We start from the raw sequence: 144,179 nt of genomic DNA, 5'->3' as shown, positions 1-144,179 counted from the left end.
AACTTGAAGTTTTTATAACCTTATCGTGAATACACATTTATTAGCTTTAATGTCAAGCGATATTCAAAATCTGACAGCAGGACTCGGTAAGATATTTAATGTTTAGAAATTAAGTCGCAGTATTGTTTGGAACCAAGATGGCGACGCCCATAACAAATGTTTTAACAGATGGAAATTATGTAAAAAATATTTCTATATATTACATATCCGGTTATGAAATTGCCGACAAGCGTACGGCTATAATTTGAATTTAAGGTGCTACTTAGAGGCAATCTCTGTAGATAAGATCCTTGTACAGGCGCGTGTGCAGGGGGTTGGGTTTCAGTTGGGATGGGGGGACGTTAACCCCATTTTTTTTTCAGTATGTTTTTCGGGAGAGCATGTCACGACCCCCCCCCCCCCATATATTTCTTTCACCAGACTATCCCCACCAACACCTTCCACTAATTTGTTTGCATATTTATGCATTCATTGAATCGGCTAACATAACAAATGTACTCATGATGGTATGCAGTCAAAACGGCCCCATGATGAAACGGCCCTGAACATGTAAGTCAAAAGGGGACCAGACAACTCGGACCCATGGACAACTCGGCCTCGGGGCCGAGCTGTCCGAGACAACTCGGCCCCGAGTTATTGATACGGGTTCATTGATACTTGTGGAAAGCGGCTATATGTCGAAATCAGATTTTCAAGTAGCAGAATTGAACAGTTTATCCTAGTATTTCTCAATCAATACAGTATTCATATGCCAAAGCAGTAAAATTACGACAGAATTACAGGTGCGGTGTTGCCATCGTGAACAAACGTCGCAGCGTAATGCATGTTGTCTGGGTCGAACTTCATTGGAACAAAAGGAACACGGATATGTCGGCATTTTGTTGGAAAGTGATATTAGAAAGTGATAAGTCCAATAATTCGGACGGTTATATACATTATTTGAAAATGGCATCATGCTCACCAATTGGAATTACTTCTTAAAAGCAGGAAGTCAGGAGGCTATATCCGCGAGTGTTGTTACAACGATAAATGACGTTTGCATGTTTTTTCTGGGATCATCTCCAATGTTTAGGTCACTGATTGTAGAACAAAAACAAATTATTCGAACAGCGGAAACTATCTTCAAAGATAAATGGATCAGCAATTTATCAATCCGACATGACACTTCGTTTCGGGACGTTTAGACCTTGCCTTTTAAGATGTGCTACTCTTTTTGATTAGGATCAAGGATTCTTTTATATGTACCATCCAGGCATCCTACAGACAGGATAGTACACACCACAGCCTTTGTTACACCAGTTGTGGAGCACTGGCTGTAATCTATTAAAGTGGTACCCAGGTAAAAATGTCAACTTTAACATTATACTTATAAATACAAGTGTAAAAAAAAAACCTCCAAAAAATCCTAACTATTCTACGACTTTTTTCATTTCACCAATTAAACCACTGTTTGCACACCTTTGACAGCACTAAATGTGTGTATAATTGTTTCAATAACACAGCATGGGTGATGTAATTTTGTTTTTTAATGCCACTAACTTATTTAAAAAAAATCAAAGACAGGCTAATAAGCCATACAACCAACAATGAAGCATTCTCTAATTATTCCAAATTTTGTAATTATGAAGAAACTCAATTTCCCAAAACCTAACAAATACATCTGTTATCTCTCCTGCTCTGTCCTTCTTTCCCCCCCCCCCCCCCCCCCCCCCCCACCGTCTCACTTCTCTCTTATCTCATAAAACACACACACACACACACACAACACAAGTTGACATTTTGACAGATACAACATTAATGGTACACATTTTGTCCTCTTACATATTGACCATTGACCTGTATATCACTTTCCATGGCCGACTGATGCTCTTTACTCTGTATAATTGAGCATGCTGTGATAATGTGGGTAACGATTGAGGAGTTGGCTGATTACTACATGTAGCACATGACCATAATGCACAAATGAGTTTTACTACATTCCACATGTTGTATGATATATGCTTATGCGACAAAAATGGCCATTTTCTTATGTTGAACCCTTTTTAGGGGTGGATGGGTATTATGACCAATTAATCAATTATACTGATTATATTATGGTATTCAGGGGACAATATTTCTAAATCTGAGGTAACCGTAAGTCGGTTCACGTGGTTTTTACCTAGGTAACCAATTGTTCGGTTACGTGAATTATATTTGCGTAACCTGTGGATTACCTGATTGGTTACCTCAAAGTTACGTTGAAATTATATTCAAATACATAATTTTTAGCTCAAACAAAGTTAAAACAAAATACAAAAGAAAACTTTTTATAGAAGTTTCTTTAATGCTTGCAAATCGAAAGAAGTGACTTGTAGATGTTTCTTTTGTTTTCGTACGATCGTAGCGTTGTAGATTTACTTTTATTATTATTCTTCACCATTTGCCATCGGGATCGCAAAAAGTAATTTTTAGTTGCCCGAATCTAAAAACCACTGTCCTCGGACATCGGGCCACCGTATTCTATAATCTCTGTGCAGCTTGCGGAAGTTAACGCTATTGTAAAATGACTAAATATCAGCCCAGTACTGAAACAAAATAGATACATTTGGAGGAAAAATGCCCATTCCCTGGTGTATGATTAGACTAATAATTTTCTTTTATAAATAACAAATAAAGGCTACCATTTGTCACTGATATGTAAAATTTAGTATACAGGAGACTGAAAAAAAAAAAAAAACACTCTCCAAAAACCCAAGCAACAAATGTCCAGTTCCTCTGAACTATAAAACAGGCTACTCGATGGTGCATGATTAGATTAATAAACATAAATCTTATAATAACATAAAAAGAAAGACCACAATTTGACACCGATATTTTGCGGTGGTGATGCTACTTTCACTTTATCGCTGGTACTTCTATACTACAGTGATGTTCCAAATGTTTGTTATTTAAAGCTCATTATGCGATGTTAGTATTTTTCAGCTTTTGTGACATTTTTGCATTTTTGTTTACGTTAAAACCGTTTTCAACCTTTCTAAAATTATAGGCAATCCAATATTATGTCTACATATATTCCTTTAGAGATAGAATAACAGCAGATAATTTAGGCGCCTTAGCGATCCGTGCACATTTCTTTACAACTTTTGGCTCGACTCTATACTGAGTCTTCGGTCACAAGTTACAACCGTTGCAATATACCGTTGGCTACTGGTTTGCTGCACATCAAGTATCTAAAAATCAGTCTAAAACATTTGTCGGAATACTAGTAGTATGTCTGCATGAATAAACTTACTGTAATCGTGAAGTCTGCAAGTTTTAATTTCTGAACGTCTACAGGTCATGACGTAACTGATTTGTGGTTCGCGTAAATTTAATTTTGCGTAACCGACATGCGAACAGAACGGCGGTTCGCATGAAATATTGTGCCCTGGTATTGAAGGTATTTTATTTTAAAATAATGAATATATTCCTAAAATTTTGAGTGTGCCAAACTTTTGGGGGTTTTATTTTTTGCAAAACAAGAGTTACTACTAGAGGCACTGATTTTTCGCGAACGCGGAATCGCGGAAATACCTATCTGAAACGGAATTCCCGATTTTTTTTCCAAAACATTTAATTTTAGCGCATTTGATTAATTAAAATTTATTTTTCGAACTAAAAACTATGGACACTGACATCTGCCTGTGCTACGCTACGACACTAGTACCTTTGTATGTTACGCCAAATGTTTAATGTAGAGTATCTAGACATTTTACCAGTTGTGTTTTCTTCGCTTATTCCCGGCGATTTAACGGGAAAAAACGAACGTGAGCTAAAATTGTCCGATATTTACTCAAGTGAAAGATATATTATGTTATGTTTGCTTATTAATTTTTAACATTTGCGGCATTGCCATATTACGATCTCACAAAGGAATGCAGTAATTGCATATTGTATGCCAGGCTTTGTTCAAAATAAATTATACAAGGGCATTTTCCCGATCATATCGTAAAGAAAACCGAAAATGTCTGTCTCGTGGCGTATTCGTGGTTAAATTTAAGCCAAAAATAAATACAAACTACTGACATGTTTTGCCTTATTGCATATTTATTTATTTTATACCAGCAATTAATTGTGGTGTGTGTGTGTGTGTGAGTGAAACAAAAACAGAATTTGTTTAATACTGAAACGGAAAAAAACGGAATTTGTAATATTATGAAACGGGAAAAGTGAAAAATCTAAAATGGAAAATCAGTGCCTCTAAGTTACCTACCCCGATTACAAAATGTTTATTTTGGGGTCAGGGCCAATTGATTTTTCTTTATTTTTCTTTTTTTATTATTCTTTTGAAGGTATTTCTTCAGTATAACAAACAATCAATATCATTCTTGTCATATTTAAAAAGTGTCCACAGTCCCTATTAACAAACGACGCACATAAAATAATTGTGCATATTGATTGCCACTATTTACCTTATGTAGCTGATAGAAAGATCCGTTTAATACCAGAAAATAAACATGAGAATGGTAGCATCCACGCAAGATTTTCATATATGACTGGTACTTATCTTTGCTATACAAATTGGAAAACACATGTTTAATAGACATCTTTGAAGACGTACCAATCCAATCAAAAGTTCTTTATTATTAATTAGAAACGGTCCACTTTTATAAGGTAATAGATCACAATGTCTGATAAGGATAACTCATTTATACTGTTCATATAGTTATGACAGAGAAAAGGGATTGAATTAAATACTGGATTCTGTAGCCTACACAAATGAACTTGTTACAGAAATGAGCGAAGTCAGTAAACTTAGTTCATAACTGTTAGCCTACAAAGATTAACACGAGGTCCCAAAAATGGCAATCATGTAATTTTATACTTTATTTAAAAAAAATGGAATTTAGACTGAGGGTCATTCCATGTCAAATCAACAAATGGCCCATGCATTTCGGTCTCAGATTCAGATTGAAATTTGTACCAAACATGCCTCAGTTATCCACATGAACAAATCTCAAGTTTGAGCTCTGTATTTCAAATAGTTTTGAAGTAATGGACATTTTCCTAACTACGGTAAGAGTTAAATTTAGCTGAAAAATGGCTGCCATAATTTTCCTGCTATATTTCAAGACCTATTATCTTAGGACATAATGGACTTAAGAGCCTGAAATTTTGCATGGGCACTAAGGAGGTAATAAAGGACTGATTTATAGCAGACTGGTGCTTTTCAGTCGTCATATTAAATGACTGGATACAAATAAAAATGTCGAAAATGCAAGTTTATTTCACGAGCACCCATTTTCCAGACTCTAAAACAATGTCTTACATTCACTGCACACACATAATCTTTTTTGTCTATGAAGTCCACCCCAGTCACTACATAATTGTAAAGTTTTACATCTATGTGCTGTTTAGTTATGGAATAACGCCCTTCTGAAATAAGAAAAATGTCAGATTGGGAACATTTTCAATGACAAAAAAACCAATGTGGGTTAACTTCAAAAATCCTGAAACTGAGCTCATTTTATAGCTAGTGTGATGTAGTTTGTGTGTGCCAAATTTCATTATCCATATAGAAGCCCTGCTTGGGAAATTTATCTTTCAATTATGCATGACTTCAGCATATATGCAAAGCATTTCGGAGGATATAAACAGTTACATGGTTAATGTATTTTCTCATTATAAAACACCCACATTTCAGTTATTTTGCTACTTATATAGATTTAAGATTAGTAATTGTTTACAGGATGAAATATTTTCTTCAGTAACACTAAAAACATAAGCTCATTTAACCCCTTGGAATTGGAATCGTTGAAATATTTTTACTGTTGCTTGTATAGTATGACCACGAGTACAAAAAAATTGTTTAGAAACCTCACAAATTTTCATGTGGATAACTGAGGCATGTTTGGTACAAATTTCAAGTGAATCTGAGACCGAAGTGCGTGGGCGACCTCAAATATTTGTTGATTTGACATGGATTAACCCCTGAATAAGCCTAGGTATGGTTTTTTATGTCTATTATTTTTCTTTTTTATCTTTAAAAAAATATCAAATAAAACTTCATTTAAATATTTGTATTTCAGCCAGAGGTTAATGAATGTGCATATGTTATTTATATATGTACATACTATAGTAACAGTAATCCAGGGCTTCTAGAATTTAAAAAAAATTCACTAGCCATGGGATCAGTGATTAAACGTACTAGCCATGATTAAAAATTCACTAGCCCTACTTTAAATAAATCCAATTTTACTAATAGTAATAATCAGATATGTCACCTAAAGAGGGAGATTGAGCTTACAAATTCTTAGATTAGGGGTGGAAAGAGGGGTCAGGATATTCACATTTACGAAATATGTAAATGCAACATTTGACAAGGTTTTGTTTCCATTAGCCGTCGGGCTAGTTATAATAATTATTTACTAGCCCAACACTGAATATTACTAGCCATGGGAGTGGGGCTACCATAATCTAGAGGCCCTGAGTAATCAAAATAATCAGTGTTGTCTATTTAATTTTTGTTTCGTTTGTTAGAAAGTCACAGTCCATGTGACTGGAACATGATTTGATGCGCAGTACTTTATGGCATATTGACTAATCAGAGCTATTGGGGTCGGATAATTTTTACTCTTGGAATTCTGCACGCACACGCTGGTCTACTTGACAACTTACTACGCATTGATGATGGTGTCTAAAATTATGGGGTTTATTATTATCTTTATTATGGCATCCCATGTTTTGAATAAAATCCTTTGTAATGACAGATTTTGTCAGAGTTTGTATATATTTTTTATCAACATTGGGGCCGTTCTAGATCAATGACGTAACGCTGTCAGCCGTTCATAACTTGTAGTGGTAGGTCAAATGACGTGTTACAAAATGTTGAGGGAGGGAGACTGGTTGAATTAAAAATGCCACGTGAATGTCAATGTCCCAACCAACACTATCAATTTGCCTAAATGGGCAACAGAAAATAATGCCCTCTACCGTAAAAATAAGTGGTTTAGGGATCAGCCAACAGACAATAGATGGTTGGGTTAAAACAGTTATCAGTGTGTCTGCCAGAGGGTAAAATGGGTATGGCACCATACCCAAATATTTTGGCCAAATTTTGTTTTTAAGTAAAACAAATTGTCAAAATTAATTACTCTTATCATTGCTGTACATATGATTTTCTTAACCCTAATCCTAAACTTGACCCATTTTCTTTCTGGAGGAGGCCACCCATATCCCCTACTGACTGGTTACATTCAATTCCATAGTGCCATACCCAAAAATGTCTTTCTGGCAGAAACACTGGTTTTTCTTGTAAAGTTCATAACATTGTGTTTGTGTTATTTTGGCAGCTGCTCGAAATCAAGTTACCGACCCATTTGCTGATTCTGAGGACAGCGATGTTACGAGTGGATCCAGTATTCAAGATCCCGTCCATATCCGTATTCAGCAACGGAATGGTCGCAAAATGTTGACCACTGTCCAGGGCATCAACCCGAAATACGACTTCAGGAAGATCGTAAAACATGCCAAGAAGGTACAATATAGTTTTACATTGAAGTGAATTATCATGGGGCTAAAACTAGCCGGTATTTTTAGTCCCCTACTGGTCCAACCGGAGGGGACTGTAGGTTTTGTTTCTGTCTGTCTCTATCCGCCCGTTTGTCCCACATATAGTTTTGGGGACTTTTTTCACTGTTTTGCCGATCACAAAGCATTTTGGAAACAAAACTAAAATTTCTATTTCAAAGTTATGTTCACTGATAGTAAAACTATCAAAATTAGCTGTGACATCCTCAAAAGGTCCACACTTGTTGTCAAGTGATACCTCTTGCCAAAAAACCACTTTCCTGGCAAAGACTAACACTGATACTCCATATGTACCCTTGGTACACATAAGTTCTAAAACAATGTGTGTTTCCAGTTTCCCGACGAACAAAAACAAAAACAAAATCCATCATGATCCCTGATGTTTTGCAATTAGCAAACTAGATTTAGAACACTGGCCGATTACTGTTTCTCGGTTTGATTATATATATATATATATACAGTCAAACCCGCTTATTTGCATACCCTCGGTGCTGCTCGATTTTGTGCAATTAACCGGGTTAGTCGATTAACCGATAGAGTACCGACTTTCACTTTGTAACAGCCATCCAACTACAAAGTGGCATGGGAGACAGTCTAGCATAATGCGGTACTTCATACCGGAACTATTACAGTTAACACATGTCACATGCAGTTGGATATATATAAATGTAAAAAAATATATCTATCGATATATATATATATAATTAGCATGACGTTTTTGTTTTAATCTTCCAGACCAGAAATCATTTTTTAAAAAACCAACAACGGCCGTCACTGGGCGTCGTTTTCTAAAAACACAAACTTTGTGCATTAAAAAAAAAAAAACACTGATCATCCACTAGTGTAAACAAAGTGTATTAGCCATGTAGTTAATGAGATAAACTTGAAACAACAGAACCATCAAAAAGTTCACGTTTCATCGGTGCACGTGTTTACAAAATGACGTCAGTTTCCGGAATTACCGGGCTGTTGATTGACCGAAGAGAATTACGTGAACTTCTATGCATTTGCTGGTATGGTGTTCTTTCCATCCCAAAAGATATGGCAAGCTTTGGTATTATTTGTGATCCCCAAATAATGACTTTGCTATTGTTAAGCAATTAAAGTTAAGCTCGGCTAGTGAGTCGTTATCAGTTCCAGCAGTCTGCATTGCATGCATGACCGGTCTAACTGACCTTCATGGTGCGGTCCGACTGATTGGTGTCTAACAATATAGCAGAAACTTAGGGACGATCCATAAATAACGGTCTTTGTTATGTTTTTTTTTTTTGACGACCTCCCCCACCAGTCTTTTTTTTTCCCGCTACATTTTCCGGGAAGCAAGTGATAAATCGTTTCTTTTGCGTTTAACAGATATAGCGTACACTGCATCTAATGAATAAGTGAACAACAACCCTTTCTCGATCACATTTATTAAAAACATAACCGCCTAGGACGATTGATCTGTAATCTTTTAATTATTAACAAGGCTTCTCAACATAACGTAATAATTGATACAGAACAATGATTGCCCTGAACACGTCAATCGAATAGGGCCTCAATAGTTGAGTGCGCATGCGTACAAGCGCACAGGCGGTACTTCTAAAAATAATAGTCGGAGAGTTACCAGTTATTGAGATTGCCTCTGATTAACAGCAATATATTGCAAACAAAACATTATGTCTTAGGTTTATTCAACTTAATTATGTCATTCTTAAATCTTGTAGTCGGGTATTGTGATTCACCAGTAGTAACGTGCACACCATCTCATTTGCATGTCACACGTAGACTAAACAGTGATTACAGTCGGCTTACCACACAGTGAGCTCAAACAAAACAGATTAATCGTGATTTATTTGAGGTTTTTTTGCCAAAGTTTGATAGACATTCTCAGTCATTTGTGACATTAATTTAGCACAAAAAAAAAAAAAAATCGTTATTTATATGTGCAAATAACCGATATATAGCCTGTAGTCTGTGCAATTAACCAGATGTTTTGTAGTGTTATAAGGGCAAATGGTTCCGTGTTGGGTGAAAATAGTCGATTAACCGAATTATGCTATAAACCGATGTGCAAATAAGTGGAGATGACTGTATATATATATATATATACTTTTTTTTTAAAAGGAAGAAGAAAAAAGGTTCCTACCTACTTACCCTATTTTGTTTCCCAAGACTGAAACCTGAAATACATACGTATTTTTAGGCTTAAACTAGGTTTCTCAGTTTGGTGGAAGTAGGTCAGATTCATTGTATATAGTGATGTAGGAGTTCGTACTGTATTTACATATTGTTACAAGGCTTCAAATAGGAAGCAAAATATGGGCTGCTGTTATTTTCTTTAAAATAGCAGGTCAAAAGAGAGATGTCCTACTGTTTATGTAAAAAGAAAAAAAAAGAGAGAACCTGCTGGAAAAAAGATAGGATAGGGTGAGCTGATCATTTGGTGGTTGGGGGGGGAATTATGACCTCTTCGATGGATTTTAGAGCATTATGGAATTAAAATATAACAATTACGAGCTAAATAGCAGATGAGATAATCTAACAACCATATCTCTAAAAAAAATTACCTGCAATTTTTGTGGTGGTTTTAGCAGGTGAATTTCTATTTCTCCTTCTAGATCTAAAAAGTAGACAGCTTTTTACAGGTCGCTATTTTGAGCCGTGTTGAAAGTTTGTACTATATCTGTATGTATTGTAGGAGTTTGTTCTATATTTTTGTGCATTGTTGTAGGAGTTTGTACTCAGGGCTTCTAGATTATGGTAGCCCCACTCCCATGGCTAGTGATATTCAGTGTTGGGCTAGTAAATAATTACTATAACTAGCCCGACGGCTAGTGGAAAACCCCTTGTCAAATGCTGCATTTACATATTTTTTTTAAAATATGAATATCCTGCCCCCTATTCCCACCCCAATCTAAAGATTTTTAAGGTCAATCTTCCTATTTATGTGACATATCTGATTATTACTATTAGTAAAATTGCATTTATTTAAAGTAGGGCTAGTGAATATTTAATCGTGGCTAGTACATTTTTAAAATCACTGATCCCAAGGCTAGTGGATTTTATAAACATTCTAGAAGCCCTGGTACTGTACCTGTGTGTATTGTTGTAGAGTACCTGTGTGTATTGTTGTAGAGTACCTGTGTGTATTGTTGTAGAGTACCTGTGTGTATTGTTGTAGAGTACCTGTGTGTATTGTTGTAGAGTACCTGTGTGTATTGTTGTAGAGTACCTGTGTGTATTGTTGTAGGAGTTTGTACAGTACCTGTGTGTATTGTTGTAGGAGTTTGTACAGTACCTGTGTGTATTGTTGTAGGAGTTTGTACAGTACCTGTGTGTATTGTTGTAGGAGTTTGTAGAGTACCTGTGTGTATTGTTGTAGAGTACCTGTGTGTATTGTTGTAGAGTACCTGTGTGTATTGTTGTAGAGTACCTGTGTGTATTGTTGTAGAGTACCTGTGTGTATTGTTGTAGAGTACCTGTGTGTATTGTTGTAGGAGTTTGTACAGTACCTGTGTGTATTGTTGTAGGAGTTTGTACAGTACCTGTGTGTATTGTTGTACAGTACCTGTGTGTATTGTTGTAGGAGTTTGTACAGTACCTGTGTGTATTGTTGTAGGAGTTTGTACAGTACCTGTGTGTATTGTTGTACAGTACCTGTGTGTATTGTTGTAGGAGTTTGTACAGTACCTGTGTGTATTGTTGTAGGAGTTTGTACAGTACCTGTGTGTATTGTTGTAGGAGTTTGTACTGTACCTGTGTGTATTGTTGTAGAGTACCTGTGTGTATTGTTGTAGAGTACCTGTGTGTATTGTTGTAGGAGTTTGTACAGTACCTGTGTGTATTGTTGTAGAGTACCTGTGTGTATTGTTGTAGAGTACCTGTGTGTATTGTTGTAGGAGTTTGTACTGTACCTGTGTGTATTGTTGTAGAGTACCTGTGTGTATTGTTGTAGAGTACCTGTGTGTATTGTTGTAGGAGTTTGTACTGTACCTGTGTGTATTGTTGTAGAGTACCTGTGTGTATTGTTGTAGAGTACCTGTGTGTATTGTTGTAGGAGTTTGTACTGTACCTGTGTGTATTGTTGTAGAGTACCTGTGTGTATTGTTGTAGAGTACCTGTGTGTATTGTTGTAGGAGTTTGTACAGTACCTGTGTGTATTGTTGTAGAGTACCTGTGTGTATTGTTGTAGAGTACCTGTGTGTATTGTTGTAGGAGTTTGTACAGTACCTGTGTGTATTGTTGTAGGAGTTTGTACAGTACCTGTGTATTGTAGGAGTTTGTACTGTACCTGTGTGTATTGTAGTTTGTACTGTACCTGTGTGTATTGTTGTAGGAGTTTGTACAGTACCTGTGTGTATTGTTGTAGGAGTTTGTACAGTACCTGTGTATTGTAGGAGTTTGTACTGTACCTGTGTGTATTGTTGTAGGAGTTTGTACTGTACCTGTGTGTATTGTTGTAGGAGTTTGTACTGTACCTGTGTGTATTGTTGTAGGAGTTTGTACTGTACCTGTGTGTCTGTGTGTATTGTTGTAGGAGTTTGTACTGTACCTGTGTGTATTGTTGTAGAGTACCTGTGTGTATTGTTGTAGGAGTTTGTACAGTACCTGTGTGTATTGTTGTAGGAGTTTGTACAGTACCTGTGTATTGTAGGAGTTTGTACTGTACCTGTGTGTATTGTAGTTTGTACTGTACCTGTGTGTATTGTTGTAGGAGTTTGTACAGTACCTGTGTGTATTGTTGTAGGAGTTTGTACAGTACCTGTGTATTGTAGGAGTTTGTACTGTACCTGTGTGTATTGTTGTAGGAGTTTGTACTGTACCTGTGTGTATTGTTGTAGGAGTTTGTACTGTACCTGTGTGTATTGTTGTAGGAGTTTGTACTGTACCTGTGTGTCTGTGTGTATTGTTGTAGGAGTTTGTACTGTACCTGTGTGTATTGTTGTAGAGTACCTGTGTGTATTGTTGTAGGAGTTTGTACAGTACCTGTGTGTATTGTTGTAGAGTACCTGTGTGTATTGTTGTAGGAGTTTGTAAAGTGCCTGTGTGTATTGTTGTAGAGTACCTGTGTGTATTGTTGTAGGAGTTTGTAAAGTGCCTGTGTGTATTGTTGTAGAGTACCTGTGTGTATTGTTGTAGGAGTTTGTAAAGTGCCTGTGTGTATTGTTGTAGAGTACCTGTGTGTATTGTTGTAGGAGTTTGTAAAGTGCCTGTGTGTATTGTTGTAGAGTACCTGTGTGTATTGTTGTAGGAGTTTGTACAGTACCTGTGTGTATTGTTGTAGAGTACCTGTGTGTATTGTTGTAGGAGTTTGTAAAGTGCCTGTGTGTATTGTTGTAGAGTACCTGTGTGTATTGTTGTAGGAGTTTGTAAAGTACCTGTGTGTATTGTTGTAGGAGTTTGTACTGTACCTGTGTGTATTGTTGTAGGAGTTTGTAAAGTACCTGTGTGTATTGTTGTAGAGTACCTGTGTGTATTGTTGTAGGAGTTTGTAAAGTGCCTGTGTTTATTGTTGTAGGAGTTTGTAAAGTGCCTGTGTTTATTGTTGTAGGAGTTTGTACTTTTCCTGTGTGTATTGTTGTAAGAGTTTGTACAGTACCTGTGTATTGTTGTAGGAGTTTGTACTGTACCTGTGTGTATTGTTGTAGGAGTTTGTAAAGTACCTGTGTGTATTGTTGTAGAGTACCTGTGTGTATTGTTGTAGGAGTTTGTAAAGTGCCTGTGTTTATTGTTGTAGGAGTTTGTACTTTTCCTGTGTGTATTGTTGTAGGAGTTTGTACAGTACCTGTGTATTGTTGTAGGAGTTTGTACTGTACCTGTGTGTATTGTTGTAGGAGTTTGTAAAGTACCTGTGTGTATTGTTGTAGAGTACCTGTGTGTATTGTTGTAGGAGTTTGTACTGTACCTGTGTGTATTGTAGTTTGTACAGTACCTGTGTATTGTAGGAGTTTGTACAGTACCTGTGTATTGTTGTAGGAGTTTGTACAGTACCTGTGTATTGTAGGAGTTTGTACTGTACCTGTGTGTATTGCTGTAGGAGTTTGTACAGTACCTGTGTATTGTAGGAGTTTGTACTGTACCTGTGTGTATTGCTGTAGGAGTTTGTACAGTACCTGTGTGTATTATTGTAGGAGTTTGCGTGTAACGGCACGGTAGTGGAGCACCCAGAGTATGGTGAGGTGATCCAGCTGCAGGGAGACCAGCGACAACTGATCAGCAACTTCCTCATCACCACTGGCATCGTCAACAAGGAGCAGGTCAAAGTAAGTGTAGTGTCTGACACAGTGGCAGAATTGGAGGGGGTGGGGAGGGGTGGAACTGGGTTAATCTGTGTACATTCAGATACAATCATCAACAAGGAGCAGATCAACAGTAAGTGTAGTGTCAGACACAGTGGCAGAATTGGAGGGGTTGGGGAGGGGTGGAACTGGGTTAATCTGTGTACATTTAGATACAATCATCAACAAGGAACAGATCAACAGTAAGTGTAGTGTCAGACACAGTGGCAGAATTGGAGGGGTGACGGGGGGGGTGGAACTGGGTAAATCTGTGTACATTTAGATACAATCGTCAACGAGGAGCAGATCAACAGTAAGTGTAGTGTCAGACACAGTGGCGGCCTTGGAGGGGAGGGGGGTGGTGGAACCGGGTTAATCTGTGTACATCTAGATACAATCGTCAACAAGGAGCAGGTCAAAGTAAATGTAGTGTCTGACACAGTGGCGGCCTTGGAGGGGTGGGGGGTGGTGGAACCGGGTTAATCTGTGTACATCTAGATACAGTCGTCAACAAGGAGTAGGTCAAAGTAAGTATAGTGTAACACAGTGGCAGAATTGGAGGGTGTTGGGGGTGGTATTGTGTTAATCTGTGTACATCTAGATACAATCGTCAACAAGGAGTAGGTCAAAGTAAGTATAGTGTAACACAGTGGCAGAATTGGAGGGGGTGGGGGGGGGGGGCCGGATTAATCTGTGTACATTTAGATACAGTCGTCAACAATGAGCAGTTCAAAGTAAGTGTACTGTCTGACAGTGTGGTAGAATTGGAGGGGTGGGGTGTGTAATTGTGTTAATCCATGTACATCTAGATACCATTGTCAACAAGAAGTAGGTCAAAGTAAGTGTACTTTCTGACACAGTGGCAGAATTGGACGGGTGGAACCGGGTTAATTTGCGTACATTTAGATACAATCGTCAACAAGGAGTAGGTCAAAGTCAGTGTACTCTCTGACACAGTGGCAGAATTGGAGGGGTGGAACCGGGTTAATCTGCGTACATTTAGATAAAATCTACAACAAGGAATAGTTATATTTCCAAACAAAACCTACCAGTTTAAGAAAAGAAACAATAGCTTCACTTATTTGGAATCAATCTTGATTGACTGGTGTATCATTTTATTAAATTAGTGCCTTTATAAATTATAATAATTGAGAAATGGTCTTTGCAATATATCCTGGTACCTATCACAGTTCAGTTACCTGTATCGCTATATATCATATATGAACATTTTGGCAAACAGTGTATGCTCTGCAGGGCTTCTAGATTATGGTAGCCCCACTCCCATGGCTAGTGATATTCAATGTAGGGCTAGTAAATAACTACTATTGCCATGCCAGACAGCTAGTGAAAAAAACAGAAGTCAAATGTTGCAATTAAATCTATTTTGTAAATATGAATATACAAATCACACTCCAACCCATCAATGTTAGTGTTTGTAAGCTATATCTCCCTCTTTAGGTGACATATCTGATTATTACTATTATTTAGTAAAATTGTATTAACTTAAAGTAAAGTAGGGCTAGTGAATTTTTAATCGTGGCTAGTAAAAAAAATTAAATTACTGATCCCCATGGCTAGTGGATTTAAAAACAATTCTAGAAGCCCTGCTGTGTTATTTTATGGGCCAGTATACCAGCAAGTATTATTTGTGGTTATTTTATGGGCCAGTATACCAGCAAGTATTATTTGTGGTTATTTTATGGGCCAGTATACCAGCAAGTATTATTTGTGGTTATTTTATGGGCCAGTATACCAGCAAGTATTATTTGTGGTTATTTTATGGGCCAGTATACCAGCAAGTATTATTTGTGGTTATTTTATGGGCCAGTATACCAACAAGTATTATTTGTGGTTATTTGGAATATACAACTAAATATGAACAATAAAACACATTTTTTGATTTGATGTGAGTTAATTAAGATACATACCAGAAATACATTTTATTTAATAAAAATGTATTTGTATTCAAAACTATGTAAAAAATATATGAGCCCTGTAAATATATATATTTATTTGTTGCCCATTAATGGATGGATAGAACTTTTTTTTTCTTTCACCCTAAATTTGTTTGCCAAATTGTTAAATTTTAATTGGTCTACTTTTTGTGTTCTAGTAAAACATTTTACTATATTTTTCGTTTCAGGTTCATGGTTTCTAACTTTATAACACTGATGGGAAGAAAAGGAGTTTCAAAACTTGCTGATAAATTCTGTGTAGACTTCATGTTAGATGTTAACTTGTCACGAGTCCTGGTGCCGTTTTTATTGTACATTCTGTCTTTCAAAAGTCTATCCTGATCTGTCACATGGTTTGAATGTATAAATACATTGTGTACATATTTATTTTGTCATTTTGCATATTTTAACTTAAGTAAATCAATGCAGTAATGATTTTCACTTTTAATGGAAATTTGATTTTGGTGTACATTTCAAAAGATTAAATGTGAAGGTCGTAGATTTTTTGAAAAGTAGCAATTTATTTCGTCATCCTTTTATTTATGTATTAATTCAGTAATAAATGACTATATTCACATCTAAATACAACTGTCTTCTTTATATTCATATACTTCATTTGTTTGACACCCAATAGCCAATCTGGGGCGAGACGTAGCCCAGTGGTACAGCGCTCGCTCGGAGCGCAGTTGGTGTGGGATATGCCCCTGTTGGTGGGCCCCTTGGGCTATTTCTCATTCCAGCCAGTACACCACGACTTGTATATCAAAGGCCGTGGTATGTACTACCCTGTCTGTGGGATGGTACATATAAAAGATCCCTTGCTGCTAATCGAAAAGAGTAGCCTATGAAGTGGTGACAGTGGGTTTCCTCTCTCAATATCTGTGTGGTCCGTAACCATATGTCTGATGCCATATAACCGTAAATACAATGTGTTGAATGCATTGTTAAATAAAACATTTCTTTCTTCTTTCAATAGCCAATCTGATAGAAAAGGTTTTTTGACATAATCCACCACCTCTTGTGGTTTGTGCACTTCCCAAATAGCGATATCACATAACCGACTTCACCCATTGAGAAATGCATTCAACAAGTTCACTCTTATGTTTGACCCTTTTTCTTCTTTTTTTTCCCCACATTGTCTTTGACAATCATATACAGATATTTGGCAAGGTGTTAAGCGTCTGTTGTTTTATGACTATTCAAAGTTTGGGGCACTTGAACCTGGTGAGTAGCTGTTTGGTATAACACTACCAAATGATTCTGGTAGCAAAGGTTTTCATTTATTTGACAAACTTGCATATATGTTGCATTTTAGCTCGGTTGAGCACTCACGTGAGGCTTTTATCTCAGGATTAAACCACCATGTGTTTTTTCTTGTTCCAACCAGTGCACCACAACTGAACAACAAAAAAAGTTTGTTTTGTTTAATGACACCACTAGAGCACATTAATTAATCATAGGCTATTGGATATCGAACATTTGGTAATTATGACTCGTAGTCGTCAGAGGAAAGCCGCTACATTTTTCTTAATGCAGCAAGCTATCTTTTATATGCACTTTCCTACAGACAGGAAAGCACATACCACGGCCTTTGTCCAGTTGACCGGCGTTGTGGTTAGCCATCGATCTACAGGCTGGTAGGTACTGGGTTCGGATCCCAGTCGAGGCATGGGGTTTTTAATCCAGATATCGACTCCAAACCCTGAATGAGTGCTCCGCAAGGCTCAATGGGTAGGTGTAAACCACTTGCACCAACCAGTGATCCATAACTGGTTCAACAAAGACCATGGTTTGTGCTATCCTGCGCAAATAAAAGATCCCTTGCTGCCTGTCGTAAAAAGAGTAGCCCATGTAGTGGCGACAGCGGGTGTCCTCTCAAAATGTGTGTGGTCCATAACCATATGTCTGACGCCATATAACCGTAAATAAAATGTGTTGAGTGCGTCGTTAAATAAAACACTTCTTTCTTTATTTGAAGCACAATGGCACCCGGTACGCTGATTTGTGTAAATTACATACAGTATAACTGGTAAGCTGCAATATAAATTTTAAACAATTTTATTATTTTTCTAGCGTACCGGTAATATTGTTCTTATATATTTTGTACGTGTGTTAGTCACACACATTATATTTAAAAAAAAACCCTATCAGTTTAAGAAAAGAAACGATAGCTTCACTTATTTGGAATCGGTGTAGATTGGTGTATCATTTTATTAAATTACACAAAATTGGAGCACTTTATAAATTCTAGTAATTAAGAATAGGTCATAGCAATACATCGTGGTACGTACCACAATTCAGATTCCTGTATCACAATTGATCACAATACGAAAATTTAGGCAATACCCATCCTTAATTAGAACAGTCCGTCCCTAGTATTAATGCATTATATGAAATAATCTACTGGCGGTGGGTATGCTTTCTTGACAAATATTGAAATGGCCATTGTTTTAAATGTGCAGAGTAAAAATAATTCTTTCTTTTTAAGATCAGGCATTCATTACTAACGACAGATCTCGCCAATAACAAATGTAGCAATATTAGATGGTCTAATGTGGGGAACAGCACAAAAATTCATATCAGGTCAGATGTTTGGTGTAATTCTACATTAGGGCCTTCATGAATATTTGACTCGAGGGTCGAGTTCGACCCGGACTCGAGTACCCGACACTTGCACTAGATGATGCCGAGATTAAGGAATACGGTAAAATTGCATTACACATCTTTATTCCAGCGCTGAACATGGATGCCAAATCATGCCATTGTAATGGATTTAAAAACAGGTTGATACGTGCAGTCTTCTGATGGACGAACGGCCAGTTTAAAAAGAAACTAGCACGTGATCATATAATTATTGTGTAACTTGTATTGTTGATTATCTACTGCTGAAATTATTGGCCTACATTGTCCATTGTATTATAGTTGATCATTGTATTCCACCTTGTCCTGTGAACGGACTCGGGTCTTGCTAGACTAGACCCATGCCCAAGTACTCGTGGAGACCCTATTCTACATCCAAGTTAAATTTACTGTATAATACATGATCCCATCCAAGTTAAATTTACTGTATAATATATCCAAGTTAAGTACAAGGTATGCATGGTTACTGCACACTTTCGATATCATGACCGACAGCCTGAGTACAACAGCACGAGGAATTATCTACAGTTGTCAAAGCATTGAAAGTCTGCAATAACCATGCGTAGCACAGAAACGTTTGTGATAACTGATATACCATCAGCTGATAAGAAAGTTTGGTTCAGTGAGTGATGCTGTTTAAAAACCTACCTACCGTAAGCATGCTTCAAGTTTGCATAGAACTGAAAGGAAGGAAGGAAGGAAGGAAATTTTTATTTAACGACGCACTCGACACATTTTATTTACGGTTATATGGTTACGGACCACACAGATTCAGAGAGGAAACCTGCTGTCGCCACTTCATGGGCTACTCTTTTTGATTAGCAGCCAGGGATCTTTTATATGCACCATCCCACAGAGAGGGTAGTACATACCACAGCCTTTGATATACCAGTCGTGGTGTGCTGGCTGGCATGAGAAATAGCCCAATGGGCCCACCAACGGGGATCGATCCCAGACCGACCGTGCATCGAGTGGGCGTTTTACCACTGGGCTACATCCCGCCACGAACTGAAGGAAGGTTAAAGTTAAAGTGGGGGGGGGGGGGGTGGGGGGATTTAGTTCAGTCGGCTGAATGCTCGCGTCGCAGGATCAAACCACCTCGGTGGATTGATTCAACTGATTGGGTTTCTTCTTGTTCCAACAAGTGCACCACAAATGGACGAAGAAGTTTGTTTTATTTAACAACGCCACTAGAGCACATTGATTTTTTTACCTTATCATCAGCTATTGGACGTCAAACATATGGTCATTCTGACACTGTTTTTTTTTAGAGGAAACCCACTGTCGCCACATAGGCTACTCTTTTTTTACGACAGGCAGCAAGGGATCTTTTATTTGCGCTTCCCACAGGCAGGATAGCACAAACCATGGCGGAGTTTGGAGTCGGTATCTGGATTAAAAATACCATGCCTCGACTGCGATCCGAACCCCGTACCTGCCAGCCTGTAGACCGATGGCCTAACCATGACGCCATCGAGGCCGGTCACAAATGGACAAAAACCGTGGTATGTGATTTCCTGTCTGTGGGAAAGTACATATAAAAGATCCCTTGCTACATTAGGAAAAATGCAGCGTGTTTCCTCTGATGACTACAAGTCAGAATTACCAAATGTTTGACATCCAAGAGACGATGACTAATAAATCAATGTGGTGGTGGTAAACAAAACAGACTTAAAAGTGAAAAAGTTTGTTTTATTTCACCACATCACTAGAGCACATTAATGAAATCATCGGCTATTGAATGTCAATCATGGTTATTTTAAGTTTTCGACATCCAATAGCTGATGATTAATCTCTAGTGGTGTCATTAAACAAAACAAACTGAACTTTTCTGCACATCTTAATGTTTTTGTACCCTATTGCCTAAAATAATTTAGTACGTACATTTTAAAAATATCTTCCAAGGGGGTTGAGACACGGCCTAGTGGTAAAGAACTCGCCTGATGCGTGGTCAGTCTAGGATCGATTCCCGTTAGTGGGCCTATTTTTTGTTCCAGCCAGCGCTCCATGACAAAAGCCATGGTATGTACCATCATGTCTGTGGGATAGTGCATATAAAAAATCCCTTGCTCTTAATTAATAAAGATTAGGCCATGGAGTGGCAGCTGCAGGTTTCCTCTCTTGATCCTTCATCACGTCTGAGCCATATAACCATCAAAATGTGACGAGTGTCATTAAATAAAGACTTCCAAAAGCAACAAAAAAAACACACCTGAAATTGGGGGACGGTCATTCCGAATGTATTTATCCCTATATATGTGTGTGTGTGCATATGGGGGAAGAATGTTTGTCTGTTTTGTTGTAAGAAAAAAAAGCAGCATTCCATACATTTAGTTCCTTTAAAACGTACAGCAGTCTAGATTATTATACACATTATCTCTGATCAAATGATAAATCATTGTGCTCTAGTGCAGTCGTTAAACAAAACAAACTTTTAACTAGTCATCCAGTGAATTACAAGCCATTTTTGTTTGTAGGCAAGTGATTTGATCAAAATTAGCACTAGCCATCATATTGGTTATGTGCAAATGGATTGTTCATATAATGGAAAAAATGCTCATAATGAAAGAGTTCTTGCTACTGTTGTGGTGGCAGGTTGGTGGAAGTCAGAAATGTGTTTTTTAACTTCTACATCCCAGTCATGCCGGTAGGTTAAAAAAGTGCTGGGGCATTGTTAAAACAAAGGTTTTTGTTTCCATCTATAGACATTGATGCTAAAATAGCCAGAACCAACTTTGGGAACCACTTTAATATTTATTGCAGGGCTTCTAGATTATAGTAGCCCCACTCCCATGGCTAGTGATTTTCAATGTTGGGCTAGTAAAAAACTACTATTGCCATGCCCGACAGCTAGTGAATTGTTTTGGTCAAATGTTGCAGTTAAGTATTTTGTAAACATGAATATCCTGCCCCCACCCCAACCCCCCATTATTAGTGTTTTTAAGCTCTATTTCCCTCTTTAGGTGACATATTTTATTATTACTATTTTATTTAGTAAAATTGTATTAACTTAAGTAAAGAAGGGCTAGTGAATTTGTAATTAGGACTAGTAAATGTTTTAAATCACTGATCCCATGGCTAGTGTATAAACATTTTAGAAACCCTGTATTGTTCTGCTAGGAAAGAAGGAAGGAAATGTTTTATTTAATGACGCACTCAACACATTTTATTTACAGTTATATATGGCATCAGACATATGGGTAAGGACCACAGATATTGAGGGAGGAAACCCGCTGTCACCACTTCATGGGCTACTCTTTCTGATTAGCAGCAAGGGATCTTTTATATGCACCATCACATAGACAGGATAGCACATACCACAGCCTTTGATGTACCAGTCGTTGTGCACTGGCTGGAGTGAGAAATAGCCCAATGGGCCCATCGACAGGGATCGATCTCAAACCGACCGCTATGTCTTGTCTTTTGTTCTGCTAGGCAACTGAACTGGTTTTAAACAGATTAGCCAAGATATTATATTCAAGTGTGTACCAGTATCCATTTCACATGTAGTTGTGGATTATTTTTCATCTGGTTGCAATCATGTTAACACAATATAAAAGAACAAAATGTTATGACAAAAGGTTTTTTTTATTTTATTAATTTTCTCTTATATTCCATTCACAAAAATATTAAGCAATAAGAACAAAGGGGGAAAGCTCACAGAAAGATGATCCCTTGTACATCATGACCAATAACCTTTTTGATCACGAGTACTTATTGTTTCATCTTTTCATAAACATGTTACATTTTATTTTGAACGGGACTTGTTTCACTGATTTTTTTAAGTTTTACAGTGTGAACAACAATGTCCATAAATCGAAGTGTCTGGATTCTAAGTGGTCACTGCTCAGAGGAGGATGTAGGTAACTTTTCATAGTGTAACGGAGATTCTCTGGTAAATCCCTCAAAATATGTAGTGGGAGGGGAAGGGGGGGGGGGGGGAGTGCAGGAGTGTTACCTACAGGACCACGGTTTTAGGAAAACTATCACCAAACTCCATTAACCCTTTTCTGGTTCAGTGGCTTATGAGATTAAAAGGGTTAATACCCATCCTTGGTTCTGTTTCGCAGTCACATTGACATATTTAAATCCATTAAGATGGAAGATGAAGCAATAGCTAGATTATGGTGTATGTGTAACTCACATTTCATGTCGACTATCCTGATAGAATCCCAATGGCTAGATTATGGTGTATGTGTAACTCACGTATCAAGTCGACTATCTCGATAGAATCCCAATGGCTAGATTATGGTGTATGTGTAACTCACGTATCAAGTAGTCTGTGCTCATAGAATCCCAATAGATAATGATGTGTGTGTAACTAGCATTTCAAGTAGACCATCCCGATAGAATCCCAATGGCTGGATTATGGTGTACATGTAACTCACGTATCAAGTCGACTATCTCGATAGAATCCCAATGGCTAGATTATGGTGTATGTGTAACTCGCGTATCAAGTAGTCTGTGCTCATAGAATCCCAATAGATAATGATGTGTGTGTAACTAGCATTTCAAGTAGACCATCCCGATAGAATCCCAATGGCTGGATTATGGTGTACATGTAACTCACGTTTCAAGTCCACTATCTCGATAGAATCCCAATGGCTAGATTATGGTGTATGTGTAACTCACGTTTCAAGTAGACTATCTCGATAGAATCCCAATGGCTAGATTATGGTGTATGTGTAACTCACGTTTCAAGTCGACTATCTCGATAGAATCCCAATGGCTAGATTATGGTGCATGTGTAACTCACGTTTCAAGTCGACTATCTCGATAGAATCCCGACTATGGTGTCGATAGACTCACGTTTCAAGTCCAATCTCGATAGATCCCAATGGCTAGATTATGGTGTATGTGTAACTCGCGTATCAAGTAGTCTGTGCTCATAGAATCCCAATAGATAATGATGTGTGTGTAACTAGCATTTCAAGTAGACCATCCCGATAGAATCCCAATGGCTGGATTATGGTGTACATGTAACTCACGTTTCAAGTCCACTATCTCGATAGAATCCCAATGGCTAGATTATGGTGTATGTGTAACTCACGTATCAAGTAGTCTGTGCTCATAGAATCCCAATAGATAATGATGTGTGTGTAACTAGCGTTTCAAGTAGACCATCCCGATAGAATCCCAATGGCTGGATTATGGTGTACATGTAACTCACGTTTCAAGTCGACCATCTCGATAGAATCCCAATGGCTAGATTATGGTGCATGTGTAACTCACGTTTCAAGTCGACCATCTCGATAGAATCCCAATGGCTAGATTATGGTGCATGTGTAACTCACGTTTCAAGTCGACTATCTCGATAGAATCCCAATGGCTAGATTATGGTGCATGTGTAACTCACGTTTCAAGTCGACTATCTCGATAGAATCCCAATGGCTAGATTATGGTGCATGTGTAACTCACGTATCAAGTCGACTATCTCGATAGAATCCCAATGGCTAGATTATGGTGCATGTGTAACTCACGTATCAAGTCGACTATCCTGATAGAATCCCAATGGCTAGATTATGGTGTATGTGTAACTCACGTATCAAGTAGTCTGTGCTCATAGAATCCCAATAGATAATGATGTGTGTGTAACTAGCGTTTCAAGTAGACCATCCCGATAGAATCCCAATGGCTGGATTATGGTGTACATGTAACTCACGTTTCAAGTAGACCATCTCGATAGAATCCCAATGGCTGGATTATGGTGTACATGTAACTCACGTTTCAAGTAGACTATCTCGATAGAATCCCAATGGCTAGATTATGGTGTGTGTAACTCACGTATCAAGTAGTCTGTGCTCATAGAATCCCAATAGATAATGATGTGTGTGTAACTCACATTTCAAATACACTATCCTGATAGAATCCCAATGGCTAGATTATGGTGTATGTGTAACTCACGTTTCAAATACACTATCCTGATAGAATCCCAATGGCTAGATTATGGTGTATGTGTGTTACTCACGTTTCAAGTAGTCTGTGCTGATAGAATCCCAAATCCTATTTAAATGCAATCCAGTATTGTGCAACCTCTGGAAGACCATTAAGAAATTTGCTCATTTTCAAACCCAGTATTAAAGGATCTCAAATGATGAACATTCAACAGGAGCATGTATACGGGTCCATTAGTGTGTTAGAGAGATTCATAATGGTCAATAGATTATAAAAAAGAAAGAAAGAAGAAACCACTTGTGACAGAATTATCACATTGTGGGGGCGACACTAATTATTTTATTCCTGGTAGGTCTCCACATTTTCCCTCTGTGTATACTTGATTTAAATATCATTTTATTTTAGTTTATGGGTGATGGGTATTAAAAAAAAAAAGTTCTCCACCCCCATAATCAATTCTTGAAAAATCCCAAGGTAAAAAAGTGGTTTTGGAATTTGTTTTATTGATACATGTATTTCATATATAATGTAAAAGGTATACATAGATACCAAACAATGGTAAATTACATTTTAGATAAGCCTGGCTCTTTAAATGTGTTCAGTTAATTAAATGACCAGCCTCAGTGGAACAGTGGTTGTGCCATTGGTTTTGGGCTGGGTTCGCATACAAGCACTGGTTTTAACCCAGAGCAAGTTTTAACTGTTCACTGGGAAGGTGCAAAGACACGACACATACGTAAGTCAAACTAAAATCACCTATAATACAGCACAGTGGTTACACCAGTAGGTTTAAGAGATGGGATCTGGCTTCACATCAAGAGTATAGAATACACCACTGTTTTCAAGTGCAAGATGACAACATCAATTTCTCACACTAAACCCTCCCTCGACAAAGCCCAGACACCTGGGGTATGTGTCCTGGTGTTGTTTTACAAGGCGATCTTGATGCTAAAATCACCTCAGTGAACAAGATAGTAAGGCACTCAGGTCATTTTAGCGCAAAGATCCTTCTGTAAAACGTGACCCAGGGACCATATTTTCTAAGCTATCCTACGCTACAATATTGTACAACCATCGTAGGCCATGACGTCACTGTGGCATGTATTGCAATGAAGTAATAGACTACGACAGTTTTATGACATCGTAGTGCAAATATAGCTTAAAAAATCTGTACCCAGGACCATAGGCTTCAACCTTAGCTGGACAAAAGGCATAAAAATTACATGATCTGGTTTTCATATTAGGCAAGTCGGACTATTATAAACTGCTATGGAATATTCAATAATGAATACATTTGCAGAAGCTTCCCTATTCCAGCCCTCAGACTGAATGCAGTGATGACATGAAATGAGGTGTCACTCAGCACTAACCATGGCAAGAAAGCTCAGAAGCATACAAAATATCAGTTGAAAATTGTATGAAATAAAAATAAATAAAACATCGTTCAAGTCCCATTAACATGAACATTTATTTCATAATTTTGTCAAATCATTACATATATTATATTTCTGCAATTAAAAATTAATAGTAGTCATAATTTTAGCAATATTCTGAATATTGTCCCCACCCAAGTTTCATTTATCATGATTTCTAAAGAACAGACATTGATATGCAAGTTTTACTTCAAACAGCATGTGGAAATCTCCAGAACAATGCTTTCTTGTCCCACTGTCAACATCTGAACAAAATAATGCATCAAGAACCTTTAAACAATGTTCCACCCTTTACTCTAATTTGAGGTTTCATAATTTGAGAATTTCAGCAGTAAAAGGGTTAATTACGAGATGACTGAAACCGAATGAAGCATACCAGTGACACTGTAGCATACCAGTGACACTGTAGAGATGAACAAATGTAACAGACTGATTCAGTGTTAACACTATGTACAGGATTTGCACTACAATAGTAGCTTCATGCTAGAGAGACTAGAATTTTACTACGGCAACAATGCTAGCGGTTAGTCATCTACTCTTGCAAAAGTACCTGCTAGGCCATTTGCACATTTCCCTTTAAATTTGCATATAATTATTGACAAAGTTGGTATACATGTATGTGTGTACACACACACACACAAACTAGAGTAATTTCTTTTTAATATTGTGGCAGGTGATTTGATTTGTCGACCAGTGAATAGGCAATAAAAGCCATCCTGAGATCAGGTCAATAATAAGATAAACTGATAAATAAGATACAATTTTAAGATTTTATAATTATGAGAAATGAAGCACATCTATCACGCAATGACAGAGTGACTTCCCTTGAAACGACCACAAAGTGTCTTCCCTTCAAATGACATGAGTAACGTTCCTTTTGTTGTTTCAAGTACTTTTATTTCAGACAACAAATTTGGATGCTTACATTTTATGTGATCCAGTGAAATGGGCTGGGGACTGGGGATGGGATTGGACTCGATAATAACTCCTAGAAACATGAAACAGCCAGACCAAGCAGACTGGTTTATGTGCTTCACGATAAATGTCTGTTAGGAACCAGTCAAATAGTTCGCAAACGTTACCTAGCAGAACTTGGGGTGCATCCCAATATAGTTAAGTGTCAAACTACCAATACAGTCGTAGACGTCACCCCCACTAGAGTAATACTTGACAATAATACACACAAGTTAAAGGGAAATCTGTGCAAATGGCTACCTGCACTGATGCTACGCTAGAACGTTAACTATACATTCTGTATTGTGCATTCTGGCAAAAATTTCTTCAACAGGATTTGTTCACACTTGGTACAAGTGATCCAGAATTATCAACATAATATTATTCCACAGTAACTGTTAGCAGTATTCAATAAAACAAATCCTGAAATCAATCAATAAACCAAACCGATACTCGGGACATACCCATATACACACACACTATTCATAACCAAACCACATGACCCCACAAAATGCGACACCCTGCCTAAAACAAACAAAAAAAGGAAAGAAAAGTACCATCTTTGTGTCAATAAAATGTTTTGGGTACTTTCATCTTCATTATTGTTGCTAACCAATTCTTTCTTGGTGTCTTTTCTTGGCCCCAACAAGGTTTGTTGGCTTTTGTCTTTCAACAAAGGGCTTTGAAACAAAAGTCATGGACATAGGTCTTCAACAGAACCATTCAATTTGAAACAAATATGACACTGTTTTAAGCTCGAGACTTGATTTTGGGCCTGTACTAGAATCACACTTAAAATCGGGACATAAATTGCATTCATTCTGTGCGACTCAATGGTACCCGACTCAATTTTAGCTCAAAGTCTAAACTCAAGTTACATGAACACAGATTTGTAGCCTATACTTCGAGTCTGGATTGAAACCACTGTCCAGCTTCAATACTAAATTAGAATCTAAATCCAGGCTGCCAAGAATTTATTCGTTTAAACAGTGTGTACTATCCTGTGGTGTCATATGGTCTGGGTGAAAAGAAAAAACACAGCATCAATTCCATACATTAACACTGTCCAATTTAACACTTTATACAGCACTGTACACAAATACAAATCTAGAATTATGGAGTGAAGGTTTTGGTTGTCAAGACATCTAAACTGGTGGAAGGTGCTCTCCCAGGCAACACATTTGTCAAAACATGCCATTTCCACATCAATCACATCTAAGATATTTTCACTAGTGTCATGAAATTATAACCAGTGCAATATTTTAATTACCTAGCCAAGAAAACAACTGCCAAATTGCATCATTTGAATCAAACTCCTACCAGCTTGTCATATTTGAACACTGTAAAGCACTGAAAGTAACAGAACCTGTTAATGACAAACAAGCAGGTTATAAAACTGTCACAACACCAGAAAAATTACACAACCTTTCTATAGTTACATCATTTCATACTTCAACAAAAAAATAAATTTCTTGAACTGTCAAGCTGTCAACTGTATTGCCTAGGAAACACCAACCAACAGCAAACATGTCCAGAATAATTTCATACACCTCATCTGTCAAAAAAAGTTATCACATTTTGCCAAGTAATTAATTTCACCCCATACACATTGCCTTGGCACTAGACCAGATTGATATGGCTGGCCAGTCCAATTTTAAAATTAGGGGTGACCGGACAGCATGAGACAGAAGAATGAGGAGCAGAATTGACTGGAATACATTTCAGTTTGCATGAGATTTCACGGAATTCACCATGAAACAACCAATAATTCAACTCAAAATTTAAATCGATAAACATCAGTGTAATATATATATTTATATTTATATATAATATAGTCTTATTTTATATAGTTATGTACACATGTATATCATCTGATTACAATACCCCTAACATGACAATCTGTCTAACATACCAAAACAAATTTTTTAAAAATGAAAAAAAAAAAAAAAAGTGAGAAAGAAGAAAAACACAATAGTCCTGGTATGTAATAATAATGATAAAGTTAACATAGCATAATGCAATTATAGACAACATGAATAAGTTAGCTGCTGATGAACATTTGAGCACATGCAATGTTTGAAATGGTAACACAAAATAAAACAAGCCATGATATCCAAGCACATCAACCAATTACCACAGAATAGGTATGGACTCTGGATGCAGACTTCCATGTTTGAATTCTGCATTTTAAGAGGAGAATGAAAACCTCGTGCCACCATTAGGATTGTGTTTCAAGTGTAAAGCATGTAGCAAGTGTATCGATTGATATCTCGTGTATGCTACTGTAACAACCGGAACAGCCCAACTGTTTTCACCAATGTTGCTCATCAGACTGAACTAGTCCTTCCAACAAAGAGACATCGTTTTCTTACTATTTTATGTACCACAAGTTATTTCTTTCTTTCTTACTGCTTCCTAAATTGAACACAAAAATAGTGTGGGTTTTTTTTTGTTATTTCCAAAACACTTTACGTTTTTCCGTAAGACAAATCAAATTGAAATTATTTACAGAAGACAATGTTCATGGAGACTGTGATGGACTATAGATAACATTATTTCACATACGTGCATTCTGTATGCAACTCAACTAATTGTATTCGTTTTGTATGATGCACATGTTAGGATGATGATGTAACATAATGTGATTGTTATATGCATGAACAAATGCTTCATCTAATTTCTGCAAATACAGCTTCTTTTTTTTTTTTTGTTTTTTTGTAGGGAAGGGGGCAGGGGTTATTGTTTTATGCTGTGATTGATAGGCAGTATTCTCATTCAATTTACATTTTAAAATGATTAATACCCCCCTCTCCCCCCCCCCCCCCACACACACACCAACCCCTAAGAGACCTTAATACCATTAGCAAATACCACAAATTGTCTTTGCAAATATGTAGTAAATTAAGATATTTCTTCATCAAACTGCAACAATAAAAAAGCTTACAGTAATACATTCATTTGTAATGTTTAAAATAAATAAAAAAATGGGACAAATTTATTATGAAATATATTTGCAAAATTCAGCATAAATTCCTGTTTGGTAACGGACAACTGGAATCTTGCCGATAAAGGATAGATGTAAGGAACTCTGAAGTCTGGGAAAACACCCCAGACAATAACTGTTAAAGTGGCAACAGTTGGGCTGTACCCATTTCTACTGACCACGTGACCGAAGTTGTACATACACTAACCAGACACCTTGCTGCAGAACAAACAAAGACACCTTGCTGCAGAACAAACAAAACATATCTTGTACATAAATTAAGACATTTTCAAGTTCAGTAATAATTTCTTAAATTGGAAGAAAACAAAAAAAACAAACAGGTAAAAATGGTTCAAAATTAGAAAACCGTAACCAGAAACATGACAATGTTATTTAGGATAAATTCTGCTGCATCAATTATGGACAAACCCAGCGAGTAACAAAACAATTGCGGAAGGTTATAATATATATGTATATATACACAAACATACAAACAATAACACTAGCTCAGCCCCTTCCAAGTAACGGTATATACAGTCAACACAATATGAAATGGCAAATGGTCGAGACCGTGTGTCCATACTGTAAACTGCAGTTGTTAGGAAACGGTCAGGGCAGTTACATTACAGTCCAATGTTTTACATTTCCTCTCTCAATTCCTGCTTTCAGATACTGGTTTAGGTTCCAAATTCTATTAGTACAACTTTTAAACAATTTGGCATGTTTTTGCTGTTTTCCAAATCCTGTAAACAAACAAAAACACAAAGACAGACAGACAGACAGGCAGGCACACACATTTCTGTTATTCCTTTTTTTTTCTTTTTTTTAAAGATTACCATCCAACATCCGTTTGCAATTCTCCATTTCTTGAATCCAATTATAAAACATTTGCATGGTTTCTTAACATCCCACTGTAATAGCTTCGCATAATAAAAAAAAAAAAAAAAAATATTTCTTGATTCCATTTAAAAATAATAAAAATTGCAGAATCAAATACCTTGCCTAACACATCCTTAGTACAAAAACATTTATAGTTTTTTTAAATCTTGTTTTAAAACTCATGATGTAAAATTTGAGATTAATGACTGTAGTAGTACCTATAAACCTGCCATAAAAACCCTTCAATGAACAGAGCTAAATAGACGTCGTCCTGCACCCTGCAGGTTAAGTAACCTTTCACACCTTGACTTTTCTGAGCCATGATTTTTCTAACCTTTGTTATAAGAGAATGCAAATATCCTGATTCCTCAATGTACAATAAAAACTGATTTTTTAACAAGTCTTCAAAAGCAATTTTTTTCACTGCACCGATATGTTTAAAATTACGGTAATTGGGTTGGGTTTTTTTTACTAGACATGGAATTTAATAGTCGTCCATTAAATTTGAATATGAAATCATCCTCATCCAACTGTAACATTATGAAACACACATCTGATCCTATCAGATGATTTAAATAATTAACATCCTGTCAATTAATCATTTTTTTCTTGTTTATGCATATGTTTTGCATCCAGTTCCGTATGTGGAATGTTTATATGCAATAAAGTTTTTATCTTTTTTATCTTTATATTAGAATAAAAATTTTAAATGTCCCAATCACGTCAAATTATTCTTTGCCTCATCTAGAGATAGGTAAACCCTTGATGAGTTTTTTTGTTAACAACCAAGTAACAATGCTTCAAAAGTTTTTAAAGGCTGCAGACTACATGAAACCAGAAGTGATGAGGATAAAAAACATTTTTTTTTAAAGATGCAACTGGCATACTTTTTGTTCTTTTTTTTTTTTTTTTCCATCACAACACTGATGACATTTCACAACTCATAATATCATACCAACTTCTTAATAGATATTTTGATATTCTTTACACAAATGCACAATAAATGAACCTTGTAAATGGTCAAGAATTCAAGTTAGCAAATCAGAAGTCTCGTAAACAGATCAGGAATCTTTCTTACATTCAGCAATGACGTCGGAAACCTATGGGAAATGCATAAGAAATTCAAATGTCTTGTATATGGGACTATTGAAAGGAAAAATTTGCACATTATGTAAGCAAAAAGCATATAATTAAAGATTGACAAGCTAGGAGTTGATTAACAAGGGACAGGTAATTTGTAAAGTCTGGAGTTGGTGATTCCATTCATTTCCAATTGTCAATTCACTTAACCTGATTAATTTTTAATAAAAATCACTCTGCTGTCTATAGCAATTCCATTAGCCATTATTTCACATATCCCTGTGCACATAGTTGCCATTGTAATACAAGCGATATAACTGGCCGAAATAAATCGTAACATCATAACAGAATGATATTCTTTTAGCAACAAAATGTCTACAATGACTTAATGCAATGAACTTGTTTCTATATATTGTAATAGTCATTACTTATGAAATGGTAGGCTTTTAATTTTCACGATTATAAAATACATCAGCCAAACATTTTTCATTAGTATCTGCAGATTGTCAATGTACAGCTTACGGTTACAGCTCTATAGTCTGAAGGTTCAGTGGTCCGAAGGTTCAACACTAACCCTAGCCCTAGGTTCAGTAGTCCAAAGGTTTATAGACCTAACCCTGGACTATTGAACCTTCGGACTATAGAGCGGTCCTCCTCCCAAATGGGAACATTAAGTGAATGAAAGTAAAATTACGGCCAAAACCAAATGTAAGTTAGCCAATCAGTGTACACTGTGTAATTGTTACCCCACATATTTGAGCCCACATGGGTAATAACAAGCGAGAAGCCATTTTGAAACTCCTCTGATATGAAGACTAATCATTCTGATTTCAGCTTTTCAAAATTGTTCATGAATTAAGACGACATCTTTAAAAAATTCAGTTCAGAGATTGTTAATGAATTAAGAAGACATCTTTAAAAAATTCAGTTCAGAATATATGCCGAGTGCTTTTAACAAGTATATATCTATTAAAAGATGAGAAACATATTGAAAATAATGCCCAAGTTCCTCGGCTAAAGAGATGTAAAAAAAATATGATATTACAAAACAATTGTGATACAGAATGCAAAATGATGGCTCACTTTTCATCAAATAAATTGTGATACAGAATGCAAAATGATGGCTCACTTTTCATCAAATAAATTGTGATACAGAATGCAAAATGATGGCTCACTTTTCATCAAATAAATTGGTACGTGAAAAAAGTAACTAATAAACGTTTCAATGGTCAATTAGCCAATAAAGGTATGAAACAAAACATGATCTTTATGTTACTAAATCAGTATTTTCATTGCTTCTATACTTCAGAAAATATTAATTTCACCACTAACAGGAATAAATGGCTCCGAGGATTTTGTAGGCAGGAGCAGAAAATATTACCTAGTGTTTTCCCTTGCTAGTTTTAGCACGACGCAGCATCATGCTTCAATAGTCTAGCACTATGCTGCCCGAAATTAAGAGACTTTTTCAATAATTAATTCTAAAATTGGCTTCATAAAACACTCAGAAAATTAATTATTAATTAATAAAATACGCCTGTTATATATCTTGCATTCATTTATTAAAGTAGGCACATTAATTATTCTTTCTTTCAATTTTTCAATTTAGTTTTTAGGTCTTTAAAAATTGAAAAAAAAACAAATGCCCCAAAAATGGTGAAAATGACTCAGAGGTGTTTAGTCTACCATACTTTGTCAAACTTCTTAGTAAAACACTATTAGCAATAACCAAAAAACAAAAGACAGATGCAGGTTTGCTGTTAATTTTTGAGCTATGTCACCGACTGTTAACAATTGACGGAATTTTAATTATTTCCACTCCACTTTAATAGGCTGCTTTGAGAAATCATGGGGACATGTGCCCGTCACAATATCCTGGTGTAATCGAACAAATCAAGAATGTCCACAGTGCTGGATTCGAAGTATGTTCTATAAACAACAACAGTTTGAATGGACAAGAAATAAACGACATTATGATGTCATTCAGGCATAAATATTAATACCTGAAGTAATGGAAAAGACAGATATAAAGTGAAACAAATGAGATAGAAGTAATGTATTATTATGGCTTTTGGTTTTTATCCCCCATAACTATGAAAAGAAATATGTTAAGATAAACAAAGAAACTCGTAACTTGAAAATTAATTTTCAATCAATGGCTTGTAACTTCCAAAAAGTGTGATACAGAGAACCAAAGCCAAATTATTATTTTTTAAACTTTTATCAAATAAAAAAAATTGTCCCACATTCAGATATATTTCTTAAAAAGTAGTAGTTGGTGACTTATATTACTAAACCATCTTTTGTAAATTAGTTGAGTTACGAGTCCATAAATGTCTATTTTAGCCCTCGCAATCAGCATCAGCTGTCTTTTGTGAAATCCACTAACACCATCTCTTGTTTTACTGACTCGATGACCCTAAAATGGTGGATATATCTCAAAGAAAAGCTGCCATTCATTAATGATCGATAACATTTTCAGGTCTCACCTACCCCCACCCACCTCGTCAAAATAGTCATACAGTTTGCTTTACAAATAAATAATTACCCTGTATTTATATCTACAAACCTCCTGGAAAAAATATTACCATGGCAAAATGTATTCATCTGAAGCAAAATTGACTAAGAATTTTTTGTAGAGGTAGCTTTCCGAATTGCGAGGGCTTATTTAGATAACAGCAGTTTGGCACCAATAGCAGAACAGATTCATAATGAAAAAAACTAAACACCTAAAAAAAAAACTAGCACAATAATACAAAAATATACAAAGCATAAACTAAAACATATACACAAAATATCAAAACCACATTACTGTATTGAAGAAGAAAAACAATTAATGAAATAAAATTTACAACACTGACATTTTTTTTTTTTTAACAAAATATTTCTACATAAAAATAATTATGTCACGTAGAGTCCCAACTTCCTCCTAAATCTGTTTATAACAGCCACCTAGTGGACAGACACACACTCAGCAAAAAAATAAAGGGCATCAACTCCCGACACTAAAGAGTTCCCGAACAATCCAAGAAAGACGAAACGGACGACATAAAATGCAGAAATACAGTACAGAAATTCCTTTCTCTTTTAATGTCTGCCTGCTCTCCTCGCAAGCGGCACTTATAGAAATGAAAACACAAAAAGTTCAAACTTCGTTAAAATCTGTACAAGTAAACTTTGGTTTGGCTTTCATCAACTTCTTGACCAATCAAAAAGCACGCAGACCACACTAACCAACCAACAGGATGATTTGCTGTAAACCACCCAATTGAACGGTTTGTTTCCAGTAACCAACCAATCAAACTGCAGTTAACTTGACAGTAACCAACCAATCAGATCGCTTCACATCCTCCCCATCTCGAATGGTTACTCTGACCCACTGAAAGAAGCAAACCAGGCACTCTAGTTCAAGCAACAATTTTAACAATCTTCTCTCCCTATCACAAAGGCCAGCCTACGTCACGGTAAGATTCTATTCTATTTCCTTCAGCCCAAAACATGCTGTTGTACTACAAACTATCGGCAATCCAACCACAGTTCCAGTGCGTCTCTTCTTTCCGAACCTGTTTCAGCTTTGCAAGTTATTTGGCGGCAGCCAATTTTTGTAAGAACCATCACATCATATATAAAACTTATCTGCTTTGCCATTTCGAAAACAAAAAATCCTTCCAATTAAAGTTTCTTTTTTAATAAACTGCACACCCAAGTTGTTTACCAAACCCATACCCCATTCAGTGTTTGTCATTTCTTTACTTTATACTGGTTTCAGTTGTTTCAATATATAACAGACTAGCTCATTTGGCGGACACTTTAACGTCCCGTTCAATACGATCTCTCCGAATTTTCTGTCTTTCGCGATTTTCTTTCGATCTTTGACCTCTGGGAGGTTGACGCAATTCTTTGGGGTCAGAGTCTTTGCCGATACTTTCTTTTACAGGTGGTCTAGCACTTGCCGACGCGGCTTTTACAGTTTGTGTCTGCTCTCGCAATGTGCTAGCTGATTTAACACAATTGGCTTGCTGTGATGTCGGGGAGGTTGGTGTTGACTCGGGCATGCCATCTTCGGCCTTGACCTTCTCTAGAAAGCCATCAGGGTCTCTCTTTCTCTGGACCATTTGGGCGTAACTCAATTTGACACCGGGAGGTACTGAGGGAGCAGAGGGTGGCACTTTTTCTTCCTGAAATAACAACAGGAGCATTAGTTGCAGTTTACAATGTTCAGAAATTTATCCAGGATTTTTTTGGCAGGGTCCCATGTCTGATGGAATGAAAAAATTAGCTCAATTTAATAAAAAGTTAATGGTGCAATGCACCTTTGTTAAATTAATCTATTGCAATATACAAAGACATTTATATATCAAATAGGGAATTTTCAAAGAATTTTATTTAATGACACACCTAACACATTTTATTTACGGTTATATGGCGTCAGACATACAGTTATGGACCACACAAATATTGAGAGAGGAAACCCACTGTCGCCACTTCATGGGCTACTCTTTTTGATTAGCAGCAAGGGATCTTTTATATGCACCATCCCACAGACTGGGCATACTATGGCCTTTGATATACCAGTCGTGGTGCACTGGCTGGAACGAGAAATAGCGCAATGGGTCCACACCGACAGCACATCGAGTGAACACTGTACCTCTGGGCTACCTCTGGCCCCTTAGGAAATTTCAGTGCCACTTGCTTTTGAGATAGCGCCCATGTTTGGTACGCCCAGGACACCTGGATAAATCCCTGATGCCACAGGGCTTCTAGATTTTTTTTTTACAAAATCCACTAGCCATGGGATCAGTGCTTTCAAAAATTTACTAGCCATGTTTAAAAATTCACTAGCCCAACTTCACTTTAAGTTAATACAATTTTACTAAATAATAGTAATAATCTGATATGTCACCTAAAGAGGCAGATAGAGATTAAAAACATTAACATTGGGAGGTGGGGTGGGGGCAGGACATTCATATTTATAAAATAGACTAAACTGCAATATTGGACCTAAAAAAAAATAATTCCAAGCTATCGGGCATGGGGCTACCATAATCTAGAAGCCCTGTGCCATATAATATCCTATGCCAAGAGATCTTTTTCAAAATCACCATTTACATGTGGCAAGCAATGAATAAAATGAGACAATCTGTAGAATGTCTAAATATTTCAAAGCATGTATGAAGTACCTGGTTAACACATGAGAATTTCAGTAATGTGTCGAAAATTACCCCAAAAAGTCCAGCTGTGAAGTAGACATTTCATACACTGCTTAAAATATTAAGGGGTTCTGTAAAATATACAGATAAAGAGTTTTGGGCTTGGTGTTTGTAAAGGAGTGACAAGCCATTTAAGCCAACTATTACTATGGTAATTTGGTGACAAAGAAAACTTGGTACATTTATCATCCAGAAGCAACTATTACTACTGTAATTTACTTACAAAGACTGACAATTATTTATAAACAAGAAAAGACAACTATTACGACTAACTAAGTGACAAAAAAAAGATAACTATGAACAAGAAGTTTTTTTATTTTATTTAATGACACCACTAGAGCACATTGATTTTTGTTTTTTCCACAAAAAGTGGAGAAAATCTAACGGCAATTAAAGGTTGGACCGCAGTTGTTAACGATTTGGTTGGGACTTTAAAAGTGACAAGGAAGTGTATTTACATGTACGGAAGTGACTGCTGGTTTTGACTGGCTGGTACACACAACCTCCACCCGTTTGGTTGCTGGAGGTTGTTCGGAAGATGGTTTTGAATCAGGAGCACTGGAGCTTGGACTCGTCGCCTTATTTGCATGTAATCTGAAATGAGAATTAAATCCTAATTCAGGACAGTAATCACACACCAGCAAGAGAAAGAAAGAAATGTTGTATTTAACGATGCCCTCAACACATTTTAATTACGGTTATATGGCGTCGAACATATGGTTAAGAACCACACAGATATCAAGAGAAAACTTGCTGTCGCCACTTCATGGGCTACTCTTTTCGATTAGCAGCAAGCGTTCTTTTATATGAACCATTCCAGACAGGGTAGTACATACCACGGCCTTTGATATACAGGCTGGAATGAGAAATAGCCCAATGGGCCCACCGACGGTGATTGATCCCAGACTGACTGCGCATCGAGCAAGTGCTTTACCACTAGGCTGCGTCCTGCCTACCACCCCCCAGCAGTTCAAGTCACAAACTAATAGGTGTCAGGTATTTGGCAACCCATCACAATTAGTCTATAGTGTTTCCCTCAATATATAAATAAGGTTTTTTTGTAAATAATTTCAGTTTGGTTTGACATAAGAAAAGTAAAAGTGTTTTGGAAAGAACTAAAAAAATACTATTTTTGTGTGCAATTTACAAATCAATAGCATGATAAACGACATTCCCTGTGGGACAGACTATAGAAGAAAGGAAAATTATGTTAATCTACCATCCCAACACAGCTTAAACTAAAAAAAAACGTGTTTTACTTAACGACACCACTAAAGCTCATTAGCCATTGGATGAAAACATTTAGTAATTTTGACATATGTCTTAGAGAGAAAACCTGCTATATTTTCCCATTACTAGCACGGGATCTTTTATATGCACCATCCCACAAACAGGATAGCTCATACCACCACCTTTGACATACCAGTCATGGTGCACTGGCTGGAATGAGAAATAGCCCAGCGAGTATTGATCCTAGACCCACAGCGCATCAGGCGAGTGCTTTACCACTAGGCTACGCTCCACCCCCGCACTAGCTTAAACTAAAGCCGCAGTCACACAACACAAGACCATTTTACAACAACTAACGACCAAAAACCCCCACAAATATCGACAACCTTCTTGCGACCAAAAGCAAAAAACTGGTAGGCGACTGATTGCTGATCAGTTGGGGATCAGTCGGCGATCAGTCGTACGACCAGTTGCCGATTTTTGTAAGACCAGAGAAGATTGGTTGGAGACTGGTTTGCAACTGGTAGACGAGTGATCGCCGTTCGATTGCAGATCAGTTGCCGATAGATCGTTAACATTTCTGAGATGGCTTTGGGTGGCATGGCTGTAGTATTTGTACTCTGGCTGGTTTGTTCTCTCGGTCTTGTGTCTTGGTCGGCGATCAGCAAATGAATGATTGCAGAACACTCAGCACAGTATTTATATGGTGCTATCACGTGGTCTGCGAATGGTCACAAGCAGGTTGCAAGCGGTAGGCGATCGGTCACAGACTGGTTGCCGATTTCGTTGCTGGTGTTTGTCACATTGTGCCACGGTCGCCGACCAGTAGGCAATCAGTCTTCGCAGGCTGGTCTGAAAATCACTTTGCGACTGATCTGGGACTGGTCTACTGATTGGCAACTAATCTCCAACCTATGAAAAAGCTTGGCGACATTTTGGTGACCAATTGGTCGCAAGGAGGTTTTTGGTGCAACACTTGCAACCTTCTTGCGACCAAAATGACGAAAACGTGATCAGCGATCAGTGAAGAGCAATTTAAGACTACTAAAGAATCTTTTTACAACCATCTGCAATCAACTTGCGACCACCTGATTTGTTTTGTGGTCGCAAGTGGTCGTAAGAGGTCGCAGGCCTAGTGTGACTGGGATTTACGGTAATTTAGTATTTTAACAATACAATGTTGATCTTAACACATGGTTTAAGAACAGAAATTAACACCCAGGAGAGCAGAAATCCGTGGGGAAGAATACCATTTAAATGACACCAGCCTCCATGGCCTGTTAAATATGTTGCAGTATGAATTTATGATACAGTTGGGACACACTGGTCTAGCAAACATTTACTTACTTTTGATGAACAGGTTTTGCTGTAACCACAGTTGTACTAGCAGTCGTCACGGCAACAGCCGTGGGTTCTGGACTATCAATGGCTGTGATCACAGGCGGAGAGGGTTGTCTGGTTACCACGGGGGCAGGGGAAGAGACTGGGGGTTGTGATACAGGAACGGCAGTCTTGACATCACGCACTTGTGGTCTTGCAGTTCCTTTCACTACGTCCGAATGTTTGCTTTCAAATGTCTCATTGCAAGTTGCATTGTTCTGAAAATAACAAAAACACTCACATTGGTAATATACATGTTAACCTTCTGACTACTGCAGGCGAGATATCTCGCCCGACGTCACGTCAGTCGATATACTGTACACTGTATACAGTGCATTCCCCAATTCATATTTCCCGCCGTTTTGCACACGACACTCACCGGAAACGGAAATATAATTAAAGAAAAAAGATTTTTTTTCAAAATGGTGGTTTTTGTTTTGATTTTTTCAATTGAAAATACCTTGAAATTTTGAGTTCAAAAAGTGGTTTTCGGCAAGTATTTTCGCTTGACAACAATGGCGGCACGTCGCGGTAATTTTCAGGGATCGATAGCTGATTGTAACAGCTAATTTGATAATAAATTTGATCGTTTTACCAACAACGAAAATTACCAAATATTGCAATATGAATCGTAGTTCGGGTTTAAAAAAAAAATTCTGGTCAGAAAACCACTGTTATCGGGAATAATGGACATAAATACTGGACAGCTGGCCACAAATGCCCGTAAGTAAACGCAACTTTTTCGATTTTTTGCCTAATTTTAATCACCATTAGCCGATCTAAAATAATAAAAAATACAAAAAAAGACACGAAAATAATACTTACCAATTCATATATGAACTTTATTTCATGTATTTATCAAACATTTAAGTGAATATATGTGAGTAAAAATTATAAACTTGTACCCACTCAACGTGGTTTTTGTTAAAAATTAATCCAGTAGTCTAAAGGTTAAATATAACAATAATGTTAAATAATACAAAGTAATTAACTGTACAATGTTCTTCCATTTCTCACGACAAATTTCAATGTTCATTAAAGATGAAAAAAATACAGCTCGCTTAACCTATTAATTTATCCAGGTGGGTTGTTTTCAGTTTACAATGTAATTTCAAAATAAAATAAAGGCACTTTCACAGACAGAACAGCACGTACCACAGCTTTTGATATAGCAACTGTGGACATCAAATGGACATAACAGCCACCAATCTAAAAACTCCTTATGGTTATCTAAACGAACAGCATGCATTTACTTACAAAAGATCCAGGCAAGGGAGGGAATGAATTGGACTCCAGCTCAAACTGTGGTTCGCGACCATCACGGCCTGAGTAGGAAGAAGAACCTAGTCGCTGTAAACAGAACACACAGCCACTTTATTGTATAATGCAACACACACTTCACTTTATATGTCACTCATTTGGGCACAACCAGCGTTCGAGATTAAAAATTTTGGGCAGTATCCCAGTTGGATACTAACAATTCAAAATCTGGTATCCCACCTGAAAATTTAGTATCCCACATAAATGAAATTCATAAATAACATCACAACAAACTTGGATGACACTGTTACTTAACTTCACCAGTAAATGACGACTTTCACGATTTCAGCGAAAAATAAAAACGCAGTATTATATGGTATTTCGGTGGGATATTGGGTTATTGAAGTCTAGTATCCAAAATTTAATTCTGGTATCCCCGGGATATCGGGACACTGTTAATCTCGAACACTGACAACAGGCTTTTTGTCTGTTCTGAGCACACCAAGATCGTTTTAGTGCAGTAATCAGGCTTGATACACCTTTTTCAAATTAATTTCCATACTTTTTCCAAAACACATTAAAAACACATTAAACCATTTTCCAAACTTACTTTTCACAGCAGAATTCGACCAATCCGTTAGCCTGATTGTGATACAATGATGCATCAGTGTATCGTGACATCCCTAATATCAAGTTATTTTGATCTTAACACATTGCATTAATTTTAAGATAAAAAGGTTTTAAGTTAAAGGTTGTTTTGGTTTTTTTTTGTGTAACGACACCACTAGAGCACATTAATTATTGGTTACTGGGTGTAACATTTGGTAATTGTGACAAGTAGTCTTGAGGAGATCAAGCTTTTTATTAGCAGCAACCAATCTTTTATATACTTCCTCCCCCCCACCCCCCAACAGGCAGCACACACCATGGCTTTTGATATACTAGTCATTGAGCACTGGTTGGGGCTGAAAAAGCCTAATTAGAAAGAATGAAGGTACAGAGCTCTTTACAGCCAAACAAGTTTTACATGTAATTTTCCCTCAAAAGAGGACAGCAAAAAATGTGAAAACACAACAAATTTTGTTTATAACATGTAATTTGGCAGGTAATAGAAAATCTTACAGAAATTTTAGCACCATCATCGGTCCTTCTTGCCCGTCTGTAGCTTTTTCTGAAAAACAAATACAAATTCTTAAATAAAGAAAGAAATGTTTTATTTAACAACGCACTCAACACATTTTATTTACGATTATATGACATCAGACATATGGTTTACAAATTCTTAATTACCATCACAAAGATTTGAAGAAAAGGAAAAGCTTAATAATATTCTAACACACTGAAAAATCTAGCATATGGCCATTGTGACATCTGTAACAATTTGTCTACCATCATGTTTGTATGTTTAACACCACCACTAGAGCACACTGATTTATTAATCAGCTACCAATGTCAAGCACTTGATACTTCTGACAGTTATTTTACCATCAGCAGCAAGGTATCTTTATATGCACTTTCCCAGACAGGGCATCACATACCATGGCTTTTCATATACCAGTTGTGGGTTACTGGTTGGAATGGGGGAAAACCCAACCAGAGAATGGTTCCACAGAGGGGGTTCGATCCTATGATCAAAGCACCTCAAACGAGCACTCTATTGACTGAGCCAGATCCCGCTCTGGTTGGCATAAGAAATAGCCCATGAGTCCCACTGACAAGGATCGAACCCATGACCAATCGCACATCAAGCGAGTGCTTTACCATTGGGCTATGTCTCGCCCCAATGACATGTGAGAGGTACAAATGACTGAACATAGCTTGCAGTTTAAGAATGTTAACCAAATTTATCGCTAGACCTACTTTTGAGTTTGAGAATCCATCGGCCTGCCGCTGTTCATGGTTATGTTTGCGTTGGTGTCGACCCCATGCGGTTGCGCTGATGACATGTGGCTATGGTTTGCGTTGTGCTCAGTGCGGTGCCGGTTCATCGACATCTGCGCGTTGTCAAGGCCACGGGGACTCATCCTCGGTGCCGTGTTCAACTGGTGTCGCTCCGGCAATGACCGGTTCTCTGAATTACTACGCTCCTGGTTCATTGGGCGGTGAGGTTTTGTGTTTCTGAAAACAACCACCAGTTCGTTAAAACAAAGCAAATGCATGTTGGTTTAACAACACCTCTCACATTTTAAACTTAACACAGTGCTCTACAAAGTGAGTAAAATACTCGCCATGGCAACTAAAAAAAATCCCTGGTGTCTAAAAAACAAAATCACATTTGCCAGTTGGCGACTGTCCAATACTTTTACTTTAATCTGTAAACAAAACTGGACATCGGAAAACACAGTGGACCAGTAGTAATTTATCTCCTATAAAACTTGTTTTCTATCGGTAATTTGAAAAATAAAAGTTTGAGACACGTTATATCAGACTATGAATAACGATTTTCTAGTATTCAATAGTAAACATATTAAGGGAGGTAATACTTTGTTATGATATTATCTCCCTTAACTTGATTTCAAGCGTTTCGAAATAATTCAACCCCAGTTCAGTTTTGGACCAAGTCAGTCCTGTCCCTGTCAGTTAAAGTGTGTCTTTACTTGTCTGTTTGAAACTCAAATGTTAATTATTTTAAATGTTGACTTATATACGTGTTATGCTGAGCTCCAATTGTGACAATGGGTCTCTCCACAATAACGACTTCTCAGTCGTGAATGTTGTTTTAATCACGTCAGAAGTCATGTTCACCAGTGCAGGATGAAAACATGTTTCTATTTTTATGACTCGACTTTAAGACGGCTTTAAAGACACAACTATTTACAAAACAGTATTTATGTATTTAAAAGGCAGTATGTGATGAAATTAAATATTAAACCAAAAGCAGGGCATAAAATTAGATTTTTTCAGACAAACGATATGTCATTCGTGTGGTTTTAGTGTTTGCACGAACGATTTTCTCCAGTGATTCAGATACAAATGAAAAGGTTAACTGGCAACGGTAATCAAATGAGAATCTAAGATGGCGATTTTCATAGCTTTTCTTATCATAAATACTAAATTATTGTTATTATTATTATTTGGTATGCTGGGACTAACTTGAAAGCTGCCATTTACATTTCAGCACACTACCCATCAGTTATGTTATAGGGGAGTAGTTGCCAAACAATAGTGTGAACGGAAAGACTCGAAGTTCTGCGAATCCTCGATCGATCCAATCGATGCTGCAGTGTTTCATCATGTTCTAATTTTCACTTCGTTATTTTAAAGTCCCTTATTAAACGTACTATTTTCTTTGCTGTGTATGTCATATTTTAATAAATCGATTTAGCAAGGGTTGTACTTGTTTTCATTAAAATACATGTTTCAGAATTCATGCATATATTTCAACGTAACAAAACAGGTGTCATTAAAGTAAATAAATATACAGAACTTCACATAGTTTATTGTGCGCAAGAATATTTACCACGAGACCGCGTAGTTATATTAGCCAAAACACGTCAGTTTACATTTTCTGATGAGCGATTATAGTTTTTGCACAAACGATCCGTTGTTCGTGTCGATAATGCTTTTGCCTAACTGGTAGACAAATGACAAAATCGTTCTTGCCAAATTTTATGCCCTGCAAAACTAAGGTAGCCAATTGGTAGCTACTAGTAACATGTTGAAAGCCTGGTAGATATTATCACAATGCTTTTATTTAACTGTTTAATTCGCTTAATTTCGTTTAATAAAATTATTGGGTACGGAGTTTGCTAATGATAGTTAATAGTCGTTCACTGTTTTAGTGGAACCGGACACAAACAGTAACTTGTAATTACTATAATTACTATTTAACAACTAGGAATTACCCCTTCACGAGTTCATTTGAATGCGGTCCTAATAACAATTACAACATTAGTAATGTACTGTAAAATGGCACTAAAAGCACAGTTTATATATTAGCTGGCTATTAAATATAAGTAGCTGGCGACTAAAATATTATACTTTACTTGCCAGGAAAGAGTAAATTTGAACATGCTTCGTAGAGCACTGTAACATATGATTAATTAGACACTTGGTCTACGGTGTTTAAGCAATGAAAGGAATTAAATATTTCTTTAACATCTAAGAACATTTTAAACTACCACTGATATCCGAGTGAGTGAGTTGAGTGAGTGAAGGAACGAAATGTTTTATTTAATGATGCACTCAACACATTTTATTTACAGTTATATGGCGTCATACATATGGTTAAGGACCACACAGATACTGAGAGAGGAAACCCGCTGTCGCCACATCATGAACTACTCTTTTCGATTAGCAGCAAGAAATCTTTTATATGCACCATCCCACAGACAGGATAGTACATATCACAGCCTTTGTTACATCAATTGTGGAATGAGAAATAGCCCAATGGGTCCACCAACGGGGATCGATCCCAGACCGACCGTACATGAAGCGAACGCTTTACCACTGGGCTATGCCCCGCCCCGAGTGTGAGCGAGAGAGAGAGAGAGAGAGAGAGAGAGAAAGAGAGAGCGCGCGAGAGAGAAAAAGAGAAAGAGAGAGAGAGAGAGAGAGAGAGAAAGAGTGAGAGAGCAAGAGAGAAAGAGTGAGAGAGAGAGAGAGAGAGAGAGAGAGAGAGAGAGAGAGAGAGAGAGAGAGAGAGAGAGAGAGAGAGAGAGAGAGAGAGAGAGAGAGAGAGAGAGAGCGAGAGAGAGAGAGAGCGAGCGAGAGCACTCCTGCCACATGATTTCCTACTACTAAATAGTAAAGGATTTTTTATATAAGCAAATGGAAGGGAGGAGAGGGGTTAGAAATTATAAATAAATTTGAGACATTCCTGTATACCAACCTGTGTCTTACTGTAGTCTGGTACATAGGTCTACTTGATGTTGTGTTTGGTTTTATGCTGGTTGCTTGGTAACCATTCATTTGAAAAATCTGCAAAAAATTATTGACAATATACTTTCAGACAACACATTTAATTTGACAAAACCATGCTAAAGGGTTATACGTTACAGTTTATTTTGTTCAATGATACCACTAGAGATGTAAGGGTAAACGTTTAATAACATTTCCTTGTATCTCCACTTAAAATGTACAGAAATAAATTGGAGAAAACTTGGGAGTGTTTTATCTTTTATAGAGATATTACCTGTCCTCAACAAGTGTACCCCCCCCCCCCCACCCACCCACCCACCCACCCACGCAAGTGGTCTGGTCCAAACAGCACAATAGCCAATGGGATGGCCTAAAATTCTTGCATGGCATGGAGGTGCACTTGTTGAGGACAGGTAATGTTGAAAAGAAATAATTTTTGTTACATAAAAGGACAATTATGTTAAAGGGACATTCCTGAGTTTGCTGCACTGTAAGATGTTTCCGACTGATCAAATAATTCTACAATTAAACTTACATATTAAATATATTTTCTTGTTTAGAATATCAGTGTCTGCATATTCAGTGTGTTTCTGGTCATCTTAATATTTGTAAGAAGCCGAAACTGGATTTTGTCTTCATATAATTTCATACGTATGACAAAACAACATATTTTAGGAATTAAAATGAAATTTAACCTAGTACAAATATTAGAACGATCAGAAACATGTTTAATATACAGCCACTTATATTTTATGCAGAAAAATATATTTGATATGTACCGTATTTGACCGGAAATAAGCCCATGTCTTTGAATAAGCCCCCCTCCGTTTTGATAGCATTTAAGAAATTAGGCCCTCATTCGTAAATAAGCCCACCCCCAACTTCGTCACCTTATAAATAACATGAAATTGCAAGTTTGCTCAAAGTTCATTTAAAAGGTCATACCTCCTGCAGATAATTAAACACAAATGTAACACAATATTTTACCACCAGTGAGATTTAGCAGTCTAACAATAACAGTGTGTAACATTGTTTTCAATTTCATGCCTGCAGTATCCAAGCCCAAGTATGAACTGAAAACCAATGTCTATTTTTACCACCACACTGGGTCCGCAGTTAATGCTAATTAAGCAAATACCTTATTCTGATTGGCTAAGAACAATGACCTTAGATTGATAATTCTTTGTAGTGTAAGCTGGCTGCCGGTGTCAGAAACGTGTGTATACGTTATTGAGTTTGTTGTTAATTGCTCTTGTTTTAAGTCTTCTCAGCACTAAATTTTGGATGTAAATAAACAGCACTGGTAAGTAATTGTAACATAGAAGGTGTGTTTCTGATAATTAGATACTAGTAAAAAAAACCCACAATTTAATTAATAAACAATTATTATTTATTAATAACAAATGGAACACTAATTAATAGATGAGCTACAGAACGTTTTTTGTTTTCTTCCTAGTTCATTTAAGTATTGTTATTTATTTTAATTATTATTATTAAATTTTTTTTCAACAAAACTGGCCCCTTGTCTGGGAATAAGCCCACCCCATGCTAAGCTCACAATGAGTTGTCTTGGCCCCCTGGGCTTATTTCCGGTCAAATACGGTAATTACAATCGTTAAAAAATCTCTGTTAGTTGATAACATCTTTAAAATTGCAGCAAACTCAGGAACGTCCCTTTAAAGCCGCACACCCTAGTTCCATCCAGCGAAAATAAATTATAATTTGGTTAATCTACAAACCTGTAACACACTTAGATCACGTTTTTATCAAATGGAGTGAAAAAGCAGGTTTTATATCGATAAATACCATGGGAATCCCCATGTCCCAATTGCTTGAAATAATTTTGAGAGTTAGTATTCTGATGTCACCGGTAGATGTCGCTCAAAGCACAACAATGCCTACGTCACGACAAATTTCACAGACTTGGGGTGCGTTCGTTTCACCTCTCCTGGACATGTTCCAACTGTCCTGGTTGTATCCCCTCTCCAGATATCGTAAGACTTAGCACAATTATTGGTTTTAAGGGTTTGTAACATTTTGTATTGAGACACTTACTTGTCTGAACTTTATTGTTACTGAAATTGTTCACGAACTGTGAAGAAAAATCTCAAATGAACAACAACAAATTGGATGTTGATTGCGCGAACCGTGCACGAGAAAACAAACCGAACCAAAATGATAACGGTCACGTTATATACCAACGTCTGTGACATTGAAATGGAAATATCCTCTCTAAAAATAGATTGGACCTCGCTTGCTTAACGTTTTTTCTCTCGACAGAACGTCTTTTGAAAAAATGCAAAAAATGCATTTCGTGGTTTTACAAACATCAGGATTACCAAAAAGCACTTCAGGTGAATGGAAATGTGTATTCTAAATAATAAAATGTAAGTAAAGTGCAATTTTATTTGTGAAAAATGGGGTTTAATAGCGAAAAACAACACCGTAATGGTTAACAAATAGCCGTAACTAGGGTGTGTCCCTTTAATGTATTTTTTTTTTAATTGTGATTTTTTTCTAGCAAACATTGATAGCGACATTTCGTGCTCTGGTCTGCAACGTTTTTAAATTGCAGACTATAAAATTTCGATCCACTTACTGTTCCAGGGTCCAAGAACGCTGGAGTCGCTGATGGTGCCCATGTGGTCATCACTTGTGGACTGGTTGGGAAATATGGAAATATCTGAAAAACAAATAATGTGGACTGGTTGGTAAATACGGAAATATCTGAAAAACACAAATATTGTGGACTGGTTGGGAAATACGGAAATATCTGAAAAACACAAATAGTGTGGACTGGTTGGTAAATACAGAAATATCTGAAAAACTCAAATAATGTGGACTGGTTGGGAAATACGGAAATATCTGAACAACACAAATAATGTGGGATGGTTGGGAAATACGGAAATATCTGAAAAACACTAATAATGTGGACTGGTTGGGAAATATGGAAATATCTGAAAAACACAAATAATGTGGACTGGTTGGAAAATACGGAAATATCTGAAAAACACAAATAATGTGGACCGGTTGGAAAATACGGAAATATCTGAACCACACAAATAATGTCATAAATATACTTCAAATTTAAGTACAACAGAAAAAAAAGATTTTTTTTTTATTTAACGATGCCCTCAGCACATTTTATTTATGATTATATGATGTCATACATATGGTTAAGGACCACACAAATATTTAGAGAGAAAACCCACTGTTGCCACTTCATAGGCTACTCTTTTCGATTAGCAGCAAGGGATCTTTTATATGCACCATCCCATAGACAGGATAGCACATACCATGGCCTTTGATATACCAGTCGTGGTGAACTGGCTGGAACGAGAAATAGCCCATGGGTCCACAGATGGGGATCAATCCTAGAGCGACCACGCATCAGGCAAGCTCTTTACCACTGGCTACAACTCGCCCTTCGAAGAATTGGGAAAACTAGTTGTCAAATTAGAAAAGTCTCTGCAGAAATGTATTGCATCAATACCTGTGCTCCATTAATATAAGGAACTCGCTGTGGCACTATGGGATACTGAGGTGGTTGTTGCTGCTGCTGCTGCTGCTGCTGCTGCTGCTGCTGCACGGTGAAGGAACTTTGCTGTTCAAATGGTTGTAGCTTGGTCATTCCATTCCGGGGCACGTACGACGATGACCGAATCAACGGCTTTGCCTTTATTCTAGCCTGAAATAAAACATTTAAAATAAACAAAATCTCAAACAACAGTCCACTTTGATATTTTCAGAATTAATTGCCTTCAGTTTTAGATCAGTCTAGCAGCAAATGAATCTCATTATCTCGCTGAAAGAAATGTTTTATTTAACGATGCACTCAACACATTTTATTGACGGTTATATGGCGCCGGACATATGGTTAAAGACTAGAAGATGCATTTACACTGCTATTTTCAAATAAGTTATCTTAAAGGTGAAACTGTATCTGTAAAGTTGATTGTTATTATTTCTCAGACATGTGCTTAGTCTCTTACTTTGAATTAACAGTTAGTCTTTTGCTTTGTCTAGAAAGCTAGATTGTGTTATAAAATGTATTTTGAAATATTTAATCTCTAAGATGAGATGCCACTTAAGAATACCCTCCATTTCTTTGCACTCACCATTATGGGTTTGCCGAGGAAGTTGCGCACCTCGTTACGCAGGAACTGGTATGCGCGCTGTGCGTCTTCGTCCGAGTCAAACGTCACATACCAGCTGTTATTATGAGCAAATTCACAACTCACAAACTGGGGGCACGCTTCTCCCTTAAACAAATTTTGGACGTCCTGCACAAACAAAAATAAACAGATGAAATTGATTTATAAAACTAAATGACATTTAAGGTGGAATAAGTTAATTAACCGTTGAAACTGAAGATCAATCACACGACCTACTGAACCTCAGGTGAGCAGTGTATATACGTCCCACTGTTGTTTTCCCCATTATGAGACTGTTCAGAAGCGTGATAGATATCTGTACAAGACTAGCAACAAAAGACGAAAGCAAAATGGTTGAAATTAGAATAGGCATAAACCTATGTTGTTTTCTGATTTGGGGACATAGATCGGTGTTTCTACTGAAGCATATTTCCTGTTTTACTGGCTCCTCTAACTTATGCCAATACAACTCAATTTGCAACAGAAAAACCACTGATCTACATTCACGAATTGGAAAACACATTAAAGTTTATTCCCCAATTTAAAGGGTAAATAAGACATACACAATAGTAAGAATATACTGAATTTAGCAGAAATATATATGAATAATAACGATAAAAAGGTCACCGATATTCATCATTTATCGGTGCATCTGTGAATGGGTTTTATAGTATTAGAAAAAGGCACCATGATTAGGTCATTACTTTGTGGTAACTAGTACATGGGTTAGTAGATCCTTTGTTCTGCTTTAGTCTCATTTATTTACATGGCGAGTTAAAGGGGGGGGGGGGGGGGGGGGAGGAGAGAGAAAGAGAGAGAATGTACTTCTGAGGTAGCATTTGTCTAAAGTGTGATGGGTCATAAGATTCATTTTCTTGACTAGTTTTTTCCCCATACCTAACCAGCGCAGCACAACTGGTACATCAAAGACTGGTATGTGCTGATATGTCTGTTGAAAAGTGTATGGGATATTCACTTACCTCAAGAGGTGTGGTATCAGGTATCTCTCTCAAAATCACTACACATCGACTGTGGTTAGGCCGCACCTTTTCTCCTTTATCATCAACTTGCACGTGAGGAGAACCTGAAGGAAAACAGTAAATATTAAATTATTAAGAACTAAATTCCTTTCTTCAAACAGTGCATTTAGCAAATACTTGAATGTAGTATTACCATTTTATAACTGGAATATTACTTTATACACATCTATTGTGCCTTTGTTATTCTGAAGCTTACAGTAACTAAACATAACCTTTAGAATACTGGATTAATTTCGACGAATATCACATTGGGGGCTATAAGTTTATAACTTTCACACATATATTTTTAAGTAAAAGGTCTGTATATAATGTGCGAAAGGTTAAGTATATTTGTGGGTTTTTCTAACAGTGATATTTGTTTGAAATAAAAATGTTTCATACCCCAGTATTCAATATCAATAACCTAGATATTCCCCATCTGCTGTCAAGCAACATTCACTAAAAAAAAGCTTTTTCAACACAAAATGCACAGTTACTTATAAAAAGAAAAAGAAAAAAAAAGAGGACAAAACTAACTTCCTTCTACTCATATGTCTGACCAGAGGGGTACGAAAATGGCATAAAATATGGACTAGGGAAATGTTGTTTATGTTGTATTCAGTAAGTCAACTTGCACAACTTGGACAAGGCTTAGTAAATTAGTAGAAAATGTTTAAGAATAATGCATATCTGGTTCATACAGGCAAGGACCCATACAATTCAAGGACTTTTCAAGGACCTACCTTATGTTTTCAAGGACCATAAATACAAACCTTAACTAGCCTTTTCGAACAATGTTTTTTAATAGAAAAGAATAAAAATCGTGCGATTTGAGTGTGCTCTCGCCCATGGCGCCAATGTTAATATCCTTGCGACAACAGGAACACACGGCCTTTGACACGTCCTTACTCTCTTTGATCCACGCATATTTTCGACACCACGTTACGTTAAAAACACACTTTCCACTAGGCATGTTTAAATTTGAACATGTGCTTGCAAAAACTTCAAAATCTAAGTGATTCCGTGTCGTCTCGCCTAACTATTGTTTGCAGTTCTCAAAACAAGGCTATTACGCTCGTCACTAATCGGTAAATCTCGGCTGAGGCATTCGGAACATAGCATTTTTCCCGGAATGGGCCGAGTACATTCGGGTCGCGGAACGTCGCGAGTGCTGGAATTAAAGTGCGAACACGGAAGTAAAAATGCTAAATTTCTTTCGAGATTGTTCCATAATTTCTGGATAAAATGACGCGCTAGTCACACTGACATAAAATTCAAGGACTTTTCAAGCACTTTTGCAGTTTTCAAGCAAATAAGCACTTTTCATTTCAAACTCCTAAATTTAAGCACTTTTCAAAACCGTGCGAACCATGGCATAGTACAGTGAAGAGGTTCAAATACATGTATTAAATATTAAAATGTCAAGGCAGAGTATATTTTAGCTTTTGTATCAAAATTGGCGATTGTTTTTGTTTTATAAGAAGAATAATGGACATTTTTTAAGGGACATGTTATTTTTGAGTTCCTTGAGAAGTTTCCTTGAATCTTGATCTTTTTCAGGTATTGGGTGTACGGCAATCATATTAAATACTAATTTATTAATATTACTTCCCCAATATTTTTACACATTCACTTTTATATATCTTTAAAAACAACAGCTGCTAATGATAACGTCGTTTGTTTTTTAAAAATACTTTTGACGAGAATCGGACCTTGTTAAAATGACCACATTCGTCCCTGGCTACTTTGTTGTTGTAGCGAATTACGTAACTTATTAGTTGATGGAAAACATATTTTATTGTACAAAGACCAGCCTTGGTGGTGTCGTGGTGAAGTCATTGGACCTAAGGCTGGTATGTACAGGGTTTGCAGCCTGGTACTGGCTCCCACCCAAAGCAAGTTTTAACGACTCAGTGGGTACGTGTAAGACCACTACAACCTCTTTTTTTTTTACTAACCAACTAACAACTAAAGCACTGTCTTGAACAGACAGCTCAGATAGCTGAGGTGTGTGCCCAGGATAGTGTGCTTGAACCTTAATTGGATGTAAGCACAAAAATAAGTTGAAATGAAATGATATGACTGTTAGCAAATTCTTACCATATTTGGAAGAGATTATCCAAACTGGCGGTCGACTGGCTATTTGTATTGCACCCGTATGATATGTTATGTCTAAAGTGAGACATTACAACACATACAGTGCTTCCCTTACAGTTATGTCTATAGAGAAGAGATTACAACAGATATAGCGCTTCCCTTACAGTTATGTCTATAGAGAAGACAGTACAACAGATACAGTTCATTCTTTACAGCTATGTCTATAAAGACGACATTACAACATACTGTATAATCGAAAATGTTTGGTGTCTAAAATGTCCATAGTTTGAGGACTAAAAACATTTCGATTAACTTAAGTGATTGTTTTGCTGAGGTTACCTCAAATAAAACTCAGTGATAATTGTTTACATAGTGAATTTTGCCACACCCCCCCCCCCCCCCCCCCCTTCCTGCCCCGGAATTGACCACTGGTCTGAACCTAAGTTGGATATGGGCACGTAAAAAAAGTTCTGTATTCTACACAATGAACTGATTTGTTTAAACATTCCAGATCATACTTTCTAATCTTAATGTTGATTTTTCATCCTGTCCATAAAAAGCATCTAAATATTAATGTGAATGGAATCAAATATATGTATTAAAAATTAAAAGTTTTATCTACTGAAGTACAAAAATTGGTGATTAGTTATTTTTAATAAAAACAATGGGAATTTTTTCTTGAAACAAATTATTTTTGTGTTCTTTGAAAAGTTTCCTTGAATCTAAATAATCTTTTTAGGTTTCAAAAGCAGTGTACAGCAATCATATCGAAAATACTAATTTATTAACATTATTTCCCCAATATTTTACCCATTTCACTTTTATATATCTTTAAAAACAACAGCTATGTTAGAAAGAAGATTGACTATCAGCAAATTCTTACCATATTTGGAAGAAATCATCCAAACTGGCGGTCGACTGGCTATTTGTATTGCACCAGTATGAAATGTTATGTCTATAGTGAAGACATTACAACAGATATGGTGCTTCCCTCACAATTATGTCTATAGAGAAATTAGATATGTTGTTCCGATCGCATGTGACAAGTCGGTACGACTAATCACAATGAGAACGCCACTTTACAGAGAACAGTCTTTAGTAAGACATTACAACAGACACACAGAGAAGACATTACAACATGTATGGTTGCTGTCTTACCGAGAAGTCTATAGTAAGACATTACAACAGACACATGGAGAAAACATTACAACATTTATGGTAAATATGCATGAAAGAAAGAAATGTTTTATTTAACGACACACTCAACACATTTTATTTACGGTTATATGGCGTCAGACATATGGTTAAGGACCACACAGATTTTGAGAGGACACCCGCTGTCGCCACTATATGGGCTACTCTTCCGATTAGCAGCAAGGGATATTTTATTTGCGCTTAGGATAGCACAAACCATGGCCTTTGTTGAACCAGTTATGGATCACTGGTCGCTGCAAGTGGTTTACACCTACCCACTGAGCCTTGCGGAGCACTCACTCAGGGTTTGGAGTCCGTATCTGGATTAAAAATCCCATGCCTCGACTGGGATCTGAACCCAGTACCTACCAGCATGTAGACCGATGGCCTACCACGACGCCACCGAGGCCGGTCTAGTTGTTTGAATGTACCGCATAAGACTTCAACTATGTTTTGAACGTACCACGTAAGACCTCAACTATGTTTGAACGTACCGCATAAGACTTTGAACGTACCACGTAAGACCTCAACTATGTTTGAATGTACCGCATAAGACTTCAACTATGTTTTGAACGTACCACGTAAGACTTCAACTATGTTTGAATGTACCGCATAAGACTTCAACTATGTTTTGAACGTACCATGTAAGACCTCAACTATGTTTGAATGTACCGCATAAGACTTCAACTATGTTTTGAACATACCACGTAAGACTTCAACGATGAGTTCGAGGTTGTTGGTGAGCTTCTGGACCTGGTTGAAGTTGGCCACCGTGGTGATGGCCACGTACTGGTCAGGGTCCATCTGCGACTGGAGGTACGAGTCGTGAACGAGGTTCTCCCGAGAGAAGTAGTACTCCAGCTGGTGACGCAGCATCTGGCGCAGCTGGTCGGCCGGGATCGTACCCTCCAGAGGTGCTGTGCCATCTTCTGTTGATGCTGAAACATCCCAATACAAAACATACTGACAAATCAGACAAACTTAACCTTCTGAGTACTGCAGGCGAGATATCTCACGAGAGTACATACTGTACACTGTATACAGTGCATTCCCCAATTCATACTTCCCGCCGTTTTGCACACGACACTCACTAGAAACGGAAATATAATAAAAGAAAAAAGATTTTTTTTTCAAAATAGTGGCTTTTATTTAGATTTTTTCAATTGAAAATACCTTGGAATTTTGAGTTCAAAAGTGGTTTTCAGCAAGTCTTTTCGCTTGACAACAATGGCGGCACGCAAAGGTAATTTTCAGGGATCGATAGCTGATTGTGACAGCTAATTTGTTAGTCTTTATGACGAAGTAGAACGACCACCACTCTTTCATACTACTTAAAATATATAAACGTTTTTATTTTCATTTTTAGTCTGTTGTCGCGTCCCTGGATCTGTCTGGTGTACAAGAGTTGGCATGTTCAAGTCGTGACGGAACGATGATGCCCGATTTCACTTGTGTTAATATAGCGTTTGGCTGTTGCAACCTTAATCTAAAACCAGGTTGTTATAATTTAATTATTTGGCCCACAAGACTCTTTCACTAACATCAAAATCTTGGTCTATTTGATGTAAATTGTGATATATTCCAATGTTCTTGTTCTGGCTGCTGTAGTGGCAGCCCTCTAGGATTGAAATGATATTGCAATGCTTTAATTAGCTGGGTGTAGACCAAAGTGAATTTCATGACCAGTACAATACTATCATAGACATTAACAATTTTGTCATTTCTCGTGAAATATCAGAGACTTGCCAGTTATGTGTTTTGGCAGAAATCTTGTTTTTATTTTATTTTCAGTCTGTGTTAGAAAGGCTGAATCTGTCTGGTGCACATCAGAGTCGGCGTGTTCTAGGCTTGGTGGCACAATGATGCCTGAATTCACTTGTCGTAGTAACAAGCTTGGGTGTTGCAAGAAAGAACAACGAAAATTCCAGTCAGAAAAAACACTTATCGGGAATAATGGACATAGCAACTTTTAAGATTTTTTGCTTAATTTAAATTACCATTAGCTGATCTAAAAATAATAAAAATTACAAAAAAACCCACGAAAATAATACTTACCGATTCATATATGAACTTTATTTCATGTATTTATAAAACATTTAAGTGAATATATGTGAGTAAAAATTATAAACTTGTACCCACTCAACGTGGTTTTTGTTAAAAATTAATCCAGAAGTGTAAAGGTTAAATGGCGAGGTCGGAAATGGGGCGGGCAGGAGGTGTGTGTTCACCGATGGTGATAGATCTTAGTGCTCTATTAACAAGCTACATCAAGCTCCTCAGCTAAATGACTCACATCTGTTTTGTTTAACGACACCACTAGAAAACATTGACTTATTAATCATTGGCTATTGGATGTCAAATATTTTTGTAATTACGACATATAGTCTTTGATATACCAGTCGTGGTGCACTGGCTGGAACGAAAAAAAGCCCAATGCGCCCACCAACGTGGATCGATCCCAGATCGACCACGCATCAAGCGAGTGCTTTACCACTGGGCCCATCAGAAGATAAGGATGGTTATTTAATGATTCAACAGCTATCTTTGGAAGAAGGTTGACTGTTAGCAAATTCTTACCATATTTGGAAGAGATTATCCAAACTGGCGGTCGACTGGCTATTTGTATTGCACCCGTATGAAACGTCAGGTTTATAGTGAAAACATTACGACAGACAGGGTGCTGCTTTTAGAGTGAGTTATATCTATGGTGAAGACTATACCGGACATGGTGCCTGTCTTACAGAGAACAGTTATATCTATGGTGAAGACTATACCGGACATGGTGCCCGTCTTACAGAGAACAGTTACATCTATGGTGAAGACTATACCGGACATGGTGCCTGTCTTACAGAGAACAGTTACATCTATGGTGAAGACTATACCGGACATGGTGCCCGTCTTACAGAGAACAGTTACATCTATGGTGAAGACTATACCGGACATGGTGCCTGTCTTACAGAGAACAGTTACATCTATGGTGAAGACTATACCGGACATGGTGCCCGTCTTACAGAGAACAGTTACATCTATGGTGAAGACTATACCGGACATGGTGCCTGTCTTACAGAGAACAGTTACATCTATGGTGAAGACTATACCGGACATGGTGCCCGTCTTACAGAGAACAGTTACATCTATGGTGAAGACTATACCGGACATGGTGCCTGTCTTACAGAGAACAGTTATATCTATGGTGAAGACTATACCGGACATGGTGCCCGTCTTACAGAGAACAGTTATATCTATGGTGAAGACTATACCGGACATGGTGCCCGTCTTACAGAGAACAGTTATATCTATGGTGAAGACTATACCGGACATGGTGCCCGTCTTACAGAGAACAGTTACATCTATGGTGAAGACTATACCGGACATGGTGCCCGTCTTACAGAGAACAGTTATATCTATGGTGAAGACTATACCGGACATGGTGCCCGTCTTACAGAGAACAGTTACATCTATGGTGAAGACTATACCGGACATGGTGCCTGTCTTACAGAGAACAGTTATATCTATGGTGAAGACTATACCGGACATGGTGCCCGTCTTACAGAGAACAGTTATATCTATGGTGAAGACTATACCGGACATGGTGCCCGTCTTACAGAGAACAGTTATATCTATGGTGAAGACTATACCGGACATGGTGCCCGTCTTACAGAGAACAGTTATATCTATGGTGAAGACTATACCGGACATGGTGCCTGTCTTACAGAGAACAGTTATATCTATGGTGAAGACTATACCGGACATGGTGCCCGTCTTACAGAGAACAGTTATATCTATGGTGAAGACTATACCGGACATGGTGCCTGTCTTACAGAGAACAGTTATATCTATGGTGAAGACTATATCGGAGATGGTGCCCGTCTTACAGAGAACAGTTACATCTATGGTGAAGACTATACCGGACATGGTGCCCGTCTTACAGAGAACAGTTATATCTATGGTGAAGACTATACCGGACATGGTGCCCGTCTTACAGAGAACAGTTATATCTATGGTGAAGACTATACCGGACATGGTGCCTGTCTTACAGAGAACAGTTATATCTATGGTGAGACTATACCGGACATGGTGCCCGTCTTACAGAGAACAGTTATATCTATGGTGAAGACTATACCGGACATGGTGCCTGTCTTACAGAGAACAGTTATATCTATGGTGAAGACTATACCGGACATGGTGCCCGTCTTACAGAGAACAGTTATATCTATGGTGAAGACTATACCGGACATGGTGCCTGTCTTACAGAGAACAGTTATATCTATGGTGAAGACTATACCGGACATGGTGCCCGTCTTACAGAGAACAGTTATATCTATGGTGAAGACTATACCGGACATGGTGCCTGTCTTACAGAGAACAGTTATATCTATGGTGAAGACTATACCGGACATGGTGCCTGTCTTACAGAGAACAGTTATATCTATGGTGAAGACTATACCGGACATGGTGCCTGTCTTACAGAGAACAGTTATATCTATGGTGAAGACTATACCGGACATGGTGCCTGTCTTACAGAGAACAGTTATATCTATGGTGAAGACTATATCGGAGATGGTGCCCGTCTTACAGAGAACAGTTATATCTATGGTGAAGACTATACCGGACATGGTGCCTGTCTTACAGAGAACAGTTATATCTATGGTGAAGACTATACCGGACATGGTGCCTGTCACAGAGAACAGTTATATCTATGGTGAAGACTATACCGGACATGGTGCCTGTCTTACAGAGAACAGTTATATCTATGGTGAAGACTATATCGGAGATGGTGCCCGTCTTACAGAGAACAGTTACATCTATGGTGAAGACTATACCGGACATGGTGCCTGTCTTACAGAGAACAGTTATATCTATGGTGAAGACTATACCGGACATGGTGCCTGTCTTACAGAGAACAGTTATATCTATGGTGAAGACTATATCGGAGATGGTGCCTGTCTTACAGAGAACAGTTATATCTATGGTGAAGACTATACCGGACATGGTGCCTGTCACAGAGAACAGTTACATCTATGGTGAAGACTATACCGGACATGGTGCCTGTCTTACAGAGAACAGTTATATCTATGGTGAAGACTATATCGGACATGGTGCCCGTCATACAGAGAACAGAATTTAGTATTTATTAATCATTGGTTGTTGGATGTCAAACGAAATATAACCCATTACAATTGTTCTATTAGTAGCTAATCAAGTGTGAAATGTGATGCTAATGCTAATCAGTGTGGAATTTGATTAGCAATTATAATTATTTTATTTTTTTAGAAAATCCAAATGAGCAAAATCTTTCTTTGAAAGGATTAGGTATGTTCAGTTGGACTACAGAAGGTATAGTAATTGCAACTCTTGGTCTAGATTTTAAAAGGAAGGAAGGAATGTTTTGTGACACCTAGCACATTGTTTAATGCAAGTGGCTAGGTGTCAAAGATAGCATATAGGAAAAGCAACAGTATGAAATGTTATCACTTTACATTGATACTTAGACAATGAGAAAAGAAATTGGTTGCTGCCAGATGGCTGCTGTTACTAGTGATTACTGGAAAGGATTTTGTAAATATCCTGCAGACTATCATAAACCAACACCAGAAGTGGAGCATGCATAGAAAATAAATGCAGATGTCGTCATGAAACAAATTGAGGGGAGTGATCAATTGCTTCCCCAACTTGAGTTTTGGGGAGCCATGTAAGATATTACCATATTGTGCATTGATTTGTAATCCTTTGTAGCACTTTTTATTTTTTACCAAATTCACATGCTAAGGGAAGGTAAAATCAAATCTTATAACATTATTTCACCAATATCTTGAGACAGTTCACTTTTATACATCTTTTATAACAACAGCTATGTTGGAAAGAAGATTTGACTGTTAGCAAATTCTTACCATATTTGGAAGAGATTATCCAAACTGGCAGTCGACTGGCTATTTGTATTGCACCAGTATGAAATGTTATGTCTATAGTGAGACATTACAACAGACAGGGTGCTGATTTTAGAGCGTTATATCTATGTTGAAGACTATACCGGACACCATAGAAACGTTATGTCTATATTGAAGATGTTACCATAAACAGAAAAAGGTCACTGGTCAGCGTCCTGCCATTCTAAATGACTAAATGACCGATGGACAACACTTACTTGTTGATGCGTTGTCATTTGGTGGTGCTGGCGATGAGGGCTGGTTGTCCACATACACGGGAAGGTCAGGAAGGTCGCTGTTGGACAGCGGGGAGTCCGAGGGTGGAGGGACGGCACTCGTCTCAACCTTCACATCTCCGTTGATCAGCTGACAGTCGGCTGAAAGGAGAACAAAACAAAACATTCTGTAACCAGGGCAATCATCTCTTATCTTATCCTCACATATCAATGGCCAGGGCTCTTGCTGCTAGCCAGCAACCGGTAACCGTTACCAGCCAGCCAGCAACCGGTAACCGTTACCAGCCAGCCAGCAACCGGTAACCGTTACCAGCCAGCCAGCAACCGGTAACCGTTACCAGCCAGCCAGCAACCGGTAACCGTTACCAGCCAGCCAGCAACCGGTAACCGTTACCAGCCAGCCAGCAACCGGTAACCGTTACCAGCCAGCCACCGGTAACCGTTACCAGCCAGCCAGTAACCGGTAACCGTTACCAGTAACCAGTAATCATTACCAGCCAGCCAGCAACTGGTAATAGTTACCAGCCAGCCAGTATCCAGGAATCGTTACCAGCCAGCCAGTAACCGGTAAAATGCCTGTTAATTTTCTGTATTTTAACATTCATGCATGCATTTATGTATTTATGTGTGGACAGTTCACTTGCTTTTAGTCTTCCTAGCAATAGCCAAGCCAATGTCAAGACCATCGTCTCCTGTGAAGGTTTTTAGGCTTTTAGTAAAACCTGTAAGAAATGACTGGAATGACTTAACATGTACTCATCTTTAGTGTACACATTTTAAATGAATCCATGATTTACACAACTAGTTAATCAAAAATAAACTGTAAATATAATATTCCAAGTCAGTAATAAAGGTTTGTTTGTTTTTGGTTAATGACACCACTTGAGCACATAGATTTATTAATCATCAGCTACTGGATGTTAAACAATTGGTAATTTTTAACATAGTCTTTGAGCAAACTTTATAATTTTCCATTAGCAGCAAGGGATCTTTTATATGCACTACACCACAGATAGAAAGCAAAGCATTTTGAAACACTAAATGTAGGGCCATGGTTGGGGCTGGAACCCCCCCCCCCCCCCCCCCAAATCCCCCCGGCCCCTTCTCCTAAGACAGTTATTAAAGTTAAAGTTTGTTTTGCTTAACACCACCATTAGAACACATTGATTTATTAATCATCGGCTATTGGATGTCAAACATTTTGGTAATTTGAACATCGACTGTTAGCAAATTCTTACCATATTTGAAAGAGATTATCCAAACTGGCGGTCGACTGGCTATTTGTATTGCACCAGTATGAAACGTCATGTTTATAGTGAAAACATTACGACAGACAGGGTGCTGATTTTAGAGTTATATCTATAGTGAAGACATTACGACAGACAGGGTGCTGATTTCTATGGTTAAAACAGAATTTGTTAAATTTTGTTTAACATGACTAGAGCACATTGATTTATTAATCATTGGCTACTGGATGTCAAACAACATAGTCTTAGAGAGGAAACCTGCTACATTTTTCCATTAGTAGTAGCATGGAATCTTTTATATTGCACCATCCCACGGGCAGGATAGCACATTCCACGGCCTTCGACATACCAGTCGTTGTGCACTGGCTGGAGTGAGAAATAGCCCAATGGGCTGACTGACAGGGATAGATCCCAGACCGATGGTGTATCAAACGAACGTTTTATCACTGGGCTGCATCCTGCCCCCCAAAAATGGAACGAGAAATAGCCCACGTGGATCAATTATAGACCAAATGCACATCAGACGAGCACTTCACCACTGGGCTAGACCCCACCCCAAGACAATTAGGAGGTCTGTAAGAAACAAGTATTATTAAATCTTGTGCCCTATTAAGAATATATGAGTGTAACAGTGTGTGCCTTTAACCTTCTGACTACTGTGGTCAAGATATCTCGCCTGTTGTCACGCCAGTCGACATACTGTACACTGTATACAGTGCATTCCACAATTCATATTTCCCACCCTTCTGACTACTGTGGTCAAGATATCTCGCCTGACGTCACGCCAGTCGACATACTGTACACTGTATACAGTGCATTCCCGCCCTTTTGACTACTGTGGTCAAGATATCTCGCCTGACGTCACGCCAGTCGACATACTGTACACTGTATACAGTGCATTCCCGCCCTTCTGACTACTATGGTCAAGATATCTCGCCCGACATCACGCCAGTCGACATACTGTACACTGTATACAGTGCATTCCACAATTCATATTTTGCCCTGTTTTGCACACGACACTCACCGGCATCGATTTATTAACAGGAAACGGAAGACAATTCAGCTTCCAGTGTCTTTAAATTTAGACTTTTCACTGTAAAATGCAATATTTATTACTGTCAAAATACTCGTTTAGTACGGTTTGTGATTGACCAACAGGCAAAACCTTTAATGCAAAGGCCCAATATGAACTATGAGTATAGTATCACTGTAAGAGCCCATCCCGGATTATTTTCAATTCCACATTTTAACATACTGTGATGTTTTTTAAACACGTATTGCTTTCATCTCCATCACTTACAAAAGAAAACCATACATAGCGTAGTAATATTTATTATCTTACAATATATTTTTCTGTATTTATATATATTGTTCTGGTGGGGTTTTTTTAATTTAAAGTTTTATGTGTTACATTGTTACTACTAGTCCCGTGAAAATGAAAACTAACAAGATCTCGGCCCAACTGGACTGACTGAACAAGACTACTTTTTATTTATTTGTTTAAAATGTCCAATTTTTATCAGCCTTTAATTTTGCATGGAATTTATTTTCACGAATTTTATTTAACCGTGAAAATAAATTCCATGCAAAAATAAAGCATTTTACAGGATCCAAGACGCCGACAATGTTGTGAGTACGACACAGGCAATCAATTGCAGTTCACCTGTTACATCAGCATGAACAGCTAATACACTCACCACTTTCAAAAACGCCCACATAAATCAATTACTGAATTAGCTCTTATTTCACAAATACTTTGAGGCAAATCTACTTACTGGCAATCTTGAAATGACATTAAAAAAGAGTAAATTCTAATTAAATGGTATTGTCAAACCTTGTGTAATCTCATAAAGCTTCTTCCAGATGCAACACTGGAGGAGGCTGGAGGGGGTATTGGGCATGGGGGGGGGGGGGGTGTGTGTATAAAGACCAGTGGATATTGAAAGGAATGTTTAATGACAACTCGGCTACTCCATCACCCATATGGCTAGAACTTGTACTTGAAAGCAAACATTTTGAGCAGTTTGTATCAATAATTTCACTTTGGCTCAAAAAATATATTAAAAATATATAATTAATGTTTTGGAAACGACAAAAATGTAAAATGTATGCTAGCACAAGCATTCCCAAAATACGTAATTCAGATCTTGCTTCCACTCTGGCCGTCAACAGACAATCTGACATGAGCCATTCCCAAAATACGTAATTCAGATCTTGCTTCCACTCTGGCCGTCAACAGACAATCTGACATGAGCCATTCCCAAAATACGTAATTCAGATCTTGCTTCCACTCTGGCCGTCAACAGACAATCTGACATGAGCCATTCCCAAAATACGTAATTCAGATCTTGCTTCCACTCTGGCCGTCAACAGACAATCTGACATGAGCCATTCCCAAAATACGTAATTCAGATCTTGCTTCCACTCTGGCCGTCAACAGACAATCTGACATGAGCCATTCCCAAAATACGTAATTCAGATCTTGCTTCCACTCTGGCCGTCAACAGACAATCTGACATGAGCCATTCCCAAAATACGTAATTCAGATCTTGCTTCCACTCTGGCCGTCAACAGACAATCTGACATGAGCCATTCCCAAAATACGTAATTCAGATCTTGCTTCCACTCTGGCCGTCAACAGACAATCTGACATGAGCCATTCCCAAAATACGTAATTCAGATCTTGCTTCCACTCTGGCCGTCAACAGACAATCTGACATGAGCCATTCCCAAAATACGTAATTCAGATCTTGCTTCCACTCTGGCCGTCAACAGACAATCTGACATGAGCCATTCCCAAAATACGTAATTCAGATCTTGCTTCCACTCTGGCCGTCAACAGACAATCTGACATGAGCCATTCCCAAAATACGTAATTCAGATCTTGCTTCCACTCTGGCCGTCAACAGACAATCTGACATGAGCCATTCCCAAAATACGTAATTCAGATCTTGCTTCCACTCTGGCCGTCAACAGACAATCTGACATGAGCCATTCCCAAAATACGTAATTCAGATCTTGCTTCCACTCTGGCCGTCAACAGACAATCTGACATGAGCCATTCCCAAAATACGTAATTCAGATCTTGCTTCCACTCTGGCCGTCAACAGACAATCTGACATGAGCCATTCCCAAAATACGTAATTCAGATCTTGCTTCCACTCTGGCCGTCAACAGACAATCTGACATGAGCCATTCCCAAAATACGTAATTCAGATCTTGCTTCCACTCTGGCCGTCAACAGACAATCTGACATGAGCCATTCCCAAAATACGTAATTCAGATCTTGCTTCCACTCTGGCCGTCAACAGACAATCTGACATGAGCCATTCCCAAAATACGTAATTCAGATCTTGCTTCCACTCTGGCCGTCAACAGACAATCTGACATGAGCCATTCCCAAAATACGTAATTCAGATCTTGCTTCCACTCTGGCCGTCAACAGACAATCTGACATGAGCCATTCCCAAAATACGTAATTCAGATCTTGCTTCCACTCTGGCCGTCAACAGACAATCTGACATGAGCCATTCCCAAAATACGTAATTCAGATCTTGCTTCCACTCTGGCCGTCAACAGACAATCTGACATGAGCCATTCCCAAAATACGTAATTCAGATCTTGCTTCCACTCTGGCCGTCAACAGACAATCTGACATGAGCCATTCCCAAAATACGTAATTCAGATCTTGCTTCCACTCTGGCCGTCAACAGACAATCTGACATGAGCCATTCCCAAAATACGTAATTCAGATCTTGCTTCCACTCTGGCCGTCAACAGACAATCTGACATGAGCCATTCCCAAAATACGTAATTCAGATCTTGCTTCCACTCTGGCCTTCAACAGACAATCTGACATGAGCCATTCCCAAAATACGTAATTCAGATCTTGCTTCCACTCTGGCCGTCAACAGACAATCTGACATGAGCCATTCCCAAAATACGTAATTCAGATCTTGCTTCCACTCTGGCCGTCAACAGACAATCTGACATGAGCCATTCCCAAAATACGTAATTCAGATCTTGCTTCCACTCTGGCCGTCAACAGACAATCTGACATGAGCCATTCCCAAAATACGTAATTCAGATCTTGCTTCCACTCTGGCCTTCAACAGACAATCTGACATGAGCCATTCCCAAAATACGTAATTCAGATCTTGCTTCCACTCTGGCCGTCAACAGACAATCTGACATGAGCCATTCCCAAAATACGTAATTCAGATCTTGCTTCCACTCTGGCCGTCAACAGACAATCTGACATGAGCCATTCCCAAAATACGTAATTCAGATCTTGCTTCCACTCTGGCCTTCAACAGACAATCTGACATGAGCCATTCCCAAAATACGTAATTCAGATCTTGCTTCCACTCTGGCCTTCAACAGACAATCTGACATGAGCCATTCCCAAAATACGTAATTCAGATCTTGCTTCCACTCTGGCCTTCAACAGACAATCTGACATGAGCCATTCCCAAAATACGTAATTCAGATCTTGCTTCCACTCTGGCCGTCAACAGACAATCTGACATGAGCCATTCCCAAAATACGTAATTCAGATCTTGCTTCCACTCTGGCCGTCAACAGACAATCTGACATGAGCCATTCCCAAAATACGTAATTCAGATCTTGCTTCCACTCTGGCCTTCAACAGACAATCTGACATGAGCCATTCCCAAAATACGTAATTCAGATCTTGCTTCCACTCTGGCCGTCAACAGACAATCTGACATGAGCCATTCCCAAAATACGTAATTCAGATCTTGCTTCCACTCTGGCCTTCAACAGACAATCTGACATGAGCCATTCCCAAAATACGTAATTCAGATCTTGCTTCCACTCTGGCCTTCAACAGACAATCTGACATGAGCCATTCCCAAAATACGTAATTCAGATCTTGCTTCCACTCTGGCCTTCAACAGACAATCTGACATGAGCCATTCCCAAAATACGTAATTCAGATCTTGCTTCCACTCTGGCCGTCAACAGACAATCTGACATGAGCCATTCCCAAAATACGTAATTCAGATCTTGCTTCCACTCTGGCCGTCAACAGACAATCTGACATGAGCCATTCCCAAAATACGTAATTCAGATCTTGCTTCCACTCTGGCCGTCAACAGACAATCTGACATGAGCCATTCCCAAAATACGTAATTCAGATCTTGCTTCCACTCTGGCCGTCAACAGACAATCTGACATGAGCCATTCCCAAAATACGTAATTCAGATCTTGCTTCCACTCTGGCCGTCAACAGACAATCTGACATGAGCCATTCCCAAAATACGTAATTCAGATCTTGCTTCCACTCTGGCCTTCAACAGACAATCTGACATGAGCCATTCCCAAAATACGTAATTCAGATCTTGCTTCCACTCTGGCCGTCAACAGACAATCTGACATGAGCCATTCCCAAAATACGTAATTCAGATCTTGCTTCCACTCTGGCCGTCAACAGACAATCTGACATGAGCCATTCCCAAAATACGTAATTCAGATCTTGCTTCCACTCTGGCCGTCAACAGACAATCTGACATGAGCCATTCCCAAAATACGTAATTCAGATCTTGCTTCCACTCTGGCCGTCAACAGACAATCTGACATGAGCCATTCCCAAAATACGTAATTCAGATCTTGCTTCCACTCTGGCCGTCAACAGACAATCTGACATGAGCCATTCCCAAAATACGTAATTCAGATCTTGCTTCCACTCTGGCCGTCAACAGACAATCTGACATGAGCCATTCCCAAAATACGTAATTCAGATCTTGCTTCCACTCTGGCCGTCAACAGACAATCTGACATGAGCCATTCCCAAAATACGTAATTCAGATCTTGCTTCCACTCTGGCCTTCAACAGACAATCTGACATGAGCCATTCCCAAAATACGTAATTCAGATCTTGCTTCCACTCTGGCCGTCAACAGACAATCTGACATGAGCCATTCCCAAAATACGTAATTCAGATCTTGCTTCCACTCTGGCCGTCAACAGACAATCTGACATGAGCCATTCCCAAAATACGTAATTCAGATCTTGCTTCCACTCTGGCCGTCAACAGACAATCTGACATGAGCCATTCCCAAAATACGTAATTCAGATCTTGCTTCCACTCTGGCCGTCAACAGACAATCTGACATGAGCCATTCCCAAAATACGTAATTCAGATCTTGCTTCCACTCTGGCCGTCAACAGACAATCTGACATGAGCCATTCCCAAAATACGTAATTCAGATCTTGCTTCCACTCTGGCCGTCAACAGACAATCTGACATGAGCCATTCCCAAAATACGTAATTCAGATCTTGCTTCCACTCTGGCCGTCAACAGACAATCTGACATGAGCCATTCCCAAAATACGTAATTCAGATCTTGCTTCCACTCTGGCCGTCAACAGACAATCTGACATGAGCCAATGCCAAAATACGTAATTCAGATCTTGCTTCCACTCTGGCCGTCAACAGACAATCTGACATGAGCCATTCCCAAAATACGTAATTCAGATCTTGCTTCCACTCTGGCCGTCAACAGACAATCTGACATGAGCCATTCCCAAAATACGTAATTCAGATCTTGCTTCCACTCTGGCCGTCAACAGACAATCTGACATGAGCCAATGCCATTCAGTAGTTTATGGTGTTCAGTGTTAGTAGTGTTTTCCCTAGCTTGTTTTAGCATGGTGCAGCACCATGCCTCAATAGTCTAGCACCATCTTCCCGTAACCAGCACCATGCTGCCCTGAGATTAAACAAGCCTTTTTCAATAATTCATTTTAAAACTGCTTTGATAAAACACAAAAAAAAATATATTATTAATTAATAAAAATATCTGTTATATATTTTGCCTTTATTTATTAAAGCAAAAAGATTAATTACATTTGTTTATTTCAACAACAAAAATTGGTCTTTAATGCAAAAAAAAAGTGCCCTGAACATGATTAAAATGCCCCCAAAGTGTTTTGTCTACCATGCCTTGCCAAATTTCTAGGGAAAACACTAGTGTTAGTAACATTTTTGAAGCTAACTGTATATACTGTATACTGCAGTGTATTAGCCGACTTTTGAAGTCTAGAAATACTTTCCAAAAGAAGAGTTGGCTTATACATAGAGGCAACAAATTGGTTCATAAAACTCTGATCGAAAACACTCACGACCCCGACTTACAAATTTTGATCAGACCCTTACAGCCGTTCACAGCTTATGTAACAATAATTTGTGCACAGTATAAATAAAACAACCTATCATGCAGTATTATGTAGTTTTTTGTTCTTGAATGCAATAATAGTTTGATGAAATAATAATAATTACTTGTTTTATTGTCATTTCAATGGTAAAAATGTATTCCGCCATCTTTGTTTGACACCTCCGTCTATATCATTTAGTAAGTTCTTATTTGATTGGATCACACGATATTGTGTAAACAACAGCCATGGACCACATAATCCTTTATTTCTGTGTGGAGGGGAAAACAGGGATTAAATGTGCCTTAATGAGTTTATTATTTGCTGTCCAGTGAATAATTAAATTACTTATGTGCAGTGTGTTGTTACAGCTTGAATTGTTTATTTTCTTGTTATGATTTATCAGTGCTAAATTATTCTTGCACGGCATGGAATATGTTAGCATTGCGGTAACGATCACAGTGTCTGTAATAACTAAAAGGGAAGAAAATATAATGAAAAAGAAAAGCACAAGTCTATTTGTTGACAGTATTATTGAAATCAATACAATGTACAACTAGACAAAAGATGACTTCGGCTTACACACGAGGTCGATGATTTTGTACTTGATATTTAGGGTCAAACTAAGAGGTCGGCTTATACAAAGAGTCAGCTTATACAAGGAGTCGGCTAATACACGGCAATATATGGTATTAAATACAGGTAAGTCTGATGGTTTACATTTATCTAAATCTTCTGTATCAATTGTTACATGTTTGAGTTAGAAAACTCATCAGCAGTAAAACTAGCCAGAACAATGCAGTGATCCCAACAACATATTTTCTTCTCCGTAACCAGGGTTTCTGCCAGAATTTTTTTTTACAATATGTGTTGTGAATGCAACCACAGGCAACAAGGGGTATAGGGCCTCTTCCAGAAAGAAAATGGGTTAGGTTTAGGGCTAGGGTTAAGAAAATGGGTTAGGTTTAGGGCTAGGGTTAAGAAAATGGGTTAGGTTTAAGGCTAGGGTTAAGAAAATCATACAATAATGATAAAGAGTAATTAATTCTGACAAAATCGGCACAAAAATTTGGGTATGGCGCCATACCCGTTTTACCCTCTGGCAGAAACCCTGTTAACTGCTAGGACTATTTGGTGATATTTTTTTTGCCATGAAATTTTAAAGTGATGTCTGAAAATAACTGTAACATGTCTGGTATAAGGAACCAGAAACCAGAATTGTTACCTTTCAAGTTAATGTTGCATTCAGCCCTTCTTTGTGGAACCCATGGTATTGGGACAACAGTACACAAGAATGCAGTCATTACATTTTGTATGTTTGTATGACATGTTTATGTAATTCAGATTGGTTGAAAAATTTCCAAATGTTTATGAAAGATATTCTGCATGTTAGAACTGTAGCATGCATAGGACTTTTAATAAAACACTATCTTAGCTCAACATGTTTTAAATATACAGGTACGTACAGCACAAATATAAACAGAGCTGGGAAGTATTAACATTTCAGGTTTGGTATCGGTATAAGTATGTTGGGGGTAATTTACCTCGGTATTGATGCAGTATTCAATATTGACATATAGCCAATACATATACCGATATCAAGTGGGGTTTTGGGGATGTGTATCAGACTGTAAACGCATGCTTACAATACTAAAAATAAATCTGATGACATTACTCTCCACACAAACTGAATGTTGAAGGAAATTTAACACCAAAATCCAGCATGTCAAATTTCCACATGAACAATGAATTACGAAATAATATGAACATTAGTTCATATTATTTTGAAATTTGTTTGGCATGGTTGATCAGTAATGACACAATACTAATACCGAACAGTATATACGGTATACTGCCCAGCTTTTCAACTCAACTCGCGATGAGAGTAGACGTGGTTAGCTGCGCTCTTGACTTACCCCCCCACCTGGGGGGACTGCTCGCCAGTTTTGGAAAGCTGAGTGAGTATCGCGTCACGCACACCGGGTCACGGGCTTCCGTGACCTTGGTGTACGGGGACGCGATCTCACCGACAAGGAATCGGAAGTGGAGGAAGAGGAAACCTGCGCCAAGAGCGGCACGGGGGGGGATCTAAGCTGGCGGCTCAACCGCCAGTGGCGGTCCCTTCTGCGACGCCGCCCCCAGTCCAACCTGAGACGAAGCGACCAGCCCCAAGGGAACCGTCGGCCACCGAACTGGACGAGCTCAACACTGCGGTGTGTGAGACGCCCAACGACCCTCCGTCACGTGGCCCAGGAAGAACTGGCCGGTATCTCCGGTACAGCCAGTCGCCTTGCCATCGGCCCGATCGACCAACGTTGGAGAAAAAAGGAAGGCAACATCACCGACCGACCGGCCAGCCAAGGCCGAGAGACCAGCCCCGGTAGTCGCTCCCCCTGAAGAGTCCGAATGGACCGTCGCGGTGAACGGACTGAATAAACAACTTCACCAGTACATGCAGGGGGACACGACTAACCCGACGCAGCTACGAGGCAGCCACCTCAACACAGACTGGAGATCCCTGGAGGACGGCAGCAAATACGAACTCCACAACAAGATGTTTGGAACTCATGACACCGTAGTCGTGACGCACCAGAGGGACAAGACCTACCGCCAAGTCATACTTCCGGCCAAGTTGGACAACAAGAACATCCACAAGATGATCCGGGCGGTCTGTGGCCCCGACTACGGTGCTGTAGTGCGTACTTTGCTACGACGCCAACATCTCCTGCCTCTACTCCGGGAATCTTCAGGCTCGCCAAAGTAGACGCCAACCTCCTTTTTCTTTTTTTGGGCTTAGTTGGACTTTAAAATTTTCGGCCGCGGCTCAAAATTCTTATGTTTATTTTTTTATAAATAGTCCAACGCACTTTACTTGGGTGCCCGATCAATTGCTCAAATCACCTTAAAACCTTTTAGGCCGAGCAGTCAAAAACGTTTGGTTTTAAATTCTTAGTCCGGACATGTGTAGAAGTGTAGAATGTCGTTAGGATTTTAGGACTTAGGTCTTTGACCGACCACTAAATGTTTTATTCCAAATTCCGCCCACCTCAAACGTACCCCTCCCCCCTCCTGGCCCGGACTTAGTCACTGGCGAAAGTCAGAGATTAAGCCCGTGACAGGCGTGCGTGAAACCTTCGTGGTATATACGCACGTGTAAAACTTTTACTCACTCACTCACTGCCCAGCTCTACACTTAATAGACCCATCAAATTTCATGACATTTCCAAGATATTTTGGAAGTTTTCTACAAGAGTCCTAATATAATAATAATTAAAAATGTGTGAAAACAACAAGACGATGTCTGGTATAAGAAATCAGAAACCAGAAATGTTATTTTTCAAGTTAATGTTGCATTCAGCCCTTCTTTGTGGAACCCATGGTATTGGGACAACAGTACACAAGAATGCAGTCATTACATTTTGTATGTTTGTATGACATGTTTACGTAATTCAGATTGGTTGAAAAATTTCCAAATGTTTATGAAAGATATTCTGCATGTTAGAACTGTAGCATGCATAGGACTTTTAATAAAACACTATCTTAGCTCAACATGTTTTAAATATACAGGTACGTACAGCACAAATATAAACAGAGTTGGGAAGTATTAACATTTCAGGTTTGGTATCGGTATCAGTATGTTGGGGGTAATTTACCTCAGTATCGGTGCAGTATTCAATATTGACATATAGCCAATACATATACCGATATCAAGTGGGGTTTTGGGGATGTGTATCAGACTCTAAACGCATGCTTACATAATGTTCATATTATTTCTTAATTCATTGTTCATGTGGAAATTTGACATGCTGGATTTTCGGTGTTAAATTTCCTTCAACATTCAGTTTGTGTTGAGAGTAATGTCATCAGATTTATTTTCAGTATTTTTCAATAACAAAATTTCATTATTTTGAGATTTGCTTGGTATAGTAGATCAGTAATGACACAATACTAATACCGAACAGTATATAAGGTATACTGCCCAGCTCTACACTTAACCTTCTGAGTACTGCAGGCGAGATATCTCGCCCGACGTCACGTCAGTCGATATACTGTACACTGTATACAGTGCATTCCCCAATTCATATTTCCCGTCGTTTTGCACACGACACTCACTGGAAACGGAAATATAATTAAAGAAAAAAGATTTTTTTTCAAAATGGTGGTTTTTGTTTTTATTTTTTCAATTGAAAATACCTTGAAATTTTGAGTTCAAAAAGTGGTTTTCAGTAAGTATTTTCGCTTGACAACAATGGCGGCACGTCGTGGTAATTTTCAGGGATCGATAGCTGATTGTGACAGCTAATTTGATAATAAATTTGATCGTTTTACCAACAACGAAAATTACCAAATATTGCAATATGAATCATAGTTCAGGTTTAAAAAAAAATTCTGGTCAGAAAACCAGTTATCGGGAATAATGGACATAAATACTGGACAGCTGGCCACAAATGCCCGTAAGTAAACGCAACTTTTTCGATTTTTTGCCTAATTTTAATCACCATTAGCCGATCTAAAATAATAAAAATTAATGAAAATAATATTTACCGATTCATATATGAACTTTATTTCATGTATTTATGAAACATTTAAGTGAATATATGTGAGTAAAACTTATAAACTTGTACCCACTCAACGTGGTTTTTGTTAAAAATTAATCCAGTAGTCTAAAGGTTAATAGACCCATCAAATTTCATGACATTTCCAAGATATTTTGGAATTTTCCTACAAGTCCTAATATAATAATAATTAAAAATGTGTGAAAACAAGACGATGTCTGGTATAAGAACCCAGAAATGTTATTTTTCAAGTTAATATTGCATTCAGCCCTTCTTTGTGGAACCCATGGTATTGGGACAACAGTACACAAGAATGCAATCATCACATTTTGTATGTGTATAGTATAGTATCGCATGTTTAAGTAATTCAGATTAGTAGAAAATTTCCAGATATTCCAAATGTTAGAACTGTAGCATGCTTGGGACTAGGAACACAAATAAATGTAATTTAATTAAAGGGACTAGATTGAGTTTTCAACTGTAGCAAGACTTCAGAGTGCCCCCACCTCACCCCACCAAGAAAATAAACATAAATCCTGATTTTTTTTTTTTCTTGTCTTCTAAAATGTATATTAGCATAAAAACATTTAAAAGGACATACCGTAGTTTCAACCCGTAAAAATTAACATTACGTTTAGTTAATCTACAAACCTGTAACACATTTGGATAAAGTTACAATTGACTGAAACATGAGTCTGTGACTTTGAAATGGTGAAATACCCTTTAAAAATAGACTAAAACTCGACTCCATACCTGTTACTTCTCAGACACACGTGTGTTTTTTAAAAATATGAGAAATGCATTTTGTGATATTAAAAACACCAGAATGACCAAAAACACTTCGAATGTATGGAAATTGATAATCTAAACAATAAAATCTAAGTAAAGTATGATTTAGGTTATCAAAGACGGTTATAATAGTCAAAAATATGTGTTAGTGTTTAAAAACTAGGGTATGTCCCTTTAAATATAAAGCATTATACCAATAAATACATTTGGAATGACCTTTGGCCTGTGCAGTTTCAAAATGTATTTAACAAGTAAAAGCGAGTTCCAAGGATACATTTTTAAACAAGTAGCAAGATATATGGTATATGTAAAGGGCATGATGTACATTTCCTAAAAAAACCAGGCTCAAAATAAATTTTAACATCTTTTTGCAACTAAAGCCCATTTTCGGCTCTTACACATGTAGCCAACATATGTCACAGAGTATTCAATTTCAGGTTAACTTAAACATCACAGAGCTATCAATTTTGATTGTGCTTATTTCATTAAATGGTATGGCTGTAGTGATTGGGCCATATTTTTGGATCAGTCAGTCATTTGTATTCAGATCTATATCATGTGTGTGTTATAAATAACTAATAGTGTTATCATCTACGGGTGTGTAACAAACATGGTCTTACTCTTAAAATTTTAAGACCCATCAAATTTCATGACATTTCCAGGATATTTTGGGATTTTCCGAGGACACAATACAGACATCCTAATATAATTTTTAAAATGTGTGTGAAAACAACAAGAAGATGTCTGGTGTAAGAAACCAGAAACCAGAATTGTTATTTTTCAAGTTAATGTTGCATTCAGCCCTTCTTTGTGGAACCCATGGTATTGGGACAACAGTACACAAGAATGCAATCATTACTTTCTGTACATGTACAGTAGCAGCTAGTGCCCGTTTCATTTCATTTCAACTTATTTTCGTGCTTATATCCAATTAAGGTTCAAGCACACTGTCCTGGGCACACACCTCAGCTATCTGGGTTGTCGGTTCAGGACTGTGGGTTAGATGTTTGTTGGTTAGTAGTTAGTGTGAGAGAGAGTGTAGTGGCCTTACACCTACCCACTGAGCCCTTAAGAACTCTCTCTGGGTTGGAGCCGGTACCGAGCTGAGAACCATGTACCTACTAGCCTGTAGTCTGATGGCTTAACCACTGCGCCACTGAGGCCGGTACTAGTGCCTGACTGAGGCTGTATAATTAATGTCACCTCAGCTCATTGTTAATCAGCGGCAAAGTGGTATAAAACACATGGTAAATGTCACACCTGGTTTAAGCCCTTTAAAACACCATGCAACACCCTGGCAAGTTTAAATTTACAGTTCCTTGCATACAATATACATCCAGTGTTTTTTTCAGGTGTGAATCACAAATCAATGCCTAGGTAGTCACTAACTGATTTCCTGAATTATTTTTAAATGATGAAGCAATATTTGTGTAATGACGAACACAGACATACAAACAAACAAAGAACAAAACAAAATGGTTGTACATGAACATATACTGATTATAAGAAACAATTAATTTTGGTCAGAAATAAAATACAGAATTGGATATCAAAACAATTTAAAAAACTGGACAATTTTATGAAGTACTGTTTGAAAGTTCTTGTACCCGATATTAAGATCAACAACCATTCTTGATTATGTCTAGACATGGCTAAGCATGTACTACCATACCACCCATATATTATCATTTTAAAAAATACTTATAAATGTACATTATTGAAGATTAAATTGTGTGAAAACAACAAGATGTCTGGTATAAGAACCCAGAAACTAGAATTGTTATTTTTCAAGTTAATGTTGCATTCAGCCCTTCTTTGTGGAACCCATGGTATTGGGACAACAGTACACAAGAATGCATTTGAATTTCTTTATACACATTATATACAAATAAGTGTTATTAAAATCAAACTCAACATTTGTATTGAAGGCAATTTGTTTTGTTTTTTAAAGTCTGATGAATTTCCTATTGAGAAGGCCATAATAAAAATAAAATAAATGCTAGATATTAAACCTTGCTTGCAATGAGAATAAAGGCCTGCCCTTCTTCTTAATGCTCCCACCCACCCCACAAAAATGTTGTCCATTAAACATATACCGAGAGAAAGAAATAAGGGAACAGTTCTTATTGTAGACCACATTTCAGTCACTATTAGCATCATGTTTTTATCAAGTTCAAAGATGTATTTTTAGACTGAATGGCAATAATGTGAATGTCCGTTAGTCGGTTAACTTCTACTTCTTGACACTGTCGATGAGAGTTGTGGTTGCATTCACTATCTCCTGTTAGTGTTGGTTTGATCCCTTATTTCTTTCAATCAGTATATGCTTGATGTCATAAAAATAAAAATAAAAAATAAAAATTTGAATTTAACCTCCCACCTCCGTCCCCATTTACAAAAAACAACTGGATGAAAATCTATCATTTATTTTATTATGGCTAATCAATATCAAAGATAACTGACAAATAAATTTGAGGCAATGATTGGTGAATAATACTGGGCCTATAAAATGAATGAGAGACTGAATAGTCAATGGTTGGGTTTCTGCCAGAGGGTAAAATGGGTATGACGCCATACCCAATTTTTTGGCAGATTTTATTTTTTTAAGTTAACCTTTTGACAAAATTAATTATTCTTATCATTACTGTATGCTGTTCTTAACTCTAACCCAAACTTAACCTATTATCTTTCCGGGAGAGGCCCTTGTTGACTGTGGTTGCATTCAATTCCATAGCGCCATACAGGGAACATTTTCTTTTTAAAATTTTGATTAGCGAGTCGCGAATCAATTTTAAAATTGATTAGCAATCACTTATTTTGATTAGCGATTTCTGTAACATTAGTATGGTTTTTTAAAACAACCTTGCTCGAACTACGTTTGCTGTGTGACGTCAAAATTATTGGGAATAGACGGTCGATTAAGGGGTCATTTCAAAACTATATGCGCTATACGATGTGCTAACTAATTTCACCTTGTTTTAAAAATTATTCTAGTCAAAGATTCACGTAATTATTTTTAAAAAATGACACGATTTTTTGTTTGCAAATTGTTGAAAAATATTTACTTCAAAGGCATTCGCCACAGGAATAGCACTGGCTATCGCATTACCTATCGTTTGGCCTATGTCGTGGAAGCGCGAAGTGTTTTTTCTATCTGTCAAATTCAATAATGTAAAACCTTTTTTTTTTTTTTTTTTACAGAGTATTTATTTATTTTTTGGTAAGATTATTCACTTTGAAAAATTTAATTTGTAAGAAAGATAGGTATAATTTTAATAATTTTATTAAACTATTCTAGTAGACATCGTAATTACACTTCACGAATCCAATCTTTAGATGCCCCCTTCGTAACCTAAGAGCTAAACATCATAATGTTATGGTGTCTATCGGTGGGTGGATATCTGAACAGCCGTTTTACCATGTAAAAGCTGTGCTCCTAATCGGAGGGTTGCAAAAAAGAAAATATCTGATGAAACTTGGAAATCTACACCTAGATAAATAGTTCATTACAGTGATAGATTTAACATGTTATCAGTGGAATATTTGGGGGATAAGGACGATCTTCAAACTTTAATACTGTCAAAAATATGCATCGCGACATTTAGCGATATGTTTTAATATTGTGTAGCGATAGCCGGAAACTGCATCACGTTTCGCGGCGCGATACTGAACAAAATGTTCGCTGCCATACCCAAAATTTTCTTTCTTGCATAAACACTGAATGGCTAATATGTCAATTCTAACACAAGTTTGCATAATTTACAAAATACAGAAAATTGCAAAACAATACATTACACTTAGAAAACTGGAGAATTTTATGAAATACCATCCGATTTTCTTGTTGTGTGGTACCTTGCTGTTAACCTTACCAACCATTACTGATTATATCTAGACACGACTGGGCACGTACCATCTAACACAAATAACATCCTTCTTGGGAACAGTCTATATTTAATGAAGATTAAATTGTGTGAAAACAACGAGATGATGTCTGATATAAGAAATCAGAAACCAGATTTGTTATTTTTCAAGTTAATGTTGCATTCAGCCCTTCTTTGTGGAACCCATGGTATTGGGACAACAGTACACAAGAATGCAATAAATTTATTTATGTACACACAACTTGTAAAATATACGAAAAGGTAGGAAGACAAATATATACAAAATGGCCTCCCTCCATCTTGTTAGTGATTTACCAACAACTAACTACATCCTGCTTGATCAAAATTTAAATATTATCATGACTGGCTGCATATATTAACATAAATTATCTTAAACTACTACCATGGCGCAAGCAATCCCCACTGACCTTCACCTTTACTGAACAAAAAATTATCTAGCAAGTGTTCTACCACTGAGCTGCACCGTAAACAGAGTGAATGAAAATTAAAATTATCAACCTATGCCCTACGCATAAAATAAAATAAATTATCTACGTACTCGTCTCACCATCACCTATGTCGAACCCCGTGTTGTCCCACTGCTGCGATGTCGTAGAATCGGGCGACGTCGGAGATTTGCTTAGGAAGACGTTGGCATTCGGGTTGAGGCCAGGGCTTTTGGGTGTGACCTAAAATTACAACAAGAAAAATACAGTTTTATGTTCATAGATACATTAAGTCTAATAGTATTATGAAAATCTGTGCATACAACTTTGTAAGGGTGTATTTTAAAAATTATTAATAACCGACACACACCAAAGCATGACACATGTGCCCACATGGCCATCTTGCTATGTTCTCAGAATGTGATAGCATAGATTTTAGCATTAAAAAGTTCAAAAAAAAAAAAAAAAAAAATGTTGAAGGTACATTGATGTCTAACAATACATGCATTCTGGGAGCACTACTATAGAAATATGACCCCTACCAAACTCAACAAATTTTCTTATCTCCTAAGTTCAAGGGCCATAACTGTCAAAAGTAATTCTTTTCCCCCTCCCCCATAGGTGCACCTAATAGGTGGTTATGGGTTTGAAAGGTTTTGAAAATTGAATTACATGCACTTTTACAACTTTTAAACAGCAGTTGTCTTACTATGAGCAATAAATAAAAAAAAAAAATCTATGCATTAATTTCCAAGATTTTATGCTACGTAATTTTACTCTCTCTACGCTCTAGCGGAAACCTTGCCTACTACTAACTATATATCACTCCTGACAATTTGCTTTTGTGGAAAGCCCAAGGGGGAAAAAAAGAAGAAGATATTCTGGACAATTTGTCAAGTTGCGAATGTCGTGTGTGTGTGTGGGATGACTTTAAGAAGCAGACACAGCGGAGCTTGGCAGGCGATGTTTGCCTTGTGTCTTGTCACTTGAGCATGAAAAAGTCACTTGAAAGTTGTCGGTGGTCAATAGGCTTGCTATGAAAACCGTTCCAAACCGCTGTGTACAGTCACATTAAGGACACCACTGTTGTGCAAACAGTTTGGGGAAAAACAGAAGCTATGTGCCAGTATAGAGTTCTCCACAACCACAAATTCATGATAAGCCCATCTGCCTTCAAAATGAAAAGGTCAATGCGACATACATTTGTACCTGAAGCCATCTTTAAAACAATGTTCCAATCATTAACGTAACATACAAGTGTACCTGCAGATATCCTGGGATAGCTCTGGGTGAGCAGAAATTTTGGCCAATTATCTATTAAACTGTGAAAATTGCAGAAATCAATATATATTTTCTACTAAAATTACAATTATTACATTTAATTATTTCGCCAAATTATAATAAAAACTTGCCAAATGCTTTAAAAATTTGCAGTTGGTGAATTTGCTGAGTGCCGGAAATAGCCCTGCCATTAAAAAACACTATGTACTAACAATTAACTCGGCATACAAGTGTACCTGAAACCATCTTTATAAAATGGGCCGAATTTATGAAGCCTGTTTTCCGTAAAACACAGGTGTTTAAGCATTGTAAATTTGGCCCATTATGTACGAATGACAAAGACCTGCTGCTATCTTTAAAACAATGTACTAAAATGTTAGTAAATACCAACACAAAATACAAGTTCACCTGGAGCTATCCATAAAGCAATGTACTAACCACTAATCAATGTACATTGGAATCCAGAATGGAACAGATATGTTCCAACACTATCAGTACATTTAATCTTAGGCAGTTATATGAACTAAAGTTTGTTTTATTTAACGACGCCGCTAGAGCCCATTGATTTTTTATATTATCATTGGCTATTGGACGTCAAACATATGGTCATTCTGACACTGTTTTTAGAGGAAACCCGCTGTCGCCACATAGGCTACTCTTTTTACGACAGGCAGCAAGGGATCTTTTATTTGCGCTTCCCACAGGCAGGATAGCACAAACCATGGCCTTTGTTGAACCAGTTATGGATCACTGGTCGGTGCAAGTGGTTTACACCTACCCATTGAGCCTTGCGGAGCACTCACTCAGGGTTTGGAGTCGGTATCTGGATTAAAAATCCCATGCCTCGACTGGGATCCGAACCCAATACCTACCAGCCTGTAGACCGATGGCCTGCCACGACGCCACCGAGGCCGGTTTATATGAACTGACTGTCTGTCATCAGTGATATGTCACCATTATAACGTATCACTATATCTTGTTATCGGCTTGTTCACTCCGCGAGCATGGACGTGTATCCAGAGAATGGATGAAAAGTTTTCAGACTTCGTGGAAACAGTCAGTGCGAAGCTAGCTCTGTTTGAGCAAAAACTGACTCATAGTGACAAGCAACGAGTAGGGCATTTTCCAGACGAATCCGAACAGTATATTCGGCAGATTAAGACGGTCTTCTGTTGTTGAGACTCGTACTCCATTAACCTCACGTCACGAGGCACCCAGCCCTCACACAATTATCCCAAAACATAAACCTCAAGTACAAATACTATAGTTACGTTATATAATAATACTCTTTTATATGTAACTATATAGCGTGCTTAGCGTTATTGGTTGGGGGTACCTGTGGCCCGACGCAGATATCCAAGGTGATCTTACTGCATTAAAAGACTCTTTGGCGAGAATAAAGTTGTCGGCAGATTTCAAGTTAAACGAAATCACGTCAGGGAATCCAGCGAGCAGAACAATCGGTGTTCAATGCTATTTCAAAATGTGCCCGTTATGCCGACACTTCCATTAAAATTGTTGGCTACTATTGAATCGAATATGTACCATACCCATCATGTTGTTAAATTCAAAATACAAGGAAGGACATGTTTTATTTAACGACGCACTCAACACATTTTATTTATGGTTATATGGCGTCGGACATATGGTTAAGGACCACACAGATATTGAGAGAGGAAACCCGCTGTCGCCACTTCATGGGCTACTCTTTTTGATCAGCAGCAAGGGATCTTTTAATATACACCATTCCACAGGATAACACATACCACAGCCTTAGATATACCAGTTGTGGTGCACTGGTTAGAGCAAGAAATAGCCCAATAGGCCCACCGACGGGGATTGAACCCAGATAGACCGTGAATCAATCGAACTCTTTAATCTGGGTTACGTCCCGCCCCCCAAAATACATACAAGTTTACCTGGAGCCATCTGTAAAAGACGCCCCCCAAAATACATACAAGTTCACCTGGAGCCACCTGTAAAAGACGCCCCCAAAATACATACAAGTTCACCTGGAGCCATCTGTAAAAGACGTCCCCCAAAATACATACAAGTTCACCTGGAGCCACCTGTAAAACACGCCCCCCAAAATACAAACAAGTTCACCTGGAGCCACTGTAAAAGACGCCCCCCAAAATACATACAAGTTCACCTGGAGCCACCTGTAAAAGACGCCCCCCAAAATACATACAAGTTCACCTGGAGCCATCTGTAAAAGACGCCCCCCAAAATACATACAAGTTCACCTGGAGCCATCTGTAAAAGACACCCCCCAAAATATAAGTTCACCTGGAGCCATCTGTAAACAAGCCCCCCAAAATACAAGTTCACCTGGAGCCATCTGTAAACAAGCCCCCCAAAATACAAGTTCACCTGGAGCCATCTGTAAAACAATGTATGAACCACTATTCATTAACACAATGGATATTTGAACCCAGAAAAAAAAGGAATGTTTAACACATCAGTTCACTTAAACTACAAAGTTTGTTTGTTTTTATTTAACAACACCACTAGAGCACATTACCATTTGGTAATTTCAACATAGTCCTAGAGAGGAAACCTGCTACATTTTTCCCATTAATAGCAAGCTAGACTCACACTAGGCGATCACCAATTTGCCATGTGCTAATGGAAATGTCAGCTGGCGAATAAAATACTTCCTGTATCATCAAAGTGGCGAAAACGAAATCTGACATCTGGGGATAAAGATACTCAAGTCCGTGTTTCTAGAATCCCGACCGATATTATAATGTACCATGCTAGCTAATCAAAATGAGTAAACTAATGATGGACAGGATTTGAGAGGGCACAATAAATCACGAGAATTATTGTTCTGTTCGTGTGTCAGTTATGCAACTTTAAAATAACGAGAACCGCCAATCTGTTATGTGGTGAACAATTACATTGTAACATTAAATGTAACATCAGTAATGAAAGTGAAAATCAGTTTATAATTTTAAATACATTTGAACCATCAATGTAGCACAGAACCGTGAGTTAAGTATTTTAGGATTAAGTAGACCTAACTCATTGGTTACGAGAACTAATTGGTTACCAAACTCACATGAACTGACTTCCAGTTACCTAAGATTTAGAAACATTGTCCCCTGTTGGTGCATATGATATGTAGCCCTATCAGAGTACAGTTTCAGGGAATATTTTGCTTTCAAATGTTTTATTAGCAACAGTTAAATTGATTGAAAATTGATTATCAACTACTATTTATTGATTAGGATTGTACAGCGATCTCTGAAATTTGCAAAGTAAAGATTTGCAATGTAATAGTTTATACAAAGTAGCTGTTTGCTGTTTGTTCTGCAATTAATATAAAATTCAATTTTCTTTAATAATAAATCACCTAATGCTTCTTTACATATTCCCCAAAACCGTCCCAACACTAAAATCAATCAATTGGCATTTAACCTTCCGACTACTGCAGGCGAGATATTTCGCCCCCAACTTCGCGCCAGTCAACATACTGTACATTGTATACATGTGCATTACCCAATTCATATTTCCGGCAAGTATTGTTGCTTGACAACAATGGCGGCATGCGCGGTCACTTTCAGGGATCGATAACTGATTGTGACAGCTAATTTAATAATAAATTTGATCGTTTTACCAACAACGAAAATCACCAAATATTGGGATCTGAATCGTAGTTTTGGGGGGTTTTAAAATTTGGTTCAGAAAACAACTTATCGAAAATAATGGACAAATACTGGACAGCTGGCCACAAATGCCAATAAGTAAATGCGACCTTTTCTATTTTTTGCCATATTTAGTCAACATTAACTGCTCTAAAATATCATAAAAATTATAAAACCCACGAAAATAATACTTACCGATTCAAATATGAACTATATTTTATGTATTTATAAATTATTTAAGTGAATATATTGAGTAAAAACCCACTCAACATGGTTTTTGTCAAAAATTAATAAAGTAGTCTAAAAGTTAATTAAATGTTATTTTCTTTCAACAGTACCGGTATAAGATTCTCTCCGCTGTAATAAATAAAAACCTAGTGAATTTAGCAATTAATGAAAACTTTAATAGGTATTAAATTAGTGCAGTGCAGGAAAAATAGAAAGTAATCAAAGTTAAAAGTGAAAGTTTGTTATGTTTTACAACACCACTAAAGCAATTTGATTTAATAATCATCAGCTATTGGATGTCAGACAGGATAGCACATACCACGGCCTTGACATACCAGTCGTGGTGCACTGGCTGGAACCAAAAATAGCCAAATGGGGATCGATCCCAGACCGGCCCCGTATCAAGCAAACTCTTTATATAACTGGGCTACGTCCCGGCCTGCAGGAAAGAAAGTACGACATTAATCACGACGGACGTTTGCCGACTGGGCAGCGGGACCCGATTACGCTGTGCAATCCACGTAATATGACCTTCGACACGGTCACGCTTGGCCAAGTGAGTGCCAGCTTACCATGGCGGTGAGAACGTCACGATGTTCAAACACTCGACAAGCTTGGTTGTCGGCTCTGTTTACACGCTCTGTGTGCTGTTGCACTACCTACTCAGCACTTCCAATGCTTTGCTTAATGTCAAATAACACAACTGTGGGACGCAAACATAATACTTTTTTTTTCCTTCTTAGAAAAATAATATTAAAAAAATGATTACATATTGTACAAATAAAAATTTAAAAAAGAAAAAAAAGATCAATAAAGAACCCAATTTCACTTTCACCAGCACAATTTAAAAAAACAAAAAAGTACTTGTGGTGTTTTTTCTTTTCCTAGTCTGCTTTTCTCTTCTCTTCTTTTTTTAATTCCTTTCATACAATACTTTAAAAAAAGAATAATGGCTTTTTAAGAAAAAGAAAAAGAATGTTTAAACATATTCCAATATGTCGCATCACAGCTAGTAAATCAAAATTTTAATTAAACAAATGTTTACCACATTTTAAACTGTAATACCTACATCTTGCTGTTTTACAATGAACCCACAAAATAAACCTCACTACATCATTTTTATTTTATACTTTTAATATAAAAACTAGAATTCTCCACGTCAAACTGAATCGATGAAGAAATATTGATGACATAACATTTCTTAAAAAAAACACCTTTAAAAAAAAACAAAAAAACATTCTTTTTTTCTTTTTAAGTTGACAATTCTCCACCCCCCCCCCCCCCATCCCAATATGCACTGATACAAACACAAAGTTGACGTCACTATCAGAAAAGTTATACCAATACCTTGCCTTCTGACTTTATCAAGACAAGACAAAAACTACATCTTAAAAGCAACTTGATTGGGCCTTGTTTACTTACGTCAACAACCACGAGATGGTTATTTCATTTTCAACAATTCTTGAGAAAACTTTATTACTAACATTCTGTTTGGTGGATTCAACATAAAATTATAGGTGGAGATGCCATTGAAATATTGAATATTAAATTTCAATTTTAATTATTTCAAATATAATAAATATTCAAAATATTTAAAAATGTCCCATTAGTCTGTAGAAATTACTCCAGAGAATTCCTACATTAAGTTTTAGAACTACCAAATCAAAACTATGAGCAGACAGATTTTTAAATGTTCACGGTTAAACATCAATTTTACTTTTTGCAATTCAATACATTTAAAACATTTAACAATAGTTTATTTATTTATTTATTTATTTATTTCACATCAGTTGTTACAGATTTGCCCAGATAATCCCTGTACCAATTTTCACAACAAACCAATAAATCAATACAAACTTTAGCAGAGATTTCAAGGGAAGAAGTTGACTGATGGATGGGTTGTTTTGTTTAACTACACCACTAGAGCACCCTGATTAATTAATCATCAGCTATTGGATGTCAAACATTTGGTAATTCTGACGGTCAACAGACAAAATCCGCTACATTTTTCCTAATGCAGCAAGGGATCTTTTACATGCACTTTTCCACAGACAGGAAAGCACAGACCAACATAGCCAAGCATATAGCCTTTGATATATACGAATTGTGGTGCACTGGCTGGAACTGATGGATGGGTGTCAGACCAAACTGGTATTACTCTAGGATATTAATTCTCATCACTATTACTCTTCTATCTAGGATATTAATTCTCATCACTATTACTCTTCTATCTAGGATATTAATTCTCATCACTATTAATTCTCATTACTATTACTCTATCTAGGATATTAATTCTCATCACTAATACTATCTAGGATATTAATTATCATCATTATTACTCTTCTATCTAGGATATTAATTTTCATCACTAATACTATCTAGGATATTGATTCTCATCACTATTACTCTAGGATATTAATGCTCATCAGTATTATCTATCTATCTGGGGATTTAATAGTAAAACATAATTGGGAATGCATGGGGCAGGGACGTAGCCCAGTGGTACAGCGCTCGCTCGATGCACTGCCAGTGAGAGATCGATCCCCGTTGGTGGGCCCATTGGGCTATTTCTCGTTCCAGCCAGTGCAACACAACTGGTATAGCAAAGGCCATGGTAAATACTACCCTGTCTGTGGGATGGTGCATATAAAAGATCCCTTGCTGCTAATCGAAAAAAGTAGCCCACGAAGTGGCGACAGCGGGTTTTCTCTCTGAATGTCTGTGTGGTCCGTAACCATATGTCTGATGCCATATAACCATAAATAAAATGTGATGAGTGCGCCGTTAAATAAAATATTTCTTTTTTTTTTAATTGGGATTGCAAACTAGACAATGTGTTATCGATCAACTGGTTCAAACTGATGACTGATGGTAAAAGTTCTTTCAATTTTCCAACAATATGCGTAGCTCTCTTTAGATAAGTGTTTCATCGTAAGGGTCAATGAAAATTATCACTTTGGGATAGGTAGGGTCATTTTTATAACTACCACATTAAAAATTAAAAATGCAGCTACCTTAATAGTGTTAAATGGAACATTTTATGTATATAATGTTGATTAGTGACAGCTGGTGATCAGCTAAAAATGAGTAAAACTACACCAACTGTTAGAATTGTGTAGTGAACTCTGATATTTGTGTAGTGATGCGATATTGAACAATAATGTTAGTCTAATACCCTTCCAAATGATGTATTTATGGATAAAATGTCTGATATACAAATTGAAAAAGCAATAGAATTGTTAGTTTAATTGGTCTTATCTTTATATCTTTGTACATTACAGTCTGGGGTTAAAATTAATTTAACATTTACATTCAGTCTCCATTTTACAAGGCAACACAACAATCTCTAGTTTTAATTAACATAATGGGATCATTAAAGAGAATAATGCAAATAACATGTCTGTTTTACAAATTCACTAGGAAAACAATTAACATCAAGCTGATTCAACTTTTATGTAGGTGAAAAAATGTTTTTAGAAAAATTAAAATGACAAATTTATTAACATACATGTTAAAAACTATATTCAAAACACCATTTGCCAAAGTAAATGAGTACACAATAATGAATGGAAGACATTGTATCTGTAAGAGAAGACAAGTCTTACCCTTTTTGTCTGTTCCGACGGTTGGCCCTGGCCTCGCTTAACGCACAACACGCACGAGTTTGCGGAATAGTAATACACATCTCCAGGAAGCATGTAGGTGCCAAGACCTCCCAATTCCAGTGACTTGTCGAGGCTACCCTACTGTCATCCCACTGTCAGAGTATACCATATGGTTCGATTCTCCACGCACACAATGTCACCAGCACTGCACAGTGATGCACCTGAGACAGGCCTGTTCCATCGTCGAGTGGAATACGCCAACAGCTCGACTCTCTTCTCTTGTGGATTAGTAAGGCACCCGATGGGTGAAGAGCGGTCCTCGAGAGAAAACAAGTCAAACGTGCCCGATCCCTCTCACAGCAGACGGCAAAGTAGCAGACGGCAAACTGAAACTGCACTGCCCATCACGCCTGCCCGACAGTCTGCATGCACAGTCAGCCCACACAAATTGAGTGGAGTTCCTGTCTAGCTAGCGATATCTACTCCTGCACGATGTCAACAGCTGGTAGCACTCTCCACACATCCACACACATTAAATCTACCTTAATCCACAGAAAAATTAAAGAAAAAGTATAGAACCTGGATGACTTGCGAAGCGAAAGAGTATTTCAACTGATTACACAATCTGAAGCAGCTAGAAGTTGAGTTACAAAATTTGGTTGTCAGTGAACCGTGTCCATCTGATCAATTCTCTCTTTGGTGTTCTCTAGTAACTGTGAGGCAGCCTAAAAACACCTGTCAAGCCGGCGATCAATTCTAACTGGGTATAGCTGCTCAACACATAAACAGCACCGCCTGTGCTAACGGTTTGTCATTATTTACCAGGGGCAAATAGTTCTGTCAAAGTCTACTCCATTCACACGAGAGTGGTCAGTGATCATCCACGTGTCGCGCTCATCTTGTGATGTAACCAAAACCTACATCTCGACTACATGGACGGACGTTCAGCTGGTCCAACATGGTCCATTCTCTAATTGCCTTTTCATTGCTTATTCACAATAATCTCACCAAGACCAATGCAGTGGACACCAGCAGCAGACGAGAGCCGTTGCTATGGAAATTTCCATACCAGGAAGGTGGGTGGGAGAAATTAACGGAAAATGAATCTGTAACAGAAATAGCCTTGCTCGTCCATTTGACGTTGACAGAAGTAGATGCCAGTGGCTACCATACTGTAATACAAAGACCGGGATGAAAGAAATGTGGAGTGCAACAGAGTTTGGTCACTCTCTGGCTGCAATTTCACTCGTCAATACAACAGCGTGCCATTATTTTTATAAACCACCGCAGGCAATAACGGCAGCATATGACACGGGGCCATCTTGAAGAAGTCAATACATACATGTAACAATTACAAGGCAGGCTTATCCATACAAACTCTCAAAGCCCTATAATCAGTCATCAATGAATGCATACGGATATTTACTGATACAAAACATTGCTTGCTAACTATGGCTGTGACCTTTAATAAGCACAGACTTGATGGTGAACACAAAGCCAAGCAGTGCCGATCAATACCTCCAATACCATGATAGGTATATGTTCATATTCTATTTGCGGCCATGATGCAGCACAAGCTTGATTCATCTGTCCACTGCATTCATTGAAGCAGTTGCTAGGTGTCTGCTATAGTTGTCTTTTACGTTAAGGATGAAGAAAAGGAATGTTGTACATTAGTCCATTACACAGACTTTTTAATTAGGAGAAGAAAGGCATGTTAACACCACCCCTGCACTGTTTAATGAGAAGCTGATTATGTATCTAAGATATGGAAAGTGTGACACTTCACTATAAACAGGTGTCTGCAATAGCCCTGTTCATTACATACATGTACTTTAGGAATAAAGTAAAGGCATGTTAACACCACCCCTGCACTGTTTAATGAGAAGCTGATTATGTATCTAAGATATGGAAAGTGCGACACTTCACTATAAACAGGTGTCTGCAATAGCCCTGTTCATTACATACATGTACTTTAGGAATAAAGTAAAGGCATGTTAACACCACCCCTGCACTGTTTAATGAGAAGCTGATTATGTATCTAAGATATGGAAAGTGTGACACTTCACTATAAACAGGTGTCTGCAATAGCCCTGTTCATTACATACATGTACTTTAGGAATAAAGTAAAGGCATGTTAACACCACCCCTGCACTGTTTAATGAGAAGCTGATTATGTATCTAAGATATGGAAAGTGTGACACTTCACTATAAACAGGTGTCTGCAATAGCCCTGTTCATTACATACATGTACTTTAAGAATAAAGTAAAGGAATGTTGTATATTAGTCCATTACGTGGATTTTAATTAGGAGAAGAAAGGAATGTTAATGTCTTTTTTCGACTATTTCTTTTGGCTCTTAATGCTTATTTTGTTCACAATAAATGTTTACACTGGTCAGCATAAATTCCTTTTGGCTCTTAATGCTTATTTTGTGCACAATAAATGTTTACACCAGTATTTCCTTTTGCCCCGACGATTATTTTGTTGGAACATACTTGTTTGCATTTCAAACATTTCAAACAAGTCACGCCAATATTCTCATGTACTGATATTACTTAAAATGTCCATACATTTTATTTTTTTAAAGATGCAATGACAATTGATGCTGCAGGCCTATTCTGGATGACACCATTTTTCTTTACCGGTCACGAGATCGCCATTATGCTAACTGAATATTTGGTAATATTATGACAAAATATGTAACTGTCTGTTCACATCATAAAATAGATTATGACTTAGCCGAACTTTTAGCTGCTTGCTAATTTGGCTACCAACAGCGCATTAAGCCCTGAGTACCCGAGTACTCGTGAAGACCCAATACAAACTAGTAATATTAACAGACTTTCTCTACACTAAAAAACCCCATATATACATGTATATATAATAAAGTACATGAAGGACCAGTTGATTTACAACAGGATATATACAATACTGAATGCATTACCTTTAATTATTAAAGGTGCTAAAATGTATGTAAAAGTTGCAATAATGGCGGTTCCCATAAAAAATATTGATTAATTTTTGCTTTCAAACATTTAGTTTATACTTTTAACTATATCTATGTCTATAAAAATTACAACCAAATAATTTCATTTACTAGCAGAAAAAACAAAAAAGTGTTTTAGAAGTAAATCTCGAGTGTTGCATGCATTAACTATTGAGATCATTGTTTTCTGCGTACACATTGAGCACACTAAGTTCTTTCCATAATTCTTTGCAAACAATTGACAAAGAAACAAAGATAGTGACCATGCTATATTTAGCCACACATTACTCGGAAACCCTTCTTGTTGTCCAGTACAAATCTTCAATGTAATTAAAATCAGCTCTACTGGTCTATCTAACAGCATTGCGTGGACTTCCCAAGTCCAGGTGACATTTCATCTATAAATAACAATTTAAATATCAACCAATTACACTTCGCCTTTTATAAATGTTATTTGGGAGCATACAAATTCGAAAAATATCGGGCGCGACTATTTACGCAATAGGCAAACTTGTTGGTCTATTTTAATATTAAAAAATGGGGGAAACTGCAGTAATAAACTGTGGATTGTATACTAGTATAAACAGATTTTATGGCTATACCATCACAGTGTTGTTTTTTTCGTTTTGAAACAAATTTTATATTGAAATTAGTTTCCGGCATACTTCGTAATTCACCTGAATCATTTCATGTACCCTCGGCATAATCCCAAATGTTTTCAAATTCTTTTCAAATCACTGGCATGACTTTGCAAGTAAGATTTTGAATGGTCAAATGAAAGGTCAACTGGACATAAGCTCCAACAGGGTGCTGTTAGATCGATCCACAGGTAATAGTTATTAACCAGTGGAGCTCATTTTAATTAGATTGTACAAGACTTAGTCTATTATTCTTAGTTAATTATGGAAAGATTATGTGTGGGAATGATTAATTTGTAGTCATTTATTACAAATAAATGTGAAACATATTGAATAATATTGTAGTTTCAACTTTCACAACCGAGTTGTTAATTTCACTAGATAAGAATCTTATAGCGAATCTCGATTAAGCCTTATGTAATGGTCAAGTCTTATGTAACAGTTATACTTTTAATTAAACATAAAACAGGGTTGTGGGGAAAACTAGGATGGCCTAAACAACGTTCAACCAATTTTCTTTGCACTGACTTTCTATGACATGCCCAAATATTTTTTCCCCCTCCAAACCTGGAAAATGACATTTTAACTTTTATTACCTTTCACAAACCAACTTTCAAAAATAATATTCAGTATTTGTTGCAATCATTCTGGTTAAAACATATTAAATTTAGATAAAACAAATTTGAACTTTTAGCCAAATTGGCTAACATAAAAAAACAACCTTGAAAGAGCCCAAGTAACCTAATAATAAGTCTGGTTACCTTCAAAGGATAAATGTAGTAACTGTTAACACTGTTTTTGCTAACGAATTGATCATGTAAAACTATTTTGAACATTTCTATTGTTAATTTGTTCATATGTGGGAGGGAGAGAATGTACTTGGTGCTATATAATGTTCAGTCTTTTAATTTGTTAATTATGTTCCATCATGTGACATCTTCAAAAAACATCACTCTGCCGAGACAAATACTGAATAACTAGACGAGATTGATATTTTACATATTAAAAAACACGAGTAGCGAATTCTATTTATCCTATAATACTTCAAAATATAACTTTTTAGTAAATCACAGTAATAAAGTCACCACAATCAGTAATATGATGTCATCACAATTAGTATAAATTAGTTTGACGTCAAACATGTTAACTAAATATTTGAAAACATTATGTTCAGGTATATATGTCATTTTGGCTTGTAAGCAAATGACCAATCCACAGCAAAACATTACCTAGAGACATTGCAAATTTGCATACCATAATTATTAACCAGGTTAATACACTAAAATTATATCATGGGTTTATGACAATGGATATCATGTGTAAGTTATAGGATAAATTTATATATACAATTGAATTTAGTTGGCTTGAACCCCATTGGTGTTCAAGAAAATGTTCAACCCAAACATTCGATCAACATCGGATATTTCCGTAACATCAGTTAGAAAGTTGAATTAGATACATATTATTAAACATTTCATGAACGTGCTATACAGCAAACTATCTGAATGAAAGAATTTATTAGAAATTATGCCGATTGTGTGATGCAGAAGCCCTTGTCGGTATTAATTAAATGTGTTGCTGCAGAAGTGATGACAGCTGATTAGCTTGCCCCTTGTTCAATATAAAACTGGTCTTGCAGACATGTTCAAAGTAATGCTTTATGTGTGCACTAATTGTTTGATTGGTATCATGGTTCATCTAACAGTGACCGTAACACTAGCTGTACTTGAAAGATCATTATCGATAGCCGCCTAACAAACATAAAGAAAAGGAGTGCATGGCTATTGTTACGATTCCCCGATTCATCTATAGTTAGTTCCACCGAAATAATTAATCCTTAGGTTGTTATAACCAATTGTGCAAGCACAGCAATAGTTGGTCCTGTTTGGTGTTTTCCCATTTAATATTTGATGGATCATCAATTCGAGGGAAATATAGCTAATAACAGACAGGACTGATAATTTAGTCCGATCGAAGGCTTATAGTTGACATTGGACGTGTTCGACCCATCAGAAGTTAATATAAGGGTTTACCAAACAAAAAACTCAGGACTTCGTTTTTGGTTCGAGTGTTGCTGTGTTTTCGACCCTTCCGAGGTCGAGCCAACGAGATTCCAGTGTGTGTGTGTGTGTGTGTGTGTGTGTATGTGTGGTTTGTGTGTGGTGTGTGTGTGTGTGTGTGTATATTAGGTTATTACCAGTGTTTTTCGGTATCGTCAATATCATTATATATTAGGAATTTATTTTTTATTTTTTATTCCTAATATATGATATTGACGATACCGAAATACATGAGGGTAATAATCTCTTTATCATATAAGCTCAAGCTTAATGCAACGTGTTTTTGTAAACTGTACACACAACTTTAATACTAGATATTCAAATGATGTAAGAATGTGGCGCGGTGTATTTTTGAATGGAAACTCGAATGATGTCATTTTGGATGTTCTTACATCAAAATAAAGTTATGCCTAATGTTTTTTGTTTTCTGAACGCTGGACAGCTTTCAGTGTCAAATTGCCATTGAAATGTTTTTATTTGATGACTAGGAATGCATACGTCAAGCATGGAGTGTCACCCAAGTACGTTTGCTTAAACGGCAATAAACCTAGTGCTGAGACCTCGACTAATTTACATCTAATTTACAAAGTTATCAAATTCTTAAAAAATATCAGACTTTGATTGCACTGAAAATGTAAGATATCATATCATATCATCACACACACACCACCACACACACACACGCTAAAACAGTGGAAACAGATGGCACTACATATCGATATTAATGTCAAACAGGATGTATAAGAGATCTAAATCTACTTTACTATATACTGTGCAACCTCAATAACAGATGTGTTATTCCCCTTATTTATTTCACCTAAGCACTACAATGCTGTGTTAATTTGACAAAATATCCAGGTTCATGTTTTTTCTCCAAACAGCAGTGGCTTTTAATTCCTGATCTATGACATCAATTGTGTCCAAATAATCGGTAGGCAACCACATACATTTGGTGACAATACTAGCCGCTGCTACCGCGTGCATCGTAACTTATATGGCTGTATCATATATGAAGCTGTGACAGTTGTCCATATTTTTTTTACATAAATAGTCATACGTGTACAATACAATCTTGTGATGTCATTAATAACAGGTCAAAATGAAATTATAGGCAACGTATTACAGTCTGCAATGAACGTCATTTGACATCAAACCGAAACCGAAGAATGATATAATTAATTTCATTGTTTTATCTTAAATATTAACTACCAGATAAACACAGTGTTAACCCATGTGTGAAGAGCCAAGGCTTTCAGAGTGCATCAAGTTGAGATGATAAGCGTCGTGCCTAATATACATATGCCCAAATTAAGTACAAACATGCTGACCTCAAAATATTTCACTTCAAAACCACTAAAATGTTCAGTTTAATTAGATTAAAATAACTTGAAATACATGTATTCCACCTTACAAACTACTGAAATGTTCAGTTTAATTGGATTAAAATAACTTGAAATGCATTTCTGAATACTGACAACTCTACAGCAGCCTTTAATGACAGTACTAAACTAAACCGACCTTCATGCACCCAGAAAAGACAAAAGTTCCCCTTGTGCCCGAATTAGTGAGATCTAAAGACCTGAATGTGGTGTTCAAAGCACATCACAAGGTTATCAACATACAAAATATTTCATACTATCTATATAAAAACACAAGTAGGTGCCATCTGGCTCCTAGATGAAAATGTTAATGTAGAGGGCTGGAAAATATGGTCGGGAAGCATTTATTTCTAAATCTACACCCAGCAAACAATCATTAAATAGACGAAAGAAAACTCGCCAGCAGCTGTCTATTAATTACATCCCTGCAATGAACAACAATGGTGTTTAGTCTTTACATCTGTGGGTTTCAACAATCCACGGCTCCCAAGTAATTGGAGGGTTTCGAACGGTGTGTGGAAAACTAGGACCTCCAATCAATCGGATAAGGTTGATGTTTTACATATTGAAAAACATGAGTAGGGAATTCTATTTATCCGACATTTAGTAAATCACAGTTCTGAAGTCTCTTCCATCACAATTACAATGTAGCACAAACGTAGTTTGATGTCATGTACTATAAGAAAATCTTGACAAAACATTACACTCAGGTATACGAGTCTTGTTGGCTTGTAAGCAAATAACCCACTGACAGCAAAACCAAAAACAATTAACAGATAAATAATCTCAAATGGGTCGTCGTGTATTATCCTCTGTATTATATAAGTGTATGTGATTTCAATCGCTATAAGGGGTGATCAAAACAATCAAATAAATGACCCATCCACAGCAACACATTACTTAAAGACCTTGCAAATTTGCATACCATTATTAACCGGTTTAATACACTAAATTATCATATGGGTTTATGACATGGATATCATTGGTAAGTTATTGGATATATATTCATATATAAAAAGAGAGAAATGTTTTATTTAATGACGCACTCAACACATTTTATTTATGGTTATATGGCGTCAGACAAACGGTTAAGGACCGCACAGATATTGAGAGAGGAAACCCGCTGTCGCCACTTGATGGGCTACTCTTTTCGATTAGCAGCAAGGGATCTTTTATATGCACCATCCCCACAAGTTCTCAATTGCGTTAAGTTTTCCAACTTATCAGCATTATAACAATGAAATACAATGCGGAACAATGGTGGAGAATGACGTACATAAATACATACACATATACCGATAAAACAATCCATCTATATCTATATATATAAACAATCGGCAATATGGGTTACACAAATATAGATATATTAAGTTGTTTGTAGTAATAGAATATCCCTCATTTTGTTCACCTGTAGTAAGTATTTGCCAAGGTTATTTATCTCCTTATTGTTTGTAGTTGACAATAGCTGTATTGGTTTAAATACAGACAGGGTAGTACATACCACGGCCTTTGATATATCAGTCTGGAGCGAGAAATAGAGCAATGGGCCTACTGACGGGGATCGATCCCAAACCGACCGCGTATCAAGCGAGCGTTGTACCACTGTGCTATGCCTCGCCCCTAAATATTTGTATTCGTCACCTCATATTTGTGATACGGATCATATTCGGCACCATTTGTATTCGTTAAGCACCTGACGCAAATATTCAATTCTCACAGGCATGCAATAACTTCTCTCTACCAAAGTAATTCTTAGAGCTTCAAAGGGGTGTAAAACTACATTACAAAGCTTTTTATAGCATTATAAAAGAATAAGTATACAGCTGATGGCATTTGGAGCCAGCTGCTGGCTGAAAATTAATAGGGTGGGAAGAAAACAATACATATTCATCTCCTAAGGATTGTGACGTAATTAAAACAATGATGTACTCAGAACAGTACTAATTAACCAATAGGGATTAAATTCTGCAAGAGGCATGGCTGGCATTTCTTTTGTGCTTTTCTATTCGTATTACATGACAGGAAATGAAGATGGAGCAAGCTGTTCGATAATATTAAGTGTCATTCAGGGCTGGACTTAGCTAACATTGATTGGTGGCCAATCACAAAAATGCTGAACGAGTATTTTGACAGTAATAAATATTGTTTAAATCAAAAGTTAGTTGGTACTGTGCCTTCAAATTTTGTTTTATTTTCGGGGTCAGTTTTTATAACAAGTTTGAGGATTATGAAAAACAATAAACGCCAAATCATCAGTACTGGTACTTAACTTTTTTACTGGGGGGAGGGATGGGGGAATCTTCAAAATTAAATACTTGTGAACTGACTTATTTTCATTAAATCACTAAAATTTTATCCAGCGAAAAAATTAAGTATTTTACAATATGCGATTGATGAATAGCACGTATTTTCAAGACCACACTTAATGCAGTACTTACGATCCAACAATCAAAAGCCAACATTACCGTAATGCAAGTATTTTTCACTTGTATGTAATTTTCAATATTATGATTTAACCACGAAATTACATTGACATGAAAGATTAAACTAAAAATAAAGAGAAACCATCAGTAGTATTCTAGTTTATACTCCATTAGGTAATACATTGTAGCTTTACTCTAATTTTTTTTTTTTTTTTTTCATCAGTGAAATTACAAACTGTGATATATAACAGGTTTAGATCGTAAGTGGTAGGTGGTCAAGCAGTGTTTATGCCAGACAGAAATTTTTGGGTATGGCGCCCGTATGGCAAAAACCCTGTCGAGGGTTTCAAATCTTTTGAAATTGGACACTATAGTCTATATTTAATGTAATTTTTGACATTTAAACAGCAGTCCTTGAACTATAATCTTTAATTTTTTTTATTAAAATGTATCCATCAATTTCCAAGATTTTAGTGTACGTCATTTTACCCTCCGGCAAAAATACTGGATATACTATTTTATGAAATCGCAACAACTGCACATTGTCAGTGTCACTCACTCGTGTTAAGGCTGATTTTAGACACTGGCAAATTCAGTGTCTATTTTGGCTTTGGGAAGGAAGGAAGGAAGGAAATGTTTTATTTAACGACACACTCAACACATTTTATTTTTACGGTTATATGGCGTCAGATATATGGTTGAGGACCACACATATATAGAGAGAAAACCCGCTGTCGTCACTTTATGGGCTACTCTTTTTGATTCAATTCCAATTCCAAATTGTTTAGCGTGCACATTCAGAGCAAGCTGTTGTAGCGCACACCTGTCCTGGGCACAAGTACCAGCCTCGGCCGATTCCTCCATCCAGGACAGGAAAGTGTTGGGGAGAGTGAAGGAGGGACTGCCTGCACTGGCAGGTACAAGGGAGCACCAGCAGTCCAACCGTAGTTGGTAACAGGCGGAAGGTGGTATTGTGCTATGTAATTTGGAATGTCCCGTAGGATTAAGCCAAAGGGAAATGGTGCACATTTTAATGAAGGAAGATTGGTGCAATTTTGATGGTCATTCTAAAAATAAAATGTAAGGAGCTACGTATGAGTTTGGATTTTTAGTAGGCTGAGAGTAGCTCGTAGTTAAGACCTGCGGATGATGAGGCGTCTCCCTAGGTTGCCCATAGGGCCCTTAGAAAGGGCCTGATCGCTTCTGATCATGGCATGACAACCCAGGGGAGATTAAGAACATTTTAAACTACCACTGATATTTGAGTGAGTGAGTGAGTGAAGGAAGGAACGACGCACTCAACACATTTTATTTATGGTTATATGGCGTCACACATATGGTTAAGGACCACACAGATATTGAGAGAGGAAACCCGCTGTCGCCACTTCATGGGCTACTCTTTTTGACTAGCAGCAAGGGATCTTTTATATGCACAATCCGACAGGATAGTACATACCACGGCCTTTGTTACACCAGTTGTGGAGCACTGACTGGAACGAGAAATAGCCAAATGGGGCCACCGACAGGGATCGATCCTAAATTGATCACGCATCAAGTGAGCGCTTTAAACACTGGGCTACATCCCACCCCATTTTGGCTTTGGGAATCTGGTAGTCGGATGTGAATATCGGTAGCCAAATCACTCCAGGCTTATGCTAAAATCGAATCCGGTCATGGTGATGTAACTTTGCATGCTGATGCCAGATTGAAGTTAACTACAAGCAAGTCATATTATGTTAGCAATTTATATATTTAGCTATTATGAAAGCAATGTTTAGCACACTGTTAATTAACAATGTTTAATTGTTGAACATGTAGATTGGTAAACAAATGAAAGGAATTTGCAACTACTTGCAATTTTTAAAATTTGTTAAAATAAAACATATGAGGTAAAGCATAAACACATTTACTTGTTTGCTTTATTACTTGCATACTAGAACATCAATATGAGCAATAGCTTGGCAACACCATGTGGAGTTATCTCGCTGATATACCACTTTGTTAAACAACTATATTGTATTTACATGCATGTCAATATCCAACCATGGTTCAATAACTTTATTGTGTTAAAACACTGGTTACTAAGCCCCTCTATCCGGTACAGTTGGGTTAATGTCTTAAAGGGACAGTAAACTCAAACAAGAGTCTTGTGTTAGAAAAGATGCATATCTGGAACACCAACACATACACACAGAGTAAAAAGTGACAAAAGCATTATTTTAAAGTTAATAAAAAAAACACGTTATTATTCTTTTCTTATCATTACTGTATGATTTTCTTGACCCTAATCCTAATTTTAACCCATTTTCCGTCTGGGGATATTAAGCAATAATGTGCATTGTATATCGTTGAATATGCATAACAATCCAAACGCCTTGCGTGAGCATTCCTTTAAGAGATGGGATGTCAGACCTCTAAATGAGCTGTAGTCGGCATTACCAATTAGGTCGTTACGTAGTATTCTTCATTTGTAACCAATTCGGTTACTACTAGTTTCAAATTCAAAAGTTCTGCTGCTAGAAGGCAAAATAGGTTGCCAATGATGAGAACAGATCGGAACAAACGTGAAAATCGGTTAACATAAAAAAAGAAACTGAAAAATCACATCCTGTCAGAACTCTGTACCCTTAAAAACATCCCCCGCATAACTGGTCAAAATATAAACATATGTCAGAATGACGCTTTGAATCCACTGGCTGACCTGTTCTAAAAATTGCCACAGCAAAAGGAAATTCTAAGGCAAAAGTAGCTTAGATTGTTCATCTTCTGGTTGTTCAAACATTTATCTTAAATGTTTTTATTTTTATTTTATTCTTTTTTTAATTTTGCATCAGTTCAACAGAAACAAGCTGTAGAATTTCACTGACTATTTAATTTTTTTACACCGGCTACATTTTCACCAATTACTTTACACATTAATCTCATTATTTAGCAATGTCTTTTACACAGCTGCCTGTTGTCAATTCTACTTTTTAAATAAATTCATGAACCTCATCGATTCAGTGCTGTCACACAAACATGCTACGATACAGTATATCGGTTATGTGACAAGAAGTGCCACGTAATGTATGTGTGCCTCACACTCACTAGTGACAGCCAGTATTGATTTTCTACATGAGTCGAGTAACTCCAGTGCTCACCAGGACAATGTGTTTGATGCATGCTCTCCAAACTTATAAAACAATTAATATATGGTCAGGGAGGTTAATGAGACTCGGGCACATGGGTTCCCTGAAATGTGATGTCGATGCATTATGCTTGGTTCAGGCTGTCAACTGTTACGACGAAGTTCGCCAATTCGGCGGTTGCGCTGCAATTCTCCCAACTGCCAACTTAGGATGTGTGCACTCACATAAACAACTTTAGAATCAGTTGTAGAAATGGTATAGAGTCATATATATAGAGAACAAATCTCAAGTTTGAGTTCTGTATTACAAACAGTTTTGAAGTAATGGAAATTTTCCTAACTATGGTAAGAGTTAAATTTAGCTGAAAAATGGTCATAGTAATTTTCCTGCTATATTTCAAGACCTATTATCTCAGGACATAATGGACTTAGAGACCTGACATTTTGCATGGGCACTAAGAGGTTATAAAGGACTGATTTACAGTGCTCATGAAATAAACTTGCATTTTCGACATTTTTCATGTGTATCCAGTCATTCAGTACGATGACTGACCTTTATAATCCCCTTAGTGCCCATGCAAAATTTCAGGGCTCTAAGTCCATTATATCCTGATTACCACAAAGTCGACTTCTTTCTTTCCAGGCTGCAAATTTAACACAATTCCATGCTTCCACAAATTCCAGATTTTAAGTCTTGTAAGATTATGACGAAATCTCAAAATCCTAAAAAAACACTCACCAAAATCAAATGCCTGCTTGTTTGTTTTTTATAATGATAATATTAGCACATTGATTTATTAATCATTGGCTATTGGATGTCAAACATTTGGTAATTTTAATATATAGTCAGACATTTTTTTCATCATTAGTAAGGGATCTTTTATATGCACCATCTCAGACAGGATAGCACATACACAGCCTTTGATATACTAGTCGTGGTGCATTGACTGGAATGAGAAATAGCCCAGAAGAGTCCACTTACGGGGATCGATCCTAAACCAACCACACATTAGGCAAGCTCTTTACCACTGAGCTAAGTCACTTTCAGTGATAAGCAACATTTATTGTGGTCAACTGATGGTAACCACACAAACAGCCAAATGGCAGCATTTTAATACTTTCCTTTCATCAAAGTTTATTGTACGACGTGCTAGGTCTTAACTTCAAACATATATATATATACATATATATGTATGTATGTATATATGTATATAAAAATAAAAATGCACTAATTTTATTTCCTTTTAGGACCCCAAAGACAAGTGAGTTGCACACAATTTCCTGTTAATATGGTCTTATTTTAGCCAGTGGGACCTCTCTGCTAGCATGTACACAGTACACAGAGGAGGCAGTATTTAAAGAGATTTAGGCGTACCCTGCTGTAACATCCACCTGATAAAATGACTTTGCAGCACTGGCCAACTAGAGGGTCGGTGTGAATACTTGTTCAAAGAAACAATTAATTAGCTGGATTTCAAGCTTAAACATGCAAGTACAGCGACAAGTAAAAGAATTGCCAGTGAATTTCAGTGACAATGCTCCACACTGACGTTACAAAGGTTGAGGAAACAAAAAGAAAAGGGATATAGTATTCGAAACACCTCAATGTATTCTGTAATCAGGAACTTGTGTTTATAATGGCCGTGTCTTTCACCAAGCATCGCGGGGCAGGACTTAGCTCAGTCGGTTGAGTGCTCACTTGAGGTGCTTGCATCACAGGATCCAACCTCCTTGGTGGATCCATTCAACTAACTGTTTTTGGTCCAACCAGTGCATCCCAACAGGTCAAAGGCCGTGACATGTGCTTTCCTGTCAGTGGGAAAGTGCATATGAAAGATCCCTTGCTGCATTAGGAAAAATGATGACATGTCAGAATTACCATATGTTTGACATCCAACAGCCGATGATCAATTAATGTGCTCTAGTGGTATCATTAAACAAAACTTTTACCAAGCATGCAACACTTCAGCAGGGTTTAAGCTGTGCACACACAAATTAGAAATGGCAAAAATGGCAATAGATCAACAAATAGCATTTGATTTTCAAATTAGAAGGGGTGGGGGAATTGTGAACTAATGATGACAGAATACTACTTAAGAAATACATGGCCCCTACCAGAGCCAACAAATCTTCATGATGCTTGGGATTTAACATATGAATACATAACATTTCTGAGAGGGTGAAAAGTGGCAAGTCCCCATAAAACTTAAAACCTGTAAAGATATACACAAAATTTCAGCTTAATATCTTGAAGCATTGCAGGAGAGAGAAAGAGATCTAGAAAATCATATATACAGGACGCTTGTAATATCTTCGAAGTTCAAAGGTCACAACGGTCAAAAATGAGCAAATTATCATGAAAATCAAATGATCTGTCACTGTACATGATAAAGCTATATACAAAATTCCAGCTCAATATGTCGAGGTGTTGGCAAAACAAAGGAGCACAACACTATACGTGGGACAGACAGACGGGTGGATAGCTGGACACAAAACTTGAAAGTCCTGCTGCCAAATTCAAGTTAATTTTTATTAGGCGACTGACAGCTTAAATCATGCTTCAGTACATTTTTTATCAGCAAACGTCTATTAAATGTAGCATATGGTAATTCTGCAGCCTTTAACATTTGTGCCAGTGATCAGCAATGAGCACTACAGAGAAAGCTGTTGCAAAATTGATTTGCATTTCAATCAGTATGTTATTTACAATTGTTACTGTATTATTTACAGTGAACTGTCTTTAAAGAATAGTTGGTATTTCACACTGCCACTTGACAAGTGTCAAACACGACACCTGCTGCAGCAGTATCTTATTAGCTCCAAGCCGGTGTCTGAAGGGGAGGCGCATGCATGGCCACCATTCACATAAACCAACGACATGGGACTTGAACAGACAGCACATATCATGGACTTCAACTGGATGTTTAGGCGTGTTTGTGCCAGAATTATTTTTGTTTTGGTTATGGCGATATGAAAATGAATGCCATCACAGTCAACAGGGGTTGTGGGGGACCTCCCACAGAAAGAAAATGGGTTAAGTTTAGTGTAGAGGGTAAAACGGGTATGGTGCCATACCAAAATTTTTATTTTTTTAAGTTAACTTTTTGACAAAATTAATTCTCATCATTACTATATGATTTTCTCAAACCTAACCCTAAACTTCACCCATTTTCTCTCTGGGGGAGGTCCCCCATACCCCTTGTTGACTGTGGTTGCATTCAATTCCATAGCGCCATACCCAAAACTTTCTTTCTGGCAGAAACACTGGTTAGGGTTAAGAAAATAATACATTAATGACAAGAGTAATTAATTTTGTTAAACGGTTAACGTCTGGTATATTAAAGGTCGTGGTATGTACTACCCTATCTGTGGGATGGTGCATATAAAAGATCCCTTGCTGCTATAAAAGATCCCTTGCTGCTAACTGAAAAGAGTAGCCCATGAAGTGGCAACAGCGGCTTTCCTCATTCAAAATGTGTGTGGTTCTTAACCATAACCATATGTCCGACGCCATATAACCGTAAATAAAATGTGTCGAGTGTGTCACTAAATAAAACATTTCCTTCTTTCCTAAGCTGAAGAGTCATAACTAGGCCAAAATATTTCAGCTTAATATCCCAAGTCATTGTTAAAAAAAAATCAAAACAATCTGGAAAGCTAGATGTGGGATGGACGGAAATGAAACCTATATACCGGTAGTCCTTCCAGTTGGATTGGAAGGATACTAATAAACTTCAAAACAATTCAGACCGAATGTCACACACCCACACACTCGGGAGTTTACAATTATATAACAAACATCAGTGACACTTCTTCCACCCCCACCCCACCCCCGAAGTTTCCAATCAATCACATGACAAGAGTCCAGATGATCAATGTAATTATAATCGATCATCGGAACACAGCTAAAGTTATCTATAATTTATTATTCTATTAACTGTAATGGCTGAAATGGAAAGCGATTACACACAATCTGTGGTGATGACTGATCAATACTTCACTATGCCTGGTATAATTCATTTTTCTCCAAATCTGAATGAAAATGAAGAAAAGAATGTTTACAGACACCCCAGCACACGTTTAATACTTACTTTAAACACAGAGTTTGAAATGGCAGCCTACAAAAAGTAGTCATTTTTTTAAGACCTAGCATGGGGAAATAGAAATGTACCTGTACTAAAACCTCCCAACAATGGCAATTATTTTTTGAGAGAAAGATGTATGTACATGTATGTCTCATTTGCTATTTAGCTTGTGACCGTTATATTTTAATTTAAAATACACTTTTATGTTCATATCTGATGTTCTATTTTTCACACATTATCTCATAGATGCATTTCATTTCCCACAGGCGATATTTCCTCAGGACATATTTCTTTTAGACTGCTATTTAAAACAACTAATGATAACAGCAAGCCATATTTTACTTTCCATTTGGAACCCTCAACTAACCATGCAAAATACATGAAAAGGATAATTATGCATAATTTGACATCAAAATCATCAAGTCTCTGCCATGAGCAAAATGACGGCATGCTGTAGATCACTCTTCTAAAATGATGCTAGGTGAGCAAACACAAAATTCTAATTTATAAAATGTATTTAACATTCTACAAGTTTATCAATTTGACACTCCTAAAACTTTCAAGGCGAGTATGGAGAGGAGCAAGAATGAATGAATGAATGAATGAATGAATGAATGAATGATTGATTGTTTAACAACACCCCAGCAAAGAAATACACCTGAGCAATTTTTGTGTCAAAGTTAAGGACAGGTACATGGATTAAAAATTACATTAAAAATAACATTATAGAATTATGTAAAACCAGTGTAAAGAGCTATGAGGAAAAGTACAATACAATACAAAACTTAAGGTAAGTATATTTTTAAACTTGCTGTAGAAATCCAGATCTTTTAAAAACGTAAAAATCAATTCTGGGTGAAATTTAAAAAGATTCCACCACTTTTCTGACACCAAATATATCTTTTCTTGTCGGCACCAGATGATTTAACTCCACCAAAATGTGGAGTAAGTGCTAAGACCGATAAATATTATGTCAAAATCAAATATAATTACTAGGGGTGTCATGATACACCACCCGATTAAACAGCTTAAATGTGGAAACGCATCAGGGTTTATATTAGCAAATCAAATCCCATAGACGACAATAGTAACATGTGGCTAAAACTCCTACCTACCAATCGACAAAAACGCCACGGATATAAATACTATCACTCCTCACCCTTAAAGGGAATCAGAAAAAATTGGGGGTTAAGCTGCTCATTTCTGGGATAACGGGTAGCGTCTATGACTACCCTAGTTCCACACAAAATCTGAGTACTTTCAGGTACCCCATACATGTTTCAAGCACAAGGCTACTTGACACAGTGGTACTAGATGAAATAAAATTGCTTATTTTTTTTAACCCACATGAAACTATTTATTTTTACAACCAACACACTCACATTTATTAGCAATCCCAGGAATTGTGGTGTTTACTTCTCTATCAAAAGTTGGGTGCACCTCGAACTTTGACCCAGCCGGAAGTCATTTGGTTTAGTACTACCATCATAATAGACATATTGATGTAAGTAGATACATATTCTTTTTTCCACTGAAGGAAATAACTGGTCAATAAGTAATTTTCAGTACAAATTGATGTTGGTAATTTGATACAAAATTAAAATAGCAATTGATACATGGTGAAAATATGAATTGATACACAAGCAGAGGTGTATTGTATCGCCAACAGTAGGATCATAATAGTAATACATCAATGCAATGGTATATTGTGACAACCCTAATAATTACTTTAACCCATGTAATATTTCTTGTGCATTTTAAACTTGTTTTCGTGTGGTCTATTGTTATCAGCAGGCAGTGATAATCTGACAGTTTTGTCAAGAACAAAGAAAAAAATCACTTCCTCATTCCACACATCTTGACACAGCCCCCACAGTTTAATTGTTTAATAATGTCAGTATCATAGGGGCAACTAAGGCTATTACTTTCATTTTATTGTATAAAGCACATATAACAGCCCGTTTCCATAAGGCCAAATGAAAATAAATTGGCTAGCTTTAATCTTCTTTTTTTTCCTTCTTTTTTTAAAAATGGTTCTACCAGATGCATAATGGTGGTGCTAGTTATCCTACTTGCTTGGAAACTGATAATAACCTAGAGGCACTGATTTTCCCCTTTTCCGTTTCATGATGTTACAAATTCCATTTTTCCCCGTTTCAGTATTAAACAAATTCTGTTTTTGTTTCACATACACTGACACACACACCGCGCAATTAATTGCTGATATAAAATAAATATGCAATGAGGCAAAACATGTCAGTATTTATTTTTGGTTTAAATTTAAAAACGAATACAGACTTCGGACATTTTCGGTTTTCTTTACGATATGATCAGGAAAATAATTACAAACGATCACACTAGTGTCACTATAAACCACTTCCCTTGAATAATTTATTTTGAACAAAGCCTGGCATACAATATGCAATTACTGCATTCCTTTGTGAGATTGGAAATATGGCAATGCCGTAAATGTTAAAAATTAATAAGCAAACATAACATAATATATCTTTCACCTGAGTAAATATCAGACAATTTTAGCTCACAATGTTCGGTTTTTCCCGTTAAATCGCCGGGAATAAGCGAAGAAAACACGACTGGTAAAACGTCTAGATACTCTATATTAAACATTTGGCGTAACATACAAAGGTACTAGTGTCGTAGCGTAGCACAGGCAGATGTCGGTGTCCATAGTTTCTAGCTCGAAAAATAAATTTTAATTAATCAAATGCGCTAATTAAAGTTAAATAATGTTTTGGAAAAAAATCGGGAATTCCATTTCAGATAGGTATTTCCGCAATTCCGCGATCGCGGAAAATCAGTGCCTCTAATAACCAAACTACAATAACCATTTTAAATGGCCTTGACCTTCCCAATGGGTCACCATGGAGAAGGGAGTGTGTACTATAACAATGAATGAATGAATACACGAATGAATGTTTAACGACACCCCAGCATAAAAATATAAATCAGCTATTGGGTGGGGCCACAGTATTAGTCATGAAAACTTACAGGCTGGTTTAGATTCTGCTGCCAGTCTTAACAATTAAATTAAAGATTTACTGTTTGGTTTATAAACTGGTGCCAGTATTAAGACAATTAAAAATATAACTGTTTGGTTTAGCTATTGGTTTTAGACAGTATCAAGACTAATATTAAACACACAGGGTTCGAACTTTAGAATTTGTCACTCACGGCATTTAAAAAAAAAAATTGCCACGGGTTAAATGGACCACCAACGGCAATTATAAGCCTGCATATGACTTTTTTTTTTTTAAAGGTGACTTTTACAGCAAATAAATTTGACTAAAAGGTTATTTTGTTGCATGTAGACATATTTCAAATGTACTAATGTTAAATACTGGCAGATAATATACACCAGGTATATTCATCTTGCTGTTGTTGAAGAGTTTTACTGACGGCAGTGATTGCACAGCAATTTATATCTCAATGGCGGCAATTGCCGTCGGTGCCGTCGTTAAGTTTAAGCCCTGAAACATACTGTTTCAGGGTTTCTATATTATGGTAGCCCCACTCCCATGGCTAGTGATATTCAATGTTGGGCCCCACCCCAACCCCCAATCTTAGTATTTTTAAGCTCTATCTCCCTCTTTATGTGACATATCTGATTGTTACTATTATTTAGTAAAACTGTATCAACTTAAACTAAAGTAAGGCTAGTGAATTTTTAATTGTGGCTAGTAAAAAAAATTAAATAACTGATCCCATGGCTAGTGGATTTTATAAAAATTCTAGAAGCCCTGCTGTTTAGTTTAGATACTGGTGCCAGTATTAAGACTTAATATTAAAAACTTACTGGTTGTAATTGGGTGGGGGAGGGGTAGTATAGTAGGTGGTTAAAAGTGCTTTTTAACAATGCCAGCAGTACCTACTGAACACTGTCCAAAGTGGTCAGATTATGCCCACAGCTAAAGCTGATGGGATATGGCAGGTGTGTGGCACAGATAGCCACAGGAGTACAACACCTGTTGCAGTTGGTTGGAAAGACAAAGACTGGGATGTGGAGATGGACAAACAAAGAAGTTGAATAAGACGGCATTCAAGAGAGAAAAAGGAAAGGGAGCAATTGGACAACAAACAAAAAAAAAGTAAAATTTATAATAAAAAACCCTTACCGGTTGGTTTAGATCAGTCAGCTCAGCTCCGCCGCTTGATCCGCGATCCGACGTCATGAGGCCTGCCGACAGTCTAACCAACAGCGCTTGATCTGCCACCTGAAATCACACAAATAAAAATAACATGTGTCCACATAAAACTGCATTCATCATAGATGACAATGACATTGAACAACAAAAACCCTGGGTAAACATAACAGGGTCTGGAAAAGTAGGGTTGTACTGCATTTTTCCATTTTAAAACAAGAACAAATCAGGTATGGGTGGTACTACAATTGTAAACATGGCTACTGGATGTAATATATGTGGTAGTTCTGACATAGTTTTAAGACAGGAAACCCACTAATGTTTCCGCAAGTAGAAAGGAATCTTATTTATTATCCACAGTTCAAGATATTCAGAGAAATATAACCAGTATGACCCATGTGTGTCATAATTATTTCACGTGCACAGCGAATGACGTAATTTTGTGAAGCAACATCATAACTTAATGCGGCTTCTCCAGTGTAAACACTTACCAAAATGACGTCATTTCGGAAAATGACTTCGTTTTTCTGGTCTCTTTTTAGTTACGTTTGGACATGATCCTAGCTTGTTATTCATGAAAATAATATTTGGAATAATGTGGATAATAAAGAAATTATTACTCGCGTGTGAATCGTATTGATTTTACAAAACTTACGTCAGGATTTATGTACAATAATCCTGACACTCGTTTCGTAAAATCAGTACGACATACAAGCTTGTATAATCTCTATATATGCACCACCCCAGACAGGATAGCACATAACATAGTCTTTGATGTACCAATTGACATGATTGGCTGGAACAATAGCCTAATAGGCCCACCAATAGGGACAAACAAAAAAGACACGTTGTTTTTACGATATTACTTCAACGTAATTGAGTATATAACCTAACACATGCTAGATGTACACCAGACTTCTTGAGAATTACACATCTGTGTACGAATTATGTCCTAAATTTAATGTGCAAACAGGTTACGCACAATTAATTTTATGTGAGGGACACACAAATGAAACAATAACTTTCATAATTTTCAGGTCTGTGCACATGCATGTACTTTCAGATCAAGGTCACAAATTAGTTTGCAGCAAGTTGGTGTTTACAAAACCAATATAAACATGTGAAGCAGAATGTCCGATTATATACAAGTTTCGGGATTTTATGAAAATTCAAGTTATACACTTTTTTTTGTACAATACAGTCCTCGAAATTCGCAGTGGCAATCGGCAATGCCGTTGCAAAAGCTATCGCAAAATTGATTTTCGACAGCATTTCATTGCCATTGCAAATCTGAGTGTGGTGAAAAGTCTGTAGGCATTTTTGTCTCAACTCTGCCCATTTACTGATCCCAGAAAAAAAGCATTTATAATCTAGTGTGGCCCAATATTTCCTCAATTAATATAAATTGGTTTATTCCAGTATAGAAGCATACTAAAGTAAATTTGAGATGTCATGTTTTAGCATATAATTATTACTGCAGTGGATCATACATGAATAATTTTAACAGCATTAATCTTTTCTTTAAAATTGCTGCCGTAAGTGCTGTTGCAAAATTGATACAAAAAAGTGTTAAATTTAATGTATTTTATTATCTTTGGTTGCTGTCAAATTCAAGCACCTAAATAAAATTTACAAAGTGAATCAATGTCTAAATTTAGAAGAAAAAAAGCATTCAAGTTAAAAGCAATCCTAAACAATAACTACAATGCAAGAGAGACAACTCTTGTTTTACCAGTTAGCTTGTAAGTTTAGCACATTGATGTAGTTGCATCGTACCACAGGTACAAGGTGCCAATTGATGCCTGATCACCATTTAAAGCTGCAGTATCTAAATTCTTTTTAATATTTACACATTTAGAACAGATAACCCAGTTTATTATTTTATCTACAAGGCAATCAAAACTTACAAAATAAAAAATTATGCCTTCAACAGATAGCAACAATGTTTATTCATCAACAAAACATTGCCATCGGTAAAGCCCTCACTACAGCAATTCATATCACTGCCATGGCAATTGCTGTAGGGAGTTTGAGCGGTTTCTAGACGTTTCGTACCCAAACCCGTTCGTACCATACCGTTTCGTAACCACTTAAATAATGTCATAAATTACATTTAACATTATTATATTTTTTAAATACACAATTATAATTACAAACATATTGTAACATTTAGCAAAAAATGTGTTGTAATAATCACTCAGTATCTTTTATAAGCATTAAATGAGCAATTATGTGCTGTGCATCACTGAAGCATGCCGTTTTGTAACCAAAAAGCATACCTTTTTGTAACCAAAAAGCATACCTTTTTGTAACCAAAAAGCATACCTTTTCGTAACCAAAAAGCATACCTTTTCGTAGCCAAAGAGCAATTCTTTTGTCATAAACCCATTTAATATTTGATTGTATTAACCTGTGTAATAACGGTATGCAAATTTCACGTCATATGCAAATTTAAAAGTTCATAATGCTACTTTCACCTGTCAATAAATGAAGGACTCGGTGCTAAATAGGGAATAAGTCACATTTTGAAAGTTTTGAGAAATATACCAACATATAAGTTTTTATTAATTTCACATTTACCGTTACCATAAATACAATTGTATGAATGTACTGGGTTTCAATATATCTCTATATAATTATATAATTATTTTAATATTACTATGTTTGTAAATATTATTATGTTTGTACATAAAATGTTTTTTGTCATGTAAAAAGAAAAATGTTATGTGTTTGAAATATATCAACAAATAAGCTGACTTCGCTTGATATGATTCTTCGTGACAATTTCTAATCGCTAATTATTAAAATGCAGTTGGCTTGGATTTTTGTTGTTTTGTTTTTCATTAAATAACATGTACAAATGTGGGTACGAACTGGTATGCCGATGTTCCTCTGGTTACGAACTGGTATGCATTTGGGTACGAACTTGTACGCTTTTGGGTACGAACCGGTATGGTACGAACCAACCTGATACCGTTTGAGCCCTGTTGTTATAAGGTGCAAAACTGACAAGATTTCTGTTAATGTACAGTACAGACAAATGCTTAGAGTCTGTTACCAGTGTTACTCTGATTTCCACTTAGTTCATCAAGATACTTGGGTGAACAAATCTACATTTATATTGGCTGCCAATTAATGTCTCTTAATTTTGGTTTTTATAAGGTTAAAAGCTTTTCTTTAAAATAAAGTTTATTTCTTAACCGCCTGACTACTGCAGGCGAGATCTCGCCCGACGTCACGTCAGTCGATATACTGTACACTGTATACAGTGCATTCCCCAATTCATATTTCCCGCCGTTTTGCACACGACACTCACCGGAAACGGAAATATAATTAAAGAAAAAAGATTTATTTTCAAAATGGTGGTTTTTGTTTTTATTTTTTCAACTGAAAATACCTTGAAATTTTGAGTTCAAAAAGTGGTTTTCGGCAAGTATTTAAGCTTGACAACAATGGCGGCATGTCGCGGTAATTTTCAGGGATCGATAGCTGATTGTAACAGCTAATTTGATAATAAATTTGATCGTTTTACCAACAACGAAAATTACCAAATATTGCAATATGAATCGTAGTTCGGGTTTTAAAAAAAATTCTGGTCAGAAAACCACTGTTATCGGGAATAATTGACATAAATACTGGACAGCTGGCCACAAATGCCCGTAAGTAAACGCAACTTTTTCGATTTTTTGCCTAATTTTAATCACCATTAGCCGATCTAAAATAATAAAAATTACAAAAAAAGACACGAAAATAATACTTACCGATTCATATATGAACTTTATTTCATGTATTTATGAAACATTTAAGTGAATATATGTGAGTAAAAATTATAAACTTGTACCCACTCAACGTGGTTTTTGTTAAAAATTAATCCAGTAGTCTAAAGGTTAAGTTAACTTGTTGAACATCATTTAATTATATATTTTGAGGTGTAATATAGCCAATATCCCTTGTTTAACAGAATAATATAGCCAATGCCCCTTGCTTAACGGATTCTTAATTAAGGAGCATTGAAATAAGGCATATATATACAGCTGGTGAAATTGCCGTTTAAAAGACTGCTCAAATCTCTGAGTCATTAGCAATAGCAAGACATCAAAGTCCCCGTAATCAGTGTTTCTGCCAGAAAGAAATTTTTGTGTATGGCTCTATGGAATTGAATGCAACCACAGTCAACAGATATATGGGGGGTCCTCCCCCAGAAAGAAAATGGATTAAGCTTCGGGTTAATGTTAAGAAAATCATACAATAATGATAAAGAGTAATTTACGGTTATATGGCGTCGGACATATGGTTAAGGACCACACAGATATTGAGAGAGGAAACCTGCAATCGCCACTTCATGGGCTACTCCTTTTCGATTAGCAGCAAGGGATCTTTTATATGCACCATCCCACAGACAGGGTCTTTGATGTACCAGTCGTGGTGCACTGGCTGGAGTGAGAAATAGCCCAATGGGCCCACCGACGGGAATCGACCGACTGCGTATCAAGCAAGCGCTTTACCACTGGGCTACGTCTCGCCCCCTTCCCACTAATGAGTAAAAAGTGTTGGTCCTACTTTTGCTTTCATATATAAGTTTAGGCACAGCAAAGCAATTTACAAAATATCTACACTTGTTTAAACAATCCAGTCAAGTGTTTGATTCTTGGACAAATTTATTTAAATATAACACCACCAAATTAATTACTTAACACATATATTTTAATGTAAAAATTCAACTGTTCTGCTTACTAGTAAATGTTATTATTGGCAGTAATATTTCAAATTGAAACATTATAATTTGAATCGAACAGTGTTTAATTCAGAACCTTTACGAAAGAATATGGAACATGACATAAAATTATTCAGGGCTTGAAATTAATTTTTTAGACCGCCTACATTAATTTTTAACCAGTAACTTTCACAACAAATATAAACATCAAGAAGCAGTCCCTTCAACCAACAGCAATAATTCTTATCCATTGATTGGGCAAAAAGATTGTCATCGGTCAATCACCTGTCGTACATGCCATTGCCAAGTTTGAGCGCTGCATTATCAAATGTACCAGTAAATATTCACTTTGCCTATTTTTTTTATCAACATTTCCCGTTTCATCCTGTGGGGTTTGTCAACGTTGTTTTGTTTACGAAACTTACACCAGGGTTGAAAATTAACATAAAAACAATGGTCTCCAGTAGGGCCAGTTGAAAACAAATCTTACTGGCCCTTCTCAAATTCAACTAGCCCTCTACTGTAATTTAAATGCACAGTCAAAATCAAGACTAGAATATTCTTTGTTGAATAATAATATACTATGTGCTTAGTTATTATATTACATAGCATAACAGTGTACGTATAGTTTATTGCAGTAATATTAACAGTTATGTCATTATGCAAGTCTTGCTGTCAAGACTTTAGATCGAATATGTTCTTATTTAACACAAATCGCTTAGTTAACAGACCTTTGGAATAAGCCCTGGAATGTAGTAATAGGAAAGGTCATTGTTATTTGTATATATGCGCATGTGCTCACGTTAGTGTGAGTTAAAACTACAAAATATATTTATTTTGTCCCAGAATAATTTAAGCTAATTAAATATGATTTCTTTTAACCATAACATTGAAAAAAAGAAAGAAATGGGTTTTGTAACGACACACTCAACACATTTTATTTACGGTTATATGGCGTCAGACATATGGTTAAGGACCACACAGATTTTGAGAGGAAACCCGCTGTCGCCACTATATGGGTTACTCTTCCGTTTAGCAGCAAGGGATCTTTTATTTGCGCTTCCCACAGGCAGGATAGCACAAACCATGGCCTTTGTTGAACCAGTTATGGATCACTGGTCGGTACAAGTGGTTTACACCTACCCATTGAGCCTTGCGCAGCACTCACTCAGGGTCTGGAGTCGGTATCTGGATTAAAAATCCCATGCCTCGAATGGGATCCGAACCCAGTACCTACCAGCCTGTAGACCGATGGCCTACCACGACGCCACCGAGGCCGGCACCATAACATTGAATAACAATTGTCAAATAGTAGCTCTGCTAGATAATTATGGTGTATCCAGTCCATTCTAATAAGCCGACGACTTCTAAATTTAAAAAATACATGCAATGTCTTCAATACGTTTTGAGCTCTATTTTCAAAAGACCCGGCCCGAAGCCACAGAAGCTGAATCTGGCGCTAAACATAGAGCATGTTCTATGTCTTCTGCTGATGTAGTTCGCGCCAACAAAGACGCTATGTGTTTTGTCACATTTAATTCAGTTTCAGTGTCTGCTTTATAACTGGTACCATACTCGCCAGACCCTAATAGCGATGGTCGCCTGACGGATTACCTTGGTAAAATTCTTAGTCGCCTATTGATAAACCACACATTAAACCAACAAAAAACAAATTTAGTAAAGCAGGTTTTGTTTTCGTTAATAGCATAGTGACGTACTCCAAATAATTCTACTTTCTATTTCAAAATACTACCAGTAATCGGTACCTGAAACAAACCTACACCGATTTAATTTCAACTCAGGAATTAACATTAGGTTGGTTTTGATGGGTTCCTATGATGAATGAATGAATGTTTAACGACACCCCAGTACGAAAAATACATCGGCTATTGGGCGTCAAACTATGATAATGGAAACAAATAAAGTGATGATCAACATCAATATAAAAATTCAAAATTTAAATAACAGTGTAAAGGACTGTGCAAAAATACAAATATCACAGATAGATACTGACTTCACTCAGTTTCAATTGTATCTGGAAGAAAACAAGGGGATTTGTGCTGTATTGGCCATTCTCAAAGAGAATGTTACACCCCTGCACCACGGTGAGGTTACAGCACGAGCAGGGTTGGTTCCTATGATGAGTTAGTAATATAAATATATAGTAAGTTATATTTGGGTAGAAAATAATAGATGTTGACATTTTCTCTGTTATGACATTATATTTTTTAAATATGATATGATAAATGTGATAACCCTGTGCCATGTGGTTGTTACACTTTTACATTCAGTTCACAAGTTTGTGTCCATGGAGAAATCATATTATTCTGTGATGAAAACTAAAATGATTGTACTTGTTTAAATAAAACAGAATAAGCACAAACAAATCAGTTTCAATTCCTTATTCATAAATAGTCAACTGATTATCATAATTCAGAAGTCTAATGCAACATGATATGCATATAATGCATAAGAAATCGACAAATGTTGTGTTCATGGTGTTTCTTTTTCTTGTACAGGATTGCAACGACCCATTCCTTCCATCTTTGAGAACCACCATCATATTAGTTAAATTAGGATATTTAGTTTAAAAACACAAAACATTAACCCTTAAGATATTTTATTTAGAAACTATTACTCCTCAAACTTAATCATGTTCATGGGTTCAATTCCTCTCGGTCTCTTCCTTCTAATTCTGATTATTTTGAAGGGTGCGATTTTTCCAACCCCCATCGTAAGCATTTTGAGGAGTGATTTTTAGCACTCCTGGGTTTTTCAAAAATGAAAGTCTGACTGCCACCCGTAGGTCACACTAAGGGAACAATTAACAGTTACAGTAAATCCTGGCAGCAGAGAGTGTGCACATGAAAGGTGGAATTTCAGACACCGATGAATTAAATGACTTGTTGCCAAAACATTTTGTAGACCGGCAGACTACCGGGGTTAGACAACTAGTAGTCCGAGTGAGAAATCAGTAGCCAAAACAGCCCAGGCTACCGCTAAGGTCAAGCCCTGTTATATGTAGACCCAATGGTTTTCCGCAGACAGAATTACGATTTTCAGCGAAGTGTTAAAAAACTATAACCGTTTTACTATTGTCACACACTGTAAAACTGATCCTTGTACAGTAGTTGGCAAAGAGTGTCTTATTTACAGTATTTACTGCTCAAGTGTGTTGCGCCTGCCCAGACAGGACAGTTTTTTGCCAGGAGTAAGTTCAGCCAGCTGTTTGTCGCCAACGCTCATCTTGGGAGACTGATTTTTACGTTGCATATTAAATTGAATGACGACTTCGGGAACCAGTCGAAATAGTTTGCAAACAGTTAGCAGGGCTAAAAATTCGTGCGAATCGTCCAAATCTGATTCGCGCCAGCATAAAACATCAAAATCTATTCGGATTCGCGTGAAATATTTCGAAAAATTTATTAAATTGAATAATCAGTGAGTAAAACAGTACCGAATTTAAAAATAATAATAATAAAAAAAATAGTCATGTCATCAAGCTTCAGTTTAAACTGGCTTCAAAAGTGTAGCACATTCAAATCTGTGCATGTTTGAAACAGTGGTTTATCGAGACTAGTCTGGCACCAAGCGGTGGTTGGCCCATTTCTATGAACTAAACTGCAAACAAAGAGAAACGAAAGGAACATGTTTGTTCAATTTTTACATAATAACAATAGACAGTAATTAAGTGTTCCCAAATTTACTAATACACCAAACATTTCTATGTTAGTTCGCTGATATTATGTTCCTAACCTTGAATTACCTGCTCTTTTTAATCATTAAATGTTTTTTGTCGGTTGTAGAATTATGCTTCAGAAATATCCATATAAACATTGAACCAATGCACAAAATATATCGGCAAAAGTATCCTATGCGCTGTTTATGAATAACCAATCTTCGAAAAATAATGGGTTGTGTTCAGCTAGACTGAGCGGAAAATCATCCACCAGACTGGTTTGTGCGGTTCACAGTAAACCAAATGGCCACATTGGGAACCAATCAAATAGTTTGCGAACGTTAGTGAAACATTTGCTGGCTGAACTTAGGACACCTAAAAGCACTAACAAACAAAACTGTTAAGATAAAAAAACCCACAACAATAATTATATATATATATATATATATATATATATAGTACGGTGGGGTTTTTTTTGTAATCCATATACAGTGAGCAGCATATGACAGACTTTTTAGCCCTGTTTAGCAATGTTACTTTATTTCCATTGTGGCATGCGGATACAACCATGAGCCCCTTTGAATAGGAGGGAATATTTTATTTTTAAACGTATCACTTAACACATTTCTCTTTGAATAAAACAGTGTACTTAGTATTTGGACAATTATGGTTTATATAGTTGCTATAATTGTGACCAATGCTCCTGATGCGAATTTTCACTATTAACGACAAATAGCGACTCATTGTTACTGTATTGCTTTCTATGAAGTTGGTTGGTTAAGTCATTACAATTATGTGTATCAGAAGAATCATTAATAATTAGCATTTTCTCCTTTAATTTGTCAACTTGTGTTAGTTAAATTGTTAATTACACATTGTATTCTGAAACGAAACTGAATTTAGAAAAACATTAAATGGAAAACGGCTGTTTTTCTGAACAGAAACCACTGGGTCTATATATACGCAACAATAGCACATACCACAGTGTTCAGTATACCGGTCGTGGTGCACTGTATGGAACAAGAAATAGCCCAATGGGCCTACCGATTGGGAATCGATGCTAGACGGACCGTACATTGAGCGAGTGATTTATCACTGGGCTATGTCCCATCCCTTACAATGTCCAATTTTTTGGGCACTTGCCGTTGTTGCCATGGTAAAATTTGAGACCAGAAGAAGACATAATGTAAAAGACTGAACAAAACATGCCTAATATTATAAATGTCATCAGTTTACTTATGACCTTTTACATGTGGCTACAAATTAAAATCAAATACAATAATTTGTTCCCAAAAATGTATGCTCTATTTGTTGATGACAAAAACAAACATAACGGGAGCAATGACTTCATATATACATACAAAAACAGACCGAAACACGACTCACCGCAGTGAGCTTACTATAAACACAGGAGGCCGCCATTTTGGATTTCTAAATAAAGCACGTTTGCCATTTTAGGGTGTTGTTGGGAGTGGAATTTACACGCATATACAGAGTATAAAATATTGATAATAAAATCGGAATGTGCTTAAAGGGTGGACTTTAAAACTGCATAAACCGGACACCTAAAAAAAATCGTATATAATACGAACGAACCCCTCAGAAATAGCATCGAACGCGGCGCCAATGAGACACGCCAGTCGAGCATGTTGCAACAGATTGCACGAGACTGACATGTGTCCGACATTTGACAGTAAACCGAAAGCTTTCCTTATGTATCTGGCGTTTGAAAAACGTATGTTTTGATTTGGTACAGTCCCATAATATTAGTGTATTACATAAAACGTTACACACACGTGACTGGAGATCACGAAACTACCGCAAAATATGGCGTCGCGAATCGCTAAACGTCCTTACATCATGATTTTACTCACCTTATTCAACGCCTTGCACGAGCTACGAACATAAATTTCCTGTTGTTTCTATTAGTACCCGTTTCCGAATTACTGACAGTTTCGAAATATTTACAGCAAACTGGATATAAATGGGTAAAAACGGGCTATCAGCACCTACAGCCAGGTTGGAAGTCAACCACTTTGATGTGAAGACACAGTCACATGGCCTCGCATTTTCAACATGGCAACCGACATTTACACATGTTTTTTCAAATGGATTAAGGTTTATTTTTGTACAAAATATTATATTTCGTAAAGTATTTAAAATAATTTTCAAATATAAAAATCAGGAAATTAAGTAGTCAAATTTCCGGTTTAGAATGAGGCAAAATGGGTCGGATTGATTTGTATCACTGGTGCGTGTGAAGCGGTTCGGACTTATTACATTACACGAAATACTCCGCCAGAATATATTATCTTCCGTTGATCATGTTGTACACATTTTAGCCGACTGTATTTAATTAGTAACCGTCCTAATTGTTCTGTTGATTGCATTGCAGTGTACAGCATAAACCGATCAATTCAGATTATATACGTTATTTCTGTTTTGTCAGACATGTGAGCGTGCGAGACGGTGTGAAAGCTGCGCGAAGCGAGTAAAGTTTGCCCATTTATGGTTACTACACGTTTGCGAAACATAAATACAAAATCAATGTCAAATTGGTGAATATAAAAACAATATGACTTCCTTTTATTCCGTCTATGATATTACTACTTCATTCTTCTTCTCATTTTTGATGTTAGTGTAATTTCACGATCACTGACACATGCACACGATGTAGCCTACATGGAATGTTAAATATATCGTGTTGGTTTTACACAGGCATGTAGTATCGCTGCAGTCTTTCAAGGCCGGTTCACGCAAGGTCATTTGCATGGTTGAGAACCAAATACAAGCAGTCTGAGAGGAAATATTGCATAATCGGCACGGGTTAGCCGCACTTGCATTTAATGAACGCTTTCGCGCTGTTCATATTGTACTCAGTGAACATGTTTACAGTAAATAAACAAGGATTCGAAAAACGTTTTCGGGGGCGTCTGGAGGAATTTGACATTAGTGTGTGGGATCTCCCAATTTTGTTGCAGGAGATGCGAAGATTAAAAAAATATATATGTGAATGGGCACTGGCATAGGAAGCGGAGAGGGAGGCATGTGCCCCCCTCACACTTTTTTTGATCCAGCAGCAGCAGCGATGGTTTATATATATTTATATACTCCCCACACCCCCCCCCCCACACCCCCCACACACCTTTTGGCACCTTCCAACTCCACTGCACTGATTGACTTTCCGGCGATTCAATGACCAGTTTAATTTTTGATAGTCTGATTTCTACTTATTTTCGTGCTTATGTCCAATTAAGGTTAAAACACGCTGTCATGGGCACACACTTGAGCTATCTGGCCTATCTGTACAGCGCAATGGGTTAGTTGTTAGTAAGAGCGAAGTCGGTGCAGTGACCGTACACCTATAGATACTCAGTGAGTCGTTAAACTCACTCTGGATGGGAGAATATACAGCATATAGGACCTGGTGTACAGGCTATCTGGCCTATCTGTACAGCGCAATGGGTTAGTTGTTAGTAAGAGCGAAGTCGGTGCAGTGACCGTACACCTATAGATACTCAGTGAGTCGTTAAACTCACTCTGGATGGGAGAATATACAGCATATAGGACCTGGTGTACAGGCTATCTGGCCTATCTGTACAGCGCAATGGGTTAGTTGTTAGTAAGAGCGAAGTCGGTGCAGTGACCGTACACCTATAGATACTCAGTGAGTCGTTAAACTCACTCTGGATGGGAGAATATACAGCATATAGGACCTGGTGTACAGGCTATCTGGCCTATCTGTACAGCGCAATGGGTTAGTTGTTAGTAAGAGCGAAGTCGGTGCAGTGACCGTACACCTATAGATACTCAGTGAGTCGTTAAACTCACTCTGGATGGGAGAATATACAGCATATAGGACCTGGTGTACAGGCTATCTGGCCTATCTGTACAGCGCAATGGGTTAGTTGTTAGTAAGAGCGAAGTCGGTGCAGTGACCGTACACCTATAGATACTCCGTGAGTCGTTAAACTCACTCTGGATGGGAGAATATACAGCATATAGGACCTGGTGTACAGGCTATCTGGCCTATCTGTACAGCGCAATGGGTTAGTTGTTAGTAAGAGCGAAGTCGGTGCAGTGACCGTACATCTATAGATACTCAGTGAGTCGTTAAACTCACTCTGGATGGGAGAATATACAGCATATAGGACCTGGTGTACAGGCTATCTGGCCTATCTGTACAGCGCAATGGGTTAGTTGTTAGTAAGAGCGAAGTCGGTGCAGTGACCGTACACCTATAGATACTCAGTGAGTCGTTAAACTCACTCTGGATGGGAGAATATACAGCATATAGGACCTGGTGTACAGGCTATCTGGCCTATCTGTACAACGCAATGGGTTAGTTGTTAGTAAGAGCGAAGTCGGTGCAGTGACCGTACACCTATAGATACTCAGTGAGTCGTTAAACTCACTCTGGATGGGAGAATATACAGCATATAGGACCTGGTGTACAGGCTATCTGGCCTATCTGTACAGCGCAATGGGTTAGTTGTTAGTAAGAGCGAAGTCGGTGCAGTGACCGTACACCTATAGATACTCCGTGAGTCGTTAAACTCACTCTGGATGGGAGAATATACAGCATATAGGACCTGGTGTACAGGCTATCTGGCCTATCTGTACAACGCAATGGGTTAGTTGTTAGTAAGAGCGAAGTCGGTGCAGTGACCGTACACCTATAGATACTCAGTGAGTCGTTAAACTCACTCTGGATGGGAGAATATACAGCATATAGGACCTGGTGTACAGGCTATCTGGCCTATCTGTACAGCGCAATGGGTTAGTTGTTAGTAAGAGCGAAGTCGGTGCAGTGACCGTACACCTATAGATACTCAGTGAGTCGTTAAACTCACTCTGGATGGGAGAATATACAGCATATAGGACCTGGTGTACAGGCTATCTGGCCTATCTGTACAGCGCAATGGGTTAGTTGTTAGTAAGAGCGAAGTCAGTGCAGTGACCGTACACCTATAGATACTCAGTGAGTCGTTAAACTCACTCTGGATGGGAGAATATACAGCATATAGGACCTGGTGTACAGGCTATCTGGCCTATCTGTACAGCGCAATGGGTTAGTTGTTAGTAAGAGCGAAGTCGGTGCAGTGACCGTACACCTATAGATACTCAGTGAGTCGTTAAACTCACTCTGGATGGGAGAATATACAGCATATAGGACCTGGTGTACAGGCTATCTGGCCTATCTGTACAGCGCAATGGGTTAGTTGTTAGTAAGAGCGAAGTCGGTGCAGTGACCGTACACCTATAGATACTCAGTGAGTCGTTAAACTCACTCTGGATGGGAGAATATACAGCATATAGGACCTGGTGTACAGGCTATCTGGCCTATCTGTACAGCGCAATGGGTTAGTTGTTAGTAAGAGCGAAGTCGGTGCAGCGACCGTACACCTATAGATACTCAGTGAGTCGTTAAACTCACTCTGGATGGGAGAATATACAGCATATAGGACCTGGTGTACAGGCTATCTGGCCTATCTGTACAGCGCAATGGGTTAGTTGTTAGTAAGAGCGAAGTCGGTGCAGCGACCGTACACCTATAGATACTCAGTGAGTCGTTAAACTCACTCTGGATGGGAGAATATACAGCATATAGGACCTGGTGTACAGGCTATCTGGCCTATCTGTACAGCGCAATGGGTTAGTTGTTAGTAAGAGCGAAGTCGGTGCAGTGACCGTACACCTATAGATACTCAGTGAGTCGTTAAACTCACTCTGGATGGGAGAATATACAGCATATAGGACCTGGTGTACAGGCTATCTGGCCTATCTGTACAGCGCAATGGGTTAGTTGTTAGTAAGAGCGAAGTCGGTGCAGTGACCGTACACCTATAGATACTCCGTGAGTCGTTAAACTCACTCTGGATGGGAGAATATACAGCATATAGGACCTGGTGTACAGGCTATCTGGCCTATCTGTACAGCGCAATGGGTTAGTTGTTAGTAAGAGCGAAGTCGGTGCAGTGACCGTACACCTATAGATACTCAGTGAGTCGTTAAACTCACTCTGGATGGGAGAATATACAGCATATAGGACCTGGTGTACAGGCTATCTGGCCTATCTGTACAGCGCAATGGGTTAGTTGTTAGTAAGAGCGAAGTCGGTGCAGTGACCGTACACCTATAGATACTCAGTGAGTCGTTAAACTCACTCTGGATGGGAGAATATACAGCATATAGGACCTGGTGTACAGGCTATCTGGCCTATCTGTACAGCGCAATGGGTTAGTTGTTAGTAAGAGCGAAGTCGGTGCAGTGACCGTACACCTATAGATACTCAGTGAGTCGTTAAACTCACTCTGGATGGGAGAATATACAGCATATAGGACCTGGTGTACAGGCTATCTGGCCTATCTGTACAGCGCAATGGGTTAGTTGTTAGTAAGAGCGAAGTCGGTGCAGTGACCGTACACCTATAGATACTCAGTGAGTCGTTAAACTCACTCTGGATGGGAGAATATACAGCATATAGGACCTGGTGTACAGGCTATCTGGCCTATCTGTACAGCGCAATGGGTTAGTTGTTAGTAAGAGCGAAGTCGGTGCAGTGACCGTACACCTATAGATACTCAGTGAGTCGTTAAACTCACTCTGGATGGGAGAATATACAGCATATAGGACCTGGTGTACAGGCTATCTGGCCTATCTGTACAGCGCAATGGGTTAGTTGTTAGTAAGAGCGAAGTCGGTGCAGTGACCGTACACCTATAGATACTCCGTGAGTCGTTAAACTCACTCTGGATGGGAGAATATACAGCATATAGGACCTGGTGTACAGGCTATCTGGCCTATCTGTACAGCGCAATGGGTTAGTTGTTAGTAAGAGCGAAGTCGGTGCAGTGACCGTACACCTATAGATACTCCGTGAGTCGTTAAACTCACTCTGGATGGGAGAATATACAGCATATAGGACCTGGTGTACAGGCTATCTGGCCTATCTGTACAGCGCAATGGGTTAGTTGTTAGTAAGAGCGAAGTCGGTGCAGTGACCGTACACCTATAGATACTCAGTGAGTCGTTAAACTCACTCTGGATGGGAGAATATACAGCATATAGGACCTGGTGTACAGGCTATCTGGCCTATCTGTACAGCGCAATGGGTTAGTTGTTAGTAAGAGCGAAGTCGGTGCAGTGACCGTACACCTATAGATACTCAGTGAGTCGTTAAACTCACTCTGGATGGGAGAATATACAGCATATAGGACCTGGTGTACAGGCTATCTGGCCTATCTGTACAGCGCAATGGGTTAGTTGTTAGTAAGAGCGAAGTCGGTGCAGTGACCGTACACCTATAGATACTCAGTGAGTCGTTAAACTCACTCTGGATGGGAGAATATACAGCATATAGGACCTGGTGTACAGGCTATCTGGCCTATCTGTACAGCGCAATGGGTTAGTTGTTAGTAAGAGCGAAGTCGGTGCAGTGACCGTACACCTATAGATACTCAGTGAGTCGTTAAACTCACTCTGGATGGGAGAATATACAGCATATAGGACCTGGTGTACAGGCTATCTGGCCTATCTGTACAGCGCAATGGGTTAGTTGTTAGTAAGAGCGAAGTCGGTGCAGTGACCGTACACCTATAGATACTCCGTGAGTCGTTAAACTCACTCTGGATGGGAGAATATACAGCATATAGGACCTGGTGTACAGGCTATCTGGCCTATCTGTACAGCGCAATGGGTTAGTTGTTAGTAAGAGCGAAGTCGGTGCAGTGACCGTACACCTATAGATACTCAGTGAGTCGTTAAACTCACTCTGGATGGGAGAATATACAGCATATAGGACCTGGTGTACAGGCTATCTGGCCTATCTGTACAGCGCAATGGGTTAGTTGTTAGTAAGAGCGAAGTCGGTGCAGTGACCGTACACCTATAGATACTCCGTGAGTCGTTAAACTCACTCTGGATGGGAGAATGTACAGCATATAGGACCTGGTGTACAGGCTATCTGGCCTATCTGTACAGCGCAATGGGTTAGTTGTTAGTAAGAGCGAAGTCGGTGCAGTGACCGTACACCTATAGATACTCAGTGAGTCGTTAAACTCACTCTGGATGGGAGAATATACAGCATATAGGACCTGGTGTACAGGCTATCTGGCCTATCTGTACAGCGCAATGGGTTAGTTGTTAGTAAGAGCGAAGTCGGTGCAGTGACCGTACACCTATAGATACTCCGTGAGTCGTTAAACTCACTCTGGATGGGAGAATGTACAGCATATAGGACCTGGTGTACAGGCTATCTGGCCTATCTGTACAGCGCAATGGGTTAGTTGTTAGTAAGAGCGAAGTCGGTGCAGTGACCGTACACCTATAGATACTCAGTGAGTCGTTAAACTCACTCTGGATGGGAGAATATACAGCATATAGGACCTGGTGTACAGGCTATCTGGCCTATCTGTACAGCGCAATGGGTTAGTTGTTAGTAAGAGCGAAGTCGGTGCAGTGACCGTACACCTATAGATACTCCGTGAGTCGTTAAACTCACTCTGGATGGGAGAATGTACAGCATATAGGACCTGGTGTACAGGCTCCCATTTCTGTAGGGAAAAGGAAGGAAATGTTTTATTTAATGACGCACTCAACACATTTTATATACGGTTATATGGCGTCGAATATATGTTTATGGACCACACATATACTGAGAGCGGAAACCCGCTTTCGCCACTTCATGGGCTAATCTTTTTTCGATTAGCAGCAAGGGATCTTTTATATGCACCATCCCACACAGGATAGCACATACCGCGGTCTTTGATATACCTGTCGAGGTGCACTGGCTGGAGCGAGAAATAGCTCAATGGGTCCACCGACGGGTATCGATCCCAGACCGACCGCGCATCAAGCGAACGCTTTACCACTGGGCTACGTACCCCACCCACCCCCACCCCCGCCTTCCCCTCCCATTTTTGTAGGGGTGCAGGTTGGTTTTTGCGTGAATTAAACGAAAATGCCCTAATCTGGATAACATATTAGCATTACAGTCAAACAGCTATATGGGTTTGCAAACGAATCACTACGCATTTTTACATGGACACTGGCGTAGGAAGGTGCCAAATACATGTATAAATATATAAAAACAATCGCTGCTGCTACAAAGTGCCCCCCCCCCCCCCCCCCCCCCCCCCCCCCCCCCCCCGCTTCCTACGCCAGTGATGATTACAACTAATTTTGAGGGTAAATTGATGGAAATACACGGTAAAGAAGTCTGATTAGCACTCTTTTTTTTCCAAATATTTTTATAATTTTTGCCCGAATTTGAGGTTTTGCTCCAGTACTAGGGGTGAGTCCCCCCTTCCGCCCCCCCCCTCGTCTCGTACGCTTATGGCCCATTGGACTATTTCTCGCTCCAGCCAGTGCACAACGACTGGCACATCAAAGGCCGTGGTATGTAGTATCCTGTATATGGTTAAGAAATTCAGTCGAATCTATGAGATCGGGATTAACAACGAACAACGATTATAACCGAGTGTATCGGTACAGGTTGGGTGTGTTGTCATACTCGTACGTATAATTTACTCTTTAAATCATAATATACTCTCCAAAATAAGTCGAGGATATTCAAAACCAGGTGTATTATACACAACAAAGTTTCTACTCGATGCATCACCCAAACGCAGCCGTTCGTACAAACGCGAATCACGTGAGCCCATTTTGCACGAGCTGTGTGTGCAACGCCGAATGTAAAGGGACATTCCTGAGTTTTCTGCATTGTAAGATGTTTTCGACTAATAAACTATTTCTACGATTAAACTTGTATATTAAATATATTTTCTCGTTTAGAATATCAATGTCTGTATATTCAATATGTTTCTGATCGTCTTAATGTTTGTAAGAAGCCCAAATTGGATTGTGTCTTCAAATAATTTCGTACGTACGAAAAAACAATCTTTTAGGAAATAAAATGAAATTTAACCTAGAACAAATATTAAAACGATCAGAAACACGTTTAATATACAGACACTGATATTTTATGCAGACAAATATATTTCATATGCAATTACAATCGTTAAAAAAGTATCTGTTAGTCGATGACATAAATTGCAGCAAACTCAGGAATGTCCCTTTAACATTTATGCTTGCGTACATTCTGCACGGACTGTGGCAATATTACTATATCGTCTTGTCTTTGACACGGACACCAGGGCTCGAATTTATGAATTTTGTTTTCCTCAAATGTAGGTGTTTATTAAAAGCATTGCGAATGTATGAAACACTTTTAACGCGTGTAAGACATAAACAGGCTTTGTGAGAAAAAAAAAGTTTGTGGCGGATCAATTAAAGTCTCGGGCTGCTATGTTTGTGATCTGGGACAATAAAAATAAATTAAAAAAATAAATAAATAAAAATAAAAATAATAAGGTCTCGGGTGGAATCACCATGACTGCCAGAACCCAACTTCGCATTGTTCAAGGGAGGCTCACAGGCCAATATTACCCATAGTTACGCTGGCCAAAATTTCGATTATCGAAACAACGCCCAAGATCATCGTAATAGACTAGTGGCGGCATTCGTCGTGAATCGCGCAACAGCAAACTATCAACACTGAGCTTTCACCTACCAAACCAGACTGGGATATTATGGGGCGACGTCACAGACAACGTGAACATCAGCCGACCACTTTGGCCGAGTTGGGTGTTGCAGTCCAAGAACAATGGGCCAGGATGATCGAAACTCAGACTGGACGCTTGCTAATGGCCGATGTTTTGTTTGTTTGTGTGTGCTGGGGTGTCGTTAAACATGCATTCATTCTATTCCATTCCATTTCATTCATTGTTAAGGAGCACGCCTCGCCGGACCCGTGCATGTTTAGCGAATGGCCGGAGTTTTCACCCATTAAATAACTAAACCCCTGAAGCAAAAACTTCAAATTCACCCTCTTATCCCCTGGCATCAATTTGTGTTTCATTTGGTCAAGTCGAATTACATATATGATATATACACATGAACATTTCAAGATAATACATTGTGTAATAACGAGGCGTAGCCCAGTGGTAAAGCGCTCGCTTGATGTGCGGTCTGTTTGGGATCGATCGCCGTATTGAGCTATTTCTCATTCCAGACAGTGCACTGCGACTGGTACCTCAAAGGCCGTGGTATATTTTATCCTGTCTATGGGATGCTGCTTATAAAATATCCTTTGCAACTAATGGAAAAATGCAGCGGGTTTCCTCTCTAAGACTACATGTCAAAATTACCAAATGTTTAACATCCAATAGCCGATGTTTAATAAAGCAATATGCTCTTGTGGTGTCGTTAAACAAACCAAACTTTAACTTTCTCTAATAACCCTGTGTGAGTTTGCAATAATTCCTATTATTTAATGTTATATTTGAATATCTCCTACTTGTTTTGAACATTATACCTAAACTTGAACACACCACTAGTAGATCATATCAGGCTTTAATGTGACCACAAAGTATTGTTATGAGGCCAAATATGGCGTTTTTCATCTCCAATATGTAGCCAAATTTGAGTTCATTTGCCAAACAAATTGGACAGATATTCAATATTAAATTTGCTCCTATCGTCCCTCTACTTTTCACATTGTTTACTTCTTGTCCAGTTCCACCAGGCAGGTTTTAACCAAACTTGGTCGAAATGATCCTCTCATGACCTTCACCCAGCATTGTTATTTTCGAGCCAATTTAAAATTCAAGATAGCCGCCCTGACCTTTGGTTGACTTTGGGACATTTTCGACACCATCTTAAGGTCCACCAAGATGGTTTCAGCAGTTCTGGTGCATGGTCTTCAGTTGCAGTTTGTTTTGTTTAACGACACCTCTAGGGCTCAAACATTTGATAATTGTGACATAGAAACCGTGACAGAGTCGGAGAAAACTCGCTACGCCCCCCCCCCCCCCCATCATTAACATGAAGGGATATTTTATATACTCTTCAAAAAAAGAAACGCATAACTGGTATATGTTAGGATTGGGTTGCAGATTTATAGCATCATATCTTTGCTCAATACCAGAGCAGTAAAACTGAAACTTGTTAAACATGATCAGATCATCACTTGGAATGAAATCGTCTATCAAATCAACAGGATTAGGCCACCGTATCAAGGTCACGGTCATGGACACTAATATCGAGTATGAGCCCCATGAGCAGCAATGACGGCTTTGCATCTCCTACGCATGGAATCAAATAATGCTTGAATCACAGCCCATGTTTGTTGCAAAGCCTGGAGCAGCTGGGGGTAGCGTTTGTGGCGCAGGGTTACGTTGCCGTAAACGTCGATCTAGTTCATCCCACCGGTGCTCGATGGGGTTAAGATCAGGTGATCTTGAAGGCCATGGCATCACTCCGACATTGTGTTGATTCAGGAAGTCTGTTGTTATACGTGCGCTATGTGTTCGTGCATTGTCGTGCTGGAAGATGACATTTTCTGCGTTGATGAAAGGTATGGCGTGACGCTGGAGAATTTCGTTGCAGTAACGTTGGGCTGTTAGCTGACCTGGGACATGTACAAGGTCTGTTCTGCCAGTGTAAGTGATGGCCGCCCATACCATAACACTCCTCCCTCCATATCTGTCCACCTGCCGCACACACTTATTGGCATAAACCTAGTTACGTCGTCGTTAAACTCTAGCTCTGCCGTCGGCGCGTTGAAGCAAAAAACGCGACTCGTCGCTGAAAGCCACTCTTCGCCACTGCTGTCGACGCCATATCAGACAACGTCTGCACCATGTAAGCCGTAGACGCCTATGTTGCGCGTTTAAAATTATCCGTCTAGCTGGTCTTCTAGCTCGGATATTGGCTTCACGTAAACGGTTTCTTACGGTCTGGTCCGAAATTCTTCGCATCCCAGGTATGGCAGAAGTTGATGATGAAGCAGTTAGGAATCTGTCACGTAAATGTCGTAGACGTATGTATCTGTCTTGCGCCGGTGTGGTAACTCTGGGACGACCGGATCTGGGGCGGTCACGTGACACTCCAGTTTGCTGATAACGGTGCCAAAGCCTAGATATTGTACTCTGAGATGTGTTGAAAAGACGTGCAACTGTTGATTGCGATTCCCCGGCTTCCATCCAGCCAATTGCGTTGTTACGTTGTGGTTCTGTCAGCCTGGGCATGATTTCAACGTTACGTAGCGACACTATCGATAATGCGTGTGTGAATGTAACTCAATTTTCTGTCAAGGGGTAGTGCACGTGCTGTACGTGCATGATTTGTACGTGATAAATGTGAGCTCTGCAGCCATTATTATGAATATTGTGAAAAACATATTTGCACGTGCTGACGTCAAATCATGCGTTTTGTCAGCTTCAGAATTGCATGATATCATATCCACTAGCTATAGAATAAGATAATACTAAAACATTCACTATTGTGTTATTTCAAAATTAATGTTATGAAAAATATGCTTTATGCGTTTCTTTTTTTGAAGAGAATATTATGCACTTCCCACAAACAGGACTACCTTCGCTATGCCAATCGTGGGGCACTGGTTGAAACGGGGGAAAGAGAATGGGTCCTCCGTGGGATTCAATTTCTCGTTCCAGCCAGTGCACCACGACTGGTATTTCAAAGGCCGTGGTTTGTACTGCCCTGTCTGTGGGATGGTGCATATAAAAGATCCCTTGCTGCTAATCGAAAAGAGCTCATAAAGTGGCGACAGCGGGTTTCCTCTCTCAATATCTGTGTGGTCCTTAACCATATGTCTGACGCCATATAACCGTAAATAAAATGTGTTGAGTGTGTCGTTAAATAAAACATTCCTTTCTTCTCCGTGGATTACAACTAATAATGTGAGTAAAATGATGGTAATACATAGTAAAATGATGGTAATACATAGTGAAATGATGGTAATACATAGTAAAATGATGGTAATACATAGTGAAACGGTTTCAGGTCAGCCCAGTTTGCCAAAATATCTCTATCATTTGAGGATTTGCTGTGCTACTGGGTGGGTGAGGGTGCCCCTGCACCCGCCCTCGCCCCCGTACGCTTATGGTGGTGTTGCTCCTATTCGGTTAAGAGACCGGTCGATATGAGAATATGTTGACGATCAACCAGCCGATATGAGAATCTGTTGACGATGAACCGGCCGATATGGGCATCTGTTAACAATAAACCGGCCGATATGAGAATCTGTTGACGATGAACCGGGCGATATGGGCATCTGTTAACAATAAACTGGCCGATATGAGAATTTGTTGACGATGAACCAGGCGATATGGGCATATCTTAACAATAAACCCGCCGATATGAGAATCTGTTGACGATGAACCGGCCGATATGAGAATCTGTTGACGATGAACCGGCCGATATGAGAATCTGTTGACGATGAACCGGCCGATATGGGCATCTGTTAACAATAAACCGGCCGATATGAGAATCTGTTGACGATGAACCGGCCGATATGAGAATCTGTTGACGATGAACCGGCCGATATGAGAATCTATTGACGATGAACCGGCCGATATGAGAATCTGTTGACGATGAACCGGCCGATATGGGCATCTGTTAACAATAAACCGGCCGATATGAGAATCTGTTGACGATGAACCGGGCGATATGGGCATCTGTTAACAATAAACTGGCCGATATGAGAATTTGTTGACGATGAACCAGGCGATATGGGCATATCTTAACAATAAACCCGCCGATATGAGAATCTGTTGACGATGAACCGGCCGATATGAGAATCTGTTGACGATGAACCGGCCGATATGAGAATCTGTTGACGATGAACCGGCCGATATGGGCATATGTTAACAATAAACCGGCCGATATGAGAATCTCTAGACGATGAACCGGCCGATATGAGAATCTGTTGACGATGAATCGGCCGATATGAGAATCTGTTGACGATGAACCGGCCGATATGGGCATCTGTTAACAATAAACCGGCCGATATGAGAATCTGTTGACGATGAACCGGCCGATATGAGAATCTGTTGACGATGAACCGGCCGATATGAGAATCTATTGACGATGAACCGGCCGATATGAGAATCTGTTGACGATGAACCGGCCGATATGGGCATATGTTAACAATAAACCGGCCGATATGAGAATCTCTTGACGATGAACCGGCCGATATGAGAATCTGTTGACGATGAACCGGCCGATATGGGCATCTGTTAACAATAAACCGGCCGATATGAGAATCTCTTGACGATGAACCGGCCGATATGAGAATCTGTTGACGATGAACCGGCCGGTATGAAAGTCGGTAAACGGAAAGAAGGAAAGAGGAAAATAAGAAAAAAAATCGGGTAGGAAAAGAAAGAAACAGGGTTAGGATTAGTGTTTTAGGGTTAGGTCCAAGTTAGGGTTAGGGTTAGAGTATGGGTTAAGGTTAGGGTTAGGATTATGCTTAGGGTTATGCTTAGGGTTAGGGTTAGTGGGTTAGGGTTAGGGTTAGTATATATTAATAAAAAAAGTTAGTATAAATTAGTATATATGGAGTGTTTCTTTCTTTCTGTTACTTTTTTCCTGTTTCCTTTTTTCCGCTTCTTTTTTTTTTCTGTTTCCTTTTTTCCTGTTTCTTTCTTTCCTGCATTCATGAACGTCTGCTATATGAAATCTTCATTTTAATTTTTATCAACATGTTCAATTATGTTGTAAATTGTTTTATGTTATTACCTGATTTAGAGAACTTACATCTTTTATGTGTCAGAGCCTAACCATGCATTTGTAATAGCCAAAACCTGTTTTTATCATAGACCAGTAGAGCTAATTTTAATCATATTGTGACGAAACAAACGTTCCTGATTTTTGCGGGATAATGAAATAGGCATGCATCGTAAGGTTCTTTAATAATATCCATCCCGGTAAGCTAGCATTAAGTACATATTATTTTTCAATACAAAATAAACCACTATTGTCAAAGTCGAAATAATTGTATTATGTTTTGTCCATGCAGTAACGAACGTACGGAAGTGACACACGGAGTGTTTTCTTAGTTAATTGGTCTGTTTTATTTAATTGCCTCCACCCGTGATTCCTTATTGGTAGGTATTTATTTGGTAGGTACCAAGACAAGACAAGTAATTACCGCCATCTAGACTAGTGATGTAACAATACATCGAACTATCGACATGTTGCAATAGTCAGTGCACCGATAGCAATGCATCGATAGTTAATTGAACTATCGATAACTTTCGCAATTGTTTTCTCGACTATCGATAGTTTCGATGGTATGCATAGTGAAATATAGTCTATGACTAACGCATGATTTCACTACCTAGTGGTATTATTACAAATAACTAAGTACAAACAGACATACATATAAACACAAACATACGTACATACGCACACGCACATACGCACACGCACACGGACACAGACACACACGCACACAAATACATACACATATAATGGAAGACTGAGGAAAATAGTTTTGCGAAATATCTATTCATATTACTGTTACAAAGATATTTTAGAATTCACAATAGTACTACCACTATAGTATTGCAATACTATTACAATAGTATTTTAACTATCGCAGTACTATTGCAATAGTAAAACTGACCTCAATAGTCACCCCTAGTCTAGATACAAAAATACGTACCGGTATTATTAACATCATAGGGTATTGTGAAATAACCTGCCACCCCTAAAATCGTAATAGCCTTATCAGTCAGAATGCTTTATTTACTGTAAATAATTTTGTAAAATTTGATTAAGTACACATTCCCATCTAAAAGCACAGAGCTAACCAATTACGTAGTCCCAAAGAAAAGAAAATTATCACTTGGGTGTTATCTTGAGTGGTCATTTTTGCTCCATCGTAACCTACAAATAGGCCTAATAGTATGCATTTTTTCATTGGATTGTTTCAGAAAGAAAAATACTATAACCCCATTTCGTTCAATTTATGAAAATTTAAATATATTTAGTTAAATAGTTTATTATATTATCAAGTCATTTATGTTGTTTTACAAGACTGAACTCGGGTTGATCAAAGCAATGCGCCCTGTTGTAAATTACTGCGTTTGTTTACATTGTGTCGGCCGGAGGTGACGTCACTTCATCCCAAGCTAGAGTACCGGATGCGACAAAAAAGAAACAAAATAGCTGCCCCCAGTTAGCAGGAATAACCTCATTTTTGTTATTAATTCTAAAATTACGCGTTTTTCATTTCTTAAAGTGTCAGTATGTGTTGGTGGTCCGGGTATGCATCTTTCTAACACAAAGGCTCATATTTGACTTGAATTCTCATTTAATAAATTATCTGTCTGTCTGTCTGTATTTCTTTTGAAAATAAGCCTTTAGTCATTCAATTAAAGGATTAACTTCGGATAATTATGTATTATTATAATATATACCTGAGGTGTGTTCCCAGGACAGCGTGCTAGAACCTTAATTGGATATACGCACGAAAATAAGTTATAATGAAAACCCAGGCCCATTAGTGCAACACGACTGGTATATCAATGTGGAATGGTGCATATAAAAGATCCCTTACTACTAAGGAAAAAAAAGATGTAGCGGGTTTCCTCTCCAGGCGCGGATTTAGTGGGGGGCCCAAGGGGCCCGGACCCCCCCCCCCCTATTTTTGGGGTCGATTTTTTTTTTTTTTTAACTATAGCATACACTAGAGTGGAATTACATAAAAATGCACTTATTTCCCAAGTGTCTTTAAATTATATTGTGTTCATGAAAATCGTCTTAAAGGGACATTCCTGAGTTTGCTGCAGTTTTAAAGATGGTATCGACCAACAGAGACTTTTTAATGATTGTAATTACATAACAAATATATGTTTTTGCATAAAATGTTACTGACTGTATATTAAACATGTTTCTGACTGCTTTAATATATTACTGAAACAACTGTTTCGATATTTCTTCCCATTTACCGGCAGCCGCAATCAACGGAAAACCAGCCTAATATGGGAAGGAGAGATGACCACTTTAACTTTAAAAAAAAATAAGAGACCAGAGTTTATGAAATTTTGAAGATAACAAAAACAGTATGACAATACCAAAAACATACGTTAATATAGCTATTTTGTTACTCAGATGCGAGGAAATCGCGTTTCATGCCACTTAAATTTCAAAATTTCGCGGGGGAGCATCCCCCGACCCCCCTAGGAATCTCGGGCGCTTTGCGCCCTCGGGCCCCCCCTATTTAAAAATCCTGGATCCGCGCCTGCTCTCTAAGACAATATGTAAAAATTACCAAATGTGTGATATTCAACAGCCGATGATTAAGAAATCAATGTGCTCTAGTGGTGTCATTAAACAAACTTTAACTTTGGTCACCTTGATTTATGTCTATTGATTAATATGTTCAATAGGTTTTTTCTTTCTTAAATGTACGTTTATTTTTTATTAAAAAAAATAATTGCAATGCATCAATTGATCATTAAAATGCTATTCAGTTCCCTATTATAATTAGGATATCATAATATCTAACAAATCTGATAACGAGACTTTGACTTCACATGAAATATCTCTTGCATCAATATTTCTTCCTCTTCTTTCATTTTCTTTTGTATATAATATATTACCCCAAGTGCTCTACCGTTCTAAAGCTATACGGATATTCGGACGGTTATGTTCGCTCTCTCAGTCAGAGATAATCAGAGATAGCAAAAACACAGAATGCTGCCTACCACCGGGTCCGTCTAGCTTCGAACGACAGAGTACTCGGGCTAATAATATATTTTCTTCATCTGGTTATCGTTGACTGTTTAAATGTTGTTTAAATATACAGTTATAAATGTAATTTAGTCGCTATGTGTATTGTATGTATATATAGAAGAGGGCCTCGTAAGTTATCAAACTTGTATCCGATTCTTTTGTTTTTTGTACAATACAATATGTTTTCCATCAACTAATAAGATACATAGGCCCTAATTCGCTATGTAGTACGACAAAGTGACTCAGGGACGTATATGGTCGTTTTAACGAGGTCCGATTCTCGTGGCTTAGACTTAAAGAGTATTTTTACATGCCCCTATGCTATCAAGGTTTCAGGCCTTGTAAAAAACCAAGCGACATTACCCTATTACTAACACATATTTGTATGCGCATTTTAGTGATAGAAAACACCAAAATAACTTGAGTCTATTTCACTTCTTTTTTTTGTAGCGGCGGGATGTAGCCTAGTGGCATTTAAGGTAGCACTAAACCAATTAATTTCCGGCTGGGTCAACTTTTGACAGAGAAGTTAATACCACAAGTCCTGTGATTGGTTATAAATGTGAGTGTTGGTTGTAAAAAAAAAAAAGAAGTTTCATCTGGGCTAAAAATGTATACAATTTTAATTCATCTAGTACCACTGCGTCAAGTAGCCTTGTGCTTGGAACACGTATGGGGTACATGTAAAAAAAAAAAAAGTACTCAAATTTTTTGCGAAACTAAGGGTGTTGTAAAAACATCTGGTTATATCGAAAATGAATCATGAAAGGTACCATTTTCTGCAGTTAATACTTTGAGGTAGGGGTTGCAGTACTGATATTTATGGGTCATAGTTTGGTTGATATATTGCATATAGTGTTTTTAAACACAAACGTTAACATGGTCACCTATGGGATTTTAATTGGTATATAGTCCATCCTTAAAGCGCTCGCACAATAGGTTATTTCTCGTTCTAGCCAGTGCACCACGACTGGTATATCAAAGGCCGTAGTATGTGCTATCCTGTCTGTGGGATGGCGCATATAAAAGATCCCTTGCTACTAATGAAAAAAATGTAGCGGGTTTCCTCTTTATGACTGTCAAAATTACCATATGTTTGACATCCAATAGCTGATGATTAATAAATCAATGTGCTCTAGTGGTGTCGTTAAACAAAACAAACTTTTGTGTGTGTGTGTGTGTGTGGATATTAATAATTCTGGAGGTGCTCCGATAATGGATAGAATTAAATAAACAGACAAGTCAAGATGGTGGATATTCCTTATCGATGAAAAATCGAAACTGTAACGAAGCAATCACCGGTGTTGGCAAACATTACTAACACTAGTAACACAATGGCGACCAAACCATTGGAACTTGGTAATATCACTAAACTTCTGCTTCTGACACCACGATATGAAAGGGCGGGAGTCTTACACTTTATTTTTAAAGGGACATTCCTGAGTTTGCTGCATTGTAAGATGTTTCCGACTAATAAAATATTTTTACGATTAAACTTACATATTAAATATATTTTCTTGTTTAGAATATCAATGTCTGTATATTCAATGTGTTTCTGGTCGTCTTAATATTTGTAAGGAGCCCAAACTGGATTTTGTCTTCAAATAATTTCGTACGTACGAAAAAATAATATTTTAGGAAATAAAATGAAATTTAACCTAGTACAAATATTAGAACGATCAGAAACATGTTTAATATACAGCCACTAATATTTTATGCAGAAAAATATATTTGATATGTAATTACAATCGTTAAAGCGTCTCTGTTAGTCGATAACGTCTTACAAATTGCAGCAAACTCAGGAATGTCTCTTTAAAATGCTAATTTTCTAGTAAGGGGAAATAACTATGTTTAGCATAAATGGATTTTTAGAAAAATGTAAAATTTTTGTTTTAATTTATGCCTTATTTTGGGTTAAAATAACATTGGTAAAACTTAAATAGAATTTTAAAGTATCTTCTAAAATCAGGTCTACAGGGGTGCACAAATGTGAAATTGTGATGATTGCCCGGTGGGCAACCAGTAGCTGAAGTTTGGTTGCCCAACATCATCTCTTGGTTGCCCAACATCATCTCTTGGTTGCCCACATATTATGTAATACTCATTTCAACGGCTGCATCATCCATTCCCAAAGATTGTGACGTACTTTAGCCAACATTATTCAGTGCAAATTTTTAACGACTGCTTAACCCCTGTGTAGGAGATCGAACAAATTAAACACGAGTAATATTACAAGATATTGTTTTTAAAAGGATACATAATTCTTAACAAACAACCCCCACCATTCAATAACATGTACAATTCCAATGATAATTGTTGAATGGCTACTTAAGCTGGCCGCACACTGCCCTTGCGGGCTATCGTTTTTTGACCGGCACCTTATTCGCCTGTGTCATTTACAAACGCCGCCAGCAAATATCAAATTATTTTGATTTCTGCGATCATTGCTGTGCCAAGGACTGCCGACATGAAATCACTGCGACATAGCTACGGCGTTATCTGCACACCAAGACTTGCAGCTCTGCGATTTGTGGCACTGATAAAAAAATGTAGCCCACAAGGGCAGTGTGCTTTAGAGTGAGAAAGTGCGGGAATACTCTGTAAAACAGTGTACACGTGACGATTATGAGTAGCAAGCCTGATCCGCATTTCAGTGATACCAAACATTTTGTCTCATGTCAATTCGACCCTACTTAGTACTACTAATTTGTCCCTATCTGGATTATTTCGCCACCAAATACATATTTTATATTGACGATATTACTAAATCATTTAACAAAAATACAATTTAATTCATGAAAATACGAAGAACTTAAAACATGAAAAACACATTTTACAAAATGCAGAACTCGTTTTGAAGGAACGTTAATAATGACTATATTTAAGAAATATTTAATTATTAATTAGACTAAAGCTTGCCAGATGGTGTCTAAAAAATTCACTCGGTAAGCACATGTTGTCAGTATTGGGATTCGTCAACAAGGATGTTGGGGCCAATAGAAAATATTTTGTAGCGAGAATTTGTAGGAACCAACTAGTTTGCGGACGAAATATCTGGCATATGGCTTTTCCAAACATCTGCTAAAATCATGCACAGTGGACACCGAGTGGATGGCAGCATTAGTTGTGATATTTATATCGCCTGTCAGCCAAGTTGTCAGTGCCGATATTTTTGAATTGCTCGTGACTGTCTGAGCGTCATGAAGTTTTGTTTTTCATTTTATTTGTTTTATGATTTTCTTGGTTGCCCATTGGGCAACTATTTGACAAAGAGAGGTTGCCCGCAACATATTTTGGTTGTCTCAGGCGCACGGACAACCGATTTGTGCACCCCTGGGGCTGGCACAATCATGGGGGGGGGGGGGGGCAATGGGAACCCCCCCATAATTTGAGCATCCCTTCTGTAAAACAATAGGCAATTCTGAAGAGAATTTTTATTTGACACATGTAATTGAATGCAGAATAAATTGTATCAATCACTGGTTCAAAGGCATTTAGTAAGGACAGAAGATCAAACAGAGGGTACTGTGTTGATAGAGCTAGACCTGTGGCAGTCTATGATCAAACAGAGGGCACTGTGTTGATAGAGCTAGACCTGTGGCAGTCTAAGATCAAACAGAGGGTACTGTGTTGATAGAGCTAGACCTGTGGCAGTCTATGATCAAGCAGAGGGTACTGTGTTGATAGAGCTAGACCTGTGGCAGTCTATGATCAAGCAGAGGGTACTGTGTTGATAGAGCTAGACCTGTGGCAGTCTATGATCAAGCAGAGGGTACTGTGTTGATAGAGCTAGACCTGTGGCAGTCTATGATCAAACAGAGGGTACTGTGTTGATAGAGCTAGACCTGTGGCAGTCTATGATCAAACAGAGGGTACTGTGTTGATAGAGCTAGACCTGTGGCAGTCTATGATCAAACAGAGGGTACTGTGTTGATAGAGCTAGACCTGTGGCAGTCTATGATCAAACAATGGAAGTCAAACAATAGTCATCTCATTAGGGGCCATTCAAATATGTTGCGTGTAGTAATCGGATCTATCGGATTATCAAGCTGATACTTCTGGAAGAATACTCAGCACTACTTTGGGAAGAGTGTTACATCGACCTGCCCCACTTCTTCCCGAGGTTCCCAGCCAATCATCCCATCAACTCGCCATGAGTTCCACTGTGCACCCTCTCTTAGGACAGGCACCTCCTTTATTGGGCTTAGTTGGACTTAAAATATTTCGGCTGCATAAATTATGTTTATTTTTTTGTAAACAGTCCGACACAGTTTATTTTGGCAGCCCGTCTAAATTGCTCAAATCGCCTTAAAACCTTTTCGGTCGAGCACTCTAATTTTATTGTTTGGTCTTAAATTTTTGTAGGTCATTTTGGTTTTCGGTCTTTGTACCGAATTCGTATTCCAAGTTCCGCCCACCTTCAACTTCCGCCCCCGGCCCGGACCATATAGATCGGACTTTAAACTTCTAGACCGTCGTTCCAAATTTTATGTTGAAATTACTTAATTTTTTTTTATTTTATTAAATAATCCGATCCTCTCTTCTTTCTCTTATTTATTTTTGGACTGTCCTTCTAAAATGCTCCAAATTATATAAATATTCGGCCGAGCAGTCGTCATTTTATTTTTGGCTTGTAATTTTATTTTTTTTTCAATTTTTTTTAATCCTACCAATTTCTTTTACTAACTGCTATTTTAAAAATTCTGTCCATTACACACACACACACACACACACACACCCCCATCCTGAGTCAGGCCACCGATCTTATCGGAGGTCGGACTCGAGATGGGCATGTTCGAAACCCTAGTGGTACCTGTATACGAACACATTAAACTAGTTGTCTATCTATCTAATTTCTTTTTGACCGCCCGATCTAATCTAGTGACCATATTTAATAATAGAATTTTTTTAATTAATTGGGGATGCACATCAAAATTTTAAAGGCCCACAATTAAAAATTTTTGATGTAAATTTCAAAATTGTCCCCTTAATTTTTTCTGTCCAGAAGCAAGTCACTGGCTATCCAGAAACAGGCCCAGGGATGGACATGCTTGAAACTCTAGTGGTATATGAACATGTAAAAATTATTCGCACTCACGTGTAGTAAACAATGTTCTTTGACAATTCCTTCTTTTCTTCCTCAATAAAATTATGGAATAATCCATCTCCTAACAGAAAATCTGTGTCATTAAACAGATTCAAACATGCAATAAATGAAATTGAAACTGTCCCTGCATATTTTTATCATAGTAACAGAAGTCAACAGATACTACACTGTCAACTGAGAATGAGTAGCAGTAACCTAAATGGAATATAGACACAGACGTGGCTTCAGGTGGAACCCAAGGTGCCTGCCCCCCCCCCCCCCCCCCCCCCCCCCCCCCCCCCCCTCCCCCAATTTTTGGTCAGACAATGTATATTACAGAATACACCAAAAATTCAAACTTATACTGTCCACCTGTCAAGGACCTTTAAATTCTATTTTAAAAAACAACAATGGGTTTTTGGGCCCCCTCTGTTAAAAAATCCTGGATCTGCACCTGCGACATCACTTTGCAGGGTTGAAAATTTAACATGAAAACCATGGTCACCAGCTGGGCCAGTTGAAGAAAAATCTTACTGGCCCTTCTCAAATTCACTGCACTGCCAAATTTAAAACTAGAATGTTTTTTGTTAAATAATAACCATGTGTTCACTGGATACATATAGTCTGTTTGCATCAAAAGGAAACCGACAATAAATAAATGAATAAAGTTAAAATTCATATAAAAACATGTTATTAAAGATTTAAACCCATACCAACTCCAATAAAAAAAATTGAAAAAGAAACCAGTATTTAAATAGAAAAGTTTTTTTTACAAATTACCATTAAATTATATACAGATTAAATTTAATTTTTAATATAGGAGTGAATACAAAATGCTAGAACAGTCAAGGTATGCATTGTCTCTGGATTAAAGTATAATACAGTACAAAGAGACTAACAGTCAAACTGCACGTGCTTTAGTAAACAAGTCTGGGAGTGGCAGTCATTGTTGGTTATGCAAGAGGGATGGAATAAACTCTGGCAATGCAAGAGGGATGGAATAAACTCTGGCAATGCAAGAGGGATGGAATAAACTCTGGCAATGCAAGAGGGATGGAATAAACTCTGGCAATGCAAGAGGGATGGAATAAACTCTGGCAATGCAAGAGGGATGGAATTTCCAGTCAAGGAGTGGTTGTATTCCTTTAGACGAGGCACTAGATGGAGATCCATGGAATGATCCACTATTTTGACAAATGCTCATTCAACTACATTGTGCAGAGATACAGCCATCATCTTACATTACGGTTTTGTCTTTCAGATTACCTTGGATATTCCATCAATTGACTTAAAACATGTATTAGAAAAGAGTTGCAGTTTGACCGTAATTTATAAATAATTGTCTTTTTAATTTACACTGAATTTGTTTCCCTTCAGAAATATTATTTGAGATGGTATGGGTTTAAAACTTAATAAATTAATTTTTTTATATGAATTTTATCTTTATTCATTATGAAGTTACATGCCAATTCATCAGTTCCCTTTTGACGCAAACAGATAATAGTCTGCCTCAGCAAAATGTGTGTGTGTTTGTGAGTGGGTGTACGCACACACACATGTGCATTTAATTTAGATATTGTAAATGCTATAGTAGTAGGCTACTAATAAAATAAATATCGAAAGAAAAATAAATATGTGAAAAAATCAAAACCAAACATTTTACCAAAATATACAATGTATTTTTAAAAATCTTATTATAAAGCATAAAAACGTACTTATTGTTTATTACAGTAATCTTAGGATGGTTATGTCATAATTTAAGTCTTGGTGTCAATCTTTTTTTTATTTCACGTTCTACGTCTTCTACTGCAAGATCTGTAGTTCACGCCAGCACAATGGCGGTGTATTTTGTCACATTCAGTTCAGTTTCAGTGTGTATCTTTTTCAAATGGCACAACACTCGGCAGACCCTAAAATCATTGGTCGCCCAATGGACTAGCTTTGTAAAATTCTTAGTCGCCCGTAGCCAATAAAGGTCCTCATGGACGACTGCTAATTTTCAACCCTGACATTGAAGATAATCCTAGATTTGCTTGACATCCTATATTGAAGATGCAGAACATTTCCTATGTCATTGTCCACTTTTCAAGGTGCATCACAATACCCATTTACAGAAATACTTGTATCTCATCTCAACTATAATATTTTACTATTTGGTGATACGCAGTTAAAAGCCCAGAAAAATATAGACATTTTAAAGCAGTTCAGGGCAGACATTACCCTTTCCCAGCCTTAGTTCAAATTTAAGTACCTCATCCAACTGCAGTAAAGTTTATTGGCAGTTGTTTCTGTCCAGTGTTGTCTTGATCAGCCTGAAAATCACATGCCACACTTAAACTTGTCACATGGATATTCTCAGGTGGTCTTTACAACTAATGAATTATCATCTACTACCATGCACATGTATTAACAAAACTGAAAATTAAATAAGTGTTCAAGAGCCAATAAACCTCTTGTTAAATACCTTAAAGTAATCCAAGGCTCATGTAACAAGACAAAGTGATCAAAATCTTTGCTTTGACGGCCTGACTTCGCCCTGTCATTGTCTCAGCCTGCAATGATCTTCAAACCCAGAGGTAATGTTTCAACAGATGTATGTACAATGATCTCCAAACCCGCAGGTAATGTTTCAACAGATGTATGTATGATGATCTCCAAACCCGGAAGTAATGTTTCAACAGATGTATGTACGATGATCTCCAAACCCGCAGGTAATGTTTCAACAGATGTATGTACGATGATCTCCAAACCTGCAGGTAATGTTTCAACAGATGTATGTACGATGATCTCCAAACCTGCAGGTAATGTTTCAACAAATGTATGTATGATGATCTCCAAACCCGGAAGTAATGTTTCAACAGATGTATGTACGATGATCTCCAAACCTGCAGGTAATGTTTCAACAGATGTATGTACGATGATCTCCAAACCTGCAGGTAATGTTTCAACAGATATATGTACGATGATCTCCAAACCTGCAGGTAATGTTTCAACAGATGTATGTGCAATGATCTCCAAACCCGCACGTAATGTCTCAACAGATGTATGTGCGATGATCTCCAAACCTGCAGGTAATGTTTCAACAGATGTATGTGCGATGATCTCCAAACCTGCAGGTAATGTTTCAACAGATGTATGTGCGATGGTCTCCAAACCTGCATGTAATGTCTCAACAGATGTATGTGCGATGATCTCCAAACCCGCATGTAATGTTTCAACAGATGTATGTGCGATGATCTCCAAACCCACACGTAATGTCTCAACAGATGTATGTGCGATGATCTCCAAACCCACACGTAATGTCTCAACAGATGTATGTGCGATGATCTCCAAACCCGCATGTAATGTTTCAACAGATGTATGTGCAATGATCTCCAAACCCACACGTAATGTCTCAACAGATGTATGTGCGATGATCTCCAAACCCGCACGTAATGTTTCAACAGATGTATGTGTGATGATCTCCAAACCCGCATGTAATGTATCAACAGATGTATGTACGATTATCTCCAAAACTGGGAGTAATGTTTAAACAGATGTATGTATGATGATCTCCAAACCTGCACGTAATGTTTCAACAGATGTATGTACGATGATCTCCAAACCCACAGGTAATGTTTCAACAGATGTATGTACGATGATCTCCAAACCCGCAAGTAATGTTTCAACAGATGTATGTACGATGATCTCCAAACCCGCAGGTAATGTATCAACAGATGTATGTGTGATGATCACCAAACCCGCAAGTAATGTTTCAACAGATGTATGTACGATGATCTCCAAACCCGCAGGTAATGTTTCAACAGATGTATGTACGATGATCTCCAAACCCGCAAGTAATGTTTCAACAGATGTATGTACGATGATCTCCAAACCCGCAGGTAATGTATCAACAGATGTATGTACGATTATCTCCAAACCTGGAAGTAATGTTTAAACAGATGTATGTGCGATGATCTCCAAACCCGCAGGTAATGTCTCAACAGATGTATGTGCGATGATCTCCAAACCTGCAGGTAATGTTTCGACAGATGTATGTGCGATGGTCTCCAAACCTGCATGTAATGTCTCAACAGATGTATGTACGATTATCTCCAAACCTGGAAGTAATGTTTAAACAGATGTAAGTACGATGATCTCCAAACGTGCAGATAATGTCTCAACAGATGTATGT

General features: G+C 37.7%; 3 protein-coding genes across 4 annotated transcripts in view; 2 read left to right on the top strand and 1 right to left on the bottom strand.

The window, feature by feature from the left end:
* Window positions 1-16,346, top strand: part of LOC121387739 (eukaryotic translation initiation factor 1-like) — a 16,420-nt gene extending 74 nt beyond the window's left edge. The window contains exons 1-4 of the mRNA XM_041518937.1: window positions 1-86; window positions 7,311-7,495; window positions 13,662-13,793; window positions 15,952-16,346. The exon at window positions 1-86 is cut by the window's left edge and continues 74 nt beyond it. Coding sequence (XP_041374871.1) covers window positions 50-86; window positions 7,311-7,495; window positions 13,662-13,793; window positions 15,952-15,966 — 369 coding nt within the window. The 5' untranslated portion in view covers window positions 1-49 and the 3' untranslated portion in view covers window positions 15,967-16,346. The remainder of the gene's footprint in view (window positions 87-7,310; window positions 7,496-13,661; window positions 13,794-15,951) is intronic.
* Window positions 16,347-25,747: 9,401 nt separating this feature from the next.
* LOC121387336 (la-related protein 4-like) lies at window positions 25,748-118,436 on the bottom strand. Of its 2 annotated transcripts, XM_041518384.1 has the most exons (16): window positions 118,182-118,436; window positions 107,888-107,986; window positions 78,403-78,532; window positions 60,177-60,335; window positions 54,736-54,969; window positions 50,702-50,805; window positions 49,686-49,850; window positions 49,061-49,255; window positions 48,167-48,250; window positions 45,539-45,627; window positions 42,568-42,825; window positions 41,830-41,878; window positions 40,705-40,797; window positions 39,415-39,665; window positions 37,296-37,431; window positions 25,748-35,805 (listed from the first exon to the last, which is right to left on the bottom strand). In XM_041518384.1, the coding sequence occupies exons 2-16, from the start codon at window positions 107,942-107,944 to the stop codon at window positions 35,422-35,424; spliced, it is 2,388 nt and encodes a 795-aa protein (XP_041374318.1). In that variant the 5' UTR covers window positions 107,945-107,986; window positions 118,182-118,436; the 3' UTR covers window positions 25,748-35,421. The 2 variants fall into 2 exon arrangements, with proteins under 2 accessions (XP_041374318.1, XP_041374317.1); XM_041518383.1 differs by lacking the exons at window positions 107,888-107,986; window positions 118,182-118,436 and adding an exon at window positions 87,054-87,727.
* Window positions 118,437-136,160: 17,724 nt separating this feature from the next.
* Window positions 136,161-144,179, top strand: part of LOC121387811 — a 20,794-nt gene continuing 12,775 nt past the window's right edge. The window contains exon 1 of the mRNA XM_041519023.1: window positions 136,161-136,278. Within this exon, the coding sequence (XP_041374957.1) occupies window positions 136,254-136,278 (25 nt within the window). The 5' untranslated portion in view covers window positions 136,161-136,253. The remainder of the gene's footprint in view (window positions 136,279-144,179) is intronic.

Source organism: Gigantopelta aegis, chromosome 13 (assembly GCF_016097555.1).
Source record: "Gigantopelta aegis isolate Gae_Host chromosome 13, Gae_host_genome, whole genome shotgun sequence".
Taxonomy (NCBI): Eukaryota; Metazoa; Mollusca; class Gastropoda; order Neomphalida; family Peltospiridae; genus Gigantopelta; species Gigantopelta aegis.
Note: the sequence above shows the minus strand (reverse complement) of the source record. Positions and strands in the feature narration are given on the sequence as shown.

Coding starts and splice junctions, on each gene's coding strand:
- LOC121387336 (XM_041518383.1), bottom strand. CDS start 87,146: ATGCTTCCTGGAGATGTGTATTACTATTCCGCAAACTCGTGCGTGTTG. Junction 78,533..87,053: donor CGTCGGAACAGACAAAAAGG/GTAAGACTTGTC, acceptor TTGTAATTTTAG/GTCACACCCAAAAGCCCTGG. Junction 40,798..41,829: donor ATGATGGTGCTAAAATTTCT/GTAAGATTTTCT, acceptor TTCTGTTTACAG/CGACTAGGTTCTTCTTCCTA.